The 144,179-nt window shown below is 43.1% G+C and overlaps 1 protein-coding gene, 1 long non-coding RNA gene and 1 other non-coding gene across 8 annotated transcripts; 2 read left to right on the top strand and 1 right to left on the bottom strand.

The window, feature by feature from the left end:
* Window positions 1-54,206: 54,206 nt before the first annotated feature.
* TBX5 (T-box transcription factor 5) lies at window positions 54,207-97,852 on the bottom strand. 6 transcript variants are annotated; one of them, XM_025171090.2, is made up of 9 exons: window positions 97,694-97,852; window positions 89,145-89,320; window positions 82,983-83,077; window positions 76,990-77,109; window positions 74,640-74,787; window positions 68,700-68,852; window positions 65,463-65,554; window positions 61,662-61,888; window positions 54,207-55,202 (listed from the first exon to the last, which is right to left on the bottom strand). In XM_025171090.2, the coding sequence occupies exons 2-9, from the start codon at window positions 89,304-89,306 to the stop codon at window positions 54,619-54,621; spliced, it is 1,581 nt and encodes a 526-aa protein (XP_025026858.1). In that variant the 5' UTR covers window positions 89,307-89,320; window positions 97,694-97,852; the 3' UTR covers window positions 54,207-54,618. The 6 variants fall into 6 exon arrangements, with proteins under 6 accessions (XP_025026858.1, XP_007435102.1, XP_087992776.1 ...); XM_007435040.4 differs by having other exon boundaries at window positions 89,145-89,323; window positions 97,694-97,842; XM_088136650.1 differs by lacking the exon at window positions 97,694-97,852 and adding an exon at window positions 93,386-93,946.
* A 450-nt stretch (window positions 97,853-98,302) lies between these two features.
* On the top strand, window positions 98,303-107,388 carry LOC112541478 (uncharacterized). Its single transcript, XR_015795446.1, has 2 exons — window positions 98,303-98,574; window positions 102,409-107,388. It is a non-coding gene; the product is annotated as an uncharacterized LOC112541478 (long non-coding RNA).
* A 29,648-nt stretch (window positions 107,389-137,036) lies between these two features.
* On the top strand, window positions 137,037-137,108 carry LOC148216415 (small nucleolar RNA SNORD36). Its single transcript, XR_015795449.1, has one exon. It is a non-coding gene; the product is annotated as a small nucleolar RNA SNORD36 (small nucleolar RNA).
* Window positions 137,109-144,179: the final 7,071 nt, after the last annotated feature.

The raw sequence follows: 144,179 nt of genomic DNA, 5'->3' as shown, positions 1-144,179 counted from the left end.
CTTTAGGTGGGCAGTGACGGTGTGGCAGAGACTTGGCCTCCCAGGCTGGGGTTTCTGGTGGCTGAAGAAGCTTCCAACAATAACAGGGAAGTGTATTGTGGGATTTTAAGGGCTAATTTAGGGGTTGTGGCATCAGCGTCCCTGGACTACATTGTCCTTCATCAGAAGAGGGGAGTAAAATCTGGGGGTGGAGGTACAGAGGCATTTGTGGTTGGCAAAGAGAGGGGGAAAGGGAGTGAAAGGTGAGATCAGAGGCAAGTGCAATGTTGGAGGTATAAAAAGTGATAATTATCTACAGATAGCACCCATTCAGAAAAGAGTTATTTATGTATTTATTTATTTATTTAAATGGATTGTCCACCCAACTCCAGTTGTTAGTTGTGAAGCCGGCATTCCTGCAGAACAGAGCTGCTGGACTCTTGTGGTGTGCTAAGAAACCTCGATCTGGGCTTAATCCTTGAGAAATAACCCTAAATCTCGTTTGTGCCTCTGTATGAATGATCATCCATGTTTTATTTATTTAAAAAAACCACCACCACCACCAACTAAGTTGGGCATTTGTGAAGGTCAAGTGAAAACGATCGTAATGTCATAAAGGACTTTAACAAAAATGCATCATCACTGATGGGTTGGTTTCAAATGGTCTATTGGGGTTACCTTGCAAGGGGCCTACGGGAGGGGGCCAAAAAAGTCAAGAGGGAGGCCACAACTCTGCCAATGAAGCCCCACCCCTTTTTATATATATATTACTTGCCAGGCCATCTATTCTAACTTAGCAGATTTTTCAGCAGGTTTTCTCCTGGTTTTCTCTTCTTGTGCTTCTGAAAATAGATTCCTAGTGAAATTCTGCCACTTCCTGTATCATGAGTTTCCTGATCAACTTGAGCCAACCACAAAGCTAATACTTTTCTGTGACAGGGATGGGAAAAGGGACTCATTTCACTGAGTCTGCAAGAACTAGGAGGGAAGAAAGGAGCCCACCGAAATCTCTTCCTGGCTTTCTATCAAAGAAAACAACACTGAAGCTAAGAGTTCCTTCATATTTTACTGAACTTTCCTGAAATCGGGCATTAATCATAAAAAAAAGGGATGCAATGGCTGAACTAGGAGACATGGACAAACAACCTGGATGTTCTTCTCACTTCGACCTGGTAAAAAGGAACTTAGATGAGCTCAACTCCCACCATGCCATTTTCTTCGTGGTAGAATGAAAGCAGTTTGTCATTCCCTTGTTCTAATGTTCCCCAAAGAAGGTCGTCCAGCCTTGATTTCAACCCATCAAGAGAAGGGAACTTCATCGCTTCTCTGAATTATTGAGGTCCTTGGTCAAATTGGTCCTCCTGAAGGACATCTCGGCCAAAGAACGCACCCAAGTCAATTGATCTTGTATTCATGTCTGTTTGATGGTCATGGGTATATCTTAAAGAAACTTTCATGCATGGAACGCGAGACCCAAAGGCTGAATCTATTTCTCCCTCTCTCTTTCTTTCCATCTCTGCCTTCCTTAGAAAAACCAGTGGAGGGGGGTGACTCACAGCTTTGAAATCTGTGCAGGATGCCCATTAGAAACAGAGGCTTTGTGTGATCAAGTTGACGGATGGTGTGCAGGCTGCCCCGCGAGGCACAAACTCATCCATATTCAGAGTTAAAAGAAATAAAGCATTTTTTTAAAGGGGAGCAAGGCATATTTAAAAGATAAAGGTAGGGGAAGGTTTGTGTCTCATCAATTATCGGAATAAAATTGAGACCGAGGATTTTACTTTAAAGACGTGTTAAAGACACACGCACCCCTGCCCGCATCTTTAAAGAGCTGGGGGGGGGGGGCAGCTGTGCCAAGCTAAAAGTTGCACCGCCAGGGTGTGGTAGAGGGTCTGGGGACCTTTAAGGGCAGGACAAATGAACCAGGTTGGACTAAATTCTGCTTCGAAAAGGAAGAAAGGAAAAGGAAGAAATGCCAATGCATATGAGGTAGCCTAGTGTCAGCCCTTCGAGTTAGACCAGACTTGAACATCAAAGTCATGAATACTAAAACTACTTTTATTATAGGGTTATAACAATCTTAATAACAGAATCTTTCAGCTCTGAATGTGCCTCCCTCCTCCCTGCCTTTATCCCAAAGAAAACTAGGGAGGGTCAAGTCTGAGACGCTTTCTCAGATTACAGTTCTGTTCTGGACTCAGATTTCTCTTATCTGACTGTGTCTTGGCTGTGGCTCTTCTTCCTGTTCCTCAAGGTTATTCTCCCAGTTCATTATACCTAAAGTAAGACACAGCATCTGTGTCCTGCTGTTTTTTTTTAAGATGGTGGCCTAAAATGTAGATTTTGCAACAATGCCCTTCAAAAGTGGCTAAGTGACTTGGGCCCATTAATTTACACCCTGCTTTTCCACTGGAAGTTGAATGAAGTTGACATAGCTGTTCCGCCTCCAATTTTCTCCCACAACAGTCCTGTGCAGTAGGTTGGGTGGAATGTTGTTGTGACCCAGAATCACACAAACAGCTTCCATGGTGGAGGGTAGATCTGAAGCTAGTCTGTGCCACGAGGCAACTGGGAGTGGCTTTGCGTTTTAATCAGTACTCAAGCATCAGCCTGATCATCTGCCCTTAGCTGAACACTGCTAACTTCTCATGTTGTTCTTTTCAAATATGGTTGGTATCATAATAAACATAGCTAGATTTCATAGGAAACTCTAAGCATGTGTGCCTGAGTTTCCTTTTCCCTCCCTGCATCCATTTCCTCTTGTGCTATGTCTTCCATTATTCCATCAATCACTTCAGGAGTTTCCTGGCTGGACCGTGAATTATAATCATTTTAATGACTGAAGTTAATTAAAATAATTAAGAACCTAATCCACCACCAGGGCTTGTCTGCAGGATACAGTCCAAAATGTCAAAATGGCAGCTATACTTTAATCGCAGCTGCCATCTTGACTTTTTGGACCATACCCCACAGATGTCCCTAAGCATATTTCCACACTGTGCATGAGAATCAGATTTCCCAGCACTAGTATGTGTAATGGACTGTGGGAATGACCTTTGGAGACAGGAGGAAGAGCTGCAGACTGGACAACCGGTGTGTAAAAGATGTCTCAGCCCACAGAAGGAGATGGAACGTGGGAAGAGATTCCAAAGGGACTCTCCCTAGTTTTCCGAAGAGTAAAAGGAAAGGAGCGGAGAAATACTTACAGTCTTGCAAGATTCTGTTGACGTAACCTTACAATAAAGATAGAACTGGTACTCCTGGTTTTGCTTCTTGTCCGGACTACCTCACAGGGCTATCAGTATGTCAGGGAAATACAGGTGCTGTCAAGAGAACCTGCTGAGAAGGGGGGGGTCCACTCAACTGGAGGAGGGACTGAGGATGACAGGACACCAAATCCTGAAGCCAACCAACTCCTTCTCTGAGATGTCCTTTTTCCTTTTATGTTCCTCTGGTCCACCCTTCATTCCTCTATTTTTTCTCCCTACCTCATTTTCCTTTCAGAAAAAAATCCAGATCTCTCTTGCATTCCTTTGTGGTCCTGTTTTTCAAGGACCCTGTGTCTTCTCTTTCACTGTCATGTCTTCCTTGGCCCTCCATGACATCAGAGCAGCTTCACCAGTAACAGCTAAAGCCCTGCCAACCTGCTCTGAGATCAGAACAGGTTAGCCAATCCGAGTTTTCCTCTGCCTATCAATTCCCTTGGGACATTTCAGAGAAAGTTGATGGTCCTCAAAGAAGACTTCCAAAAGATAGAAGAGATCTTCCAGGCTCCCTCATAGGCTGGCAGCCTCTTCTTTTTCATGAAGAAGAGATGGCACTTTTTCAAGTCCACTAACCCTTCCTTGTTGAATTCCCTTAACAGAACCATCAACTACCCATACACTGAATGGGTGTCCAACTGGAAGCTTAAAACATTTCTTTCCATCTTCCCATCTCTCCCCTCTCTAGCTAGGCTGGCATTCCTAGTTTCTCATGAAATTCAAGGTCTGAGCCAAAACTAACATAAGCACAGAGTTTCTCATTCATTACTCTAATTCCATCATAAAATTCACTGGAGCCGGTTCCATCTGCGTTTCAACTTGATCGATGGCTTTTCCAACAGAAGGAGCATCAGATGAATAGGGTAATGAGCATGGGTCAACACAGAGAGGTACTAATGCTGAAAAGGAGCCATTATTTACTAAAGGAATTGCAACTGATCTCATTTAGAACAGGAGACACTACAGCACAGCTTTAGCTAGAGTCCCACAGATAGCACATTGCCAACCTTGCCTGGATCCAGAAGCTAAGAGACTTGGAGGCTGAAGCAGGAAGTCAAAATACCATCCCCGAAGAAAGTCATGGGAAACCCCTTCCACACTGCTGCCAAAAAACCCTACATGGACCTCTCCATGAAGCCACCAGGGTCAGGCTCAACCTTAAGGAGCATCATTCTTGCTTTATGGAAGGCCATGACTAGACTTGGAGGATGGCTCTCTCCAACTTATCTCCAACCTTGGTGAAAGGAATGGTCTTGTCTCTCAGCCCTTCCATTCCAATGGCATGCTGCAGCCAAAAATACAGTGAGCTCTATCTTTCAACAAACTCCAACTTCACAGGGTTGTTGTGAAGACAAACTACCAGGTTACAAAAAATCTATAGATGGCCTCCTACTCTCTTTGGAATGAAATCAGGATTTAAACATGAAAAGAAAGTCGCATGGTTTCAGGACTGGTCAAGGAGAATGGTGGTTCCACTTTCCCAATCCTCAAATGCTAGAATAAAATATTCATTTGTTATGTTTTGGGACCCATTCTAGCAACATTTTTAACCCCGAAGGGTACAGTCAAGTGGATCAACACAGGAAGAGGGAGAGGTCTAGTTTTCTTTAGTTAGGATCATTAAATTGATTTCCAATAACTTCCAAGTTACAGAGGTGCCTCTCCCTGCTTGAAGGCAGCCGGGAAGTGCAAAATAACATTCTATAAATAAAAGGCAGTGGAAAAAAATATCACGGCCTCTCTGGGAAATGTTCAGGAAGTTGAGATGAAGGAAAAGTCTACAAGTTGAGCAAGAGGATCAGGCAGCAACCTGACAAAGTGATTTAAAGCCTGACTGAAAGCAAAACCCCAAGCAATTGCATTCTGAAGCCTCTCCTGAGCCTTGGTAAGGTGTATTTTCACAAGCGGGGATGGATGGTTAAAATGACCTTAATCCCCAGTGAGTCTTCTGCACCTTTGCGCACGGTTTGACGGAACCAGCTGAGTTGTCTTGAAGCTGCTGGAGAGGATCTCTTCCTTCCTTCCTTCCTTCCTTCCTTCCTTCCTTCCTTCCTTCCTTCCTTCCTTCCTTCCTTCCTTCCTTCCTTCCTTCCTCCCTCCCTCCCTCCCTCCCTCCTCCTCCTCCTCCTCCTCCTCCTCCTCCTCCTCCTCCTTGTGCTGGCACTGGGACCAAGACCATGTAGCTTATCCATCCTTCACAAGTTGGGGGGACTCTTCATGCTGGTAGGGTCAAAAAGGTCAGGATGGTTGGTCATGATGGTGCAACAAAAGTTCTGCCTGTTATTTATGTCTGACACACGTAAACTATAAGCAGAGTTTTGATCACCCCGTTGTGGCCACCATCTAGACCTTTGTGGTCACACCCTGTGGACACCCCTGCCTTGGTGTCAGTACCTGGTGGATTGAGGTGCTTCCATAGCCCCCCAACTTCCAGCAAATCCTTCTTATCAACCTTTACTAGGCACTGGATAGGTGAGCCACTTTTTCAAATGACCCCCCATGTCCTGGAACGATGCTACAACATACATTGTGGGACAATTGAAATGGTGGCTTGCCACATGCATTTCTCACACCAAGGTCAGGGCTTTGGCCCCATAAATTAGGACCCACCAAAGGTGGGGCTCAGGTCTAGAACCCACCCTGCATACAGAAGTGGCTTTTTGTTAGTTTACTCTTTCTAGGACTTCTCTAGAGGGGCCTATTATCTTCCTAGACTTTCTTCGTTTCACCACCCAGAGAATCCTGGGAGTGTAGTTCTGTGAGAGATGGCTAATAGGAAGCCTTCATTTCCTAGAATTCCTTGGTGAAGTCATCACCACAGGAGTAAAACTTGGAATGCATTGCACACAAGGCTTCTTCTTTCCCAATAAAAGTTTTCATTTGATAACATTTGATTTACTGCCAGTTGTGAGAGCGAAACTGTAAGGCGTTGGAACATCTGAGTGGTGGACAGTCATTAAACATGAATGGCCCACTGTCTGGTTTGGGAATGGCCATTTAGCCTTTAATAAGCCAGATCTGGCCTGCAGTGATTCTACTAAAACTTATTCATTGTGCAGTGAAAAGTTTATTGAGCTTAGGGTTTAGTGTTATTGACCTGCAATCACACAAAAATGCTTCCCTGGGTCTGTTAAAGATCCTGCAGCAGCATTTTCACATTATGCAAAGCCCGACCTTAGTTAGTCATTTAAGCTTGGTTAGCATTTTTGTGCTGAGTTAGCACGGTAGACAGAGGCATGATTCTGCATTTCAGGACAATATAAATTAGCCATCTTTGCTTTTATACGGTGAATTACACATATGGTCCATGAACCGTATTTTACAAAACAGAGTGACTCCAAAGACCATAGGAGATGTCATTCCAACTTTAGATAATATTTAACCTTCAGGGAAGGAAGGAAGGAAGGAAGGAAGGAAGGAAGGAAGGAAGGAAGGAAGGAAGGAAGGAAGGAAGGAAGGAAGGAAGGAAGAAGAGAAGAGAAGAGAAGAGAAGAGAAGAGAAGAGAAGAGAAGAGAAGAGAAGAGAAGAGAAGAGAAGAGAAGAGAAGAGAAGAGAAGAGAAGAGAAGAGAAGAGAAGAGAAGAGAAGAGAAGAGAAGAGAAGAGAAGAGAAGAGAAGAGAAGAGAAGAGAAGAGAAGAAGGAAGAAGGAAGAGAAGAGAAGAGAAGAGAAGAGAAGAGAAGAGAAGAGAAGAGAAGAGAAGAGAAGAGAAGAGAAGAGAAGGAAGGAAGGAAGGAAGGAAGGAAGGAAGGAAGGAAGGAAGGAAGGAAGGAAGGAAGGAAGGAAGGAAGGAAGGAAGGAAGGAAGGAAGATATGTGGGTGGGTGGGTGGGTGGACAAACAAGTGGATATGGTTAAGGAAAGATTATTTTTTTAATGTACCAAATTTCTTTTTTCCTTTTTGCAAATGGTGTTTTCAGCTATACACTTTTGTACATTACAGTATTTTCAAGTCTACACTATTCTGTACATTATTATTATTATTAGTAGTAGTAGTAGTAGTAGTAGTAGTAGTATGGAATCTTCCCTGATATATCTGTTTTAAAAAGATGCACAGACTGCATTGCCATTTCAGTGCCTTTCAAAGGATGACTCCGTTTTGTACATCTGTCCAAAAATGGGAAACCCATCAGTTTGCCTCCAGATAGATATGAACGAGACAAATGCCCCCACCCTGTTCGCTGCGCGTCCTCCCACTGGGCCCATGACGTGCAGAGGCATTCCCAAACAGGGGAGAACCCGCACTATTAATGAAGGGTCCCAGATTGCTTTCTCTTTCGGCAATCCATCTTCATCAGGTCCAGACGCGGATGGGGAATGGAAGCAAACAAACTGAAGTCTGGAAGGGAAGGGCCTTGGAGGCCAGACACACTCCAGCAGGTCCACTCAATAGAAGCACATCATAGAACAGGTCTTGGCTTTAGGAACTCGGTTTCTTGCCTTATTCCTTCCAGGAAAAAATGCCTTGAAGGGTGAGTTACAGGAGCACCTTCTTCTCTAGATGCTGCACCTCTCTGTGTCCTGTGTTCACCACTAGAATGCAGAGGGGCTTCAACCACTGGAGAGCTCCACATCCATGGTTTGGAGGTCAGAGGAAGAGGATTTGGGGTCTGTTGGAGCAGGAGGGAGAAGACAGCCATGGTTGGTCTTCTGGAGTAAGGGTTGGGTTAGGGCTTCTTCAACTTTGCCTGGTATTTCAGAACAGGACCCTGATCTGGGAGGCAGAGAAGGGGGTGGAGGAGATGAAAGATTCCACCAGAAACAGCCTTTAGTGACATTTTTGGAACATCCCCATGCTGCATGTTCACAGACATGGGCTAGTTTCAAGGGATGAGCAAAATAAACTACGATTTCCAGGACTGTTCTTAAGCCTCAGTTGCATTTTCAGCACAGCCTTTGTCAGCTCTTACCTGTTCTCCTGTTATTAAGCTCCAGATGTTCTACAGATGATTTGGTGATTGTGACCCAGTGTACCATGGCCTCTCTTCTTGCTCTCCATTTCTCAGCCTATGAAGTATGGGACATCCCAACCACAGAGGAGCCTGCCTTAAATCTAGAAGAGCATTTTCTTGCCTTGATCGGTCATCTGTACATCTCCAGGATTTCAAGCATGAGAATTCCCTACCTTTCGTGAACATGTTGAAGACTGAGCTCTCTGTATGCAAAGCAGATGTTCTACCTCTAAGCTACCGCTGAAGCTGCCTTACCTGGTTCAGGACAGGCTTCACACAACATGCTAAACCCTGAGCTGAGATTAATCAACCGCAATTGCCATGTTGATATAACAGGTTAAGACCAAACAAATAAAGCCAGATGGGGTAGTTCACACCACATGCTAAGGAAATGGCTGGTTTCTCATGATTCACTGCACTACAAACCACCCAACTTCGTTTTGCTTTGTCCTGTGAACCCAACCCAAGATTGCCTGTTGTAGCTGTTTAAAGTTCAGACAGAGATCTTTGCCCTATTTGTCAATCCTAAATCTGGGAGTTTTGGTTCACAAAGCATCTGCAATATTACAAAATTATGGTCTTTCCCCCCCAAAATATGTAAAATTCCAGTCCTCGTGGCACCTTATGTTGAAATATGGATAGCAGCAACTGCCTTTTCTAAGTTTGACATTCAAGAGTATCTACAAGGTATGGTCCAAAAAATTAAGATGGTGGCCATGATAGAAACTCTGCCCATTTTTAAAAAGCATGGAGGCCACCATCTTGATATTTTGGACTAAACCTTGGAAACACTCCTAGATCCAAGTACAGTGGTACCTCGGGTTACGAATTTAATCCGTTCCATGACTCTGGTCGCAACCCGATTTGTTTGCAACCCAAAGCAAATTTTCCCATAAGGTTCAATGTAATTACCGTTAATCCGTTCCGGCGTCTGCAGACCTCACGTCAAGGGCGGAAAAACAGCCGCGGACTGCGCGGCACCAGTGGAAAAACGGCTGCGGACCACGTGGCACGGCCGGAAAATGGCCACGGACCACGTGGCACGGGTGGAAAATGGCCACGGATCCAGTTCGTACCCCAAGGGGGAGTTCGCAAACTGAGGTAAATTTTTGCGGCCAGAGCTGGTCATAACCCGAAAAGTTCGTAAGCAGAGGCGTTCGTAACCCGAGGTACCACTGTAATTAGATCATGGTTCTGCTTTATGAAAGCCATAACTTATTTCTAAAGGCAGATAGAACGTTGCTCTGTGAAGTTTATACAAACCAGTGCCCAACCCTTGGAGCAGTTCCCTAATCCATCGTTAAATAACTCTCAGCCCATATGCTATTTTTGTGGAAAAGAGAGATGACCCCTTTGCATGGAATCATGATGGAAAATCTACCGAAGAAGATCAAATTGAGAAGGACTGATGAACAGCACCCTTTCGGCTCTTCCTGGGTTGATTTGTAGCATCTTTGAGTTAACTTTTAATTTTCTCATCACTTTTATCAGGAAAGCACTACCTTTCTGAGGTGGGAGGACAAAGCCCCCACTTGAGTGGTGTGTTGGGTGGGGCCAGAGCAAAAAGAAAAAAAAAACAACCCCAAGAACTTTGATTTAATGTGATTTTACATTCCACTGAGTTAATGACATGGAGTTAATACAACAAGCGCTTGTGTGTTTAAGAATTCCCCCACTTCTGACATTTTAAAATGGCAATCTGGTGGCAACAAGTGAAAGGGTTAGGGTTATCCAGAGTTTAGCAACCACTTGTTGATGTGATCCCCAGTTCCATATTTCCTCTGAAGAGAATTGCCCAAATGAGCATTGATGTTCTAGGTTAGGGCAAGAGTTGGCTTCGCTGGGAAACTGGTTGGTAGCCAGGAGGTGCCCTTTAACCTCCCGAGCAACTGAGACGCTTGGAACAAGATGCATCAGAGACAAACTCCAGGAAGATCCATTCTTTGCTAATTCCATCTTAAAAAGCTGGAGCCACTGTCACATCTCATTAAGGGAAGTAAACGCCATCCTCAATTAACTTCTAAGCCGACCAGTTAAGCATATGAATCTGGGAGAGTTTGTGTGCATGCATGCACCCAGACACATGTCTGGAACCCAGGAGACTCAGCCCTTCACACATTGGCAACCTTGCTCTGGGCACAGCTTCTTCCCAAGTCAGCCCTACTGAATTCAATGAGGCTTACACCTGAGTAGCCAATACAAGGTTGCAGCCTAGGGTCAGAGTAGAAGAACTAATCTGCTGATGATCACCCTGGAGGCAAGAAGCATCAGGGATAATTTCCCCAGTTGCATCTAATAGTGGCACAAGCACAGCTAAGCAGCACATCCCCCCCGCCCCCGCCATGGTGTCTTCTTTCTCTCATCCCCAGATCATGAACTTAGGCATCCATAACCAGTCGTGGTGACCTCAACAGGATGGCAGTGTGTTGTCAAGTCATCCTGCGAATGACACAGTTGTAAACTGTGTGTTGCAAGGGCAGAAGTCCTAGCCTATGGGTGATGACATTGCAACATGCACAGGGTCATTTGTGCCACCCGGTCCTCCTTGGGGCACATGCTTGTGCATGACCAGAAAGAATCTGATAACACCATTTTCTGAGTATTGCATTTTTTTTGAAAGGCATCAGTTTTGGGGAATTGCAGCTCCCTTCATCAGATGCGCAAGGTGGCTAAAATGATGTAGGACAATGTTGTTCAAACTTGGCAACTTTAAGACATGTGGACTTCAACTCCCAGAATTCCCCAGCCAGCATGCTGGTTGGGGAATTCTGGGAGTTGAAGTCCACAGCTCTTAAAGTTGCCAAGTTTGAAAAACACTGATGTAGGACATTCATTTAAATGACATCATTTTAGTCACCCCAAGCATCTGATGAAGGGAACTGCAGGTCCTGGAAGCTGATGCCTTTTAATAAAAATGGTTAGTCAAAAAACCAGTGCTACCAAGAGTCCTCCTGTGATGTTCTGCCCTGCCCATGAATGAGGCAGGCGTAAGTATAGATGTTGAAGTAGGATTTTCTCCCTTCTTCTAACATCATCTAAGGGCAGACCCACATGTTTAAAATCAGTTCCTTGGAGGAAAGTTTCATGCCCGTCTAGTTTTCTTTGCTGACAACTCCCTCATGGGTGAACAGCATTTCATCTGAGCAGTGAAGAAAGGCTCCAAGACATCTGTAATTTGCACTCACAAAGGGAAAAAAAAGTCCTAAAATGAACAAACTTCATCTGTGGTGTGTAAAGACTTTAATTAGGTGAAGCATAAAATCAGGAGTCTGGTAGCACCTTTTCTGAGTAACCAGTTTTATTCCAAGATATCTGCTTTTATGGGCTGCAGTAAACTTCATCAGACGCCTGGAACGACTAAACGGATGGAATTTAGCATCTGGTAGTTTAGGGCCTGATGAAGTGAGCTTCAGCTCATGAAAGTAGATGCCTTGGAATAAAACTGGTTAGTCAAAAAAGTCCTATCAGACTCCTGATTTTTTTTTTTGCCACCAGACTAATCCAGATTGCCTCCTACAAGGCCTACAACAAGAAGCATTGGTTAAGCGTAGAACTTTTGCTGGATCTTCTCTTGCCGTTTGTAGGATCTCTAGATACTTTTTTCTTTCCATGGGGTAGTATCATTTTGGCTATCCAGGTGCTGAGCCTCCCAGCCAGGGCAATAGAAATGAGAATGCTAAACCTGGCCTTTAACCAACCCCAAAAAAGAGGATTCTCTACAGTAACAACGATCCTTCAGGAAAACTCTTCTTCTGCTACAAGGCTGGAAGCACAAGTCCTTGCTTTGGCATTTCACTTTTCTCCTTGCACTATTACCAAATGACACTAGAGGTCTCCCCCACACACTAAATCACCGCATGTGCTTAGGTAAGTCAGGTCACCCCCACCTATTGTAATGCTCAGAGATATGGACCCAATATTCCCTAGCATTCCCTGTCTTCTGAAATGAAACAGAGCTGAAGATGCAAAGATTCCCAGGAAGAACCTCAACCCAGGCAGCCTGAACTCTATTGCAGCCCCAGCTGTGCAAAACAGAAATACATTTAGTACATCAGTTAAGCTGATGTTCTTCCCAGCTAATATTGTGGCTCACAGAGTCACATTTTCAGTGGAGAAGTTTAGGGACTGAACAGGACTTCCTGCCTAACCAGGCAGATGTTCTCCCACTGAGCTATACAAAAGCTTAAGAGTTTCAGGAGATGCTATGGAATAAAGCATCTTAGATATTCTTGCATATGAACATCTAGAACGTCAGGGAGAAGACTGAGCCACAAAGTTTCTCTTTCATGTGCTTTTCAGTTTTCAGTGATGTTTGTTTGGAGGAATGTTTCCTCACAAAGATCTCTTTATTTGTGATCCAAAGAGATAGGATCTACCAACAATTTTTCCATAGTCCTGATTGAGTGATTGGTCATGTGTGGTCAAGTCAATGTCAACTCTTAGTAGATAGACCTTCTTCAGGATGATCTGACCCCAACCTAGCTCTTCAACTGTTCCAATGGTGCTGTTACTGAGTCCATCCCCCTTGCTGCTGGTCATCCTCTTCTTTTCTTTCCTTCCACCTTTCCCAGCATTAAAGCCTTCCCAAAGGAGCTGAGTCTTTTCAACTTGCGTTCAAAATATGATCATTTGAGCCTGATCATTTGTGTCTCAAGTGAGAACTCTGATTGATTTGTTCTATGACCTGAGACTAATGGATTTTGCTGTTTATCTAGATGTAAGATGGGATAACAGTGACTCTCATCATAACTTTAAGAAAAGCTCTCAGTGCCAAGTGAAAATGTTGGAAGACTCTTGAGAAAGACGTATCAGTGGCCCAACAAGTTTACTTTTTTGAATTTTCTTACTGGGCCTCCAGTCAACTCCCAAATCTGGTCTTAAGTACTGTGCACTGTTCTTATTCCTACAGAAGACAAATTCCAGAGCAGGTCCCAATGTACTTCCAACAAGTGCCCAAAGAATTCATGATTTTCTTTACCCAGCAGCCTCTGCTTTCTCTCCTCTGTCTCAAAGCCTGGGTTTGCCCTGCAAACACCCATTGTCTCCTCCCCTCCAAATGGATCAGCTGAGAGAATATCAGCCCCTGAGTGGCAGGAGATACAAGAGGGCCTTGATAAGATGTTTCAAGTGGCAGTTTGCTGTAAACATTCCCACTGGGGATGTTAGATTAGAGTGCTGGGAAAAAGTGCCTTCCTGTGTGCCAAGACACAGTTGGGCTGACGGGTAGGCAGTGGAGTTGTTGAAAAGGAAGGGGAGGAAGGGCGCTTGGGAGGGGGGCAGGCCGGCCAAGGTGTACAGCTAAGTGCTTAGCTGCTCAAGTGTCAGGTTCACAGTATCGGTGATTTTGCAACATATACATTCTGCATACATACAAGGAAGGGAGGGGAGGGGAGGGGAGGGAGGGAGGGAAGGAAGGAAGGAAGGAAGGAAGGAAGGAAGGAAGGAAGGAAGGAAGGAAGGAAGGAAGGAAGGAAGGAAGGAAGGAAGGAAGGAAGGGAGGAGAGAGATTGGTGATTTTATTTGTTGATTTTACTTCTAAGTTCAGAGTCTTCTGTCCACCTCACATTTTAAAATCTTATGGTAGATATGAACACATTCAAAACGAAACAGAAAAGATGTCTCCTTGAAACATGCATACAAAATCCACACCTATCATCTCTTGAAATATGTCAATCCAACCTTTCCTTCCTTCTCTTGAGATATATTGGAAACACAGTTTCCATCATTCCCCATCCTTATTACAGCCATTGGAAGAGTTACCATCCACCTAACACCCGTGAACCACATCAGGTTGAAAAGCCCGTGCCAGATGAATAACGTCCATTCTTAATATGTAAAGTCTCTATGGCTACAACATTTCTCTTCAGAAGTTAGCCTCATGTGCAGATGTGTGCGTGGGCATGCACACCCAGACACACACATTCACCATATTTCAGCTTTTCAAAGACAGGAGTTAGAGGAGAAGCGAACACAGCATTTTCCAGAATAAGTACAATTTAGAAAGGGCATCAAAAAAAAAAAAATCATGCAGATAGATAAGACCTGGACATTAGCTGCAAGGCTGATACCACCAAATACTTTCAGCAGAAAAGTGAAGGGGGAAAAAATGGCCAACTTTTATAAGGAAACAACTAGGGATGAGAAGATTAATTCTATTTCCTTAATATGTCATTTTTACCAAAGTTATGTTCTATCCAGTTTCCACCAGAATCTGGTGTTCTTTTCTATTTTTTTTTTTTTTAAAAATACCTGAATATGGTTGGACTTTATGAAGACCTTAAACTACTATTGATATATTATGTCTTTGCATCATGAACACCATTTTGACCTTACTCATAGAGTTTGTTTTCAGGTCTTTTATCTTGTACAGAGATGGAACCCAACATTGTTCATAGACTCTTCCCACCAGTTATGGATAATCTGAACTTTGAGGCTGATTCCCTGCATTATTCCTCTTCCTCTTCCTCTTCCTCTTCCTCTTCCTCTTCCTCTTCCTCTTCCTCTTCCTCTTCTTCTTCTTCTTCTTCTTCTTCTTCTTCTTCTTCTTCTTCTTCTTCTTCTTCTTCTTCCTCCTCCTCCTCCTCCTCCTCCTCCCCCCCACAATCTTTGCATTGACTATGCAATGACTATACAACGACATGGCTAGATAGCAGTAGACAGACACACATTATTGCCATCTAATGGTCATCCAGATATGGTGACCAAGTTTCATCTCATTCAACAGACACACCTTCCTGAAGAGTTGTTTATTGCCTTCCCTCCCTCTTCTGGGACATTTCAAGACCCTCACCCAGTTCATATGTGCATGTATGAGTGTGTGTGTGTGTGTGTGTGTGTGTGTGTGTAACTCAAGGTAATCTTTGGAGCAAATTGGAGCGGTGGTGGTGGAATGATTGTTTCTCAACCATATGGAACTAAAACTGAGAAATGATTCCATATGGGACATGCCAGGCCCCAGCCAAAGTGAAAATATATCCATGTGACTGGGAACGCATGTCACAAGCTCCAGAAAACAAAAGGAATTGACTGTATGATACTACATCAAGGGGAAATGCAAAGCCGGCAGATTGGAAAATGCACCCTCAGATCAGATGACAGCCATGCCTGTTGTTTGTGTGTGCATACACACACATGCACACACACACTCACAAATACACACAAGCTCTCTCATTCTTACTAAGAGATTATAAATCCACTCGGGTTGGTTCTGAGACTCAGCCTTAGAGGAGGATAAAAATTGCGCAGCCAGAGTTATTTATATCTTACAAATAGCTCACCTATCTTCATAAGCAGATTTCACTCTATTAGCAGTTAGATGTTTATCCTGGATTCCTTAAAAGAGCTCGAGGTAAGGTCTGATTTCTCCCTCTGCCCAATTTCGTCCTTACAATGAAACTACAGTGTAGAGTTAGGCTGAGAAAAGGGAATGGCTGGGTTCATACAACATGCTAAGGCATAGTTTGTATATATATGTTGTATATATTGTACAATACAATATGTTGTCTATATTGGTGCCTTCAAGTCAGTCTTGACTCCTGATGACTGCCTGGACAAGTCCCTGAAGTTTTCTTGGCAAGATTTTCAGGGGGGGGTTGCCCTGGCCTTCTTCTTCCCAGGGCTGAGAGAGGGACGGATCGAGGTCACCCAGCTGGATTCGTGCCTAAAGTGGGACTAGAACTCATGGTCTCCTGGTTTCTAGCCTGGCGCCTTAACCACTACTCCAGACTAGCTTTCTTGTATAATCATACTTTACTGGGAAAAAATGGCTAGCTTTGCATGCAGAACACTATACCAAATTACAAACACAGTGGTGGGGTTCACATGACTGCAAAATCAGAAGCAGGAAAACCACATTATGGCTTAAGCATGTTGTCCGGAGCTCATGAAAAATGATTCTCAAAAGACCGTGGATGGCTAAATTTATGCTATCGTGGAACAAGAGATTCCAACTTGGTCCTTTCTCAGCTCTAGTGAAATACTTTAGTTGATGCAATTTGGATCTTTCAAATATGTCTTACAACTGGATGCACTCATCAACTATTGCTTTCCCCCTATTTTGGGGGGGGGATTATAGAGATATCCCCCCCCCCAAAATAGGGAGAAACAATAACTGATGAGGACATCCAGTATATCTTATAGAGATATGCCATAAAGTTTGTGAGAACCATTTTGAACTCATTTAAAGGTTAGAACCAAATGCAAACGTTTTGGCGTTCTAAAAGTTTTGATTTTGTAGGCATGTTGAATAGCTACCTTGTAGTAAGAATGATTTCTTTCAGAAGTAGAGAGATGGTGTTTCTTTGCACACTTTTAATATATGCAGGTTACATATGTATATTAATTTATCTTATAAATTAATTGTAAGAACAATAGTTCCTTTGCTGTTTAGATGTTGACTGTTATAAGAATATGGACATCCTTTGTAGAAGATTTAATGCATTTAGAAGTTGTCCATGAAGAAAGAAGACATTCTTCAATATAATTGGTCCTTCCCCCCCACCCAAATATGTGACTTCGATTTCCTATGAGTTTCCACCTCCCACCCCCACCTCAGGAAAGTGAAGAACGGCCTCCTTACTAAGATCACAGCCAAGAGCTTCTTCCTGTGCATCAATGTTTTATTAATACATTAATAACAATGTTTTAGTAATATATTCTTTAATAACATTCAAGATATGTATTTATTTCTGGAAACCAAAGGTCACATCAGATTTATGTGAAATAACAGTGGAAAATAAAGCATACTGGTTATATTTTTACAAGGATCCCTTTCCTGTTGTATTTTTATTTTTATCTCTTTCCTGTTATAAGATCATTTGGTGGAGGTCCATCAACTTTTCAAGAAAGAACAGGAGGCATTATTTGGAATAGAAGGTTGGAAGGCAAAAGAAATACTAGAAGTCATTGTTTATTTGGTATGCTGCCTAACAGATGTTCTCACTGATTCTGGTTCGCTGTTTAATTTATTATGTTTTGCATGCATTTTTATTAAAATGTTCATAAAATTCAGGAAATGCAGTTCTTTCTAGAAATATAATATCCAGCTTACATAAAAATGCAAAGTAGAGTATTAAAAATGGCTAAAAATAAGCAACCATGGGGAGACTTGAAAGAACAGGTTAGGGATAGATCGGCATGGAGAAAACCTATCTATATGGTCACTAAGAGTTGGAAATCTCGATGGCACATAATCAATCAATAATCACCTGGATAAAGAAATGTTATGGAGGTGTGGTAAAGTCAACTCACGTGTGGAAAACTGCAGGTATGCAGAATTTCTTGTGGCTAATGGAATTGCTGAACATGGCAAGGGAGGCCACATTGCTTTCTCTTGAAGCATCTTCAAAGCAAAACAGCCCTTCCAACATTTGCACAGGATTATTCCTCTTAGCCTTAGCTAAGTGAGCCTGTGATAAGAAAACTCTGAAGGGAGACAACCAGGTTATCCATGGGCAGGTGGTTAGGCTGGGGGAGATGAAAAACAGCCTGGAATAGGTCATGGTCAAATCACTTCCATGGCATTGCTCAGAAAATTTGATGAAGTCACCGGAAGTCAGATCTTCACCTTTACTACTTTGGAGCTGTAGACAAAATAAGACAAAGGACTTTATGCATTCATGGCAGATCTTTTGTCAGAAGAGCCTTCTGTTGTTTATGGAATTAACTATACATGTGTAATAATACACCTCTTGGACCTCACTAAGAAAAATTGTGGGTCCTAATGCATGCCATGCAAGGCTAGATGGTCTGGATTCTTCTTGAAAAATCAACTTATCCTTCGTGGGTGGATTGTCTGACCTTTACTTGAAGGACACATCTCCTTCCAATGCTATGGATCCTGAGACAATATATTGCTGTTCCTCTCTTTCGTCTCCTTGATGGGTGGTACTCCAGCTACCATGCCATGCAAAACTCCAGCCCTCTGGAATCCTCTTTTTTTTCCAATAATGCTTCTTCTACCTACCTACACTCCGGAAAAATAAAGGGATGTTACAGTTCTGGGCTCTGGTTCGAAGTTTGTATGCTTGTCCCCAAAGAAGACCAAGGTAAACTGAATTAGTAGAGAGGATCTTTGCAGTTGTGCTGAACAGGGAACAATTCACCAGCTTGGCTTTTGCTAAAGTACCCTTTGAAAGAATGAATGTTTATTGTAGCTTTAGGACAATCGGCAAGGGTGTCCAAAGGATACGCTTAAAAAAAAAAATCAAGGTGGTTTCCATGAGAGTGCAGTCAAAGCTTTGTGATGCACGTGAACTTCAAGCAGAGCTTCAATTGCACCATTGTGGCTGCAAATGTCCCTTTTTCTTATCATACCTGTGGACATCTCTGTCAATCAGCAAAATACAACCCCATAACATAAAAAGAACCCATAACTGGAGTATCACGTGGAAAATAAATGAAATTAGCTTAAGGCGTTCAGTGTGGTTATATCAACAATAACTCTGCTCTTGTCTTAATAACAATATTAAAAAAAAAAAAAAACTGCAGTCATTTTAGTTACATGTGGGCTCCCATCTGCAGGACAGTAAGATAAGTAAAATAAAGCATTTCTTCCGGGGAACCTCAAAAGTCATAGATCTATACGTTATTTCCTTATATCCTGATGAAGAATACAATAAAGGAGACCTCCAGTTTTCAAGGGACTGGAATCATAGGGACAGATACCACTAAAGTTAAGTGTACTCTTCTGTTATGGTTCATGCTTGCAAAGCCCACCATTTTGTGAGAATGCCCATGGCATGGTGTCCAAATTCCATCCATATGTGCCCGCCAGATGAGTAAGGTTGTCCATCCCTCCTCTGAACCACTCATGTTTTTACAGACTCTTCTGATGTTTGGCCTAATATGATGCATTCCTATGATGCATCTCCTCAACCCTTACCCAGCACTTGTCCTATCTCTCATTTTTGGGATTATCAGCCATACCTCTAAATCTTTCCCTCTCGCATTACACAAACTGAGCAACGCGCCCAAAAGATTTTCTATTCAAAGGACAAAGATATTTTCACTAGGAGGAAGGGAGAGAAGAAAGGGAAACATGTTATCCCTTTCTCAACTTGCTTGTCGTAACTGTTCCTGGCTGATTCCCAACAGATGTTGCCCTAATGAAGAGCAGTTTAATCTTGGTTCCTTAATATAGTGCCGGGATGATAAGTCTGAAACGGCTGTCAGCATTACAACAAAGAAGATCTGGTCATTGTCCCAGGCTTGGACAGTTTTCTGATGAGGATCACGTGAAAAATATTCATTTGCTCTCCACTTGCAATCTTCTTTTCCATTCCCTCTGGTTCAAGGTTACAGGGCTCACTTCCCTGGAAGAGACATAATGGCACCACCAAGGTCTTCTAGATGCCACCACTTGGCATGCTTCCATTCCTCTTGTCTATCTAGCTGAGGTAGAGGGAGCCTCACAAATCAATACGACTCTGCCCGTAAGAGGGATATTCTAGAGGAACATGTGACAGTATGGTGGTGACTTTGGAGGCAATTCTGGGTGAAGGGGAGCTCACAGTTTTATAATTTTGAGGTCCTCTGCCCTTTTGATCAAGGATGCAGTAGGGGTTCTCTGCAGACCATCCTGCTCTATGCATGTAACTTAGAACTAACAACTAATCCATGAACATAATGTCAAGAGTGCAAGGGAAGGTATTCTTAGAGGATGTCTAGCAGGTGAATCAGTGACCTTGGTTCAAGACAAACATTTGAAAGTGAGTAAATAGCCCCAGGTTCATTCAAGGATTTTTCAGGCAGGTAGTCAAGGAACAGGTAGTGCCTTGCTTCAAAAGCAGATTACAAGACTAGTTCAAAAGTTAAGACCAAGGAGTCAGTAGATTTTGCATTGCCGCTCTCCTGTCCAAAAATATATCCAAAAATGGAAGTATTATCAGAAGAAAATAAGCACAAAATTACATTCACATTTGTGAAATTCAAAAAGGGTTTTCAATTAGGAGAACTTTTTTGCAGAAATTGAATGGGTCAGGTGACAAACGGCTCTCTTGTGAGAAATGCATACAATAAACCGGTATGAATTTTCAGGGGAAATTGATGGAAGTGCTTTCATTAATATTTCCCAACATTCAGACATACATAGATAGGATAGTAGGGAGAACAAATATAGTCCTACCACATTCTTTACAGGAATCAACTCTAAATGTATGTGACCTAGAATCAGATCTCTTGCTCTGATCACTTCAGTGAACTCTTTAATGGAGAAGATTTTGTTGCATTAAGTATAGCTTTCTAATCTCCCGGGTCCCTCCCCCCCCACAACAAAAACATACAATTCTCCTTCTCCTTCTCCTTCTCCTTCTCCTTCTCCTTCTCCTTCTCCTTCTCCTTCTCCTTCTCCTTCTCCTTCTCCTTCTCCTTCTCCTTCTCCTTCCTCTTCCTCTTCCTCTTCCTCTTCCTCTCCTTCTCCTTCTCCTTCTCCTTCTCCTTCTCCTTCTCCTTCTCCATCCTCTTCCTCTTCCTCTTCCTCTCCTTCTCCTTCTCCTTCTCCTTCTCCTTCTTCTTCTCCTCCTCCTCCCCCCTTTCCACTTCTTTAATGAAAGGGAAGCAGAGAAGCTGCCCAAAGATTCAATGTGGAAGTTCAGTTTGACTGCGATCTGCTCAATTTCTGAATTAAACTGGCTTTGCAAATCAGAGCAACCATTTGCATCAAATCATCTAATCAACTCAGATGCATTCCAGTAAATTCCTCAATTTGGAATGATTTTGCCGACGCACAAGAGCTGATCTGGGTTGGTATTTTATTTTATTTTATTTTATTTTATTTTATTTTATTTTATTTTATTTTATTTCAAGTATTTGTGTGGCCACCCATCTTAAAGCACAGCTCTGGGTGGCTCGCAACAACGATAAAACCACAAAGCCCTAAAAATCCTACAAGCAAATTTCTGCATCAGAATAGACCAAGTAATTTTCTGAATCAACTGGAGTGATCAGATCTGATCAGACTGATGATCCAGATCAACGATTTGTACTGGAACTGATCCACACATCTCAACTGAGAAGGTACACAGCCCAGGGATTCTCCATGGCAGCTGTCCAGAGGAAACCACACCACACCTGTTTGCAATGGAGAACAGGCATGAAGCAGTCCAACCCAACCATAATTAAGAAAGGCCCTGGGAGGATCAGATATCCCAAATCTCTTCCTTCATATTAAAATTTCCAGTGCAGTAAATGTACAAGTAAAAATAGCCATTGAAAAATGAGACGCTCCGAGCAACATTCTTCCAACTGCATTACCAGGGTGGAATTTCTGCTGGAGTCTCTCTGATTCTTTTCCATTCCCTCCCTGTAAATGTCAGTGCTAGATAGCTTATGATTTACCATACCAGAGAGACAGCAGGTTCATGAGCAAAAACTGTTTCTAAGAAGTTCTGTTTAGCGCCGGCTGAAAGAAAGCATGTCCAGCAAAAGGATCTGCAAGGATTTGAACCACAAGCGGCAAAGGATAGGCAGGGAGGGGGTTTAAAATACTTTAAAATCACCCAAGGTTGTCTTCCACTGCCAATGGGTTGGCCCTCAAACAGCGAAGATTTTGGCCATGTTTCACAGTGTTGCTAGATCAGGCAAGACATTAATCCATGAGGCACATCTGTCCTTCCCACTTCCATACTTGCAAGAGCACAATCTCCCCAAGACTGTGCTGCCAACCCTTGGCTGCAGAACACTAATTTTCAGCCGTCTACAATGATATAATGCACTTATTTTGCCTTGAATGACATTCCCTTTCCCTAAACTTTAAGAAACTCTCAAAACAGGGGATGCAATTATATGAGTGTTGTATTCTCCTTTTTAAAAAAATGTGGCTCCTGGTCTCCAGAAAAGTTGTCCCTCCTGATTTGGTTCCTACATCACCTCCCAGCATATTGATCAAGTCCATCCTCCAATGAAATCAGAGCTTTGCTTTGTTGAGATTGCTATAGCCTTCTGGTTCATGGGAGTCCAACAACAAACTTCAGATGCTAATCCACAATTTAAGAACACTTTTGTTATCTTAGTCAGCCTTTCCAACACAATAATCTCCAGTTGTTTAGGACTGTATATTTCACTATCTCAGGACCATTTGCCTGAGTTTGCTAGAGTTTGGGTTAGCCTTCTGTAGATTAAAACGGTAAATGCCAAGTTAAGGACAGGTTGGTCTTGGTGACACTCAGACCTATGTTGGGATAATGATGATGACGATGACAACGATGAGGACTGAGTCAGTTTTTGACTTCTGGCGACTGCCTGGACTAGTCCCTGCAGTTTTCTTGGCAAGGTTTTTCAGAATTGGTTTGTCCTGGCCTGCTTCTTCCCAGGGCTGAGAGAGAGTCACTGGCTTAAGGTCATTCAGCTGGCTTTGTGCCTAAAGTGGGACTAGAACTCATGGTCTCTAGCCTGCTGCCTTAACCACTACACCAAACTAGCTCTTTTACGTTGGGATACCCAAGCACAAATCCAAGAATTTCCAGTTTAAGTCCTGAGCAAGATAGGACACTTGCTCTCTCATGACCAATGAACTTCTAATCATGCAACTCAGACATAGTCCTACCAGACCATCATCCCCAAACTGGGAAATATTCTCTTGCATTTGTATTGTATCTGAAATTAGACTATCAAAGAAGATGTATAGACCTCTAGTGAAAGAACATTGTAGGGAGCCATAGAGATGACCTTGGAGAAGCCATCAGAAGCTGTTAGGAGAACAACAGGTGCAGAAGCACGTGTTAAGCCCAGGGAGGTAGGAAAGTATTAGAAAAAGACTCAGACTAGCTCCCCGCAACTCCCTGGGCTATAAGAGGGGCATGCAAGATTCTGTCACTACTGTATAGCTTATCTCAGTACAGTTCTAGTCTTCTTGTGAAGTCAGTGTCCTGGTCTACCTTGTAGGGCTGATAGATGTATACCTGTACTCTCATGAGAAAACAATTTATGTTGTGCAAGGACAATCCTGATACCCTAATCTAATTAAGCCCTAGGCCCTCCCCAACTTGGCCTAACCTCAGATGATTCCAAAAGGAAGGAACAAGTCTTGGTCACTTGAGCATGTGGACTTCTCTAGTCCAGCATGGCCCCAGCTGAGCTGCTGACTATATCTCCTTGTTGTTTTGACCTCAACCTTTCTCCTTCATGCTGAGATATTTGCAGAGCTGTTGAATGGGGCTTTCAGTTGGGTGACCCTTGGGGGTCATCTGTTTTCAGAGCATGAAATATGGCTACCCAGCGGACAGAAGCACCAGAGATAAAACTCTGCCAAGGAACTTTAAGCGGCCGATGAGGCGTGACTAATGATGACTGTGTCTCATTAATCCAGGGCATAATTTATTGGGCCATTGACTATTTAGCTGGCTGCCTAGGGAATTAACTCTTTCAAGTAGACATCTATACATAGTGGTTGGCTGTCATTGGGTGAAAAGCTCTCATAATTTCATAATCATTCATTGGATTCCAGGTAGAGCTACGGCAAGACTTCTCCTTCTCGATGTCTCCCCTTCCCTCTCTTCCCTGGTCCTGCTAGAAATCTGGGTCATTTTGACATTCAGAGGGCCACAGGATGGGCTTTTGCACAGCACGTGGTTGATTTATGGAATTCCCAGCCACATGGTATAATAACAGCCACTCAACATTTGGATGAGATTTAACAAATTCATAAAGTTGCTGTTAGTTATGAGAACAAGGTTTTGCAACCTACTATTGCAGTATAGATTCATCACCCCACAGAATTGCTGTTGCCTGCCAGCCAGCTATGTGCCCACCATAGGATACACCATTGTATGCTCATCACCATATTTTTATGACTGGATGTGCTCAATACTCCTTCCTTCCTTCCTTCCTTCCTTCCTTCCTTCCTTCCTTCCTTCCTTCCTTCCTTCCTTCCTTCCTTCCTTCCTTCCTCTTCATTATGGGCGGGTGAAAATCAACTCCAATCCAGTTGAAATAATTGATTGCATTTAGAAGATCAGTTCAGTCTAATCTGATGATTTGCAAATCAAGCTGATTCAATCTGACACTTTGATCTGAAGCATCCAAGCCAGTCAATTCAATTTGCTTAGGCATTCCCAAATGGAGGAATTTGGTTCAATTTGATGATTCTCTTTGGATAATCAATGCCATTCACAAAGCGGCTTCAATTCCAAGATTACATTAAATTGTCCTCAAATCAGGTTCTTGAATTAAAGGTTCACATGATATTCATGACTAAAGGTCGTGGATGGGTAGAAGAACCCTCCAGGTTTCTGAGTCACCTTCTCTTGTGACTACACTATTGATCCAAGGTCCACACCCAGAAGGAGGTCCTAGCCTTCTGCTTGCTCTATTGCCTCATAATACACAAGGGCCACATCTGTAGAACACATTTAATCTAATTAACTCATTGTTGGGTTTGCACAATACATTAAGCTACTCAGACACACACAAAAGCGATAATCACTAAGCAAACTTAGCAAAGGCAGATCTAGTGAAGTGTGTTGTGTGAATACAGAGTTTGTTGAAACAAGGTCCCTGCCACAGGTGAGTTTTTTTCCCAACTATGTGGCTTGAAGCCCAGGAATCCCTGGGGAGCATCTCAAGCTCAAGGCCTCTTCTCCCCACAGTGAAGTCCAAAACTAACTTTGACTCCCTTCTTTGATTTCATAAAATCTCCAGAACTGATCCTCTGGGTGTCACCCCTGTCACTGCCTTCCAGCTCCAGGGAATATTTGTACTCCTGAAACATCCCTTTTCGAAGAACAGCCTTCTAACCTTCCATCTCAAGAAGAACAAATGACCTTCCTGGAGTTGTTATGGTTATCACTGCTGACCGCCCAAGGAGGAGATATAAAAATACAACTTTGCCCTTGTCTTCCTCCCCAGGTGACAAGACCACACACGCCTGAAGGGATGGCCCCTGTTTGAGTTCCACCCCACGTGATTATCCTCTGGGCAGTTGAATGAAGGGTTAATTAAGGGGAAATCCCACACAGTGTGTTGGGCATAGATGGATGGGATGGAAAGCGATAGAGGAGAAAGGAGAGGAAGACAGCATGCTTGCCAACATTTTAATGCAAGTTGCCAATGTACTTTTTGCACCTAGGACATGGTCTCTCTGAAATGTTCTCCCTATTTAGAACATGTAAAAGAAAAATTACTGAGGCTCTTTGGGGGAAAGGGACAAACATTTGCATGGAAAAGGGGTTAGATTCAGATCCTGGATTTTCCACGTAGATGTGGGAAAGCCGGAGCATCATTTGCTAGAAAGCTGTCGCCCATCAGTACGAGCACCGGAGAAATAAGGGAAATTTCCAGGGCTTATCACAAATGCAAGTTGGATGGTTGGTCACTGTACAACACTGGGACATAATTTCTGCCATTCACAGCTTTCAGATAGGACTTTTATCAGGTATCAGCTGATGAGAACATATGATGCCTGTTTTGAGCCCAGCAAATATGAATATTGATTGTGTGTTTATATGCAAGAGAAATAAAATAGCTATCCATCCATCCATCCATCCATCCATCCATCCATCCATCCATCCTGAAAGGTAGATTTCAAATATAGTACAGCATTCTTTCTGCTAATTGTCACTCCTACACAACTCCATGCACTTTTCCCGGTTCTCATATCCCTGTTCCTGTTTTGTGGTGAACCTGATTTATTTCCACCTGCAGTGTATCTAGAGTTACACAAAAGGCGACTTTTGATTTGTAAAACCCCATAGAGTGAGTAGATGGGTCATTTCCGCACTTGTAGGAATTAGTTCCATCTTGCCTTCCAGATCCTGGGCTACTCTCCCCTTTCCCCCCAGAGTTTTAGTTATTTGGGATCTTTTCAGTATAACCAAACCTGGTGACTTGGCTTCTAGGAATCTCCTCCTCATGGGAAGCTGGTTGTGGTTTTGCTTTCTCAAAATCATTCGGCAAATGCATAGAACATGGGGGGAAAACATGATGGGCCCCGGGCACTGACTAAATGTGCATTCTCCAGTTGGAAAAAGTGAAGGAAGAATTATGTTTTCAGGAGTTCACGGTAATGGAAGTGACTGTATGTGGGCCTTCAAGTCAGTGTTGACTCCTGGAGATTGCCTGGACTAGTCCCTGCAGTTTTCTTGGCAAGATTTTCAGAAGTGGTTTGCCCTGGCCTTCTTCTTCCTAGGGCTGAGAGAGAAGAACTGGCCCAAGGTCACCCAGTTGAGGATTTGTGTCTAAGGCAGGACTAGAACTCCTGGTCTCCCAGTCTCTAGCCTGCTGCCTTAACCACTACACCAGAATGGGACTACAATGACTCCAAGCTACCTTTAAGGAATTGATAGGTGGAAACACTGGAAGTGTAAAAGTGCCCTAACTTTGCCATCCTTTGAGGTTGAAATCCTATTAGGTAGCTTATGTGGAAAGTATGGATCTTTGAACACAATAAACCACTCTAAATCCACGTTTTTAACCAACTACAGTTTTCTTGTTTAACCAGTTATGGTGTTCTGAGAACCTGGTGGGGTTGGGAGAGAAACTGATTCAGTTGACAATTTAAGACAAACTTCACTAGTTCCTGCCTCTTGACTCTATATCTTAACCCGTCCGCAATGTGCTTTCCCTGTCATACTTTTTCCAAATTTTGCTATGGGCTTTTCTAATTAAAGAGGAATATAAAAAAGAGTACATTCTGGAAAAGCACCCGCAAAAATGCAGTGCAACAGAAAAGCTTTCTTTTTGAAAAAAAAAAAAAAGGAAGGGTGAGAAAAATGTGCAGAGACTTTGCAACTTCTATTTGAATTTTTAGACAAAACGTATGCAAACAGATGCCGAAAAGGGGGCAAAATGAGTTTAAGGATGAGGGGGGAAAAGAAACCCCAAGATGTTGAGCACAAGCAAAATTGGCAACTTCATCCATCTCTTGAAGAAGGCTGCTGTCATTGCTATCTGTCTGATGGCCCCTCGGGGACGGGATCCATGGGCCGACCTCTCTCCTTCTGTAATCTGCAATGGTTTTCAAAGTGATATGGACAATAATTCCCAGTTATTTGGTATGTGGATGAACTGGCTTAACTATGCATTGCCCAAATAGAAATCGGCTGTCAGGGTACAGTTGGAGAAAGAGGGCCTTTCTGTCTCCAAATCACAGCGGTAGAGATTAGCCAAGACATGACCCAGCCATTGCTTTTCTGGTACAAGGTTAGAGGTCATCAAGAGGCTGATAAAACCAAACATCTTAAGTCAAAGTATCTACCAAGGGGTGTTTGTGTGTGTGTGTGTGTGTGTAAGGGATGGGTGCAAAGGATTAGAAGATATTCTCAGGGTGGGGGTGGGGATATGTTTTCCCATGGACACATTTCTCCTGCTCAACCAGTATTCAAGCTAGGCTTCACTGTTGCCCTGTTTCTCCTTGAGGAACATCTCCATGTTCTATGTTCCTTGATTCTGAGTGCTTGGATTTCTTAAGCCAGACATAATTTCTGCACGAGTCATAGTTAACATTTCCAACCCATATGCCTCATCTTCAAAGAATTCTGAACATGCTGCTTTTGCACACACATGCACAAACACTCATCATCTTCAGCACATCAGGAAGCAGCTAGAAATGCAAGCCCTGAGTCCAGCGAAAAAAACATGGTGGCTCATTTTGACAAAGGGACAAAGCCACACAGTTTCTCTGCAGTTGAAGGAGTGCCTTGATCAAAAATGTCTTTGTTTTCATAGTGAGGAGGAGCAATATCAATTTGTTTGTTTCCGTTTGATTTTGCCATGCAGTGAGTTTCTGGGCCTAATGTGGATGAGAGGTAAGAATACAACTTTAGAATACAACTTTAACCATTAAATTCACTTTCCTAACATTCTAAGTTGATCACTGGTTTTTCTCCTGATGTCCTCACTAAATAAAATGAGACAGGTGGAAACTTGAGAAAGACCCTTTTGATAGAAGCCCAGTTATGGAATTCTTTTCCTCAAAAGGTCATTTTTGATGCCAGATAAAGAACTATTTTTCTTTTCTTTATTCTTCTAGACTTCTCAGACCAGGATGTGGTCCTCTGGTTCTCAAGAGAAATCCTGGCAACCACTGGATTACACTGTTTTTTCCTTCAAGGTCAGAGGCTCGGCCATGATTTCAAACCAGAGACAGCCTGGTGGAACTTAATTTCTATGGCTAACTTTGTCAGCTGATCTAGCAAGATTGGAAACAAAATAATTAAGCAAGACAGGTCTCATTTGTATGATGGAAAGTAATTACGGAGAAATGTTAATAAGAGGAGAAAAGTGGAAAATGGTGGGTGGAGAACTCTGATCAGGAATTAATGAGGAAAATGGGTTCTCCCCTCCTTATTTGAAGCTTGGACAATATACAAACTTTCCCAGCTGGGCTACTTCAAAGAGATCTTCAACATGCTTTCTGTCAGTAGTAATGGATAGTCGGGTCTATCTTAAAAGGTCTGGAATTTCCTTAGTTGAACTTTGTGACAAATGGAGGAGGAGGAGGAGGAGGAGGAGGAGGAGGAGGAGGAGGAGGAGGAGGAAAGGGGAAGGAGAAGGAGAAGGAGAAGGAGAAGGAGAAGGAGAAGGAGAAGAAGGAGAAGGAGAAGGAGAAGGAGAAGGAGAAGGAGAAGGAGAAGGAGAAGGAGAAGGAGAAGGAGAAGGAGAAGGAGAAGGAGAAGAAGAAGAAGAAGAAGAAGAAGAAGAAGAAGAAGAAGAAGAAGAAGAAGAAGAAGAAGAAGAAGAAGAAGAAGAAGAAGAAGAAGAAGAATCAGGAGGGGGAGAATACATTCAAGTTAATAATAATGATAATTGAAGTTAATAAGGAGGAGGAGGGGAAGGGGAAGGGGAAGGGGAAGGGGAAGGAGGGGAAGGGGGAGGAGGGGAAGGGGAAGGGGAAGGGGAAGGGGAAGGGGAAGGGGAAGGGGAAGGGGAAGGGGAAGGGGAAGGAGAAGGAGAAGGAGAAGGAGAAGGAGAAGGAGAAGGAGAAGGAGAAGGATTGCCAGGAGGTGGGAGAAGACGTTTAAGATAATTGGGAAAATATTTTCTCCTTTCCGATAGCTCTCCTTGCCTTATTATTCCAAGCCCTTTAGCCCACAGCAATCAGCACGTCTTCTTCCTTGCTTGTGAATTTTTGCAGATCAGGATCACAACTTGACAGCTGTGACATGAAGCTGCCAAGTCCATCAAGAGATGACAGAAAGCCTCCAGCTTTTCCTTGGTTGTTTTCCTTATTCTCCAACTTGGGGTGCTTTCCTGTGACGTCTGGATGCCATACCAGCTTGAGAGCAGTGTTGGATCTCTCTGATCTCAAAGAGTTGAGTCAACTGACTTCCGACTTGGTTACAATGTGGTTGAAACTGCTGGGAATCTAATTTTATTTATTCATTTGTGGGTCTGTTTTGCAATACTTTCTGGAAAAAGTCTGAAGGTCACACCTCTCAAATACTCAAACTTCATTTTCTTTTTCATGCAACTAAATAAACACCCAGAACATGACATGAAAAAGTGAATTTCAAGAATGAAGGTGAGGCATTTTTCTGATTCCAAGTCCCAGTGTGTTAAGGCCAGCAGCTACAAGTACTTTCATATCATATCTCAAAGCAAATCTACTTATTTACACGAGGGTTCCCCAAAGCAATCAGTATTGATCCCCAAGGGTCAATGGGACTCTCCAAGCGGTCAATGTTATTATTACTATTATTCATAGTACTATTAAAGTAGCATTTATTACATTATTTTCCTATAATAAATGTTGGGGGTGTGTGTCAATGAACAATCTGAAACTTCATAAAGGGGTCAATGAGCTGAAGACTTTGGGGACTCCTGATTTACATCCTTCAAACCAGGATGGCTTCCCTCAATAGACCACTGGAGTTGGGCGGCCAATAAATTTAAATAAATGAAATAAAATATTCACATCTTCTGAATTCTCCCATGCAGTATATCCACCTGCCTTTCTTAAGAGTGAACAATGCTTGCAAGATGTGTGTATATAAGGGAGAGCTCATTGCACAATGCATAGAGAAGAACACATTGGCAGACAAGGCTTTGAAAAACAACCACCATCTTCACAGACGAATAATGAAGTAGGATGGAACAAATTAAGGCTAGAAAAATGAGAAAGTGAGAGCAATCAAGCATTACAAATTCCATCACCCTTATTAAAACCTTCCTTCCTTCCTTCCTTCCCTTATCCTTCCTTCCTTCCTTCCTTTTTCCCTCCCTCCCTCCCTCCTTTCTTTTTTCTCTCTCTCCCTCCCTCCCTCCCTCCTTCCTTTCCTTCCTTTTTTCCCTCCCTTCCTCCCATTGAAACACCTGCAGAAAGAGAGCACACACAGGGGAAAGAGTAACGGGAAGCAACTTAGACTATTTAAAAATTACTGTAGCCTTCCTACTGCAAATCCATTTAAACTCTCAGAGTCTTATAAGAGATTAAAGTGAACCATTTAGGTTTCAAGCTCTGATCCTTTCTAAAACCTTTTCTCTAGCTGCTTTTCCCAGACCCCTTTAGCCTGCTCAGAAGGAATGCCGTGGACTCAGCCACCATACCCACCTCCTCCTGGTTCCAGCCACAGAGGGCTGAATTTGAATCCATACCTTCTATCGATGGCTATCTTGCAGACCTAAGGAGGTTTACTTTGAGCCGTGAGTACAATTAGACCCTCTGATCTAATAGGTTTTTCTGTATACATTACCAAATACTTAGGGGGGGGGGGTTGCAAGGGGTAGGGAGCCATTACAATCCCATGATCGCCCTCAAAGCTCTTTGCAGGGGGTTTGTTTTGACAGAAAGGCATTAAGGGGGTGAAACCGATAGCATAAGAACCACTTATGGACTTTGATCATCTGAAGTCATCAGTCTCCAGAGGAAAAGCTTTGTATATAGGAGTGGAGGAAGTTAATTTTATTGCTGGCTGCAGGTTCTTCTCCTTCTTAGTCAGATGACTCCACCCTGCCCCAGCCACCAGCACCACCCTGCTTTTCCAAGTTCAGGGGGACTTAGCTTGACCTAATATACATTCATCTAGCAAGGAAAAATGATTTTCAGATTCAGCCAGGATTATCAGTACCTTTCTGACTCCATGGAGCACTGGCTTTTGCAACCTGAACTGTTTAAAACAAAATCACACCATGGTTTTGGCCTGGGTGATCTAGTGGTGAAGGTGTTGGACTGGAAACACTCTGGTTCAAGATGATCCTTCCCCTTAAAACTGATAGATTTTTCTTGCAGGGATAAAAGGGAGGGAGATTTGGGTATTCATCCTTTCATTAGTGCAATCAATCATAACTTGATTCTCAGAAAATTAAAAAAAAAAAAAATCCAAGTAGATACAGGTAGTCCTCAATTCGCGACCACAATTGGGATCAGTAACTTGGTCGTTAAGGAAAGCGGCTGTGCTTACAATCTTACTTTAGCTTTCCTTTGCTTTATGGACCTTTTTCATCACCGTTGTAACTGTGAACAGTTGCTAACTGAGGCAATTGCTAAACGAGGACTACCTGTATTTGGCAAATATTTAGCTAATACTTGGCAAAAAAAATAGTAAAATAAATATTCAGAAGAAAGAAAGAAAGAAAGAAAGAAAGAAAGAAAGAAAGAAAGAAAGAAAGAAAGAAAGAAAGAGAAAGCCATTAAAATACCCCCTTCCTTAATTATCCTTACTGGCAAAAAACAGGCCAAAGAAACAAGGTGACCTGTTTTTTGCCAGCAAGCAGGCAGCCATATGTGCTTCTGCAGTGCCTGAATACATGCAGTGACCTCCCTATGCAACCCCCCCACCCAGAGCAGCACCTCAATGTGGACCTATAAAGGGGCATGCAGTGATGTCACTGCAGGGTGGGGCTTGCTATAACTTGTCCCACCACTGTCCCCATGACCTGGTGGGATCTGTAGTGAGCAAATAAAATAAAAAAAATACAAGGAGCAGGATCTTCTGGCTTTTAAATGAGTGGAAGACAAGTTAGCTCACGAGGAAGCAAACATTGTAGATAATATCCTACAAGCAAACATTGTAGACAGTGTTCTACAAGTCTCAAGAATCGGTTCTTGTGCTATGCCAGACATAAGGGTGCAGAAGAAATGGTGCTTGTTGGTTTCAGGGCAAGGACTTCCGTTTGGCTTTTGACGAGTTTAAAAGTTCCTTATAATTCCTTAAAATCAAAGATAGCCCGTTGCACCTCTCTCCAGTCACGTACATAATACGCTTTCGTTAAAACATAAAAATAAAAATCTGGGGGTGTCTAGAGGCTTTCAGGGACCATCTGCAGCTCTTAAATTGTGTAGACCATGAACCCCCCCCCCCCCCCAAGGTGATGTTCGGAAAATGCCTTCCGGTGTTCCCAGCACATTTCTGTTTCTGTCTGTAAGGGAATGAGGAGCTGATGGGTTGGTAACCAGCCATGAAAACCTAGTTCTTCTTTTTCCACTGCTGATTTGAAGGGCCCATCCCCAATGCCAGCCCATCCCCAGTGCCAGCTGAAAACTGCTATGGGATACATTGGTGATCCCTTGCAGAAAAGACACTTTTAATATCATTTTTGTAAGGCCCTGAAAACATAGTTTTGCCAGTGGGCGTGGGGAGCCAGAAGGGTGGTAGGATCTGTGCGGTGGCTGTATCGATGACTATGAATTATGGTTTTTTTCATATGGTTTACATATGGTTTTGACTGTTCTTAAATTGTTGTATTGTTGGGGGGGGTTGATACGTGGTTTGTGGGCTGCCCAGAGTCATACATTTGAGATGGGCAGCTAAACAAATGGGAATGAATAATCAGTCAATCAGGGCAACTTAAGGCTGCCTCCTTCGCAGGCTGAGGATGTGATGAGGACGAATCATGGAGAGGCACCATTCCAAAGCTGTTGGCTGGGGTAATTTGGGCCAATGGCAAAGGCCCCCAAGTTGGATTTAGCCCAAACAAAGCAGGGCAAGTAAGTCACAGCAATGTGAGCCTAGTGATTGTCCTCCAGCAGTGGTCAACCAAGTTCTTCTGAGAAGCTTAAAGGTTTCCCACCTGGATTGAAAGCGTGGAGGGTGTGGCTCGGTGGCCCATCCTCTCCTGGCCATTTCTCTTCTCTGAAATTCACCATCCCGTTTCTCTCCTTCTTCCTTCGCGAGGACACCCTACAGATGAAAAAGGAAATGCCAGAGCAGAGATAGGACCTAGGGCCCAGCTCAGTCAATTTCAGCCATGCGATTAATCTTCCTTCCCCCCGCCCTGCCTTTTCCCCCCAGCCTCATCCCCCCACCTTACCCCCTTTGTTCCTGGGAATGCAAAATTACAAGAATAACCCTTCCATCAACTTGCTCTTTTTTTCCCCCGCAAGGCCCCGCACGGGGTGTGTGGACTCCCCTGTACCGGCCGAACGTTCTCGGCCGGGTCTGAGCAAATATGAACTGTTTATTTTGAAAGATTACCGGTTATCTCTATACTTTCAACCTCTCTCCCTTAACTCTGCTTTAATGAAGAGAAACTGATTTCCCAGCATTATCGGCTGATGAAGCTGGGGAGGGGGCTGAGGGCTGGATGGGATGAGTCACTGGAATCTGTCTGTCTTGTCTCCCCATCCACAGAGCAGTCAAGCTTCCAGACCAGACATCCCAGGCCTGGAACAGGGAGGAAATGGTCTAAAAATTTTCAATCTGACAAGCTTTACATCATGGACTGCTCCACCCCTCCCTCCCTCCTTCCCTCTGCCTTCCCCAAAACAAGAACTTAATTTCAAGAGAAGGAGAGAGGGAGGGAGAGAGGGAGGGAGGGAGGGGGCAAAGTTAGGAGGAGTCTACAAGGAGATTTGCCTGGGAACGTTCTGCAGAGCTCCCGTTGCTCCGCTGTGCTCTGCATCTGCTCAGAGGCACTTGAAAGCTTTTCATAGCCTACTGCCCTACCCTTAGCCCTCAAATAGGATCTTTGCACCAGACATTTTTTTTTTTAACAGCAAACCGTTAGTGGGAAGAGTGCTATCATTAACAGGATCAAGATAAAAAAGAAATGAACTCTTCTTCTTCTTCTTCTTCTTCTTCTTCTTCTTCTTCTTCTTCTTCTTCTTCTTCTTCTTCTTCTTCTTCTTCTTCCTCCTCCTCCTCCTCCTCCTCCTCCTCCTCCATTATCATCATCATCTTCTTCTTCTTCCTCCTCCTCCTCCTCCTCTTCTTCTTCCTCCTCCTCTTCCATCTTCTTCTTTTTCTTCTTCTTCCTCCTCCTCCTCCTCTTCCGTTATCATCATCATCATCTTCTTCTTCCTCCCCCTCTTCCATTATCATCATCTTCTTCTTCTTCCTCCTCCTCCTCTTCCTCTTCCTCCTCTTCTGTCTTCTTCTTCTTCTTCCTCCTCCTCCACCTCCTCTTCCCCTTCCCCCCTCCTCCTCCTTTTTTGCAAGCCTGAGGATCCTTCCTCTCTGAAGCTGGTTTGTGCTTCCTAAGCGCTGCAGAATGTTGCCCCATAAATCATGCAAAATCTTCCTGGAATCAATAGGATTTAAAATTGTGTACGTTGGCCTAAACTCTGCCTGGAGTATCTCAAATGGATACTGACTGCAAGCTTATTTTATCGATATAACCACGGTATGGCAGCCTATAACAAAAACTGTGTGAAGAGGAGGAAGCCAAGGAAGAAAAGAATGAAGAAGGGAGGTAGGAAATGAAAGAAGGACACAGAGAGAAGGGAAAGATGGAAGAGGAGGAGAGGAGACAGGAAGATGAAAACCAGATGAAGGAGAAACAACAGCAGAGAAGGTGGGAAGAGGAAAAGAAGAAAAGAAAGGAGACAATGCATGGATTATTTTCACACATCCAGAATTTAGCAAATGTGTAAAAGGGCATGATCCAAACCGCCCAGAGGGCAGCATATAAATTTAGATGGTGATGATGCAACAACAGAAGCTGCCTCTCCAGAATCCTGTAGTTCAGCGTTTCTTAAAGTGCGGTCCAAGGACTGCTGGGGGGTCCCCCACGGCCCTCTCGGTAGTCTGCAAAATCAGAATGATTTGCCAGATCTGAAAGATATTTGCAAACATTTAAAACAAGGTCACTCTTCTCATCATGTTTTTTTTTAATTTGTTAAAAACATAGGTTTTTGGTTTTTTCCCCAGGAAAAATATGTTAATATCTAACGGGCTTCATCTTGTTATTCTTGTATGATTCAATACTTCAATGTTCCACGAAGGCATCCATGTTAATTTTGAATACGGTCAATATTAATAAATATAATCCATGCCCATAAAAGCTCTTTTGGGGTCCTCCGTCATTTTTAAAAGTGGGAAGTTTTACGTCATGGACTGCTCCACCCCTCCCTCCCTCTGCCTTCTCCAAAACAAGAACTTAATTTCAAGCAAAAGCGGGGGGGGGGGGAGCAAAATTAGGAGAAGTCTACAAGGAGATTGGCCTGTGAACGTTCTGCAGAGCTTCCGTTGCTCCACCACACTCTGCACCTGCTCAGAGGCACTTGAAAGCTTTTCAAAGTCTATTGCCCTACCCTTAGCCCTCAAATAAGATCTTTGCAAAAAGTTTAAGAAACACTGCTCTGGTTCATCGAGTTGGGTATTGTCTTTATAGGGCGACATAAATGCATTATTCTCTGCCTTATATATTCCAAGAATGACATCTGTGAGCTTTTCCTCCGTGCAAAATAAATTATCTCTCCTTGACCCTTCCTGTTAAGCCTGCGCTAAGCGCGAAGCAACCCCAGGTTCACTGTCATTCATGTGAAAAGCACCCTCTGGACCTCAAGATTTCTAGCGAAGGTTTCTCTTTCAGGAGAAAGTACAGCAGGAGAAACCTGTCCACTGGCATCTTTCCACGGCTGGAGCCGACAAAATCGAAAATATCTTGGATCCTCAGAAGCAGAAGTCCCAGATGCTCCAGATTCGGGCGATTTGGAGAAGGCTTCGGATACACCACCTTAAAATCTGCACACCCTGCTGTGGAGCGATCTCGTTTGATTTATTTCGTCTGTCTCGACTGTGTACATTTTCGCTTTGCTGTCATGTATAAACACTGGGTACCTTGGAAACAAAGGGAAAAGTTAGCTATTTAAAGACCCCCGTTTGGCTACAGTTTGAATTCCCCACCAAATTACCTGATGATTGCATGCGCTTCCAGGAGGGAGCAAAGAATTATTTATAAATAGACCAGGAATATCTCCCTAGCCTTTAAGTCACCATCAAACCCGGTTTGGTTGTTTCAATGCAACTAGAGAGATGCTTAATTATCATCTGCGTATACTCAGTCATGGGAACTTTGCAAGAGTCGTGGAGTTGGTCTCTGCCCCAAGTGGCTTACAGTCTGTCGCTGATCGTATGGGAGAAAAACAGAGGCATGAGTGAAACCGGGGAAAAGCAAGCTCTTTTTCATCTTTCTGGGCGCGCATGCAATCAGCAAATAAGCCTTTTAAGATGGAAAGGGGGAAAAATAGTATTTCCGTTTTAGCTTCAGATTAAAGTTGTTGTTAAAAATAAGCAAATTCTCCCATTCAGACTGCTTCAAGCCAGGCTGGTCACGGAATAGGCAACCGTTAATTTGAAACATGCAGTGGGGGGGACAAAATTACATTTTAATGCAAGCTTTCGAAAAAAAGCCAGTGTTGTCATGTTCAAACAACTCACAAACACCCAGCAGAGGGAGCTGTTACCTACATCCTGTTCAAACATTGTTATTATTGTTGTTTATTGAAGTTTGTCCAGCAAATGTTCCATAAAGGGAATAACAATATTTTATGACAATAATTGCCATTTAGTGATAGCTGGGTTTACAAAAGGATTTTTGTTGGCAGATGAGTTTGATGTGATTCCTGATTGAGATTTCGATGTTGGATGGGAGACCACTAGGTAATCTCAGGGCTGCAGGTAGACTGTAAGGTTGAAAAAGATCCTAGAAGAAAGCATTTGCAAGGCATTTCTCTTTTGCTTCTAAGAAGACAGCAATCACCAAAGTCAGATTCAATTTACTTTACTTCTGCAGTAGGACCTAAATTCACAGCAAGTATTTCTAACCTCATTTATCCTTCTGACCTAATTTGCATGGAGATGTTATTATTGATTTTATTTATTTATTCTACTTATGACTCTTCAGTTAAATGCTCAGGGCAGCTCACACTGTAAGTAGCAAGGAAAAACTATCATAAATTCTATAGACTTTTAAGCCAATTTAGGAAAAATTGGCCCCTGGAAGACAATTTAAATACGGAATACGTCCACGGAGAGATCCGTCTGGCGCCAACCCTGTTACCTTTTTGGTGCCAGAAATAGGTATTTTGAATTTCCTCCAGTCTTTTTCATTTTCTTATATTCCTGCTGTAATGCATCATTTAAGCTGACCTCAGTTTTGGGGTGTTTTTTTTAAAGTCTCAGCTCTTTCTTGAATTGTCATTTGGGCTGGCTGAAGTTTGATGATGGTTTTGCTCCGATTTGCATTTGTCATTCCCGTTTGTCAGCCTGAGAATTTCTCCCGGAGGGCAGAAATGGAAAATCCGTATTTGGAAATCTATAAAGAAAGAGTTTCTCCCTTCGTCACAAGAAAGATATATTTCTTTTTCTTTTTTCTTTTTCTGCTATTTTTTACTTTTCTTTCTTTTTTATTTTTCTATCTACGTGTATATTTTTCTTTTTCTGCACACTCCATTTTTCCTGTCTTATTTTTTGCAGTTTGTATTAGTTTTTATCTGTTTAACGCTTCATAAAATTATTAGAGAAAAGCCACAGTAGCAGGACAGAGATACCTGCCTGAAAAATTCAGGGACAAACTGCTTGTTTTCACCCATGCAGTTATTCCCTTGCAGGCTCCATATGCTGATTTCAAATGAAAAGCACTCTCGTTTGCCTTCCTCCCAAAATATACAAGGTGAACATTTCAATTCTACCCAACCCAAGATGTCACATGGCATGGTGACTCAACTTCCATGGTGTCTCAACTGTCTGGCAAATTCTCTACACGCTGCGTACATCCCGTCTATTAGCACGGTTGCAAGCGATTCATGCTCAGACCTATGAAATTCAGACTGACAGATACATTGATTTAGCAAGGAGCATGGCTCTCCTACCCTGAGTGGTTAGATTGACACAAGGCCCAGGGGGTGAATTGAAAACCATGTTGGCAGGAATGGGAACGCATTCATTCATTCCCTCTCCTTCCGTCCCCTAAATGTACAAGATTTCTTTTCTCTATTTAGGAAGATCAATATGGGGTTTGCTAACAAGATCCTATGCATGTTGCCCCCCCTTTCACCTTCTCTGTCTGTCTTCTAATAAAAGGTCTTTCAGCCTCACACAGCTTTCCTAGAACACGTAACCATCGTGACAAGAGGACCCCTATCACCAAATTATTTCTCCGTGTTTGTCTCTCTCATTTCCATCTTTCTAAAAATGCTCCTCTGGAGCCATTTTTCACCTGGAATTAAAATGCTCTCTCCCAAAAGTTTCAGGAGAAACCTCCATCTGTCTACTCAGATCCATCCAATCCTTGGGTTGACTCAACACACTGGTCCATCACTCTGAGACGAGCCATCTCACAGTCTAACAAAAGACTTGAGAGGTTCGTATCACATCTTCAATCCTTCGTTCTGCAAATTTACGTGGCCACCCGTCTTAATCAAGTAACTCTGGGCAGTTCGGCATTCAAACAGAAACATACGTAGAAAAGCAGGCACAGAAGCAGGAAAAACACCTGTAAAAATAATCAAATATTGTTTCTTTGTTAAATGCAATCCCCTTTTCTTCCAGGAACAAAAGACAATGTACACAGCACGCCTTTCTCCAGAACAACCACCTTGTAAGGTGGGTTGGAGTACAGAGAGTGCTTGTTTACTTTACATTGCCACCCATCTCACATATGTGGCTCTGGGCAGCTCACACAGTTAAAAAAATAACAAAAAAAGCCCAGAAACAAATACAAATAAGTCAGCAAAACAACAACAAAACCATTAAAAAACAATAAAGCAATTTGAAACAATTAAAACCATAAAATATTGTCTGTGGGTAGCCCAACACTGATGTGGATCTCCCCAGTCCTACTCCAACACCTTAACCACTACACCACTCTAACTTTCCATAAGCTTTATTTTATTATTTTTCCATCACAATAGCATTCATTGCCCAGACAAATAGACCACCTAGTATCTGATGTCAGCGCTTCAAGGCAGGCCTGATCAAGAAACAGATACAAGAAATACTGGACCTCTACTTTATTGATCGAAGCTATAATAACTGAATCTTGAAAGCCTTCTCCTTCCCTTCTTCTTTGACCAAAAACAGTCAAAGCAGGGCTATTTTGAGTTTTTCTCATGTTTACTTGTCTTTCTAGACTGAGCTCACGTGTTGCTTACAATCTCCGTGTATCTTCTCCAAGGTCCTCTCTGTGCCCCTCCATAAATTCCCAGAACAAACCAAGATATTGTCTGAGTTCCCCCAATATACTCAGTCATAAGCTATCCCAGCCTAGTTTAGCCTACCCTGAACCTTCTATGAAGCCATCTTGTGAGTTAATACAACTTCTAGTTGTGCCTGATTACTAGCATCCAGGCCCACTCCCTTTGTACTGTTTCTCCCTTTGCGTATTGTGGGCTCACAGATCATAGTGACCCTTCTAATTCCTGTGGGAAGTGAAAAGATCAACCTCTTTTCTTCAATGTGGTTCCATTTCCCACCGAGCCAGCATCAACCAGCTTGGGAGAAAGCGTGATGTGAACATTTCAGCTACCTTCTCTCTTCATTGAGTTTGCCTTCAGATTTTTCCAACTCATCTGTTTTGCACTTAGGTAGACCAAATGAGATGGACCAAGCTGACTTCTGACCCTGGAGAAGCAATAATGGATTGGTGTATTGATCCAAACACTTGTGGCAGCCGGTCAAGGTGCCACCCTGAAACCTTCCCAATCTGTAACTTGCGCCTGGTTTCTGTTCATCCCCACTCAACCAAATGCAGAAGCAAGCAAACATTATGTCTGACAGACTAGCTAGCATCAAAATAGCCTCTCCCCTGTCAAAACACACAAGGTGTCGTTGTCCCTATGGGAACACGATTGCTGGCTTTCTCTGCATCAAACCTTCTCCCAGCTCCCTCCCCGTGAAAGACAGCAGAAATCACAGCAGCTTCATATTGATTCATTCAAGCCGAACAAACTCTCTTTTTAAAAAGTAGTTAAAGGTGGAAAGTATTGAGACCCAGCATGCACTTCTATCTTGCATATCTTTTTAAAAATAGTCTTCCAAAAGTCCACTTTGTGTTAAAATGTACTAACAAGGATTCATAGTCAGGATCTCTTTACTGTCAAGGCAGAACTTATCTTGGTTGAGTGACTGGGGTATGAGAGGCTGTTAGAGAGTGTCAAATGAATCATCTTCCCTGGTCCTTTCTATTTCCCAAGAATTTAGGAACTAGCAGGAATTTGATTGTCCATCAAAAATTGATCAAAGGGCCCATCCTAGACATCAGCCTGCTGCCTACGGGAAGGTGAATGTCAAGGGAAAATACTAGATTGGTTAAATTAGTTCCTGTAGAGTTCCCTTGCCTTTATTTTATTAGAAGCTCATGGTTTAGATAAGTAAGATACATCTCAGGAGGTCCTCACTGGTGAGAGAGAGCCAATATTATGTATGTAACGTTGTTTTAGGAAGTAAAAAGATCCATTTTGCATTAAACCTTGGTTTAGCCAGTCCATCTCTCTGAGATAAGCCATCTCACAGACTGTGGGCTGCAGGTACCCTCCTAGTAACTTGCTCTTTGAATTTGGCACCTGACCTTACTATATTCCAGCACCTCTTGATGAAAATACTAGGTATCTCAATTCAATTCATCATAGCATTTAGACTTCATTGAGAATTTGTCTTTCCTCTTATAGGGTATCATTTTAGTCCAGATAAGAGTTATATACTAGGATGAAAATAAGGAGAGGGTGTTACCAATTTTGGCAGATCTTGAAAAGCTAAGTAGTATTGGGCTGGGTTAATATTTGTATGGGAGACCTTCAGAAAATCCCAGGGCTTGTGGCTAAATTGGAAAGAACTTAAGACAACCCAGAAGATGGCAATGATTTCATATAATTGCTCCCCCCCTAAGAAAAACCCCACATTGAGATATGTCCATGATGTGACTAGGGTCCAGAGGGATTTGAAGGCGACTATCTCATTTGTCATTTATCAACTGTTTATTGCAAATGGCAAACTCTCATGTCTTCCTTAGAGTGGAGCACAATGGCTACCTTCAGAGAATTCTCGTTTTATGTTCTTGGTGTTTTCTGAGCAGAGCACCGATGCCGTTACATAGCTGGACAATGAAGCGCCTGCAGGAAAACAGCCAAGCTCAGAGAACACCAAGAACCTAACAGTTATATTCTCCACTCTTCTTCTTTAACAAGAGCCATTCAGGTGTCATGGTGAAGGCACCAGGCTAGAAACCAGGAGACAGTGATTTCTAGTCCTGCCTTAGGCACAGGTCCAGCTGGGGGATCTTGGGCCAGTCCCTCTCGCTCAGCCCTAGGAAGAAGAGGGCAACTTCTGAAAACCTCACCAAGAAAACCGCCCAGACTTCTCCAGGCAGTCGCCAGGAGTCAACACTGACTTGAAGACACACACACATTCTTCTTTATCAGCAATGAGGGATAATGGATTTACATTATGTGCGATGCATTGATGTGACCGTGTATGTGTGTGTTTGTATCTCCTACCCCTCACCTGTTCTTTTCTTTGCAATATCAGAGTCTAACCGGACAAGAACGGTGTGCAAGGGAGGGAATACAGCACCAGTACATTTGCATCCTCTCTGACGCAAGCAGAGTCACTTTTCGAGAGGCACCCAAATCCATGTTCACCGCCATTGCCCGCAGTTTGAGCCTCAACTTCTACAGAAGCAGCGCTGAAACCTCCGATACTATTTATCTTCAGCCCTGGAGGGAGCTTTGCCTGGATTCTTTGTGTCTCATGAACTCTCTCCCCCATCCTTACGATAAAAGGAAGCCAAGATGTTCAGCAACCTTTGCTGACACCTGCAGCACGCCAGGCCTTGAGAAGATACAGGAGGAATTCTTAAAATATATCCCTCGCAGACCACAATATATTCCATATGCTCCAAAACTGGGAGAGAATGAAGTCGGGCATGGGGAAGCTACCTCTGGCAAACGTTTCATTCCCACACTGGGGAAAAGTTTATCAGTGCTTCTCCCCGATTTCACAGCTGGAAAGAATTTAGAGGCAAATCCTACAGGCTGCTCGAGAGGAAGGCTTAGCTCAGAGGCGCACATAAAACCCACAACTGCCTGGAAGGAGTAAAAGAGGCCAGTTGTCAAGATGACATGAGTTCTCATCTCCTTGAATGTGTATGCATGTATGTACAGTATGTATGTATGTATGTATGTATGTATTTATCATATTTATATAGCCGCCCATCTCACATAAAATGACTCTGGATGGCGTGCAACCATTAAAAACAATAAATACATAAAAACAAGTCAAAAACTATAAAAGTACATAAAACAGGAGGGGATAGTATAAATAAGGGAGCCATCGCAAAATCTGCACGTATTTTAGACATGTAGTCTATGGGTCTTACCCCTACGAAGGAATACACGCACGTGTCTTTATTTTGTTCAGCAGAACAAAGAAAAAAAGCAAGAGAAGAAGAAAAGAAAAAGAAAAAAAAGAAGGCCAAACCACTAAATTGTCTATCTAAGGGCTTCTGATGTGTGTGGACAGAAAGTTTTGCAAAAGGATTTCAGCAAAGGATGATCAGATTTCTTTGCAATCACCTAGGTCTGGGAACAGCTTGTGCCTAAGCTGCAAATAACAGAGGACAGAGACAAAGCAGGAATAATAAGCAGTGTGTGTGCGTGTGTGTGTCTTAGAGTTCCTACCCCCTAATCTGCACTCAATTTTTACGGCAATCATTAACATTCAACAGCATCACTGAGCGGGGGACGAGGGAGCGTTTGGCAAAGTAAGCGTCACAAAGGTGTAAAGTCACCCTTACCCTAAATCTATTCATTTTACCTTTTGTGGAAAAGCCCCCCATGCCCCTGAAAAGCCCCCAACGAAGCTAGCGAATTCACAACTGTCTTCAAGCAACCCCATGTTCCTGCTGCGTTTCTTACAAATTGTAAAAAAAACAACACCGTATAAGAAGTTAGTTTCCAAGTGCAAAACATCCGTTCACTCCAAGGCAAATATAAATGGAATCTGGTCTAACCCAAACTGAAGACTTTTTCCTGCCTGAAGCTAGCCCCTTTCATCAAGAGGCATAGCCAAGTCAGTTTGGTCTAGGAGGAATTAAAGCCATACCAACTTTTCCCCACCTTCACAAAAGTGAAGAAAATAAGCCATCATTGGCTGCTTTCTTAACACCACAACTCAGGTTTCTGCAGTGGCCATTTTCTATGCCCAATGATAGGGCTGGCCCCAAGTGAATGTCATTTAAAAGGTGGGAGATGCAGCAAGTGACAAGGATTGTGTCTAATGGCAAGTTATCTACTGCTGAAGTAAAAGATCCGAAAGAGAAGCTGCCATAGATCACACAAATTCCAAATGATGAATCGCAGCTGAGCTTTGGCCCAGCCGTTTCAGAGAAATGACAAGGGAGAAGCAGAGGCAGAGTCTCTAAGGTATATAAGGGATTCTTTTTTCATTTGTCATGGATTTCTCTTGACATCATCTAATAACGTTAGATTGTCCTCAGCTGCCATTATGCTATAATTGTGTTGTTCCTGTTGTCATTTTGTTGGTTTTAATCCTATATTCCCCACCCAGAATCGCAATTTCAAGATGGGCAACTATATACATTGATGTAATTAATAAATACTCTTTGAAACACGAAGGCATTTTTGTGTTCTTTGGAGGACAAGGGTGGTATCATCACACAACCTATCTAGAGCAAACCCAATGTTGCTGCTAGATCTGGAGGGACGGAAAAAAGGATCAGGGGAAAGGATGGCCCAAGGAATGTACGCCGTACTGCAGTAGGAATATACCCGTTGTGTTGGCCTCTTGGCCATGCAATGGCATATCTACAAAGTGAAATGGATTAACAGCTCACTTTCAGTCAGCTTGAATTATGGGCTCAACGATTTGCTGGACATTTTACATGAACCAGAAGATGTGTTATCTGATGAAAATTGCTTAATTTAATATCCTGGCTTGACAAGGCAGTGAACTGTACATCTTTTGGTGAATATGCCAAGGCAGATGATTTCACTTAGCTGGAAAGATTAAGAAACCTGCTTTTTTGCTCCCTCTTTCACACACCCCAGCCCACACCATCCTTCTTTGATTGGCTAAAGGAGTTCTCTGACCCACTTCCTAAGACAAAATCAATTGACTTCTAAGAACAAAAATGAAGAGACTTTACTGCACCAATTGGTCCCTCTTCTCCCCCAAACTTGAATACATTTAGTTTTACGAAACACCTTGCAACTGAAATGAATTTAATGGGAAAATGAAACATCCAACTCAAACATTTCCATCAATGTTTTGATGGCTCTCTCTTACTGCATCAACTAACACAGGAAGAAGTTGATTCAACTGGGAAGTAGGTGGAAACTATTTTGGTAGACATGTTAGCTAATTCTGGCCAGGGAAATTCTGCATTTTTTTTTTTTTTGGTTCCTATGAGTTTGCACACAATGTGATGAAGAACATTTGCTTTCAAAATACTTGTGCAGAGGTGAAAGACTCCTGTGATTATTGAGTTTTAAGGTATCCAAAGGAGATGGGTGAACAATCTGCTTTTCATTGGACCATTATCTCCTTCGGCACTCAACCGTCTCTCTGGCTTCCCATACTTTTATGTCATCCACTGAGAAGACACCATAAAAACACCTCCCAGGAGCTTACTCAGATCAGAAATGATGGACAGCTAGAGATTTCAGTGTACCAAACTTCTTTCCTCCTTTAGCTACTGGGTTAGTATTTCTTGTAGCTATTTTGTTGCTTCCAGTTTTGTTTTTTTAATATAGGTTCTTTTTTATATGTTCTTCTAATACATTTTCTTTCTTTCTTTCTTCTATAAGCAAGCTTGGATTAATGTACTGTAGATGATAAAGTGGTTTATGGGAGCATATTCTCACTCCACGTCATTTTCCCATAAATGTTGTGTTTGTGTACTCATTTCCCTATAAAATATGAATTTTAGTGCACCTTATCAAGTTCAGAACTGCATTGCAAAATTTAGGGAAGGAAGGAAGGAAGGAAGGAAGGAAGGAAGGAAGGAAGGAAGGAAGGAAGGAAGGAAGGAAGGAAGGAAGGAAGGAAGGAAGGAAGGAAGGAATCTGTTTGAAGGAAAAGGTTTCAGGACCTGAGTGAAGATAGTGTCTTTCATTGTGGAGAAAGCTTTAGCATCACCCACAGATTTCTATTTAAGCCTTGGATGAGCCTTGATGGATTTTTGTTATTCTCATTAATAATAATTGATCCATCCAACTAAACTAAAAGTGCAAATCAAGAGACCAATTTCTTACAACTCCCTAAATTAAAAAAAAAAGCTTCCCAAAATGATTTTTCATAAGATTTAGGATGAATGAGGAGGCAAGGAACAACACCCAATGCTTCCTTAGCTTAGATATCATATCTATGGAAGCCAAATCCACTAATACAAGCTTTTGTGATCAACCTAGCAGGGTTTTTCATCCTAAAGCTGTTGGGCTGTTCCAATTTTCTAACAGCATGGTGGTTTCTGTCTGGCTTTAGAGCTTCCAGTCCTGTTTTCTTCCAAAACCCAGGGTGAATTTGTCTTTTGAGGTTGCATTCAACCCCTTTTTAATATCTAAAACTTCTGTTCACTTCCCCCTTTTTTTCAAGAGAAGGTTGAAATATTTTTCATGCCTCCTCTCATTTAGGCAGCATATCCTTCTTATGACTGCAAGAGAATGCAGTTCTTATTTTAATGTGGTTTTAGTCCTGGCTCATGTGTAGACACCAGTAACTCTATCCCTTTTCTTGGTTCACTTCCAGACCCTGGTAGAAGCATATTCCAGGATCCCCGTCTGTCTTCTCTGTCTCTGATGTCTCTCTGCGGAGAAAAGATAAATTGAAAGGTACAAAGAAGGACTATCATGATTTATTGGATGCCTGGATCTTATCTTTTTCTTCGTTGTTGCTATGTCTGAGTTACACTAAGTAACCTTGGAAGAGAGCTGCTCCATCACTTTTTCATATGGAAGTCAGATGTAGAGGTTCCTTCTGTTCATCTCCTTTACCTGTTCTATTGAACCACATCTGCCCACGTTTGCTTAAATTCAAGGGGAGAAAGCACCAACATTTTCTCAGTCTTTGTGATGTAGAAGCTCTGTTCTTCTCCTGGCTGGGGCTGATGCCTTATCAATGCTTCTGGACCATGCCAGATTGGGAAGTTGATGTTAGTGGTCATCAAGGATGGAGAAAGACCTTCAGTTCTTGCTCACTGCTGCTAAATTAAATTATATGAAGATGAGTGTTAGCCAGAAAACACTTGCTTCAGTGCTTGAATTGTGGTTCATGATGTATGGAAAGAAGGGCAAAAACCCACAGAATTGTAGTTATGCTCACCCTATTTTAACAACACATGCCCAATCTTTCACCTAACATCACAGTAGGATGAGTCAAAGTCAGGCAACAATAGATAAGGTTTCCCAGGATTTGGGGCTATAAGGAGAATGGCCAGCTGGTCTTCCTCCTCTAGATCTCTAGGAAAAAGGGTAGGGGAAGCCAAATCTCAAGGAGTCACAATGAAGGGTGTAGCAGATAGGTGAATGTTTACCAGCAAAGGCAGGCTTATACATCAGAGAGATGATCCATCAAATAGTCAAGCCCTACAACATGTAGGGTTTTGAAGATTCAACCTAACATATGAAATTGTCCCTGAAAAGTAATTGGTAACCAGTGCAGATACTTCAGAAAGAATCTAATACAATTCTAGCATCTCTGGTAGCCTCATTTTGCATGTTCTAGATAGTCTCAGTATCCTTCTAAGTCAGGACAGGGCAATTTTTGCCAGCCTGAAGGCCACTTCAGACTTTGTGTGGCCCATTGGGTGTTACATTCCAAGAGTGGGTAAACCAGAGCTTATATGGGGAAGGAGTCCAAGGGGTTTCAAGGATAAAATGAATGCCTTGACCATCAGTAATTCTTAACCTTCCATTCAGGGCCTTCAAAACTTCTAACCTCCCCCATGAGCCCCCCCACCCACAAAAAGGCCCACATTTTTGGCTCCATAAAAATGATGAGGTGGCCCATATCTTGCTCCCAGGCTGTTGTAACTTATTTTCAACACCATTTCATCTGTTTGTTTGTTTTTTTTAACAAAGAAGGAAAAAGTCAGACTAAACATTTTCTCCCCTGTCTGCTTCCCTAAAATTTTCTGTTCTATGGAAGATAAACCTGGAGAGAAGTTTTCTCTTCCTCCATCACTGTCCCTCTTACCTGTGCCTCTAATGAAAGTCCATCCAGGTACATCAGAGTAGCACCACCACCAGGTTGAGAGTCAAAGGGCAAAAGACTGTGAAGGACCAGATTTTAAAGAAAAGATCCCATGGGAGTCCTGATCCATTCAGTACTTAGCAGCCCCTTTTGAGTAGGTGTGCCACTGGATTTAGGAAAGTTAGTATCAGCAGGACTTAAGAAGAGGCTAGAAAGCTTCTCATATAAATGTCTCTGTCTGGTATGAGTTACACATTGGATTGTGTAGACACATTGATTGTGCCTCATAGTTAGTGGTGAACCTGAATCTTATCACCAGTTTCCTAGTCAACTGGCCTTTATTGTTACCTTAGTCATGACTCTTGGTTCTGTTCTTCCAAATTCTCTGGAAGGGTGTTGGTTGATCTACCTCAATGAGCAGCAAATCACTTTGTGGAGGGAACTCCAACTCTATCAACCATCAAGGTGGGACTAATCTGCATGAATTGGCCAAAGTATGTCTGTAAGTATGCTCTTACAGGGCTCTTTCCTTGATTGTTTCAGAAAAGCATCTTGCTCACACTCCCATCACAGTAAAGTGCTTTTGAAAGATGTTTCCTGCCCTAATAAACTTGGAGAACTCAAGACCTGGCTGTTTCCTTGTACTATATCCTGAACACTTGTTACTGGAGATCTGAAATAGGAAATCTACAGTCTTGCTGGTGACCACCCACACTCGGTTGTATTATCTCCTCATTACAGTGGTTTGCTTTCAATAGAAGTACATTCTGAAGAAATGCCCTTGGCTTTTAATATGCAACTCTGTTTTAAAAATTCTGAATTTCCTGATGCCACATGGACTCAGCCTCACAGAAATTCAGAAGGCTTTTCTTGATGGATGACTTTGTCAGTGGCAACCAGCAGCTTTGTTCTTTTTAATGATGCAACCATATTAAGTGATTATTTTTCTTTGACAACCCAATTTTTTTTTTAAAAAAACCTCTGGTCTTCTTTTTCAGAACTGAGCAGCAATATTTCCAGAGAACTTCCACTTAAATGAGACTTACTCCTCATTAATCACATCTCTGAGTTGACCACTTCTGGATCAATCTTTTCCAGGTGTTCCTTCTAGAAACCCACCAAGATCTCTCTTGGAAGCTGATACTCTGATTGGCTTCTAATTGGCTGATTATTAAAAATGTCATTTTAACATGCTGACAGTTTCTTGTTTGCAGTTGGTAAACTTCCAAGCTTCCCTTGATTATTCCAATGTGATTGGATAAACGGGAGAAGGAAAAATGTACTTGAGTTGAGGTGAATCTGGCTTCTTCAGTGCTGCAAGATGCTATCTTTTTATGGTGATACCATGATGAGGTTAAATTCATATTGACAGTATTTATTATTTGTTATATTAGATTTCATACATTTCTTCCATCAGCGGAAATATTTCAATTTTTTTCAAGGAATTTCTTTAGCCATAATATTGTACAGAAGAAAAACAAGTGGAACACCAATTGGCCTCCAGATTTCTCCTCTCTACATTTTATTTATACATTGATTCCTTTGGGGGGTTGTTTTTTAAATCCACCCAAGCTTTATTTTATTGTAAGAGACATTCTCTTTTCATTGCATGACTGCTTCTGTTATGATAGCTCCTACTTGCTATCTGCATTTTTTAAAATCAGCAACATGATTGATTAATTGAAGTGCTCCTGTTCAGCCAAGAATCAATTCATTGAATCCATGGCTTTTAAAAAATTAAAACAAATGAGCGAAAGCATTCATTAACCTGGAAAGGAGCCAACTTAGCAGATAAGTGCAATAGCTTCACTCACCCATTAAGACTTCTTGATTGGCTCAAGGATGCTTGCAATTAACCCATTTTTTAAAACAGCTATGTTGGAAAAGTGCATAAAGTTGTGCCTTTGATCTAGCTGGAATGTGGAGAGGGGTGGATAGGTAGAATATTTATATTCCACCACCAGCCTTCCCCTGACTTTACCTTCTGTTCTGCCAGCAGAATCCAAGCAGGAACTGAAATTTGCTAAGTTCATCCTCCATGAAGTTCATCCACCATGAAGCCTATCTCTCTCCCCTGCTCTCTTCAGGATGGCTGCAGTGCTGTCTATATTCTCTTAGGAAGACATCCAAGTGAACTCTCTGGAATTTATTTGGATTACATTTTAAGCAAGACATTTTAAAGATCCCGAAAGAGCTGGGGGTAGAAATGTTCATTGGAGCCCATCTCCATCGTGTTCTGCTTATGGAATCCAGTGTTACTGTTTTTCTCCACTGAAGTCCATGGCCCAGTCAGAGAATGGGATGGGATGGGGTGGGGTGGAGAACACCAAATGCTGAAGTAACTCTCATGGTTCTATTCTGGGAGATGGAAAGCATGGATACATTTGGTCATCTCAAGACCTGAAGCATAGATTAGTTGGGATGATCTCTTTGAGAGAGACCCAACACCTTCTCCCACTCTGATTTTAAGCACTCTTTGCATCAGAACATTTATTAGCATCATGATTAGGACTGAGCTATGGTTCAGCTCAAGGGAAGGAAAATGGGCATTAAACAAACAGGTGTCCTACGCCTTGCACATATGGAAAGATTAGAGGGATTCTCCTCACGCTCAGGAAACACGTGGGCATAGATGTACTCTTATTCCTTCCATGCATTCTAACATGCTCACAACATTTATTTCTGGTCACATGGATGCTTATCTATCCTCTTTTCAAAATCAGGATATTTGTATTTTAAAAGTACAATTTGGAAAGAGATGAAGAAATTCTCTTACCAGAGTATCACTAAAATGAAGTAACTTTGCAACCCAGCTGCATTGCTGATTTTATTATCTGTGCTTACTTGTTAGAATACCTATTCATCAATAAATAGAACCAGCAAAATATTACATCCCAAAAACCCTACGAGTAAGTTTTTTTTTTTTTTTTACATGAGACCACTTCCACCTATTTTAGCACTTTATAACACAAATGAGTTTAACATCACACCTAGCATATGCAGATAATTTTCTTGAGGAGTATTTGGTTTTTAGGGGTCCTGTCTTTTTTACAGAGGAAGACAAAAATGATACAACAATTATTTACAGATCCAATGTTCCAATTTTCAATAAATTCACAGGACTTGGTTTACATTTTTTTTTCAACTTGATTTTGGGATGTGTGCAATGATCTAAAGTAAATGTAACACAGATTGCACGGAAATGGCCCATTGCTTTGAAGATCTTGAGAGAGAGAGAGAGAGAGAGAGAGATTTTTAAGAGTCATGATGGTCAACAAGGGAATGACTCCACCAGTGCTGAAAAATTCTTCTGAAGAAATTAATGTTTACATAGCACTCAGTTGTTCTCATTCATTTGCCCTTACTTGCTCATCATATCATCCTCAAAAAGCCAAAGGTACTGCTTGTAGCTGCTCACGGGAAGATAAATATTAATACTAAATTACATGATCAGGTTGGATGTAGCATCCCGTTCACCCTGCCTGGGTGAGATCAATTGTGTGATTAAAATCATAAGGAAGAAAATAACTGATGGAGAAACGAGCATATGAGATACCTTCTGAAACCTAGCAACAAATATTCGTGCAACCCATGACTTCAGCTTGGTTGGATGAACTTTGTCTTTTAATAAAGCCCCAAGGTCTGCCAGCTAGAATCAGGTACCAAATATATATGCCTATCATTAAAAAAAATAGGATGCTTTGGAGATTTTGACTCCAGTAATTTGTTTTTATCAGAGTCATCAGAACTCAATGTACGTCTTATACAAACAATGCCTTTCGGTCCATCATAAGCGTTCTTCATTTTGAAAGCTTACTTTTAGATGGGAAAGAATTGTTACTATGACTGGGGAGTCAAAACCTCACAAATTCAACCAGAAATACGTGAGCAGGTCCCAATCCATTTTCTGCCCAACTGGGAGAAAAGAACCAAGCTGTTTTATGGGTTGCACGTCTAGAGTTCCCTTGTGTGCTTGGCAGAGGACTGTTAAAGTGCAGAGATTTTGAGAAGGCAAACTAAGGCAGCAGGGCGAAGCCTTTTCTAATCCCTAAACCTATCAGTGGGGATTGCTCCTCCACCATCTTTACATTCCTTCCAGAAATCAAAACTAGACTCATTTAAACTGTTCTTGTATGAGGCTTCCTTCACATTTTAGCACATGATAGATCACTGCAGGCAGATGTTAGGTTCCAGGGCAGAAGACACCATCCAAATAATTTAAAATGTACATTCACATAGCATCCTGTGGTTCAAGGGAGCCAAGAAACAAATAATAGGGAAATTCATAATATGTTTGGGCCATCCTTCTTTGTCCCTAGAGACGCCCTAGAGCAGAACATCAGGAAAGGACTCATGATCTTTAAGAGAAGATGCCAAATGCTTCACCGAAGCATAAATTCCCAAGTCATCACTGTTAATGGCATGAAATCAATATATTTAGTAGCGTAGTGTAAACATGTCCAGGAAAAGCTCACCCACACAAGTTAGGAAGAAAAGTGTTTAATTAAAGTGATGCTTCCTATTGTGGTTAAAAAAAACAAAACGTGGTGAATTGGGAACTCCCAATGTATGTTTATGCACACGCTTATCCAATTCATCCTAAGAAATCTTTCTATGTGTCCTAGTGGAATTCATGAATATTGCAAGATTTGGAGCTTTTTAAAAAAGTTTATGCTTGTACACATGCATTTATGCATACATGCACACCCACACCTGTACACAGATGGACAGAAATATGTATATGTGCTTAATTTGCACAAATATATATTTTATGTGCCTTTGTGTATATATCTCTGTATGTGTCGGTGTATGTTGATAAACACAACCCTGGAAGGATCAAAAACATATAACCTGTAGATCAGTGTTTCTCAACCTTGGCCGCTTTAAGATGTGTGGACCAACTCCCAGAATTCCCCAGCCAGCATGCTGGCTGGGGAATTCTGGGAGTTGAAGTCCACACACCTTAAAGCGGCCAAGGTTGAGAAACACTGATCTAGATTATCTTTCAAAAATGAAGACTTCCCATTCAAATTAAGTTTTGAACTGAGAAACCAATGGGCTTAATTTGATACTGCAATTTGAAGTGATCCTTCCTATTGCGGTTCAAAAAACCATAAAGTGGTTTGGAAGTCAAGTTGGAACTAAAGTTGGAAGTCAATATTTCAGAGAGGAATTAGCAGCCTGATAGAACAGCGCCCAAAGAAATCTGTTAGGATTAAAATAGCCCTTCGTTCAAAATAGCTCTTAGCTCTTGAATCTTAGTTCTGCTGTGGACCTTAGCTATGCAAGTTCCAGAAATAAACCGGAAACCGTTTTTCCCCCCTCAGCCATCGGCTGGATGGTAGAGACCATCTGAGACATTCTGATATCTACAAATTCATCTTGTCTGGTGGAGGCACGTGTTTTCCTGAAGCCAAAGAATGCTTTGGGATGAGTGTGGAATATGAGCTTTTGTTCCCCAACATCTCTCTGCTCTCATCTTCCCCCACCTACTTCTTAAAGATGAAAGAGATTCTGGGGCAGAAACATCTCTGATGTCTCCAGAGTCCAACAGAAAGAGGCCAGAATGAGTCCCATGTTTCATCTCAGACAGAACCATAGGAAGAAGAAAACTCCATATCAACATAATTCTGAACGTGCTCTCAGAATTACCTGATGGCCACATCTATCATACAGGGGTTCAACCACACTCTTCTCGCCCACCCCAATACAAGGTCATCAACAGTCTTCCAAAGCCTTTAAACATGCAGAGACCCCCCCCCAAATGGCAACAGCGCTTACCTTCTTCCCTAAGCAGGGAATATTTAGTAGAGTTTATCCAAGTCCCAACAATTATTTTGGCTCTTCCCATCATGGCCGCCAAATGCATGGGGAAAACATTATAGCATTACGGCATGGACCGTTTCCAGCAGACATTATAGGGGAACTGAGGACTAACTATCTGGCTGGCATTTTTGGATGGCGGCCAAAGATTTTGTTTAACAACTTGTTTGGCCCAAAGCCAATAGATGGTGTAAATTCTGAATTTTTAAGGTACTGCAGTCATGGCGCCTAGAAGACCTTAGCTGGTTTTGAAAAAGATAAGCAGGTTTGGCTCAGTTTAATTCTAGGTTGAGAAACCACTACTAAATCCTTGGACTGTAGACTAGATCAGGGAATAAAAATAAAAGATAATGCCAAACTCCTTCTAAATTGTTGCCATAAAACGTTAAGGCATATGGTTATAGAGTTATTTGAATCTAACTCAGATCTCGTAACATCACTCTGAGCAAAAGGAAAGTAGGGCGTGGAGAAATGAAGTAGACTGTGTATTTAAGGAAAGTTTTCTTCTGATATTTTCCAGCATTTGACACGTATCAGAAAGAGAGAGGATTGGAGGAAAAGGTCAGACAAGAAACCTTTTAAACCAGTGTTTCTCAAACTTGGCCACTTTAAGATGTGTGGACTTCACCTCCCAGAATTCCCCAGCCAGCCATGGTGGCTGGGGAATTCTGGGAACTGAAGTCCACACATCTTAAAAGTGGCCAAGTTTGAGAAACACTGGTGTAAACGAAAGGGACCTGTAATGAAAATAAAGAGAAACAACTGAAAAGAAAAAGTTGTGCCTAACAACTCTTTTCGTTTCATCTGCAGCTTTTAAAATCTCTGTAAAAAGAGAGACGTTCGATGTGCGGGTTTGAAAAGGATACAGAGAGAGAGAGAAAGGGATATGGAGAAGGCTATATATTATCATTTATTAAAGAACATTGTCAATATCAACACCAAAAAGAAAAGGGAGGAATCAAAAGAAGGGAAATTTCAACCTATTCTAGATTCCCCCCACTCACCCCACCCAAAGCATATCGAGAAGGGCAGTGAAGCTCTTGGCATCTCACTCGGAAGCAAAATCAAAACCATTTAAGGCTACAGGGTGGTACCAATGCAAACCCAGGATGGCTGAGTGAGGAGGCCACGGGAAGGGGCAAAGGTGTGTTGTGTTGGACAGTGGCTTGGAGACACCAAAGTAGAGGTGATACCACCCCATGGTCTCACCAGAGAAGAGGGCCTGGTCCATCTCTAGAGTGCTTATCTGTGAACATTCGGTCCAACCAGTTCTGCAAAGCTCATGCCATTTTGCAGTTCCCTTGTTAGCTGTTCTCACTCCATTCTGCCGTCATGCCCACCCCATGAACTGAATGGTACTGATGTGGGGAAAGAGTCCTGGGCATTCCATGGGCATAGAGGAACTCAGCTGGTTGTAAGTTTCCAGGAGGAGACTGGATGCTTGCTTGAGGCCCACACTGCCGGACAATGGGCTGGTGAGGAACGGAGGTCTGGTGCTGGAACATGGCATGGGTGTCCCCGATTTGGGGGGAGGGATGACCGGCAACAGTGGCAAGGCGGGGCATCAGGGAGCCCGAGGTGAAGTGAGCTGAGAAATGTTGGTAAGGCAACCTGTCTATAGGTTGCATCGGCGTTACTGTGCAGCTGCTGTAGGATGACATGGTGGACCAGGTGTTGCAGCTGAGGTCTTCCAAGCTGGGCACCGCTTCTGGGGCTGGGGCTGCACTGGCGTACATACAGGCTTGGCGTTGAGCTGACTCAGTCCTGTAGGCGCTGTTCAGTCCTTGCTGCTGGGGATAGCTGGAGCGATAGAAAGAGTCTTCTTCTGCTGGAGATGTTTCCATGTAGGGTTTCTTGTAAGGATGTTCAGTGGTGGAACATTCATCATCTGAGAAGACACAAATGGGAAGCCTTCAAGAGATGCACATTTTGCACTGAATCTCACAGCCATTTGGCTGAGCCCATCTTGTCACATTCCCCAAATCAGGAGTGGACTTTTCTGCTCAAGGGCCGTATTTGGCCTGGAAGGAGTATACCGGGGCCACATCCCCCCAGAGCATGCAAAAAATACCTCTACACTTGATTTATCTGCTAAGAGTTATGTTTTGTTCAAGAGCTCAAGGCAGCATACACAGCACTTCATCCTCCTATGTTTCCTTACAACAACAACCCTGTCAGATGGGCCAGGTTGATAGAGAGGGATTGGCCCAAAGCCCCCCAGGGAACCTCTATGGTTGAGGGGGGACTAGAATCTGGGTCTCTCTTGTCCTAGTTCTGCACCTTCACCACTACACCACACTGGCTCTTGGCCTTAGAAGCAGGGATTCACCCAAAGTCACCTTGGCTGAGGAGGGACTAGAACCTGGGTCTAACACCTTAATCACTACAGCACAATGGCTTTCCATTTGCTTACAGTTAAAGGGAGTCAACAGGAGTACTCTCAAAAGGGCATGTAATGCTATTCCTTTCTCTCACATTGAAAAGTTATACCACTTCTCCTTCCCTCCTCCCTGTCTCCTCCTTCTCCTTCTCCTTCTCTCCTTCTCCTTCTTCAGAAATGGGTTTGATTTAAAACTTGAACAAGGAAAGATCAAGCCATGCCCTGTCGAGGTGCTATTCTGGATATATAAAGCAGCCAAAAGAATCATTCAGGATGGAGATTCCCAACCATGAAAGGACATGGCAGCTTTGATAAATGAGACTTTTGCTGCCCATCAAGCCTGAGCCATTGGGGAGATAGCAAGGAGACAAGGCCCTCTGTTGTTGTCTCCTGGGACAGGGCATGATCTATGTGGCTGAGAGGTAGGGGGAAGTGCACCATGGGCAAGATAGCCCTCTTGCATATTACAATGCAAGGAAATGAGATAAAGTGAGCGAGGGGAGAGGACAGGAAGCCACCCACCAAGTGGGAATCCCAAAACTGGAAAGAAAGCTTTTTTTGTGTGCTTTTATCACTCTTCCATGGCTGGAGACAAATGATGGATGGTTTTCATGTTGACAGGATGGCTCCAACCAGAGACCACTGCCCCCAACTTTCTGTTGTTGCTTCTTTGGGGAAGAGAAGCAGCTAGTGGTCAAGCTAGGATGTGAGAGCTTTAGGATTAACACTACATCTGCTTTTGCCATTTCTCCAAAGTTGTCTTCCCCCTCGCAAAAGAGGTTCCTGATTTTTGGCTGTATTCTCAGGGGCTAGAGAATTCCTTTCAAATTTCTGTTGGTGGTGTCTGTGGAGCTGACTTTCTCATTAGAGAAGGCAGAGAGGGCTACTGGTGCTGTGACATAGCTTTCCATGGTTGTGCAACTTCCTCAGTATGGGGCACCGGTATTGAAAAGGTGTCTTGGAGAAGTTGGCTCCTGGTGTCTCCCCTTAGGACTGAATGAAAATATGGGCAGCCAGGGAGGTTGCAGACTGTGAGATGGAAATGGAAGAAGACAGGGAGGCTGCAGACCAAGGGAGAGAGAAATTTCAGTTCCACATCTTTCCATTGTTCCAAAACCTCCCTGGCTGCTCCTATTTCCTAATCTGGAAAGGTTCCCTAGTAGGAGCCCTTCTAATGCCTTGCCTTCAAACTGAATAGAAAGATGGGAACTTCTCAGCCTGAAAAGGTCTCCTAAAAGAAGTTTTCTTGTAACGTCTTCCTTTGGGAATGAATGGAAGTGCGGAAAGCCAGGGAGGCTGTAAATCACTGGAGAGGGGACTTCCAATTACATCTCTCTCCAGCCCTCTCAAGCTTCCCTGGCTGTAATAGTATATGGGGAAGACCTTGGGAGACTGGTCCAAGAGATGCTGCCCAGGGAATGATCAGATAAGAGACAGCATAGCCCACAGGTGGGGCAAGAGGCTCAGAACAGACCCTCCCTAATTTCTCAGGCTGTAAAGGAAACTATGGGAGGGGGGGGGGAGAATTGTACTTTCAGACTTGCAAGATTCTATCAATGTAGCTTTACAATAAAGTAGAATTAGCTCATCTGATTGTGATTCCTAACTGGTTTACCCCACGAGACCAACATCAGTCTTGCAAGTCTGAAAGTACAATTCTCCCCCCATCTCCTTTACAGCCTGAGAAACTAGGGAGGGTCTCTTCTGAGCCACTTGCCCCACCCATTATGCAGCTGTGGGCTATCCTATCTCTTATCTGACCATTCTCTTGGCAGCATCTCTTGGCCCATTCTCCAAAGGTTCTTCCCACATACCATTTCATTGGCTGCCCCAATTTCCCAGTCTAAAAATCTCCTGGAAGAAATTCCTTTTTGAGGTCTTCCCTTAGAATTAAATGGAAGTGTAGGAAGCCAAGGACGCTGGAGAGATTATTGTACAGTGTAAGTTAGGGCAGAACTTAGCTACTTTGTCACCAAACAAGTCAAAGAACATCACATTCCATCCTGGAGAATTTCCCCAAATTTCCTTTCTTTTTCTGAAATTTTTTTTAGAAAGATATATATTCTACCACATTGAGAACAGTCAGAAAAAAGTTAGGAGAATTTTCAACTTGGCACTATTTAGAACATTTAAAATTGAAGTGATTTACAGTGGCATTTTTCCTGGCAGATTATATTTACCTGAGTGCAAAATGCTACATGAAAAATTGGTTTAAATATTCTAAATAAATCCAGCTCCAACTTACAGGAGGGACTCTTTCTGACTCCTAAAATAAGATGTTTCAGTGGGGGAGTCTTTTAAGGTGAAGCTAGTAGAAAGTCCAGGTTTGGATTTAGTTAAAATCATTCTATTTATTTTAAAGTTTAGAACTAAAAAATGGAAAAGAAAAGTGGAAATTACCTTTCCCCCCCTAAACTGATTTGTCAGACTCTCCAGGGCTGGCAGTTTGATTTGAATATCCAAAGTGAAGCAGATCAATTTTTCCATATTGATTCAGATGGATTTTCTGAACTGAATTGATGGCTCAAATTGCCAGATTTGCAAAGGTTGAATGGAAGGAAGGAAGGAAGGAAGGAAGGAAGGAAGGAAGGAAGGAAGGAAGGAAGGAAGGAAGGAAGGAAGGAGGGAGGGAGGGAGGGAGGGAGGGAGGGAAAAGACTGGGTAGGTGGATAAAAACTTTAATATATATCATATATTAAATATATATCATATATTAATATATATCATATATCTGATATATGTAGGAAACAATCTTCCCCTTTAAAGTTTTTATCTACCTACCCAATCCCCCCCCCCCCAATAATTCAAGTTCCGGTACTATTCACTAATATGAACATATGCAATAGTATAGAGTCAGTTTGAATTCCCTGTCTAAAATGGCTTTCTGTAGTTTTGGAACTGAGTAAATTTGGACCTTTTGCAGAATATATTTAGTTATTGAAAGACAGGTGCACTGAATTAGATTTTATGACCCACAATCTGAGAAGCAAATGGCCCAACATTTAACTTTGTACTTTCTAGATCAGTCTGTGTAGCCTCTGCAGGCATCTTAGCAGGCAGAAGATGCAAAGGTGGGAGTGAAGGTGATATACCTGTAGTTCTTAAAAAGGTGAGGCTACAAGAGAGCAGCTTAGCTACTACTTCTCTGTGAATTCTAGACAGGCAGAAGTCCTTCTTCCATAATCATGTGGGGGGTGGGATTTTCAAGAAGATTAGTTGAGATTTAACTAACCCAAGGGACCCTCTCTGGAGAAGGCTCGAATGCTGGGAAAGGTGGGAAGAAAGAGGAGAAGAGGATGACCAGCAGCAAGGTAGAAGGAGTCAGTTACAGTAGTGATGGGGGCACCGTTGGAAGACATGAAAGACCAGGTTAGAGAGAGATCACCATGGAGAAAAATCTATCTGTGTGGTTGAAGGCACATAATCAATCACTCAATCAATCAGTCAATGGAAAGACCCAGCTTTCTGGAGAAGGCTCTGAGGTTGGGAAGGCTGGAAGGAAAGAGAAGAAGAGGATGACTAGCAGCAAGGTGGAGGGACTCAGTTACAGTGGCCACCGTTGGAAGACCTGAAGAACCAGGTTGAGGACAGATTGTCCTGGAGAAAAATCTGTCTATGTGGTCACTAAGAATCGACAACAACTTGATGGTGACAACATCATCATCAAGGACCCACATGAAATCAATTTATTTACAGTAGTGTAAACATGTCCAGAAAAAGCTCATTCACATGAGTTAGGCAGAAATGTGCTTAAAGTGATGCTTCCTATCGAAGTTAAAAAAATAAAGTGGCAAACTGGGGGCCACCAGAGTTTATGCACACGCTTATCCAATTCAGCCTAAGAAATCTTTCTATGTGTCCTGTTGGAATTCATGAATGAATATTGTAAGATTTGGAACTTCTTGAAAAAGTTTATGCTTGTATGTATGTACACATGCATATAGACATCCATGCACACACACACCTGTATACAGATGCACACAGATATGTATATGTACTTAATTTGCACAAATATATATTTTATGTGCCTTTGTGTATATACCTGTATGTGTCTGGGTGTGTTGACACACACAACATTATGTTCTTGAAATGATGGCCAAAAACATTTAACCTCTAGATTATCTTTCAAAACTGAAGACTTCCCATTCAAATCAAGTTTTAAAAAATGAAGCAGGGATCTTTTCAAAAGCAGGTATTTTTTAAAAAGTATTTCAAAACGATAGTTTACCAAACGTTCATTTTTGCTGAGTTTTTCCATCCCAAATTGGCTCAACCAGCCGGTTAACTATCTGAGAAGCCTGGCTAATCTCTCAGAATAGCTATAAATTTCACCCCTCCAAAATAACTTGCCATTAGCTATTTAAGTATTGGAATTAATCTCAAGTCCTTTCTTAAGGCCTTCCAACCTGATAAGTTATCTGCAACCCAGGCACCAGTTATCTTCCTGGATGTATATTCAACTTCTGTAGAACTACGGGGTCACCTCTCTGTATTTTATCCATGCTGCTGTTTGTAATATGGACTGAAATGCTTGGAAGAAGAGCCAACATGGCTCTCTTCAGGAACCAGATGGGAAACAGGAGAGGGGAAAAAGACAAAGCAAGAAATGTAGGAGGACTCAAACTGGAGAAGAAGTGAAGCTTCAGCTGTGGGGTGGTGAGTTGGAAAAAGCTTGTGTTCTCTCACTTTCTGTATTCCAGCCAAAACATCTCAGGAGACAATTGGACTGGATAGCATGAGAGTCAATATGAAAGGTCAGTCTGAACCTCAGGTCTGATTCTCCTATGAAGAACATTGGGTTCAACTGGATTCAAAGGCCCAAACCAGATCCATCTGATTTTCTGGACTGGGAAAAAGGGGCTGGGTGGGAGCTTTTGCACATCCAAAGGTGTCCAATTTAATGTGATGATTTGATTTTTATTTCCAGTCTGGAAAGTGGATTTCATTGGGGTGTTGAGATGAATAGACTTTGGATCAAACCTCCAAATTAAACCTTTTCACAGCCTTCATAGATAGGTTTTTGGTTTCATCCAATAGAATTCTCACGTCCTTATATTTTTTAAGAGGAGATACTCAGTTAAGGTAAGGAATGCTTTAATTGCGCATGAGAAGTGTTCTTCCTTTATTATTACTTTTGTACAAATATATGCAGATTTAATTAAGGCATCCACTCCAATGCCTATGATTCATCCACTTGGATTTCTTTTGAAGGTAGAACAACCCTAGCAAGAAATTGCAGTGAATCAAAAACAGCCTTGTAAAAAGCAGGATGGAAAGAAGAATCTGAGCATTTCCCCCCAACCCATTACATTTTCACTCCCATGAAAGCTTTGGGAACTTATCCCTGTTTATTGTTTTCCTAAAATGTAAGAACTCCAAGGCCTTTCTTCATTCAAGAATGTTTGCAACCTATCCTTCACTTTTCTGAACCTGTTCTTCCCCTGCTTCTTCATTTCATTTTCAGAAGGCTTTAGGATGCTCCCTTCTTAATTTTTGTTTCATTGTTTTATTTTTTATTTATTTATATTTCAAATTTGTCACTGCCCATCTCACTGTGGAGTCTCCCTCCGTTCCTCATCTGGGGAACAAAACATAAAACAGGAAGAATTCCTTCCTGATATAAATGTACACTTCTTTGGCTCCATTTTTCTCAGGGATGGCACCGATCCCACCATTTCTTGTCACTGCAAAACCAGCTTGGACTTCAGAAGTTGGGCTAGGACTGGGGACTCCAAGTTCAAGACCACACTCGGCTTGGGGCTGCTCTTCTTTCAGCTCAGCCTACCTCACAAGTTTGTTATGGAGATAACATTGGAGGAAAGAGGGTTGTATACCACCTTGAGCTCTTGGTGGATGGAAATCTAGAAAAACAAATCTTTGAAGACCTCAGGGGTTCTAACCTAAGAAAGAACAAGGAGATTAACCAACCAACATCCCAAGAAAATGGTTGAGCTAAACTCCACTCACCTTGTCTCTTGGTGCAGTGGTAAACTTGCCCGTGGTCCTGAGATACAGGGTATGGGTTAGCAGATGGTAATAAGTCCTGGGAATTGCTAGATACACCATTCTCACATTGGAACTGGGATCCAAGGTTAGAAGAAGCAGAGAGAGACCTGCCCTCACCACTGAAAGGGCTGTGGTTAGAAGACATTTTTTGACGGACTGTGCTCCTTGGGACCACTGGATATTCCTTGCTGAAATCAGAGGCAAAAAAGGGGAGGTGCAATTAATGTCATGCCACGTTTGTCCTTCAAGTAATTCTCCACTTCATCCCTGGTAGAAAAGTAGGGGTTTGGGGACCAAGAAAGCAGATGGTTCATGTTTAGGGTCAGTGCTGTCTCTGAACCAACATGTCCTGCAGCCAACAGGATTTGCCACTTGCAATAATAAGAGGGTTATGTAGAGTAAGAGTTTCTGGAGTTGAGCTGAGCGCCTGGGGATTATATCCAACCCTAGAATTTCTTGGTGCTGTCTCATCCATGTATCTATTTAACTTCTTTCAAGACCAGCAGAGATCAGCGCTAGGAAATCCTAGGGCTTTTGAATCACATACCTAATTTAAGTTACAGTCATGATTTTCAAACTGGATCTATGCATTTTTTGGGGGGTCTAATCTCTTTTGCCCTTTGGGGGGGGCAATTCTTTTGGCAATGACTTCCCTGGGCTGTACATACCCCCCCCCCAAAAAACATTCAGTACTGCTGTAAGACTCTAAAGGCGGTCAGCAAATCGTTGCTCTTATTGCACCACAAACATTGTTGAAAACAGAGCCAGAATCCCACCTGCCTCTCAGTTTTCAACACAGACAGCCCGGCATCCAGAATGCCAGTCGAAACCACATGCAGGAAAGGCAGATCGTCCCCTTCTTGAAAGCGAGAATCTTGCAAGGAGAACCTGTTAGGGGTCACACAGGGGGTGTGGCTAAAGCCGTAGGTGGGCCCAAGCCAAAAGTGGGTGGAGCCATTCACCTTCAAATCCCCCCTTCTCTCTCCTTCCCTCCCTCCAGCCACAAAGGGGAAGAAAGAGAGATCTCCATTCATCCAAGGGCCACAGATTTTCCACCCCTGGATTTTTGTTCACACTTATAATTTTTGTAATATTACCACCAAAGGGGCAGAGCGATGTGCAAAAGAAGTGGATGGCCAGGTATATAGGGAAATGCCATCATTCACCAAGGAAACCAGCAGCAGATGAACAACGTTTGCAACAGATTGCATAACATTTGTCCAAGACACAAAAGGGGTCTGTCGTACGGTTTCCAGCTGTGCTACCCCAATAGCTATCATTTCACCAACCATCCCCTTTCCCAAAAGGGGAATGCCCTGAGCCTATAAATATATATACAAGGAGAGACAGCACATTTATACTACTTAGAAACATGTGGTCTTTTCTGTCTGGAACAAAGTACCTTCCCCACTCTGGACCACTGCCTTTCTTTAAACATCATCTTCCCCGTATTTCCATTAAGGGCAAGAACAAGCTGGAATCGGCATCAACCACCTGTTCATAATTTCCCACCCCACCCCACCCCCAATAAAAAGAAACTTTTGGGAAGCCCAAAGGCTTGTTTCAGACACGAGCCATGCTTTGTTCCCAGGACAAAAGAGTGAATGGAGCCATTGAAAGTGCATTGGATTTAATTTCAGTTTAAATGTTAGCGTTGCAATCATTCCACCAGATGTACTGAATTACAGCCCCTTGCATTAAAAACTGTACAGCCTTCAGGGCCATCCCCTTCGTGTGAAACTTGCCCTCCTAGTGCTCACATCCTTGGTAAGAATCCATAGGGTGATCTCCTTAGAGAGGAGATCAGAGGAATACACTACAGCTAACACTTTTCAATTTAGTTTACAAACAAAGAATGGAAATACAGAAATCCTTGTGGAGGAATAATGCATATTTTAATTGCATAACCAGTTTGGAGAGTAACTGGCCATATCCACTTGGCATTTCCGTGAGTTGCCCCACCATTAAAAGATGAGTCAAGGAATGTGGTCCAGCTGACCTTTGAAGGAAGAAGCCACATCACCAACCTTGGCTTCCATCCTCTACAGAAGGAGCAGGAAACTGGGCACTTAAAACCTGTGACAATGGGTTAAGAGATTATCCTCACCTTTAGGTGAAATGGTTTTGCAACAGCATGTGTGAGAACAAATTATGACTTGCGGCAAGGGAGAAGATGGGACAGGGAGGCTGACTTGGCAAGTTCAAGAAGTCCACATTGCAGAATGAACCACCATGAGAAATACTAACTCCAAACTGTAGCCTTTTCTCTATCACCACACGTATTGGTCACTCTAGAGCAACAGAGCTGAAAGACTTGCTGAATCTTTTCCAGAATTAAGATGCATTACAAACGATCTCTTTGTAAGAACAGGCTGTGCTGATCCCCAAGAGATCCTGATCTAATTTCTCCCCATCCTGGCTCTACAGATGATATTATATATGGAAAATGGAACTACACAAATGTCCAATACATTCCACTGTATTTTCACAAAGAGAAAACTGCCAAGCTATATTATCCAGGACTGGTAAGTATCCCTCAATTATTGCAGTGAAATTCTTTGAAAAATAAATGTTGAGTATTCTTATTGACCCAAGAATAAAGCTTAGGGAATGATCTCAGATCCTATAAGAAGCTTTGGCTTGGATATGCAATAAGTTAGAGAATTAAAAATAAAAGTTTGAGCTTTGGACAAACTTCAATCTACTCTTCCTGGTTGCTAAAGCAACAGTAAGCCGATGTGGGAGATTTATATACCTTTGCGTGAAATGATTTAAAGGGGATTTACGGAGTGGAAAGGAAGTAGCTACTGGACTTACGCATCAACAAAGCAAAAAAGAACAATTTTACAGACTATTTGCGAATCCAAAATCATAGCCAAGGGTGCCGTCTCAAGAAATTGGTCTTGTGGCAAGCACTAATAACAGCTGGCTAGTAAACTGAGCCAGTGTTTATGAGATCCTGAAGATCATTTAGCATCTTTCCATTTCTTTTATGCTGCAGATAATAAACATGACCATCTTTGCTAGAAATGATGCTCACTTAGCGCTTTGATTTTAGTTTCTTAAAGCAATATTATATTCCATTCTTCATAACTCATGACGATATACTGGAAAATTAAAACCTCCTGGACCTTTTTAGATCCCTTCTTTACATATGTGGGCTTTACTTTCTTATTCTCTTTTTCTGTTTTCTTTTACCTGTATGGTTTATCTTTTCTAAAACGTTTCATTAAAAAAAAAAGGAAAGGAAAGGAAAGGAAAGGAAAGGAAAGGAAAGGAAAGGAAAGGAAAGGAAAGGAAAGGAAAGGAAAGGAAAGGAAAGGAAAGGAAAGGAAAGGAAAGGAAAGGAAAGGAAAGGGAAAGGAAAGGAAAGGAAAGGAAAGGAAAGGAAAGGAAAGGAAAGGAAAGGAAAAGAAAAGAAAAGAAAAGAAAAGAAAAGAAAAGAAAAGAAAAGAAAAGAAAAGAAAAGATCATGCTTTAGGTAGCAAATTTTAAGGTCAAATGCCTTAAGTACTACTCACGGGCATGCTTGTCATGGAAAAAAGAAAGATGTAGATTATAAACTGGGCCAGAAATGAGGGAGGGAAAATAAGTTTACAGGCACAAGCCAATCAGTGTTGCATCAATTAAAAAAAAAATTCACAGAGCTCAACCTCAGAAGGAAGAAGGCAGATGAATACAGTGCTAGAAGTGGGGCTCCACCACAGCTGAATCCCTCCATTTAAAGAATTTTTAAATACATTCTCTGGAATAACAGCTTACCTTTGTACTCGTGACATTCGGTGCAATTCCATATCATCGCTGCCTCTAAATCCTTTTGCAAAGGGATTATTTTCAATCTTGAGTTGGGTAATCTGAAAGGAAGAACCAGTCAGAAGGAAAAGTCAAAGCTTGTTTGGAGAGTAACCAAACATCCAGACCAAAGACCAAACCATTTTCTTTTCTTCCCCAAGAACGAAGCCACCGTCAGTCTCCACCTTCCGTTACCAAAAGGCAGTCATTCCAACAGGCTGTCAATCTGGGTCATCAAGCACCTGTTTTGCAGGTATGCAATTCTCATATCTCATCCCCAGCTGCAGACCTCTGGAGGGAGATTGGTCCCAGAAGAGACAAGACCCATCACCCTGGGCCACCACATCTGTCCGTGTGGAGGAAGGTCCACCCATGAGAATTTCCCCAGTGTTGTTTACTCCTCTGAAAGAAAGTTGGAGAACAACAGGTCTTGTTCTTAAATCAGATTTTAGTGCCTCAATGTTTTCCATTGGCTTCTTTCGTGGTTTGTCTTCCTACCCAGCGTCTTTTAAAGGAGCAAAAGACAGCTATGCGGTATCTTTTGACAAACACACTTCATACTTTAGGAACAGACTGTCTGGGAATTTGAGATATTCCCGTACTGGCTTCTAGAACATTGCCTCGCTGGCGTAGGTTGCTAATTCTTCCATGCAAGAAAGGCCAGGAAGATGTAACTCATATCATTCGCATTCTAAATTTAAAAATATAGATTCCACCTTCCTTTTACAAACTCAAGGCCACACAAATGAAAACTCCCCCCAATATTTTCTCCTCATACTTCCTGAAGTAGATTAGGCTGAGATAAAGCCACAGGCCCCAAATTATACAGTGAAGATCTTTATTTGTGGAGGAGATGTTATAGTGATTGGCCAAAGCATATATTCCTTAGATATTTTGTATAATATATAATGAAGAATAGAGTAAGATCCAGTCTTAATCAAGAGGAGCTGATGACTTTATCAACATAGCTATTTCGTTTTCTTGGCAACAAAGTGGAAATTCTTTCCAGTGCCTTCTTCTAATTTTCTTTTTCAACTTCAATTCTTCTTCAAATTTCTTCCATTTTTTTTTTCACAGTTTAACCTAAGCCCTGGGATTTTCAGGTGGCTTCCCATCCAGATATTAATCAGGTCCAAACCCAGTTAACATTTTGAGTTCAACCAAAGACAGATTGGAGGAGTTAGTCTACGGTAGTCAAAAATCAGAAGAAATCTGATAGCACCTTCTCTGACTAACAATGTTAATTAAAAGGCATAAGCTTTTTTGAGCTGCCTTGTACTAAACCATGGTTTGTTGCACAAGCCACGGTGATCCTAGTTCACATAACACTAAACCATAAACCATGGTTTATACAGCTCTGTGGCTAGGTTATTACATTGGAGAAAACTAAATTCAAAGAAGCCACAGTATGCCTTTGTGTGATGGGCAAATCCAGTCTTGAAAGCTTATGCCTTTTAATAAAAATTGTTAAACAGAGAAGATGCAACCAGATTTCTCCACGCTGAACCCTGTTCATTTAAATTTATACAGTTAAAAAAAGGAAGAACCCAAAAACAAGTTTATAAAAGCTGCTAAGTTATATTTTTTAAAAGAATAGTTTAAGTGTTCTGGAGTATTCCGAATACTAGGAATCCAACTTAGCATGGTTGGGAAATCAGTATTAAAAAGAATGTTATTGGAGATATCAGTCATCATTCTGGTAAATGGTGTTACCCAAGAAGACATTTCTAGATTGCAAAGAACCTGAGCAAATGGCAAAGAAATTTAAAGTGCAATTTTAACCCATTAACACCTTTTAAATTATTATTTTTGGTGCCTCTCAGTTGCCAGAAGCATTCGAAGCCTACACAGACACACACACAAATGCTTCCTGGAGCTCAAATCTTACCTGAAGAAGTAGATTCAAACCAAAACTGGGGAGAATTTTCCAACCAGCCAGACAACATGCAACAGGAAACCTCTTGCAAGCTGTTGCAAATGTCAGGGGAAGTTTTTAGCTTTTCTCGTAACAGAAGCCAATGGCTGGATTAGATTTATGGAGCACTTACCTTTCCAAACTCAAACGGTTTAAGAGTTTGCATTAAAATGAAAGCAGCCTGTGGACGCTGAGGCAGACAAGAAAGAGGCGTATCATTTCGGGGGGAGGGGTCCCCCCCAAATCATTTCTTTTTTTCATTTCAGGGTTGAACCAGATCTGCTCTCCTGCTCCACCCCATTTAGTTCTTCCCTTCGCGGCTATTACGTGGCTCAACGGATACTGACATTCCAGGGTCTTTTACTTGTTGCATGTTGTGTGCCTGGTTGGAAGTTTTCTATTTCTTTCTTTTTTATTTATTTCATGCAAAAGGGAGAGAGGATGATCCAAGATGAGTTATGGCACTAGCTGGGAAGGGTGACAGAATAACAGGGGCATACAATGTCTTAATTGGAGGGGGGGGGAAATAATGAAGAAAATGCAACAGGCAGTTGAATCTACTGTGCAAACTTTTTGAGGTAGGAATTGAATGAGTTGAGAAGCAAGGGGTGATAAATATGTAAGGTAAGCCTCCTTCTCCATGGCTTGTCTCCAACTGAATTTATCTTGCCCCCCCCCCCCAATATTTCCTGCCATTCTCCAAAATCCAGTAGTTGTGCTTAAGCTACCAGCTTCAAGGGTTCAGGTCAAGTTATAGTAGATGCATTCATTCCCACAACAGGCTACGTTGGGCTGGGTCAATGTTCATGATAATAATAATTTATTAAACTTGTTTGCCGTTCGACTCGTAATGACTCTGGGTAGCTCACAACGAGCAAAGAAATGACAAGCAAATAGATAAAAGGTAAAGATAAAAGATGGCAAGTGTGATGAAATGAAGAGTCTCCCTCTCCTTCATTGAACACCTGGGTGAAGAGCCAGGTCTAGTTTTGGGGGTCTGATTGGGTTGCCAAGATTAACACAATCTGATTAGGTTATGACAGAGGACCAAATCCAGAATATGGGTTAATTCAGGGACCAGGTTATGTAGGTTGTGAGAATACAGCCAGGGAGGGAGGGAGGAAGGAAGGAAGGAAGGAAGGAAGGAAGGAAGGAAGGAAGGAAGGAAGGAAGGAAGGAAGGAAGGAAGGAAGGAAGGAAGGAAGGAAGGAAGGGTCTCCCTTGTGACATTGGCAGCCTCCACCATCATTATCCCCTGATGGGAAAAGGTTTTCCAAAACCAGCCACTTTACCTTATGATTCTGATAGGAGGTCACTGCGATAAAGGCTGTCTCTGGGAAGACGTGGGTGCAAAAGGCAGTGTTTTTGGAGCCAAACCCGTTGTTTTCATCTGCTTTGACAATATGCAGTCTGGGCTGGTATTTGTGCATGGAATTGAGGATAATCTGCAAAAGAGGAGCAAAAGAGGGGCAAGGTGAGTCAGCTGGGGTGGAAGCAGTGGTACCTCCCTCCCCCCAAGAAGGTGCACACCAAATATCTTCAGGGAAGTGGGCGTCTGTGCATGCATCAATTTCAGAGTTCGACATGTGAAAGAAAGATTTGCCCACAATATGTTATCGTTCCTTTCAAAGGGACCATTTCAGTGTGGTCTGGTGACTGAAACTGCAAAATCCACAATACCCTGGCTCTTTAACTTATGGCTTTGGAGAACGATGGCTTCACACTTCACAGTAAGCTATGATTTGTCCTCCAGACCACAGTGACCCCGATTCATACAACACTAAGCCACAAGCCATGGTTTGTAAAGCTCTGTGGTGGGATTATTATCTTGTGCAATTATAAGGTTGTGTCAGCGGGGATCACAGAGAGCATCAGGCCAGGGTTGCACTGCTCAACCATGACATCAATGTAGCTCCTCTTCCACGGAGGGTTTTTTATGGCACAGTCCATCCTGATTAAGAGCTCAGGAAAATTTGGAAAAGTGGCACTTGATGGTTCCTAAGCCAGTATCTTTTGCCAGCCTCACCCCAAGCAAGTTTTTATGGCCCCCTTTTTAGTGCTCAAGCCTGCGAGGAGGGGAGGGGAGAGGAGGGAGGACTTTTGATATCATGCAGTCTATTCATGGAGGACATTCTTGTCCTACCAAACATCTCAATCATTCCAGAAAGAGCTGACACAGTTTATCCATCTGCTTGAACGCACACACACGCCCTTGATGTGACACTGCTTATTAGCACCATGTCTCATATTTCCCTTTCCTGTTGCCTATTAAGCACACAACACTTGGGCCGGCTTTAAGCAGCAATCAATGTCATTGCGGTGAGCCTTTTTCTAACTGCAACTCCATTCCAATCCTTCAAGCGTATGGTCAAACATTATTCTTTTGAACAAGTCCAAAAGGAAAACAAGCAAAATCAAAACTAAACTCAAACACTCTGGGGTTTCTAGGACACACGTCCATTTTCACACTCTGCTTCCAACGCTAGAAACAGGTTTTGCCAACAGACTCGCCAGCAAAAAAGACTGGGGCGCCCCATGAAGTTTAACTTTCGAAGAACATTGTTTTTCCTGGCTGAGAGATTGCATCAGAGTTAACCAGATGCCAATAATTGCATTTGGCAGCCAGGAGCATCTTTTGAATCTCTGGAGAGGTTTCCTGGTAGAGGAGAAGTAGGAGTTTGGAGAGGCAAGAGGACTGGAGCAACTCCAGGTTTCCGGCTTGATTTGGTTTTCCTCAAAACAAACACAAGAAGGCAGTGGAGAATTTCCAAAGCACTCCCAGGGCCCCAATCCAAAATGTAAGGTGCTTTCTAGCCACGCTGGCTACATTTTAGTGTTAAGGAGGCAAACAGCTGGGAATTAACAGAGTGGACCCAAGGCCTTGCCGTTGAATGAAAACTCTGCTCATCTCTGACCACTGGCTAGCCTATCTAGGCCAGACACTTGGTCCAGCAATATTTAATTTTGACAAATAAGTAGGTTTTAAAAAGTAACCATGGAGGTTGAAATAACTGAATCCAAGGCTCCCTATTCTTGAATGGCTGAAACAATACGCTTATTCATCTTTCATACATTTGTATGAATATATTAGTATTCTTATCTCATGACTACAGGTAGAACAACCAGCCTTAGGACGGGCAATGAAGATATGGAAGTGGTGGAGAGGACTTCTGCCTTTTAGGATCAACCATCAACAGTAAAGAAACAAATGGTTAAGAAATACGTCACAGACTAGTACTTGGTAGAACAGCCTTGGGAAAGATGTTCAGATGCTGTGATGTGTCTATACCTACAAAGATCAGAATCGTGCAAGCTGTGGTTTTCCTTGTGACACTCTATGGAAGCGAAAGTTGGACTTTGAAGAAGCAGGATAGGAAATGTATTGATGCTTTTGAGCTTTGGTGTTGGAGAAGACTCCTGAGAATACTGTGGATAGCTCAGAAAACAAACCGATGGATCATTGAACAAATCAACCCAGAGTTCTCACTCGAGGCACAAATGACCAGGCTCAAATGATCCTACTTCGGAAGATGATGTGAAGACCCAGCTCTTTGGAGAAAGTTCTGATGCTAGGAAAGGTGGAAGGAAAGAGAAGAAGAGGATGACCAGCAGCAAGATGGAGGGACTCGGTTACAGTGGTGATGGGGGTACCATTGGGAGACCTGAAAGACCAGGTTAAGGATAGATCATCATGGAGAAAATCTATCCATGGGGTCGCTAGAAGTTGAAAACAACTTGATGGATCATCATCATCATCATCATCATCATCATCATCATCATCATCATCATCATCATCATCATCATCATCATCCCTTGTTGGCTGCTGAGAGTTTTGTGGCTGCAGCTGCACACACATTTAATAAATAAATAAATGTTGGTTTTAATTGCCTGGGTGTGTTACTTCATTTGGGGGTGGGGCGATGGGGCATTTTCTCAGCTCTTAGGGTTGAAAAGCGGGATGCAGACCCAGTTCATCCAAATAGGTAAGAATCTTTGCATAGAGAAGGGATTAACAGACTTCCAGGCTAAAACCCCCATTCCACACAAAGATTAAGTCAGCCAGCCCCGTCGTCTTCTGACCCGGCCATTTTTGCTTAGACGTATCCTTGGATTGCTTTGCCTGTTACAGATCACGCTTGATGCTCAAAACGTGGAAGAGATTTGGTGGCTAAAAAAAGCAAAACAAAACCCTGATGGGGTTAAGAACTGATGAGACATGTTTCAAATGAAGTCCTGCTCTTTTGGAAAGCTGTTGGAAAGCTGTTGGATTTCCTTTTTTCTTCTGATTTATGTTTGGTAGGATTCAAGCCAGTCATCAAGATTAATTCAAACTGTAACTTGGGCTGGGCTCCACTTCAGTCTGGGTTACTAGATCATTTCACACATTGTACTGATTCTGTTTACAAGGCATGACCGCCTTCCTTTTCATCTCACATTTCTCCCCACTCCACGTGTCCGTGAGTGCCACTTCGAGAGGCAAGAGTTCAATTAGAGTCAACTGTTGACAGATTGTGGCTGCAGCCAACACCCCTCAACCGCTCACTTCCATCAATTTAAGCCCAACCTGATTCGTGGTTAAGCACTCTTTTGGCTGTGTTTCAACTCTCAGCTTCAGCTTAATCAAGGTCTTGAGGCAAGAAGCTCAGCTGATACTTCAGGCAGTGAATCTGATGCATTTTATTACAAGATTTTATTCTGTTTTATTTTGAAAGGCACACAAATCCTTCAGGACCTTGGAAGTAGGATCCTGGTACAACATACTGGGCATGTCTCCTCTGTACGGCAGCAGGACGGGTTGAATAGATTTTAACACATCCAAAGCAAGATACTTTGGCATTGAAAGGAGGAAGGGAATAACAGAACCACATGCTCTTCTCAAAAAGCTAAGTGGGGTCAGACCTGGTTAGGATTTGAACAGGAGGCCAGCAGAAAAGCCCAGCATTGGAGATTAAACTGGGAAGTTTTAAAAAATTCCAGAAGAAGCCAATGACAAACCACTTCCGTTGCATTGCCAAGAAAACTAATAGATGTGTCCACCCAGTCACTGGCATTGGACTCAAAAAAGAGATTGTTTATTGCAGGCAGATCTTATCAAAGATTCGTAGCACTGCAGTTAAATATATTTATTTTCTAGGTATAATGGACTTTCATGCATGTACACCTCATGTGGATGGCAATTAATGATTCATTCACTTGAAAAATGCAACCACCACATTTCTTCCTTTTGTATGTCTTTCTTCTGCTGCATGGGGTCTAAGAACTCTTCCCTAATGTTAAACCCTGTCGGCACCACTGGAAGAATAATTTCAATGTAGAATATCAATGTAGAATAATTGTTCTGATTTTTATGTTAACGTTTGATCTCCAAATGTATAGGAAACTGTAATGGGAAGGAGGAATAACCTTGAGGAACAGGAGGAAGAGCCGCTACCAAGACAATAGTCAGATAAGAGAAATTTGAGTCTGGGGCAGAAATGTAATCTGAGAAAGCGTCTCAGACATGGGGGGAGGGGAGTGCATTCAGACTTGCAAGATTCTGTTACTGTTACCTTATAATAAAAGTAGTGTTAGCATTCATAACTTTGGTTCCCTAGTCTGTTCTACCTTGAAGGGCTGACAGAAACAAATAAAATGTGCAGTCATGAAAACCCAGAAAGTCCAGCTGTTATAGACACAAGGGCACTGAGACTTCCATCACTCTTTGCTTATAAGAAAACATAAAAATAATATTGTACATGTTGTCTAAATCATTATTTGGACTATTCTGCTACCTGTCTATCCCAAAAGACCACAAAAAAGGAAAACAGGAACTGATGGTGGGTGGAACCAGAGCAAAAATATGGGCAGAGTTGATAGGATTTGGTCTGTTAAGTCTTTTTAAGTCAGGATGGCAATGACATACTGTCAGCCCTTAGAGGTAGTCCAGACAAGAAGCTCCGATCACGAGTACCAACGCTACATTTATTGTAAGGTTACAGAAACAGAATCTTGCAAGTCTGAAAGTAAATCTTCCACCCTCATCTTTACAGTCCAGGAAACTAGAGAGGGTCCCTTCTGAGACTCTTTCCACACCTCCATTGCTTCTGCGGGCTCATCTGCCTCTTATCTGACCATAGCCTAGTCTTCTGCTTCTCCTCCTGTCTCTCAAGGGCATTCTCACAGACCATGACACATACAGAAAATACAATGCCCATAAAATCTGGTGGAGCTTTGACACACCATTGTGTCATCTTGACTTTTTTGAACCACACCCTGCAGACAACCCCAAGAGGAATAGTCAAGGTCATAGGTCCCCTAGATAACATTTAGGCCATAATTTAACAGGCACTGAAAAATCAATGGCCAAACTGAGATCAACTCACACTAGGTCGACCTAAGACATTTTCTTTTAAATTGTTTTATTATATTATAAAATATAAGTCGTACATTATATTATTGGGGTACAGTGGTATTTATACAGTATTGACTAGAGATTATTAACACTCTAATGTTTAGATGACTTAAACCTTTAAAGATGAAGAAGTAGTTTATATCAATATTAACTGTGATTCCTAAAATGTCAGTTTTCTTCTCTCTCGTTTCCCTTTTATTATATTGTTATAAATCTTAATGCATTATATTGTTTCAATACAGTGATATTTGTACAGTATTCATTAAAGTTCTTGAGACTCTATTGGTTGGATAACAGAGTATTGAAAATAAAGAAAAAAGAAAGAAAGATTCTGTCAGTATTAATTACAGTTTAGGTTATCACTATTACAAGCTTTAAATCATTTGACTTTTTCATAGGTCAATGCTGATAAGTATCAAATTGTTTAAATTTTGCATCCAAAACTAAATGTGGAGCCTAATGTATTTTCATACCTAAAGCAAAACTGAACATTAACAGGTACCCTGGTCCTATTTTGACCACCTTGTCTCCATCTCTCACCATCTCTCACCACCTTCTGCCTAACAGTTGAGCCAGCCCCACTGATATCCTTGATGGAGATAGATCCTGGTCCAAAATGAAAAAAATGTTGGTGGTGTTCATGCTTGACTCAAAGTCCACATCCTTACGTGAAGATATTCAGAGACTGGTTGTGATTATTCACTAGGACACCCAAAATACTCTACATGGATGTGATGCTCACAGCCATCGGCCATTGTGTCATCTTTCTCAGCTACAGCCTCAAGGCGTATGGATCCGATTCAACCCCAATGTCAGTCTGGAACAGCTAAATCCTACTTACATGGCCAAATGGGTCAAGATGATTATTGGTCAACTTGAGCTTTTGGAAGGAAACCAGCTGTCTCATCCAATGAGCCCCTGTTGCTGGTGAGTCTGGATGGACGTACAATCTTCCAGGCATGGCTGGTTCAGCCTTCCCAGTCACCGACCTATCAAAAGCAACACAACACTGTGGAGTTGTTCTTCCATTGTTTCTTTTCTTTGGCCCTTAACCTGGTAGAAAATCAGAAAAGGCCAGAGCAGGGAAGGACGGAGAGATGGAAAGAGAAGACTTCCTCAACAATTTCATCTCCGATTCAATCCTTGTCTTTTTCAGGTAACCCTTGTTCGTCCCTGAATTTCATGTCAATTAGCTAAACTCCCCATTAAACAGTTCCTTTATTTGACACTCACAGTCAGTATGATGCTACTATCCTAAAGTAGTAAACGGGGTTCTACCACTAGAGACTTCATCTCAAAGAAAGCCATGTTGGCCTGTATCCTTTTTCTCTGTGTATATGCAATATTTGGAACGATAAAAGGAGGGGGAAAGGGGGGAGGCAATGGAGAAAGACCTATTATCACCTGACCAGCTTTCCTACAACTCTCTGAATTTTTAAATCTTAGTTTACAAAGGTAGGGTATGTAAGCTACTCAAAGTCAGCAAAGACTGGAATAACATATCCTCTCTATTATATGGAGTAAGATATAAGCTCTATTTTTATTCTCATTTCTGGTTGTTTTTCACGCCCTCTTCTCCAGAAAGTGCTATCAATTTTCTGTGTTTTCTTTATGCTGCCTTGTTTAATCTTTTAATTCCCTCCCCCCCCCCCGCTCCCTGCAAACTTTCAATATGGCCAAGTTTTGCAAAGGCTTGTTTAGTTTTGGTTTAGTGTGACGCGGGTCCTGACTCATTAGTGTTAAGGGATGAGCCAAGTCACTGTGGCTTGTTTAGTAAGTCAGGGTTAACACAAATACTGGTTTTGAGTTACAAAGGAATGCAACCATAATGGTGGTTGTTTAGACAATTGATGCATGTCTCACATCCCAACAGTTAGACAGTTCTCTGTTCTTACTTTCATTATTGATCTCCTAAAAGTTTCATGGAAACACAGACCACCTGTCTGTATCACTTTTATCATTCAAGAAGGCCCCGACCTACATTTCTGGCTCATTCTCTAATAGGAGACTCTGATTGGGAGCCCAGATTTCTTTAACACGTTTATTTAATAGATCTAAAGATCAAATATTTAAATACTAAAGTTGATTTATTTTCATTTATTTTAAAAATGGAAAGCTCCAGGATGTCAATATTTAAATTTAGTTGGTTTACTTCCATTTCTTTTAAAATTTTGCATATTGAATATGAAATCAATAAATAAATGTAATAAAGTTATTTCGGTTTCTAGGGCTGCCCCTCTCAGGTTCATGACTCTTGGTGGCTAACAGTGTTAGAAGGAAATATAAATGCATAAAGAATAGAAAAATAGAAACAGCATAAAACAGCAGCTGAGGTAAAAACAGGCCCATCAGTCATGTTTTTATCACTGTAACTCAATCTTCTCTGAAACTTCTCAGGAGTAAGTTCCCAGGAGGGTTCAGCTTTTAAGTACTCTTATCTCTAAAGCTAAGCATGTACATAAAGGCCAACTTAGTTCTGAATGAGTCTCAGTAAAGATCCTTGCATATATTCCCCAGTAAATCTGCTTAGATTCTATCCTAACTCAGCCCTTCTAGGTTGAACAGGTCATTAAACCAACAGCACATTAACTACTGGAACTCTATTATTACTATCAAATATAATAACGTCTTGAAAGTCTGGCATAAATTCTCTCCTTCTTCTTTTATACTAAAGAGAATCAAGGCAGGGCAACGTGGAGTTTTCCTCCACTCCCTCCTGTCTATCTGGAGCTAAGTCGATGTCTACATAACGGTCACTGAATTCTTTCTTCAGGGCCATCTCTATATTCCTCTACACTACAGCTCTTCTACTGAAAAGTAATAATTGGCAGAGAATTCTATGTCTTGCCTTTTATTTTATTTATGAATTGTCTTTCCTTGAAGGACCTGAAGATGGGGTAGATGTTCTCTTCTCCCTAATTGCATGCTTCTTCCAACTATTCTCTAAGATGGATTAGGCTAAGGAATGATGATTAGACCAAGGCCACTGAGTAGACCAGATCTGCTCTTTTGATATCGTCCCTCCTGGTTACTATTTTTAGAAGATATTATTTGGTTCAGATTGGTTGCAAGGAATGAAATATCTAGGAATCACCAAGGGCCTTCTGTTTCCTTCTATCCAATAACTGAAGTACAACTGATGAATTTTTTAAACTTGGGCTGAACCTGTGATCCCACCTTTAATTGCCTACCATTTGTTATCTGCAAATTTGTATCTATGGTCATCAGAGGGTACAATGTCCATTAGAAGAATGTACTTTGTTTTGGGGTTGAGTCCTGTGACTTTCACTTTGTAGCTGGGGAACATTCGTCTAAAAGCAAACAAAAGAAAGAAAGAAATTCATTAATGTAAAAACAAATGTTCTGGAACACGGACTTTGACTCAATCATAATATTAAAAAGTAAGATTGACAAGAAGTATGTATACAAACCATAGGTACACAACAGATGTGTGAATTTGGGACAATTGGGATCTTGAAAATAGATTTGGAAAACTGATCCAGTTTGATTCAAATATCTCAAAGGATAGGGACTTAAGGATTAAATTGGACCAGATTTGATTTGGACCATCCAGATTTCTCCCAATCAATTCCAATCCTGAATGTGCTTCTACTTTCCTCCCTCCCTTTATATTTGTGAGAACTAGGGAGGGTCAGCCTGAGACACTTTCTCAAATTACATTTCTATTCTGGACTCAGGTTTCTCTTATCTGACTGTTGCCTTGGCTGAAGCTCTTCCTCCTGTTCCTCAAGATTATTCTCACAGCCATTTCAAAAATGGAACAATAAATTTATGACAAACTAGTTTTGTTTTTTGTTTTACTCTGGACATGCCCATTTTTTATTTTGACTGCACCTGCTTCCTTCCTTGCTTCACTCATACTGTAGATGCCCCTGTCATTTTCCATAGCACCTACAGATAACCAGCAACCAAAACAAGCAAAAAAATAATATGTTCCTTATGAAAACTGGTTTTGGAGTTTTAAATTTATTGGCCCACCTCTGCATTTTGGGACACAAACTCCAGAGATCACACCAAGAAATCTTTTTTTTTCCCCTTAAAAAATTATCTAGAAAAATAAAGGACTCCTGAATTTCAGGCAGACTTCTACATTTCCCAAATAATAACAAAGTGATGATTTATCCATCACCTGCCATCTTCAAAGAATTCCCCAACTATACTTATATAAAGGAGACAGCAGGAGAATTGTACTTTCAGACTTGCAAGATACCTTACTAGGTAGGCCAGGCAGGAAACACAACCAGATGAGCTCACTCTACTTTATTGTAAAGCTACATTAACAGAATCTTGCAAGTCTGAAAGTACAATCCTGAACTCCCCCCCCATCTCCTTTACAGCCCAAGAAACTAGGGAGGGTCTCTTCTGAGCCCTTTGCCCTGCCCACTATCCAGCTGTGGGCTATGCTGCCTCTTATCTGACTGATCGCTAGGTGGCATCTCTTGGCCCAGTCTCCCAAGGTCTTTCCCACATACCATTACAGGTTGCCAGCAAAGTTTTTCCAACATGATGTTCTCCAGTGTTAGTCAGTGTTAGCTTACCTAACACTAAACACTTCTCACATGGTTGTTCCCATGTCTTTCATATTTTCTCCTTTCTGTAACAGTAAAAATTACAGTTTGGTAGCAATGTTTGAAGAATTGAGATCCACAAGGATTACATGCTGCTCTGGGGCTTTAGAAGAATACAAAACCTTGGCCATCTATGCATTATTATACCCAGCAGGTAGAACTGGGAGAAACTCTTGGTTGGAACCATTCAAAGACACCAGCACTTGTCATTAAATCAGTTCCAGATTTAGAAGTGGCTGATTCCCCACCCCCCAATCCTAAACTTAGGTCAGGATCCAAGGAACACATTACAAGGGCTTCCCTTTCACAGTTCTGTGGCTGCTTCTGAAATGGGAGTTCAGAAAACAATTTACGATAAAGTCTGTTTGCGATTAGACCCCAAATGATTTTTCTTTTTAAAACCCAGTGAGCTCCTGAGAGTCTTCTCCATTATCCTAAGCAAAACTATCACAGAACGCCGTGCGCAATGTTGCTGTGACAAAGCATCGCTTGGTTCTTCTAACAATAATTATAATTTTAGACAATGGTCACACAGTTGTGGGTACTGTGAAAATCCTGTCCTCCCCCAGCCCAAACCATGCAGAATCTGTGCATCTCATCCCAATCTTGTTTATTCAGAGGTAGGGAGCACTCATTTCAAAAGGGCTCCTTACCGAGTTAGTGCGGACACAATAAAATCGGTTGGCTTGATGTGTAACTGAAGATGGAGCAGTTAGCTGGAAGTGGGAGTGAAACTGTTATTTTCCCTTGATACAGCATGAGAAACCTGGATTGGCAAAGGAGAATGATGTTGTTCCCTCACTGGCTCAGAAGATGTCTAAATCATTTAGTCTAGATCTGCGCATCCAGCAAAAAGGACTGAGAATATAATGGATGTCTTACACTGAATGTCAGATTAAGGGTAGGGGTTGTAACCTTAGAGAGAGGGTAAAATATAAATCATTTATTACTGCTGTTAAGAAGATTGGAAACCACTTCTTTGTAATCTTTTCTTCCCTTTTCTTTCTCTTTCTCTGTCTCTGTCTCTTTCTCTTATTTTCTTTCTTACCTATTCACTATTTTTATTTCTTCTCTAAAACTTGTATTTGCAAGACAGCAGTCTCTGATGGATTTAGAACTCTGGGAGACAAGGGGATGCCATCTTTGCCCAAAATGTTGTCGGCACCATTATGGACACAAGGTTCTCATACTTTCTTTTCTAATCACTTTTGGAAATTGCTTGTTCACTGCTTTTCAGCTATTAGGAACCTTTGGATCAACAAATTTTACAGCACTGCATGAGTTTCCTTAGCCAAAGAAGTTTTAAATACACATTTAAGGACTTAATTTTTTTTACGGAATAAAAAGTGTGATTAAAAATTTTGATTTTAGAAAGTTACAAATGGACTAAGAGTCCAGATATATTTGTAATAAGAATGTGGAATTAATTATGAGAATCCTTCCCATGGGAAAATACTTTTGTTTTAAATTCTTTACAAAAAAGATAGGATGGGACTTTGAAGGTTAGACACTAGAGAGAACTAGAAGGAACTAAAGATTACACTGAAAGGAGAACAACACTTAAATTTGACTTACTAATACAGAACGGAGCAAAATATTTTAATACTCAACATATTGAAGGATATTTTTGAACAATGGGCCCAGAAGTTATTTTTAAGAGTGTCTGCTTCTATAGATAGACTATGTTTAAAAGATGTTACAGAAGAGGAACAGGTTTTACCAGACAAGACTGAGACTGATCTGAAAGTGGATTTAAAAATAACAGGCTGCAAGAATGATATGGAAAAAGATGCTACATTGGTCATACAAAAGAAACCAGCTGATGTCTTAATAATTAAAATGGATACATATACAATACATATAACAAACCAAGAGAGTGACCTGGATAGTCTTCCTATATTGGATTTACAAAAGAGGCTGGTTAAAGCTTTGAAGAATTTTGTGAGAAAGGACAAAGAAAAAATGAAAAGAAATCAAGTTCTTAGGACATGATTTGAAGGGATTAAAGATCAAGTTTGTTAAAAGTAAAAGGAGGAATTTAAAGTTGGTTTATTTGATCAAGGTTAAAATAGATACACTGTTATCTCTAGTCATCCTTAATGGACTTTTGCTGATCAGGACTGAAATGACAAGGCTTTAAGGATTTGTTGACAGATAAGAGATGAGACAGGGGAAGAAGAGAAATTCCGTTGTATTTTAAGAGAAGGTGAAAAGTTACTAACATTGTTCATACTTGTGATGAAGGTGGGAAGCACTTCTCTATATATTTCTTTTCTTTTTCTTTACTATATTCTTATTTTTTCTTTCTTTTCTATTTTACTTTCTATTTTCTTTTTTCTCTTCTGCACCTTCTATTTTTTCTTTTTCTTTTTACATTTTCTTTTCGTTTGCCTGAGTTTTTTATCACTGTAGTTGTAATCTTTAACAAAATCACTATTAAAACAAATTCCAGATGCACGCTAAACAAAATAAAAAGAATAGGGCAATGAGATAGGGGCTGTATTCAGACAACTCCCTAAACCCAAAGACAATGGTTAGTTTCACATAACACACCACGTCCAAGCAAATAAAGTCCATTTTGGCTTAGGAGACAAGGCCTGCTTCGCACAACATGTGCAGACCAGAGCAAGCCACCCCAATCTATTTTTTTCAAGTTTTATTTTTTATTTAAGTTTTTACTTTTTAAAGTTTTTGTTCAAACTTAGAATAGGTAATGGGTTGGCGTGCAGCCCACGCACACCCAGATATGCATATGCAAAGAATATTCATGCATATACACAATAACATACCTAAAGATGACTTTAGCGTGAAGGATAACATGGAAAACTGCACTGCAATCCGTTGCACTGAACACCGAGCCAATAACGGGGCACATAATTTGAGTTTCCCCGTGCATACGAGATGGCACCAAAAGCTGATTAATTTCGCGTTTTTCATTGACCTAGGCTGCCGTTTAATTTACAGAGGCTGCCTCTGCGCACTTAATCCACTTTTGGAGCTGGCACACTGCAGCGCCTGGTAAATGATTTGTCCCATTCTCTAAGCCACAAACAAGCCCCCACAGAGCCTAACCCAGCTGATCATCTGGGGTGAACCCAGCCAGTGAGGCACCATTTATGTTCGGTTACTGATTTTTGTCCGAGAGTGCCATATTTGGAGTCTCAACGTTGCTTGAACGCAGGGGTGCTCGCCTGACAGAGCAAAACCCTGCCAACTCTCCAAAATGGACCCCATTGAGTTCAAACAGGCTCCTTTTCAGAAAACTGAGATGCAAGATCGCAGCTTTAAAGTTCACAGGAAGAAAACATCTGAAAGTGGTTTAAAGCGAAGATAAAGGATTTTTTAAAGGGAGAAAAAAAAAAAACCTTTAGGAAATAAACTTTATTCTCTCTTCATTTCCTTCCATGGCTCAGAGTCAAATATTTATCAGAATAGGGGTATGTCTTCTAAAGCCAAACACCACAACTGTTTATTCAGGCGCGATTCAGTGAGGTTGAATCCAAGTTTGCAATGTTGGAGAGGCTTCGTTTTAGCTGAGCCTGCCTTCCTGTGAAGACATCTTGCAAATGAATAGGGTGAACGTACCCACATTTAATCTGAAATAACCTCCTTGCATTCTATAGCACTTCCTTTGGGGTAAATGTCCATAGGATAGCAACTCATTTTCATATTTTATGAATGCATGTGTGTGTGTGTGTGTGTGTGTGTGTGTGTGTCCTCTCCTTCACTCTCATTCATTCCATGGAGTCCTCACAATGGCCAACACTTTAGTTCTTGCTTGTAAAACTATTTAGAAAAATAACAATCACTTTATTCATCTTTGATCCACTTTCATTATTAGAAGTGATCTCTATTTATCTCTTAACAGAAGTTTTCTAGGTGAGTTACGGCCTTATCAGCATTGAACAAAGCAGTGCTCTTCCAGTAACATTAATCATGAGCAAGCCAGTGTAGATATATTCAGAAAAAAGGAGGAGGAGGAGGAGGAGGAGGAGGAGGAGGAGGAGGAGGAGGAGGAGGAAGGGAAGGGAAGGGAAGGGAAGGGAAGTGAAGGGAAGGGAAGGGAAGGGATGGGAAGGGTAGGGATGGGATGGGACGGGATGGGAAGGGAAGGGAAGGGAAGGGAAGAGAAGAGAAGAGAAGAGAAGAGAAGAGAAGAGAAGAGAAGAGAAGAGAAGAGAAGAGAAGAGAAGAGAAGAGAAGAGAAGAGAAGAGAAAAATGTGAGGGGATGGATATTCTATATATGTTATGCATTTTGTATATATAAAATATGCATTTTGTATACATAGCAAAGGAGGGAGGGAGGGAGGGAGGGAGGGAGGGAGGAAGGAAGGAAGGAAGGAAGGAAGGAAGGAAGGAAGGAAGGAAGGAAGGAAGGAAGGAAGGAAGGAAGGAAGGAAGGAAGGAAGGAAGGAAGGACATTGTTTAAAATACATCTTTAAATTCATGAAGATTCTCTCTTGATCACTCCCACCCCAAACCAACTGTTTAAAACACAAAACATTTCATTGAACAAATAATCTCTTGCTCTTTCTGTAATAGACAGATGTGCTCTTTCCTGGATCTTTCCTCCCTTTGCCTCTTTGGATCTTACCTTCCAGCTTTCGTTATAATCATTTCGGTTCCCACGTCGTGGAATTTGAGCCATAGTTCTCGTTCGTGTAAAAACACCTTGATTCCCTCCATTCCCTGGAAAGAGGAAGTACGATAAAATCATATCTGTCTCTCTCTCTGTGCCTATATATGTATAAAACATATGTCTCTCTCTGTGAACACACACACACACACACAACTTGAAAAATCCAAATAATAAAACAAGAGGAACTTACAACACTAAAGACATCCAAGGTGTTTCACCCAGTACCCCCTATTCCATGAAGGAACTGCACATGCGAGAAAAAATGGACGACGTGTAAACTGACATGTCTCATTCACACATGCTTTTATAACGCACATGACTTCGTCCTCCCCCACCCCCTTTCTTGTTCAGGCTGCAGGCCAGCGTGCCTTGCTTTCAGTGGGGCTTCCAAACACACGTGTGGTCAATTCCTTTTCTCCACTGTCCGTGCAACCCGCTCTAGAACTCGACACGTGTCCCTTCAAAGAAAGTCAACTTTCCGCACGGGAAAAGAGTTGGCAAAGGTGTGTCTCTGATGGGCGTCCTTTTAGAAGTCCTGGTGGTGTTCCACCCTCGGGGGCCAATCCAGGTCGGAGACTGCCTTACGTGGGAATGGGCTTGGCGGGGGGAGCCAGGGTCGTCTTTCCCGTGATAGCTCAGCTTGGGTTTTCATTGGCTTCGTCCCTTGACAGCATGAGAGACTCAGGTTGTGGCTTTATCTCCCCAAATGGCGAGGGCGTCGAGGGGGGCGGACAATGCCCCGCGTTTTCGGAGTTGCTAGCGCCGGCGGCCGTGAGAGTCGACTGGAAATTTCTGATACCAACAGCGCTGATAAGCCTCCAGCCAAAAGCATCAAAATAGAAGGGGCTATAATAGGACAGGCTAGAGATTTCCTGATTTTTTTTTCCGGGTGGGGGGAGATTATGCAGACAAAGAAGAGAGGCTTGTGATCCGGAGCAGGGGGACGAAATGCCAAGTGTAACCAGGTTTGGGCTGCCTTGCATTCAGACAAACCGGACCTCGAGCGAGGTTCTGGCGGCGTTCCCACCAAAACCAATGTTTGTCCTAGGCTCCTCCATTAAGCCAGCTAGGTATTGGGGTCCCACCTGAACCCCAAAGTTGCCACCCCGTTCTAGCTTGGCAGTGGGAGCGATGCCAAACTAGCCACTGGTGGATTCACTGTGAGGGCCACAGGAACTGGGTGACCGTGAGTTCTAGTCTTGCCTTAGGCACGAAGCCAGCAGGGTGACCTTGAGCCAGTGACTCTCTCTCAGCCCTGGGAAGAAGAAGAAAAGAAGGGCTTTTTCTCAGCACGTCCTGGTCAGCAATCATGTTCGCAGGACCTCCTGGGCTGTGCCTATCCACAAACCACAGCCTGTTGAGCCGGTCCAGGAAAATGGAGTGAATTCAATAACACGCCTAAAGTTAACCACGAGCTAGTGTGTCATGGGAATACAACCACAGTCTCTCCCCCCATCCCCCTTCTATTTCTTTTATTTGTCCATTCAAGCCTCTGGTAAACAGAAGGATCTGGAGACATCCAAAATAGTGGATTTTTACTTTCAGTGAAAAGTATATTGACATTATTATTATTATTATTATTATTATTATTATTATTATTATTATTATTATTTCAAATGCCGGCCGTCCTTTGGGTCCAACCTTTCTACCTGTGAGATTGGGGCAATTGCTATTATTATCACACACACACTTTTTTAGGGGGTTGGCTTTCTCCATGCTGGTGTTTTCCCATATATTTGGGTCTTCGACCTTCAGAATCCGTAGCCACAGAACGTTCTGAGAACTGTGATCCTCAACTTCTGGAACACGAGAGATCAGACATGTCACAATGCATTTTATCAGCCTTGTTTCTGCATTATGACATCCTCCTTTTATATGGCAATTCAGCTCCTTGCAGAATGTGGCAGGAGACCAAAACAGAGGAGGAAGAGGAGAACAAGGAGAGGGGAGGAGATGATTTAAGAAAGGCTGCTGAAACAGTTAAATAATTATTTCAGTCCAATCTTGTGCCTAGGGCACAGACGAACCCCATTAAAATCAATAGTTGGTCTGCTTCCCTTTTTTGTTTTTTTAAACCAAAGTCAATTCCTCTGAGTTCAACAGGACTCCCTCTACCCTAGCACACTTGGTCAAATCAACACTTATCTAAGGATGGGGTAATACAAATATCACTAGCACCAAAAATGATACAAAGAAAAGAAGTGAAAAATGAATGTGATAAGCCAATCATTTAAGGCATGGCTTGTCTGTGACAAATCAAAGATTAATAAGAGTTATACCCAAATATGGATGGATGGAAGCATCCATAAGGCACTTTAATACAATATTTGGACACAAAAGAACAGAAACATCCTAACAATCGTTATTACAACACCAGTATTCGTATTTAATAATATTGTTATTAAAACTAATATTATTCAGTGGCTCTGTTAACTTTTAGTCTCATCAATCAAAAGTAGGACTGACCCACCAATTAATCAATGAAACCAACTCAGTTCTCAGAACATAAGCTGTGCCCTGCTAGATGGGACCCCTGGACCATCTAGTTCAGCAGCCTGTTCTCCCAGTGGCCCATCAACAACTGCCCAAGGAAGCCCATGAGTCTCCCAGCAGATGGCCTTCAGAGGAGGAGGAGGAGGAGGAGGAGGAGGAGGAGAAAAAGACCAACAACAACACATAAGAACATCAGCCATGCCCTGCTGGATCAGAGTGCTGGCTCATTTAGTCTACAGCCTGTTCTCCCAGTGGCCCACCAACTGTCCAAGGAAGCCCATGAGTCTCCCAGCAGATGGCCTTCAGAGACACATGCTGCCATCAAAGCTAATAGCCATGGATCTCCAGGATGTCCATGAATCAGCCCAACCCTTTTTTGAAGCTAACCAAACTGGTAGCCAGCACCACATCTCATGGTGGTGAATTCCAAAGTTGATTTATTTACAGTACACATTGTATTAAAAAAAATTAATTTGATTTTTTTAAGTTGACGAATCTAGCCATTCAACATTGTACACGTAGGACATTAGCTTCTCGCTGATAGCTCTCTGGGCAACCGAAGGCTTTTCTTCCTACGTCTTATAATTCTAGGTGTGTTTATTCAAAGGCTATGAAGCGCCAGTGAATTCCAAATTGCAGCTGGTGTTGCCTCTAACAGTGACAAAAATAGCGTTGGTTGAACCTCTATTTTTCTCAAATTCCCAGAGAGGCAGCGCACACACCCCTTAATAACAGGAAAGGGGGGCATCTCGACAAATGGAAAGCTACTTTACGTTGCAACTTAAGTGTAAGACCTGGGAACAGGGTTGAAGAGTGAGAAAGGGGAGCCCACGGATGAGAGTGGCACTCAGCTACGAAAGCAAAATTGAGATTGGCCCATCAGGCCTTTTAAATATGAGAAATATGATAAAAAAGAGAGAAAAGGAAGGAAGGAAGGAAGGAAGGAAGGAAGGAAGGAAGGAAGGAAGGAAGGAAGGAAGGAGAGAGAGAGAGAGAGAGAAAGAAGGAAGGAAGGAAGGAAGGAAGGAAGGAAGGAAGGAAGGAAGGAAGGAAGGAAGGAAGGAAGGAAGGAAGGAAGGGAAAAACATCACTAGCCCACATCATCATCTTCATGAGTTGCTGGGAATCAGGCAGCATATAAATTAAATATATCATCATCATCATCATCATCATCATCATCATGTAGGGAAAATAAGCTAGCTTCCAATAGATTTAATAGATTCCAATAGATTTAATAATCCTCCCTATTTCTCTCTCTCTCTTGTCATAATTGGGAGGCAAGGTGAGAGATCAGAAAGCAAGCCTTCACCCTTAATCACCAATGAACAGATGTTGGGACCCTGGAAAGAAAAAAAAATCAACCTCAGCCTTCCAAGGGGAAAATCCTGCAGGCTCCTTGTTTCCCTGCGTGCAAGCCAGGCATGTACATGTGAAGGCTTGCTTAAGGGCCGGCATCGGCCTTCCTCCTTAAAGGACCGCCGGGCAGAGCGACGCGGGACAAAGGGGAGGACACCCAGCACGCGCTGGGGGAAGAGAGGATGGGCGAAAACCTCTGCCTGAAAAGCAGATCAATCAGGGAGGAAGGCGGGAGGTGAAAGAAAAAGAAATTAAAACCAGAACCAGAGATGAGAACCGACTTCTACAGACCCGGCAGCCTCAAAGCCAAAAGCCTGTCTGAATGGAAAACGAAGCAAAGCGCCTTCGCTAAGAATGCCAGAAGGGTGAATTTAGACCCGGTGGTGCCACCCGGGAAGAGGAGCGCAAATGCTTTACGCTTGACGTACAGGAACAACACGCGCCTCAGAATAAGGGTCCCGGGTTTGCAGGGAGCTTTACCTCTCCACTGACAGCCTGAGTGCACCTCTTCTCTCCGCGTCTTCCTGCCTGCCCCCTTCCAGAGCCTTTCAATCACAGTCCCCATCATCCACAGCCAAAGGGATGTTGCCAGATCGTGCAGAGGGATCGCTGTCTTGGTGCTAATCCGGGAATCTGAGTTACATCAGCCAGCCAGGCCCCGACCTCACCGGCGTGCAGAACCAGAGGGTACAAAACGCAGGATGGTTTCATCATGGGAGGGGCTCGTTCACACCGGGCGCCGACAAACCCAGGTTGGCCGAGTTCTGGTTTCTGCAGAGGGGTTTGTGGTTTCGTGCTTGGGCAACCAACTCTTGCCTACGCCCGGGAATCTCGGTGAGCACGCTCACAACCGCTTAACCCAGATTACCCCGTGACTGTCTACTTTTTTCACGTCATTCTCTCTCGCAAACACAGATCCCCACATATTAATTGTGGCGTTATTGTTGTTATTCCGGGATCCAGACCGCTTCGTCTGCCCTTCAGCATCTTGCGCGCGAACGCAGAAAACGGGTCCGTTCAAGACCCGAGATCAAAACGAGGAGCTCCGGTGGGGAGGGGGCGTGTGACAGTCCCACAGCCCGCCAGACTCTATAGGGCTACTCAACACGAAGCCCCATCGAGTTCAACGGCGGCTTCCTCCGAGCAAAGAGGACTCAGCTGCGCGCTTTTGCACGCTTCGCTGCCATTCGTGCGCATGAAATGCGGCGCGGAGGGGTTCGGAAGGACCAGCAGAGGGTCGGTTTAGCGATACGAGCAGGGATCCTGGAACCGCGGTTTGTTCGAGGTCTGGAGAGGCGTTAATTTCGGTTTAGATACGCCGAGGACGGGGCGGGGGGGGGGGGGCGGCTTCCAGCCTGCAGCTTTTGGGAACTACCAGACTACGAAGGGCCTTTCGCTGCCTCCTCCGGAGATTCTTTTACGCCGGGGAAGAGAGCAAGAGAGCGGGGAAGTTCGAAACAAAAGGCTCCCCCTAAACCCGCGATCCGGGGCTCCTCTCCTCGCTCGGCCTGCACGGAGCCCCGTTACGACGAACGGCGGGAGCCGTCCTCTCGGGACAAGAAAGCGGCGGGGCCCGGCTTGCTTGGGCGAGGAGCCCCCGCGGAACCCTCCGTCTCCTTGCACCCGCCTCCGCGCGAGGAAAGTAAAAATAGAAAGGTTGTCGGAGCCCCCAAGAGGGACCTCTTTTTTCACCGAGCCGGAGGAGAACCTTCTCCGCACCCGGTCCCGGGTCTGGAGCGCCGCGATCGATCAACTGCGCCTCCTTTGTTTAGACGTCTGGATTCCAAACAGAGGGCGAAAGGAACAGTTAGGAGGCGGTGATCGTCATCCCCACCGTCTTCTCCTCCACGGGACCCTTGGACTACTTCATCATCATCATCCTTCACTTTTCCTAATAATAATAGTAATAATAATTCAAATTTCCTAATGCCTATCTAGTTCGAAATAGAACTCTTGCTCCTGATGATAATGTTCCAGGAGATTCTCTAGGCTGTAGGCAGGCAATAATAATAATAGTAATAATTATCATCATTTTCATATTTTAATTATTCCTGTCACCCTTCCACTTCAAAAGAAGGAGAAGGAGAAGGAGAAGGAGAAGGAGAAGGAGAAGGAGAAGGAGAAGGAGAAGGAGAAGGAGAAGGAGAAGGAGAAGGAGAAGGAGAAGGAGAAGGAGAAGGAGAAGGAGAAGGAGGAGAGCTAATCAGAAAGGTCCATTTATGTTGTTATTGTCGCTGTTGGCACCTCCCCACCTGAGCCCCCCCTTACCTGCTGGGTGAAGGCGGGCTGGGGCGAGGCCAGCTGCTTGCTACTGGCACCCCCCAACTGCCCATCTGGCTTGCCTTCGGGGCTCAGCTGTTTCGGCGGGGAATCACCAGGTGAATCGCCTGGTGTGGCTGCCAGCCCGAAGCCTTCCTCAGCACCCGCCATCTTCCAGGCTACCTCTGCTGCAGAAAGAAAGAGAAATGGCCAGAGTGATGGGGACAAGGGCCCAGGGGCCACAGATGACTCCCTTCCCCGCCTCTTCTGCCCCCTGAGCAGCCCATCGGGGGAGGCACGCAGGCTTCCTGACCCTCTCGTGCCAGTTCTCACCCGAAAGCCATTGAAAGAGGCAGGCCAAGGATGGGGGTCAGAAGAGATCCGTCCCCCCGCCCAGCAAAGGAGCCACAGAAATCCAGGAATGGCCAGCAGGCATCTCTCCAACCCCCCCCCCCCCCAAATATGAGATTACAAACTGGCACGTAACAGCCTGAAGTGACAATATTAAAATATTCTGCCCAGAGCCCTTAAAGGTGCCAACACTAGCCTCCTGGGTTTCAGTGCACGTACCCCAGGAGATTGACCACCTGGATCATTCCTGGAGTCTTCTAAGAACTATCAAGTAATGCAAGATTGGGGTCGAAAATCCCAGGAGCTCCTGGGGATGTAAATTCAGTCACAGGCAAAACTGTTTGCTTAGAATTGGGCCGTGCGGTTGGCTGGAAGTGAGAAAATATAATCATGACCAGAGTTTGACCCACCCCAAATTCTCAGCCTGCCTTTTCTCACGTGCATACCCACAGAGGTTGGGTTCCCACAACACGCTAAACCCCAGCTCACAAAACACCATGAATGTGTTCCTACATCACAGGTTACTCCACTGAACAACAGCACCAGCCATACATTACCTTACAACATGGGCCAGCTTACAAAACATGTTAAAACCACGGCCATGTTCCTATAATGGGCTAAATTAAAAATCTCCCGGCTCCCAACCCAGACTAGCTAATGGTGTGAACATATTGGAATATATATAATGTTTTCCATTTTTACATGCAATATGTTTACTAACATCAAATTCCAATGCATAATTATATGGGGGGGGGGGTGAGAGAAAGAATATGTCTGTTCAGCCCTTCCACTCTCACATAAATACACAGCAGATATAATAGACCCACAATAGACTCTTTCACACAACACATTTATCTGGTTTCTAAAACAAGCAATTTCCTCACAGTGTAATGCTCCATGGGGGGGGGGGGAATGCCACCTGCTTAGACACCCCCAAACTACTCAGATAGAATGAACCAATGGTAGCGTGTGTGAACACAATTGCTAGCGTTTTCACTGACCTCCTTAAGCGTGTAAGTAAAGGCCTGTAAAGTTAGATTGGGGCAGGTGGGTGGGAATGTGTGTGTGGAGGGGGGGGGGGATAGAATTTAAGTGTGTATAAAGACATGTTCATATACAAAAATATATATTTGTATACACACATTTATTGCATGCAGGGAAAATGTATACAGTGCATTTTATATGGAAGGAAGAGAATGAAAGAGAAACGCAGAAGGAAGAAAAGAAGGGAAGGGAACGGAAGTAGGAAGGTGAGGGACAGAAAAGGAAAAAAGAAAGAGAGAAAAGCAAGCTTCTAGTCCTCCACAAGCAGAGAATACATGTGATAGACTACCCCTGGAAGATGCATGTAAAATTCATCTTGAATAGGTTTCAGAAGAGTTTTCTAACCGAGGATCCCACACGGGCCCTTCCTTTTCTCCAGCCCTCAATTTTTCTTCCGGCATTCCAGAATGCCAAGCTACAACAACATCCTTGAAACCTGCTGCAGCTTTTTATTATTATTATTATTATTATTATTATTATTATTATTATTATTATTATTATATCCAGATAAAGTCTAGAAGCGGAGGAGCAGAAAGGGGACAAGGATTTTCGCCTCCAGAAAGGAAGGGAAACAAAGTGTGGGCTTTTTCACCTAAACTGAAGCATGGGGAGAGTATAAGAAATGTCTGAGGGAAGGCTGTAAGTTACAACACAGGGAAGGGGGAAGAGAGATGCAGAAATACAGCCCTTCAATTTAAGAACAAAATATGAATTTATCCCCAAATATCACACCATTATCAGGGGTACAAAATCTGACCTTGGGGAATTTTAGCTTTTGATGTGCTTACACTGTCTCCTCATGGTCAAACCTGAAAGAAGAAGAAGAAGAAGAAGAAGAAGAAGAAGAAGAAGAAGAAGAAGAAGAAGAAGAAGAAGAAGAAGAAGAAGAAGAAGAAGAAGAAGAAGAAGAAGAAGAAGAAGAAGAAGAAGAAGAAGAAGAAGAAGAAGAAGAAGAAACAAGTATAAAGTAAGGAGAATGGAAAATACAGGAAGGAAAGAAAGACATGTCTGTTCTCCATAAAAACAAGTTCCTATCTACTGCCAAGCTCCATTTATTTCACTGCAATTCACTTCTCTGTGTATAACTAAACCAAATGCAAGTCTTCACAAGTCTAAACAGTTGCTACAGAGGGAAACTTCCAAATAACTTTATATTAAATCTAACCCTAAATGTTATATACGCCTACTCAGAAACAACGCTTGTCGAGATCAGAGGAATTTATTCTAGAGAAAAGGCTACTTCGGAGTCCAAACTGACAGACATGTTTTCTACTTTTACTTGGAAGTAAAAGGAAGGGAAATGAATGAGCAGAACTTGCTTTCTAAATAAAACCCTGATTAAAATCTTAGTGTTGGCATATTCACTTGAAAGGGTGGAGGTGGGAACTTATTCAAATCTACAGTAAATTAAAATTAAAATGAAATACCTAACTGAAATAAATTGAATTGCATGATTCTACGGCTACCACATTGCCTTTTAGATGGTAGAAAAAAAGCTTTTATTGAATCCTTAAGAAAGGAATATTTCTTAAAACTTTGGGATGGGAAGAGGAGTATTGAAACGACTATATTAAAGTACTACAATATATTTAAACTCTATCTATCTATCTATCTATCTATCTATCTATCTATCTATCTATCATCTATCTATCATCTATCCATCTATCTACAGTTTATACACATACAGACACACACAGACATCAAATTTTAAAACTTTAGGAAATCAGGTTTCCCAACCATAATTGGTGGCAGGCTTTGGACCGAATTTCATCTCGTTTGTAGCCCAGCTCTGATCTTTGCCATAATTCAACGGAGCTGGGCTTCCCTTTTCTTCAATAGGATAAACCCCGTGATTGAGTTATTTTTAAAATACAATAAATTCTCAGATACAGTAAATTCTCTTTGGCCGCATTTGGCTCACGAGAATAGGGCTGAACTAGGAGATGGGGGGGGGGGATAAAATAAATAAAAACACCCAGACCGGATTTAAAAAGCATTTGGTTTCCAGCTGAACTGCAAGACAGCTTATGAGAGAAATGGATGGGACGGGAGGCTCAGCTAAGAAAAGTGGGAGCATTTCAAACCGAGGCTGCTAATTCTCCACCTTCCTTGGAAACGCCGCTGTTCCAAAGGGAAGAAAAAGCAGAGGTTTTCAGGTCGAGAAAAGGGGTCGTCGGGACTGCTAATGGCGGAGGGAGGGGGCTTCTAGAAAATCTTCCCTTTTGAGAAGTGGGGAAAGGAGAACACTGTGAAGGCCGCCTGTAGTGTCAAAAAGAGCGCTTGAATGTTTGTGCCCGCTTCGAAATCCCTCTTCCCCACCAGTGGGGGGAAAGGGGGAGATGGAACCCTGGACCTAAAGGACAGGTAAGATGCAAGTAATCAGAAGAACAGAGGATCCTCCTTTACAGGCTTAACATTGTGGTGTTTTCTCTGCCCATCTGGTGGACGAGCCCCCGATCCTTTTTCCTTCTCCGAGTTTTGAAGAGACGCGCACACGCACCGCTGGGAAGCAACCAGGCCGCTCGGCCGAGGCCGGCTGGAAAAAGCAGCTGCGGGTTGCGCGAATGAGCCAGCCGGCTCCGGCCGAGCGGCCTGGTTGCACCTAGGCGCAAACAAGCCAAATGCCCCTGCCCTTCAGAGCAGCTCTCTCGGTCGGCCGCCCTTGGGAACCCCGACCCGGCTGACAGTTGGGGTCCGACCGGGCCTGCTCTGGGGCCTTCCCGTCGCTCTCCCTTCCTCCCTGACACCAGAGCGCGCCTTGCAAACCCCCCACCCCCTCTCCTTCCTTCGCCCCCCAAGCTTGGCTCCTGGCAGCGCCACCCGACGCGCGCGCTCCGGGGACGAAGGTGCGTTACCTTTTGCCCGGCTCGCAGCGGCTCACCGCATCTCCCGGGCCAAGCGCCGTCGCGCTCACAAAGCGCAGGGTCTCCAGACCGTCGCTCCAGCCACGGCGGCAGCCAGAGCGACCATCCTCTCTTGCGGGGAGGAGAAGGGATAAAAAAGGCCTCTTTTCAGGAGAGCATCGGCGGAACGCAAACCGGCGGCGGATCGCCTTCCCCCTGCCGCCTTCGCCTCTTCCTTTTTCTCTCGCTCGCCCGCTTCCTCGCGGGGGCAGCTTTTCCAAGCACGTGCACGCGCAAAGGCAAAGCCGTTCAGCCCCCCTCCCCCCAAATCGGTGCAGTTTTTCGGGTCCTCCCACCGTCTCTCTCCGTCCGCCCCCCACTGTTCGCTCTCTCCAAAGGCGCACGGGAAAAAGAAATTGGAAAGAAGCGGGGCGGGTGGGATTTGGCTGGGGGTTGGAGTGGCGAGATCCCCTCCCGGGAGCAGGTTCGCTTCCACGACCCGGGGGTAGGAAGAGGCGGCCGAGAGCCGGGAAAAGAGAAAGACCGAGAGCAGGGTACGGTCTGTCTCCAGTCTAGTGCGCCGAGGCGAAGGAAACTGCGTCTCGCAGGGCGCAGCGCTCCGGCTGGCCAACCAGCTGCGATTGTACGCTGGAGGCAGTCTCTGGTCTGCCTTTCGCAGACCTCCTTCCTCTCCCTCCCCCCCCCCCCCAGCTTATTTTTTCTTCCAAGCAAAGCAAGCACAAAAGACACTCTCGCCAAGATCTCGGTTCCTTCCTCCTCCTCTCCTCCTCCTCCTCCTCCTTCCTTTTTTAACTCTCTCCTGTTCCCGTCTCGCCTCGCCCCTCCTCTCGGATTCTCTCTCCAGTTTCTATCCATCTTTCTCAAGTTAAAAAAAAAAAAAGAAGAAATCGCGCGGGGGGGGGGGATAGAATCAAAGCTTGGGAAATCTTTCTTTCCTTCTGCTCCTCTTTTGCTTTGCCTCTCCCCCTCCCTTCGCTTTCCAAAAAAAGAAACCGTTGGCTTTTTTTATAACACAAACCATACGCGGGGGTGGGCTTTCCAACTCCACCCCTCCATTATTACTGCACATCAAGTCTCAAGAGGGGGGAAAGGGGAGGGGGAGAGAAATCAAATCGCGTGTGATTTCCTTTGCTTAAGTTCATGGTTTATTTTGGGGGGAGGGTGGGGGAAGAGAGTCAGAGAAAAAAGGAAAAAGGAAGGAAGGAAGGAAGGAAGGAAGGAAGGAAGGAAGGAAGGAAGGAAGGAAGGAAGGAAGGAAGGAAGGAAGGAAGGAGAAAAGGAAAGAAAGGAGAGGGAGAAGAAAGAGAAAGAAAGAAAGAAAGAAAGAAAGAAAGAAAGAAAGAAAGAAAGAAAGAAAGAAAGAAAGAAAGAAAGAAGGGAGGGAGGGAGGGAGGGAGGGAGGGAGGGAGGGAGGGAGGGGAAAGGGAGGGAGGGAGGAAAGAAGGAAGGAAGGAAGGAAAGAAGGAAGGAAATGTTTTTCAATTCCAATTTTTCAGTGACACCAATTATTTGGAAAATCAAGGCTAATTATTATAATAATTATAATCCTTCTTTTAGCTTACCCCTTCCCGTTTTGCACCACCCACCCATATAAAGGCAGAAGGAAAGTACAGGGGATGAAGAATATACTCAGCTCTGAAAACCAGCTACACTCAAAATAAGCAAGCCGTCAAGGGGAGGCCAAGGATCTGTTTGTATCTGGCGCTCTCCTCTCTGCCATGAAGCTTCACTTAGTCTCTGTTAATGTATTATTTGGAGGGTAAAGTTGAACAGGTCAAAAGAAAATAATCAGCTTCTCTGCCACGTTCTGGAGTCTGAAAAGAGCGGGTTTAGGTCTGGCCAGATTTTGTTGTTCTTCATTTAAAAAAATAAATAGAGCCAAAATAAGACCTGAACTCTGGAACCGTCTCCTTCTTTCTTGTTACAGTATTATGTTCTTAATGAAGGGATCACAACACTTAAGCCATGTCTATTGAGAAATCAGTCCAGCTACCTATGAACAGAGTTTACTTGCAGGGAAGTAGGAAGCCCATTCAACCAAGGAGGATTCCCTATTTAGGGAGGCACATAATGGATTATGATTTTCCAATGTATCCAACCAGAGTTGGTGGGGCTGACTCCCAGGTAAGTCTCCTTGAACTTAGTTTGCCCCAGCTAGGTGGGCATCCAAAATATTAGGCCAATGCTGGAAGCTTATTCTGTGGAACTCAGGAGGGCTTGTTTAAGTAGGCCCAAGTAGGGTTTGGAGCTTTGCTTAGAGCTCCACTCTCACCTCCACCAATGCGGGCACGTTCAACTGGTGGGTCACATTTAGGGATCTCCCATGGTCTCCTTGCCTTCCTCGGCCTGTTGCTGAAGAATCATAGCAATCGAAACACAGACACCCCATCCAGGAATTCCAGAGTGGACTGAGCCCTCAGATCAACCAGGTTTCAGGGTTTCATAGGGATTTTTTTTTCCTACAATGAGGAAAGCCAGGCTCTTAAAGAAGAAGAGAACCCCATTGTATGGTCCCTACTCAATCTGTGGAAAGGTGGGGGCTCCTCCTGGATCACTTGACACATTGGAGGTCAAGGCAAGAGGGAAAAAATCATCTCAGGGGCCCAGCACGCTGCTTTCTTGGGGGGCGGAGGTGGTCTTTGGCCAATGTTGCCAGTCCAACAGGAGCATTAGACACTTCGCTATGCCTGCAAATTTTAGGTGGCACGCATTTCTGCAGCTATCCCCACCCATGCCATACCCTTCATATACATTGGCTGACCTTCTTCTTAACATTACATAGGATACATGTGTCCAGTCCCTCTTAGCCTCCATCTTCTCACACATCTGGCCTCTCTGCACATTATTTCAGTCCAGTGCATCTGCCTCAAGCTGATGCTTCCAAACTGTAGTCACAGGACAAGCTTCACCATGTGCCTGGGCTAATTTTGCATCATCCATTAAACCCCAGACATAAACATAGCCAAAAGGGCTGTGTTCACACAAGAGACTAAGCCACCCCCAAAGATAACCATAGGAACAAGAACCAAGCCCCACCTATTAGACATATGGAGCCCTAGGTCTTTACCAGATGTGGTTATGGAGTTATGGGGATTCAGCTAAGTAGATGCCTCTCTGTGATGTGAAAAAGATGTACATAGCTTTGCATTTCTGTGAACTGTACGCACCTCTGCATACATGCGGGCGCACCCCTATCCCTTTGGTCAAGAGACCTGGATGTCTATTCATATGTCATATAATGCGGTTTATATACCAACAATTAAATACGTAAGAATAGCTGAACTATGTACAGTCTGCAAAAGGCAATATTCGATGCATTGCAAAACAACTAAAAAATGTAGAAATCAGTTTGCAAAGGCGGTGGAGCACAGCGGTCTAAACAACAACTCTTCAGGGTTGAATTCCCTAGAGTTCCACAGGCTTCAATGAAAATCAATAGTTTCTCTCCCTCTCGTTCTCTCCTCCCCCCTCCTCACCCAGCCTAATGAACAATTTCAAACTTTTTCCTCCCCTTCTCCAAGAAAATGTCTGGTTGAAAACTCAAAAGCATTTGATTTTTTTTTCCTTTTTACCTCTTGTCCTGAAAAAATACAGTGCAGAAACAAGACAATTATTACGACCATCCCTATTACAAAAATGTGGACGTGGAAAACTCTCCTGTGCTTCCCTCGACTGAGTCCCACATAGAGGAATCGATATTGAACTCCGCCAGAAAGGCGCTGTGGTGGAACCAGCATCACACGGAAAAGAGGGAACCGGGGTTGCCAGCTGCTTTTCAGTGGTCACCAAATGAAGCCTGGGCGTGATCCACCTTACAGGTACTTTTGCACCCACGCAATAGTCACGCCCGCACACGCATACCCTCTATGGTTAGAGGTCTGGGTGCAAATGGATTGAATTACGCGTGGGATTTGCACGCAGAGGCAATAAACATTGCTCCATAAATGCGGGAACGGCTGCGCCGCGATGCTCCAAAGCATGTCCTTCCTCCTCCCCTCCATTCCCAAACCGGATTCTATGCAGCCCCAAGACACGATTCAGTTGTGGGGGGCGGGAGGGGGACCAAAACCTCCCATTGAAATCCTTGCTCCGCGCCGAGGCAACGGATTTCCAAAACGCTCCCCCTGGACAGAACGCGCACCGGTTCGGATAACGCGTCACTGCAATCCAGGTTCCTTGGCGCCGCGAGACAGACCGACCAAGAGCAGCCTCTTTGCCTCCTCTTTGCAATTTGTTTTGTTTTTAAAAAGGAAGAGATTCTGCTCTTTCACACCCTGCTCCGACCCCCCTCTCGCTCACCTTCTGGGCCTCAAATTAGAAAGAAAGAGGAAGGCCCCGCCAAAGAATTGCGAGGGACCCCAAGCCCGGCGGGTCCCAGCCTCGCTGCTCCAGCCAACAGCCCAGGCTGGTCGGGCGGAGCGAGCAACCTGTGGTCTCTTTCGCATTCCCTTCGGGAAATTAAATCTTGCTGATCTCGACCAGCCCCGCTGCAGGAAAATAAAGCGGGTTCTAGGCGAGAGCTTCCAGCTCACGCGCGCCTGCACCTATAGGACGGGGAGACGTCACGGCACACGCAACTCTTTTGTCAAGCTGGAGGGCGACAGCCCCGGACCGGTTCGCGTCGCCTTTTTTGCATCTGAGCCCCCGCAGCCCGGTTCCTGGCCTTCTCTCCCCTCCCCCGTCCCCAGCCCCCGGGGGGAGGACGGGAGAGCAGGGCGCAGATCGGGGCGCGAAGCAAAGGAACGCCGGCCCGATGGGGGGACTGGAGGGGCTGGGAAGAGCACGTCGTAGCAAGAGGCGACGGATGCCCGAAAGAAGGAGGCGCTTCTCTTGATAGAGAAAGTGATCCTGCCGCCGCCGGGGACGGGGGGGGGGGGGGGGAGCGGTCAACCGCGTGGTCTCGGAATGGCTCGGCCTGGTAGGGGGTGTTCCTGCGTCTCTAAAATCCTTTTTACCACGTTCCGCCGCTCTCTTTGCCCCGGGCTGCAGCGGGGGCCGTTTTAGGTAGGAAAGGCTGGCTTCACCCCCTCCCGCCCCCCACCCCCAGCCTAAAGAAATGGTGGGCCAAAACAAATCGAAAAAAGAAAATTGAAAGGAGGGAGGGAGGGAGCGAAGAAGCGAAGTAGACCAGCAATGGAGCCCAAGGCGAGGAGACCGACGCTACCGGATCCAGCTGGGAGGTGAGAGTGGGGAGAGAAAGGAGGAAAAAAAGTGGGGGGGGGGGTTTAAAACTTGCTGCTTTGCTTGGTGAAATTGAAATAACCTTTTGGCTTTTGGTTTCTCTTGTTTCTTCCCCAACTCACTACCCCTGATTAGCTTAACCAAGGTTTAACTTTAGTTAGTTTTTGGGGGGTGGCCGAGCCCCAAACCGGTCCTTGCGGTCAGGTTATTTTAGTCTTTCATTTTTCAAAAGCAGGAGGAATGGGTGCCCCCCCCCCCCACAACCAACCTAAACGGGGTTGCGGAAAGGCAGCCTTGCATTTGCGAAAGAACCGCTCAAAGGTTCTCGCCTCTTCTGGGCCCTCTGGGCACAAACCTCTCGCCTTTGCCCGAAAGGTGAGGTTGGGGGAATGATAAGAAAAGGTCTCTAAAAGCAAGCCCATGGTCCTATTCTCGCATCCGTGGCAGGATCTCCCATTGCCAGGGCTTTTTGCGAAAGCTTGACTAATACAGAACCACAGGGCCAGAACTCTAAAACCCAGGAACTAAGTAGTAACCCCCACTGAGTTTAGGGGAAGCTCAGGTCTATTTATTCTGGACTTTAAATAGTTAAGAATGGATCACTTTCACTTGGGGACTAGAGAGTACCTACCATCATGATGAATGTGGTTATTCAGCGTGAAGTCTTTCTAAAATTCACTGCAAGGTGTTTTAGTGCTGAGCAAAATATCCGTTTTTAAAATCCATTTATTTATTTTTGGTTGCCCTTGAGTCCGTGCGGACTTCTGGCAACTGCCTGGACAAGTCCCTGCAGTTTTCTTGGCAAAATCTCAGAAGGGGTTTGCCCTGGCCTTCTTCTTCTTCCTAGGGCTGAGCGAGAGGACTGGCCCAAGGTCACCCAGCTGACTTTGTGCCCAAGGCAGGACTAGAACTGATGGCCCCCCGATTTTTAGCTTGGTGCCTTAACCGCTACACCATAAAATATCCATAGGACTCTGCTAACCTTCACAGAGTTGTAGCTGTTTCTCATAAAAAGTATTTAGTTTTGGATGTCCCCCCTCCAGTGGATGAACATAACTACTACTCTGTATGCAAGTATTGTCTCTCTATATGTTTGTGCGGGCATGTGTGTGTATGCTGTGTGTATATTTTGAGCCACATCTCATATCTAACAGGAAATCAACATAGCTCTCAGTAAATGTGTGTGTGTGTGTGTGTGTGTGTGTGTGTGACAGAGAGCTACAAAAACTTAAACCTTTACAAAAGAAGATGAAGCTTCATTCCAGATAAATGGGCTTGGATGGAAAGTGTAGGTTTCCCCCCCCCCCCAATAATTATATCCTTTTTAATATGTTTATTTAAAGTGAGCAACACAACCTATCCTGCATCCCGTCCCAAAAAGACAACAAAATCTGCCAGGCCAGCGGTTAAGCTAAGAAGTGGACAATGAAATAAAATAACTGAAAATAACCCTTGCCAAAGAAAATATACAGAATCTCATGGAGGGGCACGGGATGTTTTAGAAGTAAATCGTTCTCAAATGCTCCTGCTTTGGAAAACCAAACCAAACCATTTAGGGAATACTTTTTCCATCTCCTTTTAGGACTCCACTTTAAGTGAGGTTGATTTAATTCAGAATCGCTGGGCGCCGGGTGGCATACCGCTCTGATAAATAAGCAGTGATAAATAAGCAGATTCTCAACATGTAGAGAATCTCTTCCCCCGTCTTCTCTTCTGCTACAAGCCCGTTGTCTTGTAAAGCGACAGTCCTATGCCCTATATCTATTCAACCCTTTGGACTTCACCCCCTGGAATCGGGCCCCACCTGTGTAGAGCCCAATCACTAAAATATTAAATTCCAGCTGAAGAGAGGGGAGGGGAGAGGTGGGGTAAGTTCATTGAATTCAACAGGATTCCTTTCCCAAAACTATGAACTGCAACAGCCTAAGACGAATAAGTTGGAGACTGTTCTTGTTTTAATTCTATTTATATTTAATGGTGAGATACAATAAACAAGTACAAACTACAGTTGGAAAATGATCTTTCTATTAACTGGCAGTAGGAGTGTAATGACAAATCTCACAAACTTGTGATCTGCAACCCTATTTTTTTTTTTTTAACATGGTTTTGCCTGGCTGAGTAGAAGAACCAACAAGTTGTAACAATTGCCAGATACACAGAGTATCTTAATTTCTGTTGATTCCTCTCTCTTTTCTTAGAAAGAGGCTTCTTGAAATTGTTGGAAATGTTAGGTTTCTGGATCATCTCGCACCCTTGCCTTGAGAATATCCCCATATAAATCGAATGGTGAATTAAGTTTACTCAACACATAAATTCTGAGTATTGAAATAAATTTCGAATCAACCAATTTTCTGTTTGATCTTGACCTCAGGATCCCAACGGACTCCAAGCTGTTGAAAGAAATTTAACTGGAGCTAACCAAAACTTTATTTGATGTATTCATTTATTTTCCACTTCCTTCCACTTCAAATAGTTTTTTGAGCAATAAGAAACTGAATTGCTGTATCGTCATAATAGCTGATAAACCTGCAAGCCATTTGTAAGTCAGCAAAAACTTGAAGAAAATTATTAGTTGGACTACAGGACAATTGTTCTGCAAATATTCGCACACACCAACATACACGAATAAATGTTGCTTTAAAGAAGGTGGTAAAAAAGAATGTGGTGCTTTTTTAAGAGGTTAAGTTTCCCCTCTTTTCATTCAAACATTATTTTTCCTGGAAGCCACTAATTAAAAACCAGTCTCTTTATGACATGTATTTACACAAATGCTTTTAGCAAACTGCCTTTAAATGTACCATTAAATTTAAATTGAATTTAAATGTATCATTAAACTCCAGATTTAATGAGAAATAAATGTCATTAAAATCCATAGTATAGTTTTGCCCTGTCCTGTCCTCTTCTAGAGCCTAAATGAATTTTCCTGAATTCCAAAGCAGAGCGAAACTTTACAACTTTCTGAGAAAGGAGTGAGCGAAAGCTGCCATTTTTAGCATCCTATAAACGTGGGAGTGAAATACCAGGGTGAGAAATAACACCCTCTAAAATCAAGGGCTGGTTCTCAAATAAAGGGATGGAAAGCTAAAATCTTTTGGTCCAAAAAAAGAAGGGATGATTTTGAAACATTTTTTTTTCTTCTCATGTTCCACGTAACGGATTTAAATGACACATTTTTGACACTTTCTTCTCAGTGCCTATTCTAATACTAGGGCCAGTCATCCAAAATATATGTAGTTAGTTAAAATCAAGCTTGCAATTCCATAGGGTCAACTCAGAAGCTACTTCTATGAAGTCGATGGGACAGAATTTCGAGTAATGATCTGCAATCAAATACTCTGTTGATAGGTTAGATTTTCTTCTCAGCAGTACACTTCCCATTAAAATCCAGGGGGAGTTAGTGTACACCCAGAGATCCATTCAAAAGTGTCTTGTCTGTGTGTTCGTGTGTGTTTTCTGCACGGAGATTTGTGTGGCCTTCAATGTTTATGCCTGTTTATTAGAAACGAGGTCTAGATAGGCTTAAATAATTGATCCTGCATAGGGTCCAAGCAGAAAGGCAGCTGAGAATTTTGGATCCTTAAGAGTTTTCCTCTCTGTTTCCAAATTTCACCAGCTGTTTGATCTCAACTGTTGCTTTGATTCTGGATTCTGCAAAAAAGAAAAAGAAAAAGAAAAAAAGGCTTTCTTTCTTTCTTTCTTTCTTTCTTTCTTTCTTTCTTTCTTTCTTTCTCTCTCCTTCCTTCCTTCCTTCCTTCCTTCCTTCCTTCCTTCCTTCCTTCCTTCCTTCCTTCCTTCCCACTGCCATTAAACCCCCCTTTTTTAAAATGCTACAGAATAAGATATAGTGGTGGGTAGAGATTCTCTGGGCCTCCATTTTTTAAAATCACGGTTCCAGGCAAACCTAAATGACTTTCTCTGTGTGTGCCTGTGCATATGGAATAAAGAAATACTTGGTTCTGGTTCTTTTTATTTTTCTAAGATACACAGTTGTATGTGTACACAAGCGTACACACTGTGGCCGCCCATTAATCTCTCTCCATCTAAAGGCTGGGTGAAATTAAAATGCTCATAGCCTGAGATGTGTCACGCCTGCCTTTAGAAAGAGCAGGCTGTACTCACTCAAGGAAAAAATGGCCTTTTTGAGAAGAGGATTTGAAATGTCTAGGTTGAAATGTCACGAGTTGGGTGCTCTGTTTCCTGAATTCTACAAGATCTTGGCTGCAGGAGTGTGTAAACACAGGTCAGTACTGAGGTCCCATCCAGTGGGCTGAGTAAACATTTGTAATTTAAAATTTGGATCACAGGATTCTCTTTTACTCCTCCCTGCCCCCCCCCCCATGTATTTCTCCAAGGCTTGACTAAACTCCTTAATTTGATTGTTTCTTCTCTGTTATTGCCTACGCGAGGACATCTCCCTTTACGCCACTAACTGGAACTCCTAGGAAGAAAAATCAATTCAGCCTCAAATGCTGATTTTCTATTTGCAGGGAAAGATGATCTCCCAGGTCTGAGTGAAAGCATTCAGACGTGAGCTGTATTAAACAAGAGGCTGAAATGCAACCCCCCCCCCCATCACACTGGAACCTGGGTGTTGTGAGTGTGCTTAACCATGAGTAAGGAGGTTGGGTGTACCCCACAGATAAAAGGATGTCTGCAGAAGAATTGAATTTGTGTTTTATTTTGGATTTAAGACAACATCTATGCTTTGCCACTAATATTGAAGACCTGCGCTGAATAAAGAGTTTGCCTGTGTTGAAACCACCAGTCCAAAAATCCCATTCTACTCTGTGGGATTCCTGCCAATATCTACAGCACTGGGCTATTCTTTCAAGGAGCTGGCTGAAATTCACATCATTACACCAAACCTCCCCCCTCAGTGCTGGTCATGGTGGCAATCTCCAACCCCACCAACTTTCAGAGGACACCACACTCTTCCTCCCTCACTGCTTTCCCAGCTGAAGAGCTTGGTTGGAACTCAAAAGCCTGCTTCTTTCTTTCTCCTCGCCTTTTGGACCAGACCAGAGAGCTTCATCCCCCCCCCCCCTCAAAACAAGCCAGGTTCCAAGGGAAAACAGATCAAACCCTTCCCCCAGATGAAAGCCACTTTCCCTTCCCGCACATCCCCTCCTTTAATCAATCGCTTCAGGGATGCCAAGAGAGCAGCGCTAATCTCCAAGGCCCAAACACGGTGCCCACTTTGGCCATCTGAAAGGGAAAGCGAAGGGAGATAACCCCCTTACTCACACACACACACACACACAGAGCACACAAGGGAAAAAGAAAAAAAATCAGATTTCTCTCTTGCACTTGTGCTTAGGCGACGAACCCAAACCTCAACCATAGGGCTCCGTCCAAGGGAACGGCTCTTCCCGGGACAAGCCAGCCAGCCAGCCAGTCCCCATCAACCGAAACACCTCTTCCCACGACCTCCCTTCTCCGGACTTCTGGCTTGGAAGGCGACGGAGCAAAGACCTCGTTCAGGGTCCTCCATCCGCGCGCGGATGGGGATCTCCCTAAAAAGGAGAGAGGCGATCGCTTTCGGGCGAGCCCCCCCCCTTCTCTCTCTCTCTCTGTTGTCTTTCTCGCACTCTCGGGGCCCTCCCACCACCCCCGAGAACGACACGATCGCGGGAAAAGTCCCACGTGCGGATGGGCGATCCAATTTTAGAAGCGGTTTCGGACGCGGCGGAATTCGGTGTGGACGGGGCTGTAGCGTTTTAAAGAAAAAGGACGGTCGCGCCGGGGATTTCTAGGGGGCAAAAAACCCGTGGAATATGCTGTGTGTGTGTGTGTGTGTGTGTGTGTGTGTGTGTGTGTGAAAGGGATAGATAGCTTGGGTGTTTTGAAAATGTAGATCGTGTATGAACCTATCACGCTATGAGAAGTCCAAAGGGATCTCCTAGCACCTTTTCCAACTAACCACTTTTATTAAAAAGCATCAGCTTTTTACCTTTCCATAAAATGGGCTGGTCAGAATCCAATCCCATTTTATTGCTAAGTGTTAGTCAGAAAATTAATAAATGAATGCAAGTTCAGAAAATGGGCTACTACGGTATACTCCTTCAGTACATTTCAGAGTAACCCAACTTATTAATTTGATCTCTGCTCTGTTCAGTGGGAATTTATTTTGGCATATCTCGACCTCTGGTGCCTGAGGGCCCTCACGCCTTATTTTAAGCTGCCTTTGCAGATTGCACTAAGCAGGGGTTTACTTAGCCCCAGTTTCCAAGGCAAACCACAATTGGCTGGGTTTAAGCCAAATCAAAGAAACCACTTTGGGGTGGCTTCGAGTAAGAAAATCTCAAGGTAGTCATGAAATGGCATGAATTTGGGGCTGAAATCATGCGCCTGTTCAGCTTATGCCTCACAGAGATTAATGGGAACTTATTTCTGAATCAGAGCATCGTGGGATGTGCTCTTATTCCACCAATTAATTTATTCATTATGAAGTGCATTATTGAATAATTACCCTACTCCTTCTTTGAATAAGATACACTCCAGTAAGAAGTGGAAACAGACCCTGGATTTTCAGTTAAAGTTCATGTTTGCCTTTGGGGATGAATTCTCCTAAAAGAGGCATTCCCCTGGAAGAGGCATTCCACTCTAAGACCGAATGCTGCCTACCTGTATAAGATCTTCTATAAAGTCCTTGTATCTTTTGAAATACAGTAAAGAAATCTGCACTGATCTGGTGGTGCATTAGTGAGATCGCTCGGTCCCTCGATTAAAAGTTGCCAAATGATTATTGATGAATCCTGCATTGGCCTACCTATTAATCTGGATCAAACCTTAGTGATTATGCAGCAGATAGAAAATTGGGCTGCCTGCTGTGCTGGGACAGAGTTAAAAGCTTCCCCAAAAGATGCTTATTATTCCCCCCCCCCCACACACACACACACAATATTTCCAACAGGTTCCCCATCCACTGCACCCCCTTAGGTCCAGACAATTGGTTCCCTGATGTTTGTCCTGAGCAGTCTGCATCCACAGATATAGCCTTCCTATAAATGGAGGTTCCACTGAACTCCCTTACAGCACCAAGCTGTCCCTAAAAATGGCTTTCCTATGCTGCAAGCTGAAGAAACAAATAGCCTGTGAATGCCACACAGCATGGCCCCTTGCAAATGCCCCAGAAACCTCTCAAAAATAAAACACACACACTTTGAAAAGGACAGAGACGTTGCCGGTTAAATGACAGAGAAATGCTTTGCGAGTAAACTGAACAATAATTACCCATCAACTTCTATAGGGCGATCACAATATATTTCATTCATTCATTCATTCATTCATTCATTCATTCATTCATTCATTCAACATGTTACACTGTTGTATTTAGGAATGTTCAAAGGTCATGCTTCAAATGGATAAGGAAGTGTTTTGGAAGAAAATGGCAACCAAATTGAAAATTCTAGGTAATTATATAATAAATTATAAATAATTCTATCCTAAATTTTCTATGGGTCTTGTCTTTTGGTACATCTTGTATGCATATGCACACACGCACGGTACACACATACACACACAGAGTATATAGACACACACCCAGACATCTATTTATACAAACACGCACCCATACATCTATATGAATTTTCCCATGTTTTCACTTTGCTCCTTAAGTCTTCAAATCAAACCCTACCCCTGAGTCAGTTGCAAGTACGATCAATGCGGGCAAAAACATCTGGAAAAAAGAGAAAGAAACAAGTATTCAAAGCAGGGTTTGATATACTTTTAGTTAGGAATAGGATCCCCTGAAGATGGAGGGTTGTTTTGAAGGATTGGGCCACAAATACCTTGTCTGACAGTTTTATCTACTTCATTAAGAGAAGTGGGATGGATGGATGGATGGATGGATGGATGGATGGATGGATGGATGGAGCCAGAGATATCACCCACATGAACCAAACTGGGTTTATAGGCGGAAGGAACCTGATTGTCAGACGCCAGCAGCCTCAGGGCAGCGCTCAGCGTCCCAGAGGCACTCAGTCTTTGGCCCACTTACTCAGAAGTCAATCCAACTCAGTGTGATGAGGTTTGCTATACAGCAAAAGGAGGCAGGAAACAGGTGACAGTACCTGGCGGGTCTCGCTTGGTGGGGGAGCGACGCAAGGCTGGGTCTGGTGAACACCGAGACGGGAGGACAGCGGGGAATCCCAGAGCTATAACGCCGTTTCTTCTAAGCGCCCATCCCTCCCTAAAATTTATATTTTTCTGCTATTAGGCTTTTTCTGCTACTCTGTCCGCCTCGCTGAAACCTCAATCCATTTCTCTCTCTTTGAACGAGATCCAGGGGAGAAATGCGGATTAAAGCGCGAAGAGGGCAGCAGAAGACGGAGCGATCTGACTGATGGATTTGGAGTTTCTTTTTTCTTTTCTTTTCTTTTCTTTTCTTTTCTTTTCTTTTCTTTTCTCTTTTCTTTCTTTTTCTTTTTTTTTCTTTCTCCTTCCTTCCTTCCTTCCTTCCTTCCTTCCTTCCTTCCTTCCTTCCTTCCTTCCTCTCTCTCTCTCTCTCCTTGGTCTATGTCGCAGGGTTGTTGTGAGCTGGTAAAAAGCAGAGAGAGGGACGACGCCTCCCCCCAGTGGACTTCGTCTGGACGGTCCAGAGAAGGGGTCAAGCGACAATGCCCCTCTTCCCTTGTAGGCTGTAGCGAGCGCTGCGAATCTACGGTTTGCTCTTGATTTTTGCATAAACTGCGCCCGGGATTCCCAGGGAAGGACCTGTTGCCAGTTCAAAGGTGCAAAACTGAATTGCCCCCCCTTCTCTTTCTTTCTGACGTATTGGTCCGATGTTACTTAAATAAAATTAAAAGCCCTCACGAAGTAGCATTGATTGGAGTCTTCGGACTGGGGGTCGGGGTAGGGAGTCGGGGTCTGCGTTGGTCATCAGTCGATTTTGCTTAATGGTTTCCGGGAACAAAAAAGACCCTCTGGTTGAAGCAGGTTCATTGCATGTCGGTAAATTAAAGTTTACGAAGGAAGCAGATAATGCTGGGCAAATGCTATTTTGGGGGGTGGGTGGGTGGGGGTGGGGAAGATGCATGGAGAGAATTCGCCTTTTCGAAATAGGAGCAAAAACAGGCGGCCAGAGGGATAGGCGTGTCCCCCATCCCAGTCTTCTCCTCCCAGCATCTTCCGGGTTAAAGTTGGTGGATCCCCAGTGGCTCCCCACTGAAGAGAGGAAGAAAACTCTTGTCTTTCCTCCCCTGGAAGCAGGTGCAAAGGTGACGCTTTCATGATATTGTAAAGTCTTGAACTACTATAGCAGAGTTAAACAAATTGCTTTGTACTTAAAAAAAAATGTTATATAGACGTTTGCCCTTTATCCATCCCCATCTCTCTATCTCTCTATCTCTCTATCTATCATCTATCTATCTATCTATCTATCTATCTATCTATCTATCTATCTATCTATCTATCTATCTATCATGTTCTGTCCCCCCCCCCCCCTCCATTGCTTTCCAACCCACTTTTTGCTCGGCTCTGCTTTGGGGGGAGGGGGGAATCCACTAAACCCGAACCTCCCTTGGTTTGGCTAAAATGAGCCCAAAAACTCCAGTGTGCAGGCATTCCCACAGCCACCCTCCTCCCAGCTGAGCCTTTGAAGATTACCATCATTTCTAAATCATCCCTATTATTCCAATATGGGAATAATTGACATGGTTGTGCAGAATTGACATACTTATACTAGAAATTTGGAATGTATATTAAAAACAAAACAAAACTACAGTCAGGGCCATATTAGTCCAACAGGGGGGGAAAAATCTAAAAATGCATAGTAGGATAACACATTTACTAGAGGAAACCAGATGATGATGATGATGATGATGATGATGATGATGATGATGATGATGATAATCCCAAAACATCTGGAGAGAGAGGAAGGAAGGAAGGAAGGAAGGAAGGAAGGAAGGAAGGAAGGAAGGAAGGAAGGAAGGAAGGAAGGAAGGAGGGAGGGAGGGAGGGAGGGAGGGAGGGGAGAAAAAGAGATGCCCTGCTTCCAACTCTAGAGCAACTTCCCTATTCTGCTGTGGCACATGCACACAGAGCCTTCCTCCCCCTCCCCCTCCTCCTCCTCCTTGGAAGGGCAACAGTCAAGTTGCACCCGAGCTCCCGGGAAAGACAGTTGGCCACGCAGCCCAGTGGCTGCGGTTAGTCACTTCTTGGCCACAGCTTTGCAGGTCAGAAGAAAGCAAGACGCTGCTTCAAAATTCCTTCTACATACCTCTCATCAGTTGACATTGGCCCAGCCCAGAAGCGACTGGATGTTGTGTGTGTGTGTGTGTGTGTGTGTGTGAAATGGAGGAGTGATAGTACTTGCCAAAGCCAAAAACCTGACAAGCCCCACAGTCCTGAAGCCCTTAATTTCGCTCAGGCTTTTGGCCCATCGATCCCGCGACAGTGATATCTGGAGGTGGCTCTTAGTCTTCAAACCGCTGAGGGAGATTTGCTTGTCGATGAGGGAAGGAGGGAGCAGGGAAGACACCCAGAGAGGTCACTGGCTGGGCTACTATATTTGGAAAAGAATTTTAAAAGGCCTTCCAGGAAAGCTGAAGAGAAAAGAAGGGAAAAGACAAAAAAAGAAAAAGAAAAAAAAAGCTGAGGCATGTGCCCAAGTGTGTAAAAGGGTGTAAAACAGCACTCAATGCCTTCCTTCCTTCCTTCCTTCCTTCCTTCCTTCCTTCCTTCCTTCCTTCCTTCCTTCCTTCCTTTTCTCCTCCTCCTCCTCCTCCTCCTCCTCCTCCTCCCCTTCCTCCCTCCCTCCCTTTCCTGTCTCTGTCTTTCTCTCCTTCCCTTCCCTTTTTCTCTGTCTCTTTCTCCCTGTCCTTCTGTCCTTCCGTTCTTCCTCTTATTTATACAATTTTTATACCTGCCCACCTCACAACAGAGACTCTGGCAATGCACAGAGGATTAAAAACAAACAAACATCACCCAAAAATAATTGGGGGGGGGGGGTAGATTGGACTGCAGTTCCCATCTCCCATCCACTTGGGGTGGATGGAGCTTATGGTCCAACCAGGCTGGAGAAGACCCAGCAAGCAAAGACAGTTGGCACAGTTTTTCAAACCACCTAACAAAGAATAAGGAGATGCCAAGATTCCCAACCTCCTTACAACCCCAAGACTGCATTATTGCATCATGCTAAGCCATCAATTGTTGAACAAACAAACTGCCTTTGGGTCAGTACACCCAACACAGGAGGCCACAGTAACCCTAGTTTGCAAGCCACACTGATTGGTTTGGTACAACAGGGCTAAACCAAAACCACATGGTTTAGTGCACTGGGTGGATGCAGCTCAAACCTCAGACCAGCAGGTTGCCAGTTATGCAGGACAGGGCATCACACATCCAAGGATCTTTCTCCTTCCATAAAGGGGCTCCTTTTTAACCACAACTCCCATCTTCACAGCTATTAACCACAGCTTCTGGGGCTGATTAGAATGGCCATCCAATGCACCTCACCATCCTGAGGTCACAAAATGCTTAAAGGAAAAGGTGGATGAAGGCCTGAGACTGTTCTGCCACAGTAACATGGCACTCAGAAATGTGTGTGTATGTGTGTAATTGCAAAATGTAAGGGTTGCAGATCTCAGAAATCATCTGGTCCAAGCCCCGCCCAGTGCAGGAATCCATTGCTAGGCCTGATCGTCCAGTCCTCACTGAAACACTTCCAGCAACAGAGTCTCTGTGTCTGCACGCATGTGTCCACATGCACACACTTGATTTTTACGTCCCACTTCTGTCCGTAGAGCACTTAGTAATCTTTCCAAGCTATTCAAGCTCTTTGGATCCATCTAAAGCCTACCATAGAATCAGCTTAATACATCTGGATTCCTGTGTATCCAGGTTTAATTTTTATCTGCTCTAATGGAAGCATTTTTCTCTCTCTTTCTATATACATATCTACGGGCATGTATGTATGAGTTTAGTCAATCATGATTATTTTCCTAGTGCCATCAACAGGATGTTAGGCAGAGAAAGGGGCTTGATTCCTTGCCTGGAAGAATATAATTTGCATCACGAGAGGAAATCTACTTTTGACTGAGGTTCCATGGACAGAACAACAGAACAGAGCAACAGAACAACAGGACAGAACAAAAACAAATTAAAAACAAATGCATGTTTTAATAGGATGACTTCACCTACACTCCCTCTAATTCTTCCAATGCAACCTTTCACAAGACTAGAGAAGTCAGCTCCCTTGGATTCCCAGGTAAAGGTGCATGAAACTGTAGCCTAACCACACTTCTCTGGATTGAACATGATGGGGTTTCCTTCTCTGTAGACCTACATTAGATAACTCAAAGGAATCCTATTATGGAAACGCAGAAACATTCTTGCCTGTTGAGTTTGCGGTTGGATAAGCATCACACGCTTCGTTCAGTGATTCCACACTTAACAGGAGCATTCCCACAACATGTTCAGCTCACCATGGCAGAAAATATATGTAACTCAAGGTTGAATTGTTGGGTTCTGGGGGCTTTCTAAGTTTGGTCTTCAACTTGCAGACATTTCATATGAAGCTAGAAATCACTACCCAATGTTCAGCTCAGCTTTCTGTTTAGTTGGGTTTTATGGTTCAATGCCGTCTATAAACCTGGACCATTCAGTGCAATGCAATGAAAATGAAATACTGCTTATTCAGCCAATGAGCAGCAAAACACAAAAGTAAAATCAAATCAGTTGATGGTTCAGTGCTTTATATAAACTCAACAAATGAGTTCGTTCAGTAACCAGGACGTGCGCAAGTTCTACAAACATAACCAGAACAAAAATAGAGCTATTGTAGAGTTTGGATCCAACTCACTCTCCTTACAGAATCCAGGGGAATATTAAAACAGTGTATGAATGTTTCAACCTTGGAAAATTCATTCCTGATTTTGTCATGACTGTTCCTTCGAGTGAAAATGAGCCACAAATTTGGAATTTCAGCTCAAAGGGAGAAGTGTTTGGACTGTGCCTAACCCACTTAAGCAGATGGGGTTGAGATATTTGCTCATCTTCCTCATCCTCCTTCTCATGGAAATTAATCTCATGGCCACCAAGAACACAGGGGCCAGCCCTCGCTTTATTCAGAGGCTAAACCATCTTGAAACATTTGAAAACATCCATAGACTTTGAACTTCTTCTCCAAGGGAATTTTTTGCTTGAAATAATCCAGCCAAAAAATAGGATGGAAGAGGAGGTACGTTCAAGCAAAACTGAAGGGGGGAAAAAGGAACCTTGCTACACTTTTAGAAGTAAAAGTTCATTTTCCCCCCCTCAATCTCATTTTCCCCTGGAGATATTCAGGTCACCACAGGGTTATGCTATAAAGGAAAACAGCTTGCTTTGGCTGCAAATGCACGTCAACTGAAGGGGTGAAGGATTTGCCCCCTGCTCATCTTATGTTGTTGGAGGGGGTCCTGCCCCAAGCTAGGGGGTGTTGTCAGCTGGTTCCAAAGACCCTCCAGTAAAATAACCAACATGGTGATCCCAAAAAGCGGAGGTGCTTTGCTTTAAAGACTGGATTGGGTACCCAACAGGGGGAAAGAACAAGACCCACCCATCCATACTGGGATCGTACTGGGCTCTGAGGATGAAAGGGGGAGGAAACTGGGTTCTCTCTGCACTTTGGATAACCAACAGTAACCAACTTCCCCCCCCCCCCCCACCCACCCTGCACCGGATTACACATCCCATTGCACACACCCAAAGAGTTAAGCCTGTAGACCCCAATGGACTGGAAAGCCACAGGGAGTGTTGGGGTCTAGCTAGGCTGGCTAGGAATGATGGGAGTGGTAGTCCAATCCATGCAGCTGATTTCCCATTCTGCTCAGCAAGCCAGCTCGCTTCTCTTCCCCCCTCCCCCTTACTTTTGAGCCCTAATTTTGCCACAGCTGCAACACTAAAGGCGCTGGAGGAGATAAGGGAAAGTGGTATTTTTATAGGCTGATAACGCCAGCCTTATCTGGGCTGCTGGGTTTCCTCCTTCCCTTCCCCCTCGCTTCTTCTGACCAAGATTCCCTAACTGGTCATTCACCCTGGACAGGCTATGACCGGGGAGCCAGCCTGTCCTTCAACCATGCAGTTTCAGGGGGCCAACTTGGTCAAGCTCTTCCCAGCCCAAGCAGAAGAGCGTCTCTTTCAGAGGTTCACACCTACCAAGCTAGAAAGCAGGAGTTGTGTTCACACAACCCATCAACCTAACCTGCAATCAATCACATCCTGCATTAGACCTGTGAAACTACATCTGTTGCTCATGGACCTTTTCACAGATCTTTATGTTCCAAGCACTAAGAAACTGGCTGGGTTCCTCTTGTTCTAAACCATAATGTTGGCTTGTATTTTGTGTTTCGTGCATTATGCAAATCCAGTCAAATATGGCTTATTAAATAAACCATAGTTAAGAAAACCATGTGTGGTGTGAACCCAGCCACAATCTCCAGTTTATAGATGATGGTAAACGATGCAGTGGACAAAAGCAATAATTCACTTGAATCATTTTCATCAACCTGATTTCCACAAATAATGGATTTGGGTTTCCAAGTACCTTCAAGCCATGGTTTTATTAACCACAGCTTAATCAATACACCATAGTTGTCACATTTCACACAACACACTAATCATAAACCATGATTACAAGCCATAGTGTGGTTTGATTGATTATGCGTCATCAAGTCGCTTCCGACAGCTAGCGACCACATAGATTTTCTCCATGAGTAGTTTGTTTAGTTCTGGCTTTATGTGTTGTGTGAAGCCTCTCTTGGACCCATCTCCAGGCAGCTCAGCTGATGACTGAACTGGGTACAGAAGATTGCAATCGTTGCTTATTTGGCAGCAATAATAAAACCATGGCTTGAAGGTACTTGGAAACCATTTGGCAGACTTCTCCCCATTCCACCTGGAAAGAACTACCAGATACAGAAAACTAACTCTGCTGTTTTCTAGTGATCATCCAGATATTTCCCAACCCAGATCTGAACATCCTTCACTTTGAGCTAACCCAAGCCAGTAAAAGGTTGATTAGACTAACTTTAAATGCACGCTCACATTCCAGTGGTAACATCTTCCATGATCTGAGAGAATGGACTGAACCTGGATTATGCCCTGGAGTGTTTTCAGGGCCACCACGTTCCTTGTGACTTCCTAACGCAGACAGACATCTTGAATCAATAGGCATACGGAGATAGCTGGAAGAGCTTGAGCTGAAATCTGATTAAATCCACATTTTAATATGGGTTGTAAGAATTAATTGGGTCCAGTCAATCAGCTAAACCTCATTTAGATCCAAAAGAGCATTTTTCAGGACCATCACTCAGTTCCCATTGCAGCATCTGAGCAGAAGCCACCAACCTTTGTCATTCGATCGATAGATAGATAGATAGATAGATAGATAGATAGATAGATAGATAGATAGATAGATAGATAAGACATATTAGGAAAAAAACACAAAGAAGGAAAAACATTAAAAGGGGTAGAAGAGTAAGATACAGAGGGAAAGAAACAAGAGATTTTTAAGTGTCATAGAACTTATAATTTTTTGATACATCATTAATTCATTGTAGATAATGGAGTATATTATATTATTTTAAAAACCTGCAAACCACTATTAAAGTCCGAAAACTGAATATAACAGAACAGAGTATGAATATTATGAATTGTGTCAGGATTGGCAGTGAGTACAATGTAAACATAACATGAAATTATGAACTACGACAAATTCTATCCATGCTGTTCTAATTTAAGGAGCCTTATATAACTGAAATATTAAGACTTTATGTCATGAGAAACCCATAGTTTGGATACTTTGTATTAACCTCGTAATTAAATACTGATCTTCTGAGATGTTCCAAATTCTCAACCCATCATGTAAAAGAGAAAGTACGTTGTGGGTAAGCTTAAATCTCACTCCTTCCTGTCAGTTCAGCTGTTGTAGGAAAGGATGAGAAAATTCATGGGATTTTGGTGCATAAGAAAACCTAATTTCTGTGTAAAATTGGTGGCCAAACTTCCATTGGGATCAAAAGCACATAAAAGACATCAGTCCAAGGAGAAACTCCATCATTTCATTGTACTTCCAACAACCCAAATTCTTATGCAGCTCCTCTTTGCATGGAGCCACAGCTGAAGACCCAAAGCAGATTTCTGGATCCCAAGTCCACTATCCTAAAATTACAATCCTATATCATGAGTGAGACTTCATCCTGGCTTAAATTCTCAAATATTCTCAGATAATGATAGTTGGTTTCTGTAGGTGCTGCACCTAACATGGGAATCATCTCAAAATCATACTCACAAAACAAAATGAAAGTTTCATCTCTGGCACAATAACTGGGCAAATATCCACATCTCTTCAGATGATGAAATATGGACAAACCACCCAAGAATTCTTTGTTGCAAGAACTGTCCCCATGGATACTTAGAAGTCAGATTCAGACAACATCTATGGAATGGAAGGCTGGTAGGCAGGAAGGAAAGAAGGTTTATTACTTCTCTACTCTTCATCTGAGTAGAATCTCACTTGATGTTAGTCTGGTCTTCTCCAGCCTCTGTGCTAGTTTTATATGGACATTGTTTATATAATATGGACATTGTTACACTGGGTTAACAAAATGCAGGGTACTAATTCTATGTTTAACCCATTTTCCTCTTATGTGTGATTGTGTTTATCAACTCTCCTTCCCCCAAAATAATTCAGGGTAGCATACATAATTCTCCCTTTTCACCCCACCCATTATACCATCAGAGTCATCTTCCAGGATGGGTTAGGTGGAGAAAACCTGGCCATCTTCAGAGCTCCCTAATGGACTTCTTGGCTGGGTCAGAATTTGACTTACCTATCCTAGTTGTACTCTCCAACCCAGCCCTCTGCTTACCTCTTGATCTTGGTCTACAGCTCCTATCACTCTCACCATTGTCCATACTGGCTGAGGTTGAGAGGATTCGTAGTCTAAATACAGTTTAAGGATTGGTGAGTGTTGGAGTTATGGGTTATGTTCATGCATCATATAAGGATGTGGTTGGCTTGCTTTCGTTAGCATATGCCACTCAATGTGGATTGCAAAGCATGGATGATGCTTCCACCTAGCCTAATGAGAGGTTTTTTTTCCCAATAAGACATGGTGAACAAAACTATGGGTTAACATCATGAGCGAATCCAACTGTATTAAAACACTTGGAGGGTATGGCTTGAGGAAAGCTGGCTTGGATAAACTATTTGTTGATATTACAGTGACTCTCAGCCTGGCAACCTCCTTCTGTATAATTCTCCAATCAGCATGCCCATACTTAACAGGGAGGGAGGGAAGAAGGAAGGACAATGAGAGGAGGGAGGGAGGGAGGGAGAATAGAAGGACAGATACTGGAGGTGAGTAGATAGATAGATAGATAGATAGATAGATAGATAGATAGATAGATAGATAGATAGATAGATAGATAGATAGACAGACAGAGAGAGAGAGAGAGAGAGAGAGGGATGGATGGATGGATGGATGGATGGATGGATGGATGGATGGATGGACGGATGATAAGACAAATAGGCAGATAGATAGACAGATGAAAGGAAGGAAGGGAGAGAGAAAGAGAGAAAGGGAAAGAGAAAGAGAGAGAAAGAGAGAGAAAGAGGGAAAGGGAAAGGGAAAGATGGATGATGGATGATGGATAGATAATGGAGAGAGAGAGAGGATGGAAGGACAGATACTGGAGATGGCCGGGTGGAAAGATGATTGATAGTTGATAGCTAGATAGATAATAGATAGATGCATATGATTTACACCCAGAAGCCAAAAAGCCAGACCAAAGAGGCGGTTGCCAATGCTATAACAAAAACCAGCACTACACTTTTAACTTCACAATGCAGCCAACCATCCAGCTGAGGGCATGGTTTTCTCCAAACAAGCATGGAAGACTTGTGAAAGGACGAGGCAGAAGAAGGGGCAGAAACCACAGCCAAGAAACTGACACGGCTTGGATTATGTCAAGGCCTCCTTTCAAATGACACGCCTGCTTGTTGGAAGGGAGGTGACATTCGGTGCTGAGTTACGAAGAAGGGGAAGAAAGTGATACACACTCTACAAGAAAAGAAAAGGGGAGGGGAGACTATGTTGGCAAGTGTTTATTTTGCTTCTTTTTTTTAGCTCCCCACTACAAAGAAAGGCCTCCATTAAGGTTCTGTTGTCTAATGAATGATCAAAGGCCGGCCAACAGCCAGAAGACCCCTTCCAGACACGTGCCAAGGCAATGTGTGCTTAATAGACCTCATTGGCTCAGCTTACTCCATCTCACTCCTTCTGTGCTTTGGGCGCTGGTGAATGATGTGAGAAATCAGGGAAGCTCCTTTCGGCAAAGCTGGTGCACCCAGGTGGATTCCAGGTCCCATCATCCACATGGCCCTTGTGGCTGAAAAGGATGGGGACTGTGGTACAAAACAACTAGAGGAGACAAGAAGGGTGTCTTTGGCTGACCTTGTTCTAATGTGGAATAGGGGTTAAGAGTAGGAGTAGGTGAACTTCAGGTGGGTGGAAGCCACCTTATGGTGGTGGTGGTGGTGGCATGATACACTGAAATGAAATACCCAGTTACATTTTAGCCTACCTGGCTGATTTATTTGCTAGATTTATATCTCTCAAGGCAGGGCACATAGCAGTAGTATTGCCTAGCCCAATGTTCCCCCATGGAGCTTCTGTCCTTGAGGAGCACTAGAACCTAGATCTCCCTATTTCAAGTCCAGCATCTTCACTACTTTCTCCCCTGGCTGTTGGTCTGAGAGGGCAAGATTGACCAAAGTCACCCAGAGAGCCTCCATGGCTGAGAGGGGATTTGAACCTGGGTCTCCCCACTCCTAGTCCAGCCCTTGCACCATTGAACCACGCTGGCTCATGAGCTGAAAGGGAAGGACTGGGCCAGTCATCTACTGAGCTTCTATGGGTGAGTGAGGACCAGAATTTCAGTCTCCCCATTCCTATTCTAACATCATTACCAGTACATCAGACTGGCTCTTGGACTGAGAGGGCAGATCTGGCCCAAGGTCCTCTGGGGAACTTCCATGGTTGAGGATGGACTTGAATTTGGAGAACCTTGGTCTTGATTCCAACCTTCACCATTAGACCATGTGATTGGTCTAATTGACTAAAGTATAATCCAGTTTGTATTGAGTCATCACATCATGATGCAAAACAGTGGCTCCTAAAAAAAGACATGTCCTTCTATGTAAGGAAGATGCATCTTGAGTTCTTGAATTCATCTTTTGTACCAGAGCTGAATTTACAGCATCTGTGTTCATACCATGTTAACTCATGCTTTGCAAACCATAATATCCGAGTTCACCCGATCTTCCACACAGCAAAAACCAAAACAACCACAGATTATATGGGTAAACCAGACTGGTCAAGTGTTTTTACTAATCACTGCCAAGAAAATCACCTTGTCGCTTCAGGCATTTTTTTTTTACTTTTAAATATTGTGGGCATTGACTCCAAGGCTACCAATGGCGGAGATCTTATAAAGGAAATCACATTGAAATCAGAGACTTTCTTCCAAACAAGCCCACCTAGGAACTAAATCAGCACACGTCACTGAGTTCAGTTTCCAAAACTGAAACGCAACTTGGGTTCAGGGGAGAATAAATACTGTGGCCAGCCATTCCAAGAGAGAGCATGTACAGGTCAAGTTCACACCTTGCAGGAAGCAGTTTAGAGCAATATGTGAATCTCCCCATTGCTTCCAAAGCCAGTTGTGGGAAGCTAGAATTTCTGCGCCTACAGAAGTAGCTGAACTACACTTCCCAGAATCCCTCACTCCTCACCCTTGAACTGAGGCTGCTGGGATTTATAGTTCAACAATATCCATTGGGCAGGTTTCTCCATCCCATCGGACAAACCTTCAGAAGAAACGTATATTATAGCACCCTTCCTATATCAGTACCCTACAGTTAGTAGGGAATTTTGCACAAGTCAACATTAAATACAGCCAGATCCACATCATACAAACATTTTCTTAGGTCAGCTTGGAGTCAAATGCAGAACTCCCCAAACTTGTCTGTTGTTCAAAAGGTTTCAAGAGCTTGCAGATAAATCTAATCTGGGGGCTAATCTGGATTTCTGGGGGCTGAGCAGGAGGTCTCTCCCCCCCCCCCCAGGATGTAAAAAAACATACAGACCCAGCAAAGCTTTAAGATAATGGTCCAGCTGGTGATAGAGTCCCTTGTAAGGGAATAATTCATCTTTAGAAATCTGTCCCAAGGAAAACATTACATAAGTGACTGTGATAGGGAGGGGCAGGACACAGGGACCCCTTCCAGCAAAGACTGGAGGCAGCTTTTGGAGATACCAAGAGAAAAGTTAAGAGAGAAGAGACAAAGGAAGGGGGAGAATTGAGAAAAGATGGGAAAGGTGGAAATCAATGAGAGAGAGAAAGAGAGAGAGAAAAGGTCTCACAACAAAATGGACTAGGTCCTTGAAGTCAACCCCCAAATAGTGCTATTTAACAACAGAAAGTTACAAAAAGTATATAAAATACTTTTTTCCCCCTTAGCAAGCAGTCTTCTTGCCATAAAGCCCTGGATTCACTGACAATTTCATCAAAACAAAACAGTAAAGGCTGGAGGCTTTGGAGAACCTGAATGAACAACATGATATTGTTTGGGCTTGGGGGTTGATTGATCCAAGACTTCCCCAACCTGTTGCTCTCCAGGGTGTGAAATTACAATTCCCATCTTCCACAGCCAAATTATCCAGGGACTCTGAGCAGAAGCAGAAAGTTGAAGACAGTGAATTAAATTCCATATATGTACAATCAGAGGGGCAAATGTATTGGCAATTCATTAATTCACTGCAAGAAAGATTATCTGTCCGTCTGTCTATCTATCATCTAATCAATCCAGAGTTTTCACTGGAGGACTAAATGACCAGACTCAAATAATCCTATTTTGGACACATTATAAGAAGGTCCAGCTTCCTGGAGAAGGCTGTAATGCTGCGAAAAGTAGAAGGAAAGAGAAGAAGAGGACAACCAGCAGCAAGGTGGATGGACTCACTTATTGTGGCAATAGGGACATCGTTGGAAGACCTGAAGGACCAGGATGGAGACAGATCATCCTGAAGGTCTATCTACGTGACTGCTAAATGCTGACATTGACTTGATGCCATATAATCTATCATCCATCTATCCATCTATCCATCCATGAATGCAGTTAGCACATCTAGAATCTTTCTGTTAACAATAAATTGGAATGAAGTAGGGCAAGCATCCTGACCTTCTCCAAATATTTTTGACCTTAAGTTCCACCAGCTGAACCAGCATGGCCAATGACAACAGATTGTAGGTGCTAGAATAACCCCAAATGTCTTCCACTTCTTGTAGAGACAGACTGGCTGGGTTCACACACACACACACACACACACACACACTCATTAACCAGGTCAGGTGAAGACTGTTAGGGCTGTTAGGTTAGATGATAGTTCAGTTGTCCAGGGTGATCCCAGAAAATGTGTGAACTCACTAACCAAGTTCAGCCGGTTGTGTGAATACTGTTCTATGACTAGCTGGGTTCAACCACCCTGCTTAAACCACAGTGTATTGAATAAACCACAGTTGATGGATCCTCCTAACAAAAGCCACAAACCACTGTTGGCAAACTACAATATCTCACAACATGCTAAAGCAAACTGGGATTTAAGAAGATGGGTGAATGCAACCAGTGACTTCTGTTAGGCAGCTCTCTGCTTTACTGCCCTTAATTTTAGCATCTTTCTGCTCACTTCTTTGCCCCACCAGCCTTTCTGCCAGATTGGGTGGACACACCAGGACTTCCCCACCCTCCCTCCCTCTACAAAATCTTCCGCCCTCCAACATTTCCTTGGCTAGTGCAACTTCCATTCTCAGATTGTGGTTGCCTCTGGGCCAACAAGTTATTTCAGGCTTGATTAAAAAAAAACAAAAAAATTTTTTTTTAAATCCCAGAACCTCCCCATCCGCTCCATTATTTGTCTTTTGAAGGCAAGTTCAGAGAACAGCTTCTGCTGCAGCCTGGAGATGGAAGAATTGAGTGGAGCAGATCTCTGGATTAGATTGAAGATTAGTTTAAATGATCAAACTGATCGTTGATTTGAAGGAGCTTTGTGCGGGTGCAAATTTTTTCTTTTCTTTTTTAATGAATTCGGAAAATCAATTTATATGGATCCATCGGAATCAACGGTTCATATTGGAACCAATTCCCATGGTTTATATTTTAATGTCCTTTTTGTACCAGAATGCAAGAGAGGACGTGAGAGTGAAAGGGGGGGGGGGTTGTCTCCCTCCAACTACTGGACAATTTGGGATGGAGATAACCCAGCAATTCCTTCTCCAAGGGTTCTCTTCTGAATGGAGAGGGATATTCAGTTTAACAGCCCTGCTAGAAATTAAGGGGAAATGCAATATTGGGGAGAGCACCTGAGTTGGAAAGGAGAATGACTCTGAATTGGGGGGGTGGAAAATGGAGCTTCTCAGATTGCTCCCCCCCCCTTGCCTTTGAAAGCCTTTACGCGCTAATTAGCCCAAAGTATAAAGCAGACGCAAACGAGGGCGCAATTAAGCTTTTGGAGCTTCGAACAAGAGACGGACCAGCGACGCTTTCAATTAGCCCCGTTTAACTGAGCGGAGGAGATTTTAAAGGATCGGATTCGTCTGCGCGGAACCCTTGGAGTGTAAGCTCTTCGGGGCAGGCGCCTCCCTCCGAGGTGGCTTCACGTTCAGGCAGAACCACCCGAATTTACAGCTGCCCCTTTTCTGCGCAGAAAAGCCGATTTTTTCTCCTGGCTCTGCCGAAGGCGAAACCCCCAATAAAAGCAACAGAAGGGGGGGGATCATTGAAAGACACGAATTGCTTTCCCACCTGAAATGCCTCGGCGGGGTTTGGATTGAAATGATTTATCCATCTGGGAAATTGGCAATTCCGTATCTCGGGTCATCTCTCCCCCCGCCCCATTTTAATTCCCAGGAAAACATCCATGTATGTTTTCGGCATTGCCCGGTTTCTGTCCTGTGCTTAAATCCAGGCGCAATTCAAGAGCCCGTCCTGGAAGTCAATCGCGGCGAAATGATGCTCAGGAGCGCTGCGGTCAAAATAACGCAGCCGGTTTTCAAATGGCAGCTGGGGCTGGTTCCCACCAACGCCGAGTCCTGCCGAAGGAAGAAAAGGTATTTCGGATTTCACGCTGGACTCGCTCAACCGCCTAGCTGGGCCAAAACGAACCCAACCATAATAAGATTTAAATGTTTGGCACCGCACGTCATATAAACACAGCGTGTGGTGTGAACCGAACCCGCAGATTCTGTCTTTCTCCCGGGTTCAGGCATCGTGCTAAACCAGCGGTTCTTAACCAGTTTGACCCAATTGCCCCCTTTCTCGATCTTAATTCTTACCCCACCCCCACCAAACAACCCTGGAGCATTTCTCTTCTTGTGTGAACCTCTCATCTAGTGATTCCTCTCCATCTGAAGGGTCTATTTAAGCTATCCTTGTTTAATGGGACCGTGGGAATTGGTTCCAATACGAATGGTTGATTCAGATGGATCCATATAAATCGATTTTCCGAATTCCTTTTTTTTAAAAAAAGGAAGGACATGTTTGCAACGGTGCAAGGCTCCTTCAAATCACCAATCAGTTTGATCACTTCAACTGATCACCAATCCAATCCAGAGATCTGCTCCACTCAATTCTTCCATCTCCAGACAGCTGTTCTCTGAACTTGCCTTGAAAAGACAAACGATGGAGCTGAAAAAAAAAAAAATCTGCTCCATTCTCCAAACTAAATCTTTGCAGAGCTCCCAAACTACTGGCTAATAATCCCAGAACAAGGACCCTCAATAAGAAGTGGTATATGAATTTTGAGCTGACTTTCTGGAAGGTATGCAGGGACCTGGACAAGCTTTCAAGATTCTGCTGTTATAGCAGTAATCAGTAAGGGTAAATCAACTCCCATTTTTGGTGCTGAGACTGGTGGGAGTTGACTAAACTAATAGTCCCTGATCTAGAGACTATTAATATCATCAGTTGCTACCCCTCCCCCTTAGAATTACTGAACAAATCACAATAGGCTTGGCATGGGTTTCTACCCCATGCTAAGGCATTCAACCTATGATTCACAAACCATAATAGCTGGATTCACAGCCCATGGTAAATCAAAGCAAGCAAACCCCTGGGGATGTAAGGATCTTTCATTTGACCCAAAGGCAATCTGATCAACTCTCTGAATTAAATCAACTTCTCAAACCAAATCAGCAAGTCATTTTTTTTAAAAAATCATTTTCACCCTAACAGGGGTTGGGTAGTGATGGAAGGTACTCCCTCACATACTCTGAGTAGCTAGGTTCACACAACAGGCTTAGCATGTTTTTAAGGGTTCATTCTATACACTTAACCTTCAACCAACCACATGGCTCAGCTTCACCCATTATTCCTGGCTACCCATAAAATAAATTCAATCCAAGATTGCAATCAGCATTCACACCACATATGTGTAGAGGTCACCTTAAGGCTTTATGCCTTCATAATGAGCTCTGTTGGGTGATGAGGGTAGAAGACCTTAAGTTCCTGTTCCTTTTTTGTCCACCACTAGCGTTAAAATCTCACAATCAATAATCAATTGAATCAGTAATCAATAGGTGCAATATCCTTGTATTTATGGCACAGGTGCATATAGTTGCAGAAGTAACTGTCAATCATCGATCAATAACCCCAAACCTAACCTATTTTGGGGGGGAGTGCAACACAGTGGAAAGAAGCAGACTTAATCAATTGGGGTGTGAAAGTCCCTTGTAGCAAAAATGAAACATTCATCACTAAGGAGAAACTAACTCTTAATGTTATTCTAAGGAACACTGTGTACCACAAGTGTGACATCACAGGCATGAAGAAAGCCGCTGACTTACTCCAGCTGAAAAAATGATCCAGACCTACATCAAATCTGAATTTGTGCATCTAGGAGTCCCACTATAAAATGCATCCACACGAACTCATTTCCAAATGAAGGAGCTACTGGACACGCGTCTACCAAACTGGACAAAACCCTTCAGCTTGCCTGCCCCAAGGAAGATGCAGTCTAGAAAGGGAGGCCACGAGGAAGGTCTCCGAGGGCACCCAGGACTGGAGATAGATAGGGACCAGAAATCAACAAACTACAAATCCCAGCTTGAAGGTACCCAAACCAAAATGGACATTCGAAGGTCTCCACATTTCGAACCAGCCTGAAAGCCAACAATGTGATGGAGGGTTGGATGATTGGTGGAGACTTTTATGAAATCCTTGCAAATTGGGTACGTGGGTGCCCCAGCGGGAGGGGAGGGGAGGGGAGGGGAGGGGAGGGAAACAAACCTGGTTACAGATTGCTAGTACCCCCCCCCCCGCATCTGAAAAGACCGGAAGACGGTCTGTCCGAGGCCTCCTTCCAACGGGAGACAAACGCACTCCCAACAGCGTACAGCACCGAGTCGGATGCATTTGGCCCGGGTCAGCAAGGCGCATCCCCACGTGCTTAGTCCCCAACTGCCGGAATTCGTCTGCAAACCCGGCGCTGAATGATCTCCGGCGCCTTCTCTCTGCCAGCGAGCCATCAGTCCTCACGAGCAGCTCAACCAACCTTCCTTTGGCCCCGCTTTTCTAAATCTCTCCCGCCCCGGGCAGGGCGTTACCTGCAAGGCGAGGGGTCTCCTTCCTCCACGGACAGCACCGGGACGGCCACCGCCTCTCGCGCCCCGGCTCCCCTTTCCTTCCCAGCGGGACCACTGGGCCCTGGCCGGGGCTAATTCCCAGGAGGCGCTCCTGATAAGTTATCGGCCAAACCTGCTGGGAGCGCCGCGGTCAGCAGCGCCGCGGTCCTCCGGACTCCGAGCGGCCTTTCAGAGCTGCTGGGAAACGTCGAGCGATTTCTGGCAACGATCACTTCACACGACCGCCCGCATTCCTCTTCCCTCTTGTGGGGGTCTTACCACCCAATTTGAAGTCACACCTTCGCTGGGCTGCAACGAACTGCTGGTTAACGCCGGAATCCTGCAAAATTCCACCAGGCCATCAAAAATTGGAGTGCCAGGGTGTCGTGTCTTCCCTTCCCTTTCCTCCCCCCCTTCCCCTTCCTTCCCCCAAAACTTGTAAAATTCCACCAGCCCAACAAAAACTGGGGTGCCAGAAATTTTCTTCTCCTCCTCCTCCTGTCTTTTTCTTTCTATTTAGAGAAACACCATTTTTCATCTTTCCATGCTACTAATTTATTTTAAAAGAAACCCTCTGCCACTTGAAGAAAGAGGATGGCCGCATGATCATTCATTTGCTAAGACACAGCCAGGCTGGTTTGAATGTGTCTTCTTGCGTGAACAGGAAACTGTAGTGTATGGTTTTAGCAAGATGCATATATTCTATTACAGTGAACAATTCCAAATTCTTACCACCGAATCAGTGTTATTAAGAGACTGGCGAAATTAGAATATTTTCTCCCATCTTCCCCTCTCTTCTTATGTTCTTTTGCTGTTAAGTATCAATCAGTGCTCTCTCCTTAGGAATAAATATGTAATTTCCCATAATTCTGTCCATTGACCCCAACTTTCCATGATCAGTTTAACAGCTGCAGAGCCCTTAGCATCCATGGAGCCCCAGGATTCATTGCAATAAATGTTGGAGACTTCAGAGAATATAACAACCACCATCCCTCAAACATTTTGCCAAGAAAACAAGCAAATGGATCATAGAACAAACAAATCCAATTTCTCAGGAATGGGTTCATATTCACACCTACCACCATTAACAGAAAAGGTTATTTAATGAAGGCTGAGCAAATTTTTCATTGCAGGATTTTTAACTTGAGGATCAATGGCATTTAGATATTTTGCTGCACTGATTAAGGCCATCCCCCTTCCTTCCTTCCTTCCTTCCTTCCTTCCTTCCTTCCTTCCTTCCTTCCTTCCTTCCTTCCTTCTTGCTGGAACTAAGAACAGAGGACCCTGGTTGATGGGACAGATGTTGCCAGCTTCCAAACTGCATGAATCTTTTCCACAGAACTTCTTCTTGAGGTTTTAATAGAAGCATACAAAAGGATATTACCTCATATTATACATAAATGAAGTCATCATTATCAGATAAGTATGCTCTGTATCAGATACATAGCCCACTACTTTAAGGTTGCACAAACTATGCACCAAGAAAAGCCTAATATGATGATGTTACCTCGTTGGGTAATGAAATGTCTACAAGCCAACATCCAAGCTCAGAGAGCACCAAGAACTCCAAAGTATAATATTCTCAGGGGAATAATAACAACACACACACACTCTCTCAAGGCTGAAATGACCAGGCTCAAATTACCATATTTTAGACACATTATGCAAAAACTGGAGAAGTCTATAATGGAGAGGAGGAGGAGGATGGAGAAGTCTATAATGGAAAGAAGGAGAAGGAGAAGGAGTGGGAGGAGGAGGAGGAGGAAGGTGAAAGGTGGAGGGACTCAATTACAGCACTATAGGGTGTACCACTGGAGGACCTGAAGGACCAAGTTGGGGACAGATCTTCCTGGAGAAGGTATCTCTATGTGGGTGGTGAGAACTGACACCAATATATGTATCAGTTCACATATATTTTTCATACTTTTGCTCAGATTTAAGTACTGAACAGAGAGGCTTCCTTTCCTGAGGTTCAAGTCCTCCCTCAATCATGGAAGTTCAGTGGGTGACCAAGCAATTATGCAAAGAAGGAATGAAGGACCTGTGCCCCGCCCAATCTTTCTAACTATTATTCCCAGCATTCTTCACTACTGGCCATACTTGAGACTTGTAGTTCAATATCTGAAAGTCATCCACTGATGTAGACAGAACTGAGATACATGTACCAATAATCTGGTCTGGTGTGAAACAACTTCCAATTTTCCTGAAACCAAAACAAATTAAGATCTTCTCTCTTATGGATTGGTACAAGTAGAGGATTGTTGTATATGTTGGGGATGTTCCTAAGTTCCAGTGCATTCATTAGATTGTTTCATTCATGTATGTATTTAGTCTTATTACTTTATGCAGGTCTGTAAGCTTAGAGACTATTAAAAAAATGAACAAACCCAGGTTTCAATATTAACTGAATAATTGTCAACCTCAAAATTACATTTGAGGGCCCAAAAATAAAGCTGTGACGATCATTAAAGCCCAGTTAGAAAAATGATGATCTTAGACTAAGTTTGTGCCAGTCTCACATACAATGATGTTCTGAATTTGGTTTCTGATGGCATATTTCACTCAGCCTGGTTGGTCTTGTATCTACCAGCTCCATGTCAAGCCTTTCCTGTAGACAGCAACTTCAGGGCTTGAAGACCAAGATCCCTAGTGTCAAAGGCGACAGCTCTGGTGGTGAAGACAAGATCTATAACTATTTCCCCAAGGTCATCACAAAGGGAAAGATGTGTTCACATGCCTGGTGTCCTGAACAAATCTAAGAAAACCCACCAGGGGCTCATTTCAGCCACATATATGGCCTTTTATACTATGGTGTGTCTGATAGTCCATCTCAAAGAGCTGTCGGTGAGCTTGGATTAGCTTCCACAAGTGGAGAAGAATGAAGATTTCTTCTTGTTGTTGTTTTAAATGACACTCTTCAACATGTTTATCTATAAGGATAGTATCCTAGTAGGACAATGAACCTGTCATCACAGAAACCCAGGAACGGATATAATACTGGACAGAGACTAAGAAAAGATCTCCACCAGATTCACTGGCAATTAGACTCATTCCTAACTCTGAGCTTGACTTCCTTTTTCACACTGGGGAAGGAGGAGGACTTAAAGGAGGACATTTTTGCTTTCCAACACATGTTGTGAAATACAACATTGATCATTGGAATTAGGGAAGTCGGTTGAGGAACCTTATCACCCACAAGGACAGTATAATATAGTAGTGAAGAAGTCGATTAAAATATTGAACCCAGACTGAAGACCACGCTTGACCACAGTGCTTGGAGCCTATAATTTCTCTCCTAGCCCAGATAATCTTACTGGTTTTGGTGTGGGGAACACCCCATTCATCAGAGATGTCCCCAGGGTGTGATCCAAAAAGTCAGGATGGCCACCATGATAGTGCAACTGAAGCTTCTTGTGTTGCCCAAAAACAAGTACATCTTTGATCACACCATCATGGCTGCCCCCTTGATTCTGCAGACAATTCTACCATTCCTATGACCTTGATAAATACTCTGAAATATATTTACAAACTTTAATCAATGAAGTTATAACCATATACATATGTAAAAGCAAATCACAGTGAGTAAGAGAACCCTTCACTTCAAAGTAAGCATTAACTGGATTACACATCTATAAAGAGGTAACTATTGCATTTTCTATTTGAAATTCTGCAAATACATACAGTATTTATGCTAGAATGAGCCTAGTCTTAGACAAGTAGAAGTCCTTTGATGTATTTATTATATAGATTTACATAGCCATCCACCTTGCAATTATGACTCTGGGCGGCAATGATAGGATTAAAACCAGCAATAATAGAACATAGAATAAATAATACTAATGAAAACACTACAGTAGCACAATGGCATCTGAGGACAATCTAATGAAATCAGCTTCATTTTATCTTAGAAGAGAATGCTTCTATTCCCATGTCGGTCTTCTGCAGTTTTATTAACTGAATCATAAATAAATAATCATAAATAAATTTAAAAACTCTTTGAATTAATGGCTGTTGAGGACAAGTAATTGGGGGGGAGTAATTAAAATGTATTTAATCAGAAGATCTAACTTTTAGTTGACTAACTCTGTAATCTTATGGTAATTTATAAGGAAGCTGAACTCTAATGAATCTAGTGGGGCTTACCTCTGAGTAGCCCTGAATAGGATTGCTTACTTGACTTGATAAATAAATAAATAAAAAAGGAAGGAAGGAAGGAATCCTCTTTTAGGTTGACCTAAAAATAAGTTGTGTGAGAGATTAGACTCCCTTGTAATGTTAAACCGAAGGGTTTATACAAAGGGAAGAGAAGCCAGATTTTTTTTCAATCTTTTTTCGTTTCTTAATGAGCTTCTCTTTCTTTTACATTCAGTTGATTTCGATCTCTATTATATGCAGGTTTTTAAAATTGTATATTCATTGATGTATCTTGCTATTTACGGGTGTAGGTTTCATGGCTGGTATCTGTTGGGCAGGGTTGGGCTTCAGGATTGTCTAGACCATAGCCAAGACAACAGATTTTGTGGAAACATCAGGAAATCTGTTGTCTAGACCAGGGTTCCTCAACCTCAGCAACTTTAAGATGGGTGGACTTCCACTCATGCTGGCTGGGGAATTCTGGGAGTTGAAGTCCACCCATCTTAAATTGCTGAGGTTGAGGAACCCTGGTCTAGACCATGGTCATTAAACCCTGAAGTCCAACACTATTTTGCTATTGTCTATATTTAACCACTAGTTTGGTCTAGTGGTTAAGATGCTGGATTTGGAAGACCTGAGTTCTAGTCTTGCCCAGGGCACAAAGCCAACTGGGTGACCTTAGGCCAGTCCCCCTCTCTCATCCCTAGGAAGAAGAAGGCCAGGGAAACCACTTCTGAAAACCTCACCAAGAAATGGCAAGAACTTAGCCCAGGCACTAAGACTCAAAGGTGCAAATATATAACTATTAAGGCATAGGTTGTTTTGATTGTCTGATGGGAGACATGGTTCACCAGTATTGCTAAGTCATGGAGTTGAGTTATGAACCCTGGAACCAAGCCATGTTACAAGGCATGTTCTCAGTCCAGATGATGTTCAGTTCCAAGGAAACCTGCATCAGACAGACGTGGTTGCCCACCAGGATGGAAAAGAAAGCAGGAGTGGGAAATTCATTCGCTAAGAGACCAAGGTCACTCTTACTCTGGAGCCAAGAGGACAACTTTTTTACAGCATGATTCAACAACCAGAGTGAGAACAGAAGAAGCTATCTTGGAAAGGACTGTAAGGAAATTTGGCTCTCTCTAGCAGAACTGAATAACGCTCGTCGCATTTTTGCAGACACGGGATCCCATGCCTGCTTACATCAAGCTTTCTTTTAACCACCTAACTAATTTAGAGAGGAAAAAAAAAATGAGACGTATTGCTTTTGTTAAATGATTGGGAATCAGAAAAACTTGATCTACCACAAGCAAAATCTAATTGTAGCATAAGAGTCACCCTTGATTTAGAACTTCAGAAGATCAACTTCATGGCCAGCATCCATTTTCCGTTCCTTGTTGGCTAGTGTGCCTGCTATTTACATATAGCAGACATTCAGGGTGGTATCATCCTCACCATCTTCATCTTCATCTTCATCATCCTCATCCTCACCATCTTGCAAAATGGCTATTCCGAACATTCTTGGTCTCCTGGGAAGACTGGCTGCAAAGCTCAAAGCCATCCCGCTTCAGCCAGACTTAAACATCTTTCAAAGGTTTAAAAGAGAGCTGCCAATGTTTCTTAGTTCAGGCTGAATCTTAACACTGAATGTTTCTTTTACCCTCCATGCTGTTGCTGCAATATTGTAGGAAGAAAATTCTACCCCATCTTAACTGGCTTCTTGGAGGGCACTGAAGAAGCTTCTGCCACCCCCTAAGAAAGCAAGTTTCTGATCCACCTAACCACCCCCCCTCCAGAAAATCAACAGTCTGCAAGCTTGGCACACAGTTTACATGGCTCTGTCCGGTTCACTCTCCATCAAAGAGTTCAACCCCACCATTGCAGTAAATTGGATTAAGAGGAAAGGAGACAGTTGTCTTGCGTTATCTCGCCCACCATCTTTATAACCAGAGCTTGGGGTTTGACCCACAACTGCTGATAGCCACTGAGTCAGGGAAGCCACTGGCTTTGCATTTCAATCCCTGGAAAATTCCTTTAGTGCAGAGTCTTCCCGCCATGGGGGGTGGGGGGAGGGGTGGGGGAGGGAAGGATAGGTCTTGTGAGAAAAATAAAATAAATAAAACTAAAATAAAACAGGGAAAAGACAAGGAGTGTCTCAGGGCTAAAAAGAAGTCCCCTTTTCCCAAAGAACATTTGCAGGTAGAGTGCGCCTGGGCCTGGAGGATCCACCAGCTAAATGAGTTGCCAGCATTCCAAAGAATAGAACCTGGGTGAGATAGTGGGTACTCTTTTTCAAAAAACCTTCACCTCCCGGGAGATAAACATGAAGGGCTTTGGCTTCACTGTGCTTCTCAGAAGATAGAGGGCCATTGCATTTTTTTTTTTTTTAATTTACCTTCCAACTTTGCCTTACTCGAACTAGGAACTGAAAGGAAGGAAGGGTTCCTAGTTCGAGTAACCCCGAGTTCCACAGAGTTTGCTCATTCCCAGTCTTCAGAAGCACAGGACTGCAGCCTACAAGCTGTAGCAGGTAGGGAGATCGTTTATTGATTGTTTATTGATTAGTCTTACAACTCTATCTATCTGTCTATCTATCTGTCTATCTATCTATCTATCTATCTATCTATCTATCTATCTATCTATCTATCTATCTATCTATCTATCTGCTGTAGGACACTCACCTTCCAGAGAACAAGCTCTATCTACAAGCTGTAGGTAGGTAATAGATAATTTATTGATTGATAGTTTATTGATTAGTCCTACAACTCTATCTATCTATCTATCTATCTATCTATCTATCTATCTATCTATCTATCTATCTGCAAGTGTAGTAGGACACTCACCTTCCAGAGAACAAGCTATAACGTATATATACCTATTACAAGGTAATAGATGATTTATTGATTAAATTAACCAGCAAGATCTGGTCCTTTTATCAGGATAGTTCTCTGCAACTTCAGGGCTTCGGGGCCACAGGTTTTATTTTCATTTCGGCTACAGCCTGTCGTTTGATCAAGTTCGCATCCTAGCTTGGAAACCCCCCACCCCCCATTCTTAGGAACTGGACGGTAATAAACATATCGGTAAATAAATACATAAATGGGGAAGATTGGTGGCTGGCATCTCTAGGCGCCTTCAAGCAAAAAACTCGGGGGGGGGAGCAGGAAGTATTCCCCTCAAATGGAAAAAATGTGGCGCCTTCTGCCCCCCCCCCCCCCAATAATCTGTGGGTAAAGGAAGCAGAACCAAAGCACAGTAATACAATTTCCCTTCTCCAGCGGTGCAGAACCTCGATCTGTCTGAAAGGGCACTGTCCACGCTTTGCAGGGGGGAGCAACGTTTTAATTCTTTTGCATACAAAGGAGAAGAAAGCCAGATCTTCGTAGATATTCCTAACATTTCCTGTTTCTCTTGCTTGAGCGAAAGAGGCCCCTGAGTTCTGGGCAGACCCAAGGATGATGCTGGTGGGTGACTTTGTGAAGTTCTGAACTGGGATGTAGGAACCTCGATTCTCTCCTTCCTTCCTTCCTTCCTTCCTTCCTTCCTTCCTTCCTTCCTTCCTTCCTTCCTTCCTTCCTTCCTTCCTTCCACAATGAAACGACCCTCAGCAGGTTACATGCTATATAAACAACAATTAAAACATCCAGGGAGATCAAAACCTTTATTAAAACAGGAACGGAGTTGAGCATTCAGGCTGGGAGACCCAAAATTTTCATTGACTATTTTCTGTTTGAGGGTGGTATTATTATTATTAGATTAATAGCAAGAGCAATATTAAGAACATATTTTTAGCAAAATGCATAAGCTAAACCTCACACACTGGTCTTGGTGACTGAATTAACCTATGTTCAGCAATTCCTTGAACCCTGAGAGAAAATTGGTGTGAGATTCATTAAGTTAGCCTGTGGGGAAAGTTTCTATCTGATCTGGTTGAGTTTCACCTCTGAATGCAGCCATACAGTTAAGCCCCGTTGAACCCAATGGGAGATTTGCAAACTAGGTTCTGCTGCTGAGTAAAATCATAATGATTATTTGTTTGGTTTTACTTAGTGTGTCATGTAAACCCAGCTTATGCAGGCTTATATAATCAACTACGTTTAAAACAGACCATTGCTTTGCCCCATGAGATCAACAAGGCACGTGTAGGGAAGGTTAATAAAGGAATTCCTTCCCAAATCAGGTAGAGTCAAAGACAAATCCTACTTTTAAGAACTTCTCCACCTCCCTACTTGAGAAGCAAACCTCACTGAGTTCAATGGGACTGACTCTGAAGTTAAGTGTGGCTGAATTCACACAACAAATGAAATCCACCTTCATCAGACCCAGTTCCTGTGTTGACATGACACGCTATGTCCACTTAAATGAACAATATTGCCAGTTCATGCAATGGCTAACTCACAAAATATGCTCAACAAGCTACAAACCACTGTTTGATCCTGGTTAAACCACTTTTACAGAAATAAAAGGGGCTGAAAACGGCTTCTTTAACTGGATCGTGACCTGGTCGAAATTAGAGGAGCATCTCTCTTAAACCTGAAGCCGGGCATAGACCTGTCCGATCTGTTGCTTTTATAACACGCTGCAAATATATTAATAATAGACCCAGACAACTAAGGATAAACTCTTGAGCTCACAGTCCTATCCACGTTTGCTCACAGACAGTGCGACAATATCAGAAATAAATACGCTTGTAAGATTGAGCAGCCCACTCAAGGTAACAGACCCTAAGTTTCAGCTGAGCCTCGCTTTCGATCGGAGAAACCTCATTTATGCGTAAGCCCCTCGCTTCCGCCTGGAAATTAAGGAGCTGAAAACAAAAATTACTTGCGGTTTTACCCAGCTGAACAATAGTGTGGGCGTACGTCTGCGTGTTTGCGGGTGCAAACACAGGGTGTGGAAGACCTGGAAAATAAAATGAAACCGAGAAATGGGATCACTGCGGTCCCACAGCGTTATCCCCCCCCCCCCCCGCCGCCCGTTTTCCTATTTTTAAATGCTATCTAGTATATTTTTCACCCGGTCAATGTGGGTGTGGGGGGGGAAAATCCGCATTAAAGCCAAAGCTTTCATGTCATGATTAACGGAAAACTTTATAAAGACTTTGTCGGGATTTGCAAAGCCTCCCCTCCCCTGAAGGACATCGCTGTAAGGAAGAAGGGACGAACTGCAGGTCTCTTAAGATAATTTTAGTTGCTTCTATCGGCCAAATAAAAAAATCTATAATTAGGCGAGCTTGGATTTCTGCATCAAAACTCCCCACTCCCCCACTTCTGAATTAATATTTTGAATCGAAGCCACGCGGGGGAGGGGGGAGATTGATCCCAATTAACGGAGGCGATTCTGTCCCCTTTTTCTTGGTTTTATTAAAAGAAGACTTTAAAAGGCCAACCCGTGTTTTAGGGCTCTTAATTTTCGAGGTGTAGAGTTCCTTTCTCGGTTGCGCGCGGCTTAGGAGGTTCCATTGGGGGACATTGGGGGAAAAAAACCAATTGCTTTTGAAAAACTCTCATCTGGAGCAAAGAACGAGCCTGCCCTCGGCCACAGAGAAGTCTCGTCTCTTGCACGCTTACCTAGGAGTAAATCGAACAGAACTCAGCGAACCCCCATTTAAGACAGGGAGAGCCTATTTGCCCTTGCCCCACCTCGCAACGAAGACTCCAGAATTAGCAAAGAAGAACCTCTCCCCCCTTTAAAAAAAATAATAAGGAAAAGGCAAACGTTGTGTTTCACATCCCCATTTAAAAACGACGGAGATTTGCGATCCCGCCGGGTTCGCTCAAGGAAGGACGCCTGGTTCTCCCGCCTGTGCCTCGCGGCCCGAAACCCAGGAGCAGGACGTTCATTGCAGCCGCTCTAATTTGCCCCCCGTCCCCCCAAAGGTCGCTTGAATTCAGGGAGAAAAATCCTGCCTTGAGTTCCACCGAAAGGCGGCGGCTCGCGGTAGCTCCAAGCGGTCCCTCTGGGTCGCTTGGAGAAACGGGGTTGGGCGGAAACTCTGAAACGCGCCCCCGTAAAGCCTTTGCTAAGAAAAAGTCGCGTTCCTTTCCTTGTTCGTCTTCCAACGCCCCTTTCAGCGCTGGAAGGGCCAATGGGAGATTTCCCCCCAGATGAAATTATTCGAAGGGGACTTAAGTTTAAATTAAGTTTCAGCGTTAAATGATATAGGAGCCGGAGAACCCGTGGATCGAGAAGAAGCAGGCTCTTCAAGCTAATTTAAGCTTTAAAGGCGGGGCGGGGAGGAGGGCGAGAGACGGTTCTGCATCGCACTGTTTTGGAGTAGCCTCTTCGGTCTGGTTTAATCTGAGTCCAAACTACTGGCCTGTCGAAATCCTGTACCTGAATGGTCGGAGGATTCAAGGAGGAAATTACCAATAATTATGAGAGGCGATGCAAGGCAAGAGGCAGTTAAATTCATCGGTTTGTTCTGCAAATGTAGTTTTCCAAATCATTCAGTTTTTGCACTCCATTCCACACCCGGCCAACTGTTCTTGGCCAAGGCGGAGACCATCTCTGAGCAGCAAGAGTCACTTCGGTGTAACGGTGACGGGGCTGTCCTAGAAACCAGGAGATGGTGAGTTCTAGTCCTGCCTTAGGCATGAAAGCTGGCTGGGTGACTTTGGGCCAGTCGCTCTCTCTCAGCCCAACCCACCTCTCAGGGTTGTTGTGGGGAAAATAGGAGGCAGGAGGATTAAGTATGTTGGCTGCCTTGAGTTATATATAAAGAAGGTGAGATAAAAATCTAATAATAATTATATGCAGAGAAGCTTTGCTAGATCTTGCATTGTTATGGCTGACTTTGCATTCACCACCCTCCCTCCCTCCCTCCCTCCCTCCCTCTTTCTTTTTCTTCCTTTCTTTCTTTCTTTCTTTCTTTCTTTCTTTCTTTCTTTCTTTCTTTCTTTCTTTCTTTCTTCCTTCCTTCCTTTCTTTCTTTCTTTCACACACACACAATATATATACACACACACACACACACACACTCAGAGGGCATATTGGCTGGACTGTATACTGAAGCAGTCCTTTAAATGCAAGAGAGAGCGAGAAACAGCTATTCAGTACCAGATGCAATAAAAATATTCAAGCCAGCAAGAGTTTGCTTCCTTCCTTAGATTGCCCAAAGTGAAGAAATGACAGAAGGCTGAGGAGTGAGGTGTTTTCTTGCTTGCTTCCTTTCCAGACATCTACTTTTATGATCTGAGTTTCTGCGGAAGGAGGGAGGGAGGGAGGGAGGGAGGGAGGGAGATTTTAATACAAAAATAAATAAAACAGTATTTCATCCAAACTAGAGAGCGAGATAGAAAGTCTTCAACGCTTTTTCGTTCTAATGGGATCCACTGTTTGGCAACCAGGTGCAATTTCATTTGTTGCTATTGGGTTTCACCTCCACAAAGCAGATTTGCTCTCTTTCTAAAATTTGGCCTTTGAGTCATTCTTGACTCCTGGCCACTGCCTGGACAAGCCCCAAGTCTGTGCAGTTTTCTCGCCACCTTCCTGAGATGGAGGGACTGGCCCAAGGCCACCCAGCTGACTTTGTGCCCAAGGCAGGACTAGAACTCACGGCCTCCCAGTTTCATTTTTAAAAATTAATTAATTGATTTTGGGTTGCCTTCAAGTCAGTCTTGACTCCCAGGGACTGCCTGGGCAAGTCCCTGAAGTTTTCTTGGCAAGATTTCAGAAATGGTTTGCCCTTTCCTTCTTCCTAGGGCTGAGAGAGAGGGAATGGCCCAAGATCACCCATCTGACTTTGTGCTTAAGGCAGGACTAGAACTCTCAGCCTCCTGGTTCCTACCCTGCTGCCTTTAACCACTACACCAACCTGCCTCTGTATTCTCCTTCTACCTACGTGCACGTGTGGGTTACCAGGACTATCCAGGCTACCTGGAGACAAATAAGCCTATGAGTGTTGGTTTGCTGTATCCAAACCAAGGCATGATTAGATTATACCCAGTGAAATGAATGTCAAGTGGTGGTTAAATAGAATCCAGAACAATTCTGCCCCTATTGATTTGAAATGGCCTCCCTTCAGCAAAATGGCTTAAATCCAAATCAGTCATTTTTTCTTTTGTTTTACATCAAGCACAATTATTATAGGTGCATTTTTAAAGTAGAGATTAGGTTTATTAACACAGAGTTTGTGCCAGGCGCTGTACAGACAGAGAACCTCTGCATACCTGCCCTTCCATGCTGTGATTTGAATGCTAATTCTGGCTACCAGCAAAAGCTCCCTGGAATATTACCAGATCTGGTGGTGTGTTTCAAGTGGGTGGGGATAGAATTCCCATTATCCTCAACCTTTTCAGGGGACGATGGGAGTGGGAGTCCAGCACCTCTTTAGGGCTCTGGTTGGGTAGAATTGGATTTGGGTGCCAGTCACCAATTCCTGGCAGTGTTTTTGCATTGATAGTTGGTGTTTGTGTAGATTTGGATGAGGGGGGCAGAAGCCGGGCATTTTGTCAAATGGAAAACAGGCGATGTTTTGCTTTGTAAGTTTGAAAAATTGGCTTCTTGTCAAGACTTGAAGACTGCTCAGAAGTTGCCCACTTATTTATTTATGGTGGAGAGGCGGGCAGTCCCTTCAACTGAATGAATAATGCCTAAACCAAATTAACATTACCAGGACGAAGAACTAATAGCCCATGTTGCGAAAAGGTATTGGCGCAAGTATATAGAATGATGCAGAGAATTTTAAAACTTAACTTTCAGTTGAAACCAGAGCTTTTTAAAACTGGGATTTATGGATAGTCAGTTAGAAAAGACTAATAAAAATGACTGGATCTATCTATCTATCTATCTATCTATCTATCTATCTATCTATCAATCATATTTATATAGCCGCCCATCTCACAAAAGGTAACTCTGGGCAGTGTACAACAAATTTTAAAAAATACATAAAAACAACTACATATAAAAAACTGTAAAATATATGGTAACTGCAGTGAGGCTATGATATGCAGAAAGATAGAAGAATGTAGAAAAACCCACAATGAAGGAGTGGATGGTGAAGATGGATGAATTTGCAGGAACAGCTCAACTGCCTTGCTTGATTTGGGAGGGAACAACAACTAATTTTAAGTTTGGAAGTCCTTTACGGACTTTTTGCTGAAAATGGACAAAAATGAGCTGATGATTTCACAACCTACTGATTCAAAAGGGGTGTTTATGAGAAGAAGGGAACCATGATATATAATTTGGGAGGGCAGAAATGGCAATAATAATGTTTGTCACAGCTGTAAAGAAGGAGGTTGCTTCTTTAGATATTTTTCTTTTTCTTTCTTTTTTCTTCTCTTCTCTTGACTTTTATTGCTTTTCATTTTTTCTTTTTTCTTTTTTCTTTTTTCTTTTTTCTTTTTTCTTTATGTTTCTATAGTTTTTAATCCTGTCAAAAAAATTCTCTATTTATTAATTTATTTAGAATTTTTAGCCAGTGTTCTTACAGCTTTGTCTTCTATCCAGGAGCAATGAGATTCATCTTATCTGGAAGTCAATTTCATTTTTAAAAAATCACCTAGGCTTCTCAAAGGTTTGCCATATTTTCAGAAAGTAAGCTGACCCATAAGGAAGACTCTCTCTCCCCAAGACTAGTTTGACTAGTTCGATGGGGTTACATATTCCCCTCATTTCTTCCCCTACTGGTTGGTCCCCACTGATGGATGGAAAGAAGAACCACATCTTTGGAAAAGAGTCCCCTGATGTTGTGTCCATTCTGCTTGGTCTGGAAGGAGATATTCTGGTGTTCTTTGACAGGTCAGTAATAGATAACAAAGCTTGAGATCCTGAGACTTTTCCCTGAAACTATTGTAGAAGAAATGGCTTTCCTTTCCTTTCCTTTCCTTTCCTTTCCTTTCCTTTCCTTTCCTTTCCTTTCCTTTCCTTTCCTTTCCTTTCCTTTCCTTTCCTTTCCTTTCCTTTCCTTTCCTTTCCTTTCCTTTCCTTTCCTCTCCTCTCCTCTCCTCTCCTCTCCTCTCCTCTCCTCTCCTCCCCTCCCCTCCCCTCCCCTCCCCTCCCCTCCCCTCCCCTCCCCTCTCATTCCCATTCCCATTCCCATTCCCATATTCCTCCTCCTCCCTTCTTCTCCTTCCCACATCCTGTCCCCTTCCTCTTCCCTTCCTTTCTTTTTTTCTACATGTTCATTTCCTTTCCTTTCTAGTATATCTTATTTATTTCTATTTCCTTTCCCTTCCCCCATTTAAGGGAAGAAACCCAAGATTTAAGGCATCAAAATCTGGACCCCACTTTTGTCTACCAATCTGGGTGGACAACTCTTGTGATCGCCACCATCTCTCCTTGGATTTAGGCTTATATACCAGAGAAAGCCAATGAGGAGAAATGGGAGAGATGTTCTTCAAGAAATTGTTTTCTCAAGAATGTGGGAGAATGTAAGATCTAGCTGCATGCACTAGAAGGGGGGATCCTATCGAATTAGACCTAACACTAGAAAGTTGTGATTTTTAAGAATTGTTCATAATTTTATAGCAATGACTCTTCTGCCTTCCAGAACAGCTTGTTTTATAATAGTTACCCACCATAGGAACCAGTGAAACATTAAGAACTATATTTTCATTTTCTTTCCCTATTTCTTTCCTTCTGTACCAAGACTTTTACTTTGGAAGACTCAAAACAAGGATAGTATGTTTTTACTAAGGGACAGATTAATTTGCAGACCAAAGTGCAAAATTCCAGAGGATTGCTGGGTACAGAAAAAAGATCTGATGGCCCTAGATAGAAACCAAGTTAGATGGTGGGAAAGGATGCCCAAGATTGTGCCCCAAAGGAAGACCCAACATTTGGGGGTGGGGTTGAAATGCACCCTCCAATTTACTAAAGTCTCCATTCTCTCTCCCTCAATCCTTTCCTTCCTCTTAATTAATGGTTGAAATGAAGTGAGGGTAGCAGTGACAAATTAAGGTTATCTGCACTCCACATGTTTCCTTTATTCTCCACATGTCTAATAAATGTATATAAAGAAGATGAGTTCTTAAAGGGTGGGGGAACCCACCACTTTATTACCTGCAAAGGAAGGCTCACCATCTTTCACCAGCAGAATGTAAAACACATTGTTGGCTTGTTCCAAGAAGCCAATTCTTTCCTCCCCATCCAGCTGTTTCTGGCTGATGCTCATTTTCTCTTCCAGACAAATATCTAAGCTCCTTTCTACCTTCAAACACCTCCCTTCATTGGTTTGCTCCCAACTGGTAGCTATAGGGAGATTCTCACCAGCCCAGAAGAGGGAATTTGTGGTTTCAGTCAACTTGAGAAATGGGCTATGTCTTCGGTCTTCATTGGACCAAGCGGTTGTGATAATCTAGCAGTAATAATGGTTTCCATGTGCAACATATTCAATGGAAACAGAAATCTAATGTTACAGGAAAGCAGGCCAATAAAGTAGGCCAGACTACGAAACCAGTGCCCTAAAATTGCTTTTACTGGAACAGCTATAACAGCAGAATCTTCCAAGCCTGAATGTGCTTCCCGGCTCCCTCACTTTATCTTCATTTGAACTAGGGAGGGGCTTGTCTAAGACATTTTCTTAATTTAGTTTCTTGGATCAGGCTGAAGCCCTCCTTATCTGACAGTTGCCTCAGCTCTTCCTCCTGTCCTTCAAGGCCATTCCCTATTCCCTCTACATCAGGTAAACATTGGGTCGAAACCATACCCAAAGGCTTAATCAAGCTCCAGTTGGACTAATGAATTAAAGGCTGTGGCCCTTGTGATAGACAGGGGTTTGAGGACTTCACATGAGGCATCTTACCTAAAAAGAGATGCTTCCCACAAATCAGCAAGGAGCAAGGTAGTTGTGTTGGCAAATGAAAGAGACCCCAATTTGTATCAAAGCAATCTATATATTGAGGGCCATGGAAAAAGTCTGTGTGGTTGCTAAGAGTCCACAACAACTTGATGGCACAATCAATCATAACCTGGGACATGGAAAACTGAAAAAGAGGACTTAACAGTTGAACAGGAGATGTGACCCTGGCCCACTGAGCTTCCTCCACAAGAATTAGTTCAAAGTTCTAAACCTTTATTATGACCATTGACCAGTCTTTGGTACAGCTTCATATCAAAAGTTACAGAATACAAAAAAAAATAAAAATAAAATAAGAGGAGCAGACAATGTCATCTGCTCAATGAAAAACAAAGAAGTAAAAGACAGGTTGAGTGGGCTAACTAAGGCCATGAGTGCACTCAGTAAGATCCTGAGAAAAATAAAGTAACATTTAAGGGGGTGAACTCCTCTATGAATAGCACTAGTAATATATTTACTTAAATGCTAGAACGCTAAACTGATGACCTACTAACACAGTAAAGAATTAAAGTGCCATTCAGTAGACCAGTGTTGTCCAAACTTGGGCACTTTAAGATGAGTGGACTTCAACTCCCAGAATTCCCCAGCCAGCCCTGCTGGCTGGGGAATTCTGAGAGTTGAAGTCCACTCATCTTAAAGTGCCCAAGTTTGGACAACACTGCAGTAGACCAATAAATTTAGACTACAGGCCTCCTAACTCACTTCTGATGGTCAGTAGCTTCGTAGGCTTCAGAGAAGTCTTTCTCAAATGACCTGAGAAAGTAGGGTTTAAAAGTGGGTTTTATTAACAGATCCCTTGCTGATCTTTCTGCCTCTGACTTCATGTGTAGTAAAGATCGTGGAACCTGTGGGTCTTTTAAAACTCTTGGCAAATTTGCCATCCCATGGGTCATCACAGGTGCCTTTGCTACTGGGAATATCCATCCGTTTAGCAGCAAGGGTTAAAGCACCTTTCTATTCTGGTCATGCCAAAGTGTGCCAGAGTTAATGATATGCCTCAAATGTCCTCTGCCTCTTTTCCAAACAATGATCGTTCAGTTGGATGGTAGAAAATTTGCTGTAGACATACTTCCAAAGGAGAAGAGGTCTTCAGAGGAATTCCAACGGCTCTGGGGTGTGTTTCTGCGCTAACATCATGACAAAAGCTGCAATATGAGTAGCTTATTTTTCTCTGCACAATCCTCTCTCCAATGGTCGGCAGCCTTCCTGGTTCCCACCTTTCCACTCAATGTCAAAAGAAAACATCTGGAGGAAAGTCTTCCCAGGTTTTTGTTTTCAGATTGGGGAGCTGGGGCAGGCAGGGAGGCTGAGAATGATGAAAGTAAGTGTAACAGAAAATCCTCTTCCCAGTGGCCTGCAACCTCTCCCTGGCTTCCCCCGTTCCCACCTAACAGTCTGCAGCCTCCCTGGCTGCCCACCCTTTCATTCAATCCCAAAGGAAGACATCAGGACACAACTTTTCCCACTGGGCTTTTCAGATTGGGATGTATAAACAAACCCACCTTAGATCACATCAGAATAATTCTCTGTCTTACAAGTTAATAGAGGGCTTTTAAAACAACCCCTACGGGTCCCTTTAATGGCAAAGACCAGGAGCTGAATTTCACTTTCTGTATTTAAAACGTGCGCTGTCCCATTCGGTTATCATGTGAACAGTGCAACAGTGTGAGGACAAATGCTTCCACTTCCTTCTCCAACAGTGGCCTCAGATGGCACTTGCAGAAGAGACATAACATACATGGATTTCATCTGAAACAAGACATCGTTTGAAAATCTGCAAAGATACAATCCATATCTACATGTGGCATCCACGAGTGACTGCATTCACACATCCTATGGAGTGTTTGCTTTTAGCAGAGCATGGCTTGTGAACCCAACAGTTGCTTTTGCTAAACCATGATGTATAGATTAGCCGCGTGTGGGAACCCAGCCAATAACTGCTTAGTCAACAAGCCACATGGATGCACACCATACCTTAGTGTGACAAGCTACACGAGTCAGTGATTTTAGGAGAACTGCTTTGAGGAAACGTGTTTTGGACGGCAGCTGTTGACAGAAGTGGGACTGTGCTTGAAGTAGAGCATGTGCATCTTTGCTCTGGCTGAACTGAGGAAGAATTATTTGTGAGCCTCTAAGATCCTTGTTCTGCCCAGAGAAGTTAATAATCGTTCACAGTTGCTTGGCTGCAAAGGGGAATAAACGCTCTGATTAATCGAGAATTTCAAGAGGTTTCCCCCCTCCTCCAAATACCATCCTTCAAGCTCTTTAGATGTTTCCATCTCTCTCTTTTCCCCTCCCCCTCTGACTTCCTTTCAAGAAATTTTGAACACATGAATGGAGAGAGAGAAACAGAATGAAGGGGACACTTCAAAGAAAATGGGAACCATTACGAGGAGATCTGTTTATAGAGAGAATGAATGATTATGAGGAAGATGCCAACGGGAGGGAGGGAGGGCGGGAGGGAGGGAGGGCGGGAGGGCTCCCTAGTTGCATAGTGACTCTCCCGTGTGGTTCTCATCAGTGGCTTGAGTGAGGTTCCCCCCCAACCCTATTTGAACATGCTGCAGAGCTCCTTTTCCATTAAAGAGGGCATCTGACCAGCCTAGGCCTACAAAAACCCAGGAATGATCATAGCCACTTTTTATATGTTGAGATTCTCAGCAGTGCTCAAATTACGTATGTGCTGGTGTATATGGATTACTTGTGAATTACTCAGTTTCAACGAGTAATGCATTTGTTCTCTTTTTCTCTCCTGATGCTTGTTGGAACTGTATGGAGGTAACATCCCATGTGCTTGGGACCTGGGAACTGTAGATTTCTGAGGGCACCCACATCTTTGGATGGAGGTCAGTCGATCTGGAGAAAGGGGAAGCAACATTTCCCAGAGACACGGATGTCTCATATTCTGCTGTAGCACTACGCACTTACTGCTGTTGGGCAGCGATGCCAAAGGGGGCTCATGGAGAAGTGGTAGCATGGAAGGTTAGCACAATGGTCTGTATACATGAATTCACAGGCCAAAGCTGGGCTATTATAATCATGGCATGGTCCTGATTATGTCACTGGGAATGTGAAGGAGTCATGAACTGGACTCAGAATGAACTGAATTGTAATCCAGTTGGCCAAACTGTGTTCTAAACTAAGCCAGGAGAGATTTTCCAGAAACAAAGATTGCTGAAAAAATTAATTAAATAGAAAGCTCAAGATGGCCAATCTTGGCCCAAACCATCAACTTGAATGTTGTAACTTGATTTTGATGAGCAAAGTCTGTACTGGTCCAAGGTTGGAAAGATGCAACCTTGATTAGTGAAATGACTTCCCTATTACAGTAGATAATTGTCAGACAATCATCAGAGCCCCATTCCAATGCTAACTTGGTGCCCTCTAGATTGAATGACAGGTGAAGGAGATGAAGTAAAATCTGATTTTAGCAGGCTATTTTTTGGGAAGACAGGTTTGTTAAATCCAAATGCTGATTGTTCACCAGAAACAAACCTTACTTGTATGTGAAAAAACAAGAACTTTATTCTGCAATAGTTATTCATCCACCTTGAGATACAGCACCATCAACCAACACAGAAAGATCACCAGAAGAAAGGGATATAATATATGACAGAAAATATAACATTAATGAACGTGCAGAAGGAGAATGTGTTTCTTCTTCAGAAACAATGGACTTCTTCCATTATTTGGGGGTGAAGTCCAAATTCCATTGTATGAGAAGTCTGCTGAATGGAGGTCATAAAATCAAGGTTTTACTATATTGTAGAATCTGAGGAGGAGGAGGAGGAGGAGGAGGAGGAAGAGGAGGAGGAGGAGGAGGAGATGATGATGATGATGATGATGATGATGATGATGATGATGATGATGATGATGATGAAAGATCTCCTACAGGAATTCCATTGGACCACTGAGAAGAACACCAATAGTTAAATGCCCAGCTATTCTCCCCAATCTATCACTTCACTCCAGATCTTTGAATTTTGTTGGAAAAAGTACAGATGC

The sequence above is a fragment of the Python bivittatus genome, unplaced genomic scaffold (assembly GCF_059951505.1).
Source record: "Python bivittatus isolate LINGU-HERP-01145 unplaced genomic scaffold, Pbiv_v1 ctg000110_np1212, whole genome shotgun sequence".
NCBI lineage: Eukaryota > Metazoa > Chordata > Lepidosauria > Squamata > Pythonidae > Python > Python bivittatus.
Note: the sequence above shows the minus strand (reverse complement) of the source record. Positions and strands in the feature narration are given on the sequence as shown.

Excerpts from the sequence above, each read along its gene's own strand:
- TBX5 (XM_025171090.2), bottom strand. The coding sequence starts at position 89,306 with ATGGCGGGTGCTGAGGAAGGCTTCGGGCTGGCAGCCACACCAGGCGAT. Across the intron at positions 83,078-89,144 it reads AGCCCGCCTTCACCCAGCAG|GGAATGGAGGGAATCAAGGT; the intron begins GTAAGGGGGGGC and ends TCCTCTTTCCAG. Across the intron at positions 77,110-82,982 it reads ATTATAACGAAAGCTGGAAG|ACGAATGTTCCCCAGCTACA; the intron begins GTAAGATCCAAA and ends GTTTGCTTTTAG.